Here is a 102,682-nt window from a genome sequence, read left to right as displayed (position 1 = left end):
TCATACGTGATAGCTACGACCTTTCACCTGCAAAACGGGATACAATCTGGACGGCCTCTCGTTGCAATGTGGATATAACTTCGGATTTCCCGGCCCAAAGCTGTCACGTAGTGGCCCTCTACCCCAAAATCTCACCTTGCTGACACGGTGACACCACCCCCAGCCGCGAACGGTGAACGCCCGGGGCAACCGTGTGCACATACCAACAACCACCCGGTCAGCCCGCCGCCACCGTACATGACACCAGAGTTTACGACTCCGAGTATCGGATCAAAACCGCTCAAGAGCGGTATTTCACGAAAACTATTGATAAACCGATAAAAACTAATAAAATCCAAACAAATATTACCAAAACTTAATAGTTCAGTTCGATTTTTCTTATAAAAAAAGAACTTAATCGAAATATCGGTATATTTGTGTTTTCGACCCCGTTCGAATCTGCTTATCGGATTAAGATTAAGTGCGCACGTAAAACGAGATAAGTTATTAGCATATGATTAGTGAAGTTTTAATTATTAAAAAAATTGAAAATGGATTTATTTGTTTTTTTATAGCAACTTCTATATAGAAAGTTTTGGGAGAATAGCTACTTTAGTCACTAAAGTTTATCTGTAGGATCAGTTTAGTCCCTAACATTTTAAATGGTCGAAAGAAATTCTTAACTTTTGTCATAAGGCCTAGAATAGTTCTTGGGTCCATCAAAATCATCATATGGATATGCCATGTCATCATTCATGCAAAATCTATGATGAATTGTTCAATTTACCCTTACATATATCGTAGAAAAATAAATATAAGGGTGAATTAGACATAACCATAGAAAAAATACTTCTTTTTTTTCACCCTTTTGAGGTATATTTTTGCTCTTACATATACCATATATTTTTTAACTTTTTCTTTTGTTTTTTATTTTCCTATGCGTAAGGGTAAATTGGACAAATCATATAGATTTTGCGTACGAAGGTGACATGGCATGTCCATGTGGTGATTTTGGTGGGACCAAGGACTATATTAGCCCACATAACAAATTTAAAGGACTTGTTTAGACAATATGAAAGATTAAGTACTAAAATGACCCAGGAGCGAAACTTTAGGGACTATATTAGCTATTCTCCTGAAAGTTTTCGCACAAGATACGCCGTTTAGTGAAAAGTGTGCTAACGGAAACCGAGGAAAAATCTTGATGTTGTTGGAGTTTAGAACGGAAACCGAGGAAAAATTTTTGATGTTGTTGGAAAAATCCGGGTTTTCAGTTTCCACGGGGATTGTACAGATCACGGCAGCCTCCAGCCAAAATCCGCCGCGCGCGCGGGCGCGGCGTACGTGTGCGCGGTAGCAACAGAGGTTGTGACTTGTGCGGCTGCCCGCGCCTTGCCGGCGCGCGCGGCGGCGGCGGCGACGCGAGGCGTTTACACCCAGCGAGGAGCATCAGAAAATGTTTCGCAAGCTCTCATCTCTCCCTATTATTATTGGTCTCGCAAACACTTTTTTTGGTGTCAGATCACCGGCCTGTTTCACGGGATCACAGAGAGACAGAAGCAATGCCGATCGACGGATCGAGCCGAGCGAGCGTGCGTGTGTACGGGGTTAACCTCAAACCGGCAAAGCTGATGGCATTAATGGGCTCGCAAATTGGAGCTACTAGTACTGCTGCTGCGCCACGGAAAACGATCGACGGCGGGGCAGTTACTGTAGACACTGACAACAAGGTCTCGCATGCCGTCGATCCGCATCATGGATTCGATTTACGAGCGCGACTACTGCGGAACACGACGTAGCGTCTCGATTACTGCTCACTCCAGAACGTCAACGTTGCGTGAAGACTTCATTACTGTAGCTGCCGCCAAGTAGCTACTCCCTTCATTTCACATTATAATCATTTCATATTATAAGTCGTTGTGACTTTGGTAAAAATTAAACTGCTCCATATTTAATTAAGTTTGTAGAAAAAACAGTAACATTTTTAACCCAACAAGTATATTATAAAAATATATTCAATTATAGATTTAATGTAACTAATTTGGTATTATAAATATTAATATATTATCTATAAACTTGATTAAACTTAAAATAGTTTAACTTTGATCAAAACTAAAATGATTATAAAATCTGAAATAGCGGGAGTAGCTGACTTAAAACTGGTGGCTTGGGGAACACCTGTTTCGCTCTGATTGTCAATGTTGTTGTTGGGATCGGATGCCGACCGATGCCGTCTGTCGATCTCACTCTGCTGCTACACGTTTGGTTTGCAGTGTGCCGTGTGGCTATCTTCGGAGGCTGGGGTTTTGTGGCCGGACAACAGTTCAGATACACGTACGCACGCGTACAAAACTCGTGATCCGAGATTATTTGTCACGCACGCCGTATTCAGTATTGTTTGCCAGAAAACATTAGTAGTACTTGCATATAGATTTCTGTTTGTAGTTTGGAACAACCATTTTGTTATTTCCTCTTTTCATCTCAAGGACAACGCAATTTGCATGCCAAAGTTTCAGGCAACGTATTTTACATGCGTAACAGCGTCTGTACATTGTGCAGGCACGCGTAGTCGATGTGCAGCATGCAAGGTTGAAGCTAGCAGTACCAATCATTCAGCAGACAGTTCTTGGTTGTTTTTTTTAATTAGTTTTTCTCCCATGGCGAGAGCGACATGAATAAAGAGAAACTTAAGTCAAACTCTTACTCTCGATAGTCTGCTGGGCACTGTACATGTACGGCAGAGGTCGTCTCTCTAGGGTCAATTGGTTTGATTTGACAACGTCTGACGACAGTTCATGATCGCATGTCAACCATTGAATTATTTGTAAGAATGCAGTTAATTGCAGGAGACAGTGGATCAGACCAAGACACATATGCACATCAAAGTAAGGTTCTCTTGGTTAACATTTTTCTTGGCCCTCTATCTGCTTGCAGTCCCTTTCTTGCAAGAGCTCGTCGTCGTCATCATCTCCTGGTTCCAGCCTCAATCTGCCAACGGTGAGCAGATTCTCTAACAAGATTTCTGACTTTTTTGCTTGCACACATAAAGAAATAAAAATAGAGCGATATCGAGAGATTGGAATGCAGGCGTATTTATTGCAGATTAGCTAGCCCTTCGATCGCTATCGCTTTGACCTTGATGATGTAGCCATGTACTGTAAAGCCTCTCGCTTTCCTCTCACCTTTCTGTTTCTGATTCTCTGAATTGCCTCTCGTGATTATGAAACGAAGAAAGTTGATGCCAAAATGAAGTGAATTCTATGGGTTTGTGCCTCATTCGAGTGTTCAATCTGTCAACTAAAACTAGCCAGCAAAATTACAGTGGACGCTGACTTTTAATTGCTCCGACAAAAGACATAATGAGAGCGTTGAGACAGAGAAGATTAATATATTTAATCTCAAGAAATTTATTCAATATGCAGAAAAATAAGATTATTTCCTGTAAAGATTCGTTCTAGAGCCTACTGGAACATTGTTTCGTAGTACTACTAAATTAACCTACTCCTGATAATACTAGTAGCAAACTTAGTTTCAGGATCTCAATTTGAATCCCGTGTACTTCTGAACCATGGTTAAATTGACTCTAGGCTGTGCTGAAACAGCATTCAGGTTTACTTTGAACCGGCTCATGTCCGATTGGCTCTGACCATATATACCCATTCGAAATTCTTCCTCAGCTACTCTCTCAAGTCCAATTCTTCATCAACTTGTCAAAAGGCTGTATGAAATAGCACCTTGCTACTAGCACCACCTTGCCATTAGTATTGTTTGTGTACGATATGAAACGTCAAAACTCCCCTGTGCCGCTTTAACTAACTGCCTACGAACGCATCAACAGCGACAAGGCCAGCACGGTCCCCTGCTAGCTACAGCTTCAATTCGATCGCACACCGCAAAGGCCGTAAACAGCTTGACCGGCCGGTCTCTGATCACCTCATGATTATAGCGGTCAAAATTTCTGGTTTTTCTTCGCCCGGTTGACGCCGCTAGCTCTTGATCGATCGATCCTGGGTCGGTAAGTTTTTGCGGCTTGTTACGTCGGTTTTTGCTGCTACCAACGCCGCCGCTGCCGCCGCCGTCGTACGCTTTTTTAGTCTGATGGTGAACGGGGGAGTAGGGCGTATCGAACTTTGGACGTGTTGGTTACGGGCTAGTGTTGTAGAGCGATTACTTTTGGTCAGAAAAATTGCGAGTGCATTCTTCGGCCATTTTAGCCTTTACCCTGTCTCGGATGGAGTACCTATGTCCTATGGCAGCCTGTTCGGCTGTGCTCCATGAAAATTCAGAGCCAATTTGACATGTGATTTGGGCCAGCATGTTTCAAACATGGTTTCTGATTGTCTCTTTCACACACAGATACTCCCTCCATCCTAAAAAGAAAAAAAAAAGACAAACTCTAGGTTTCCGTGTCCAACGTTTGACTGTCCTTCTTATATGAAATTTTCTTATAATTAGTATTTTTATTATTGTTAGATGATAAAACATGATTAATACTTTATGTGTGACTTGCCTTTTTAATTTCTTTCATAATTTTTTCAAATAAGACGGACGGTCAAACGTTGGACACGGAAATTCAGGGTTTGTCTATTTTTGGATGGAGGGAGTACGCGCCTAGCTAGCTAGAAGCCTAGAACCATTTCCGTTTTGATTTCTGTAACGGAAAGCAAGGGAAAACGACCACAATATGGGGGTATTTTCCCTTTGTTCGTGTAGTAGGGTATAATTCTCAACGCATCAACGGCCCGGTCGATCGATTGATCAATGCTTCATTTCTTGACCAGCATGCTGACATATACTGCACCTCGTGCATCGGGATCGATGCACGTGAATGCTACACGAACAAAGTTCCCCTATAGATGAGCACTTTGATCTCTTCAACGTGGAGCCGTTGACTGTTGAAACTGAACTTACTTTATGTTCGTTGGAGTGATGCAGGCTAAGCCACCTCATTCACTGACGACACGTTGTCCTGCAGTACCAAATTTCTTGCTGGACCAAGTACATGGAGACGATCTGTAGTTATCCTTTCTGTCAGTTGAGTTTGGATGCGGTAGTGTGATATATGAAATCACGGGAGTGAGGTTAATTTCACTGCATCTCTTTGTACAACACACAGATATTGGCTCCATTCTCAAATAGATAATGTTGCATAATATGCATAATTAAACCTCAAAATATCTAATCTCTAATATGCATGTACAGATTGAAAGAAGGATTTGATATATGGAGATATATAGTACTCCCAGCGTCCCAAAATATAAACATTTTTGGCATAGTAACAAGTTAAATATTTTTCACTTTAACTATTAATAACGAAAAAAATAAAAAAGATTAATCATGTCAAATTGATGTTACTAGATTTACCATTAAACAAACTATCATAATATGCAAATCTTTTTGTTTAAAACATCTTATTTTTATAGATATTATTGGTCAAAGTAACATCTCGAAGATCGTGTCGAAGTTTAAAAATACTTATATTTTGGGATGGAGGGAGTATATATTAGTGTTCTTGATAACATCTTTCGTATTGTTTTCTTTTTGACATATTTGTTTTATCTAAAAAATAAATTTAGAAGACAGAAAAACCAATGATTAAAAATATGTTTATTGGATCAGTGTTCTAAATTACAACTTAAAAAAAGAGGGAATACGTACTTCCTCTGTTCCCTCGCTAGGTAAGAAAAAAATAAGCAGCAGCTTCATGCCATCTTCCATAACAAGTGACCAATACTAATCCGTAGGGCATCGATCCTTTCTCAATGTAATTAAAATTAGATCATGATCGATTAGGTTATTCCAGTCGTGCAAAGAAACTGACGCCGAGCAACCATGTGGCAGTAAACTCACTTTGTTGTGGCTATCTGGATTCTGTTCTGACTTATGACGAATTGACGATATAACTCAATAGTATTTTACCAGCACGTAATCTTGACAAGAGTTGACATGATTGCATATATGCATGCATGAGACTTATCTAAAGGGTTTTAAGCTTCGTTCAAGGCCCATTTTTAATTTGGGTTGATGCTAGCTCAAGACTCAAGTAGTCAACAAAGCAAACACATGCAAACTTTTTTACCTATGTGCAAACCTCATCTGTTTCTGATATCATATTCCGTATATCATTAGCTTTTTAAAGGTGTATTACCCTTTGGCCACTCATATAGTTTGACTAGCTTGAATTTACATTGTGGACATCAATATGACATTATATGATAGGAGGCTGGAACTTAAATTTTTTGGCGACAACATAAAAATTCACATGCAATCCACAAATTAAACACGCTACTGTATATCAGTGTCAACTGTTTGAAACACACTACATTCAGACCAACACCTATAGTAAGTACGTACGTACAGATCAATAGTATGTACGTGTGTTTCTTTCAGAATTACTGGTGACAGTTTAGACTTATTGCACATATGAACACGTCCAAGAAAATCAAATCAAGTGTGGACATCGTTTGAAATTCTAACTCAGTTCAACCTCTTGATTGTTAGCTGTGTGCATCACACATGCATGACTCACGCTGTAGATGAAATCGATGTATGCATACGTCTAGTATGTGATTACTGATTAGTACGTATGCACATGTACTAGATGATGACTTGTAGTGTGAGATCGACCTGTATGGCATAAGGTTGTTGCTTGAAGTTAACCAGAATTGTTTCCGTTTCTGCAAGAATTAACATCTAAACGGAAATGTACAATATCTCATTTCGATGTGGCTAATTAAACTACACTTCTGGCCAGAGCTAGTCGATCCAAAGCACAGAAGATATATATGGAACTTTTTCTCGCAAACGGCATTTACAGCATCTAGATGCATATGACTAAAATCTTGTGCGTTGTACATGTCTCCTACCCTGGCTATTTGAAGACTCGGAAGTCATAATCAAATTTATGGCGCAAAAAGGCAAACACAACTGGATAGACACCGATTGATCGATCTGATCCCAAGAAAAGAACATAAAACAAACTAGTACACATTTACTCTTCATTTAATTAATTAATTTACAATGTTATTATCACCCATCCTATACTATTATTTCCTCTTATTATTTTCAAGATATCTAGAGTGTATCTCCAACACCTATGTCGATGCACACATTCAGTACCCGTCACATGCATGCGCTAATATACTATCTTCTCTCCTCTGTACAGTATAGTACACTGCTCCAAGCCAAATCTCCTGAGATGTGTCCAAAGCGAAGGCCGTCGAGAACTAGAAGCCACTAATTAATTGCCGATTATTGCGCCTAATTAATCATGCTTAGAGAGATCATTAGCGCGCTTAATTAGTTTACGGCGACCTCCGGGAATCCCATTTGCGGGTGCGGCGAGAGCGGCGAGAGGATGCCGAAGAACCCCTCCAACTGATCCCACGACCAGCTCGACGGCATCGGTGGGACGAACAGCTCGCCGCCGCCGCCGCCGCAGGCAGCTGCCTCCGACGAGGGGGAAGGCGACGTGGATGATGATGTCACCGTTGAGGTTGTCGTTGAGGCCAGCGACGACGACGCCGGCGATGTGTACGTCTCGGTCTTGACGGATTTGGATGATTCTCCGATCACCTCGACGTCCGGGTCGGCCGCCGCCGTCTCGTGCCGCTTCCGTTTGCCGTGGGTCGACGTCGTCGGCGGCGGGGGCGGCGGCGGCGGTGCCAGGAAGTCGGCGCCGCGGGAGCCGACCTCGTTGGGGAAGTTGAGGATGGCCTTGGCGCCGCGCATGCGGAAGGCGGCGCGGTCGTACGCGCGCGCCGCCTCGATGGCCGTGTCGTACGTGCCGAGCCACACGCGCGAGCCCCGCTTCTTGGGGTCGCGGATCTCCGCCGCGAACTTGCCCCACGGCCGCTGCCGCACGCCGCGGTACTTCCGGAAGTCGTTCGGGTCGGCGGCCGCGGCCGCGGTCTGCGCCTGCAGCAGAGCGGCCGGGTGCACCGCCTCCGCCGCCGCCCACGCGTGCGACGTCGGAGGCAGCGAGATCGTCAGGGGCGGCCTCCGGGGGTCCGACACCGGGGACACCTCGCCGCCGAACCGTATCATCACCGGCTCCGCCGCCGCCGCCCGGTAGACCGCCTCCGCCTCGCCAGCGGCGGCATGCGCACCCAAATACTGATCATTCGCCATGTCCACGTACCCAGCCGGTGTCATCGTCATCGGCTGCTGCGGCAAGAACGCCGCGGGATGGAAACCCTGCTGATGCTCGGCGAACGCGGCGACGCCATCGTGATGAACTGCCACCGGGAGGCACGCGTCGGCCTCGACCCCGAGCAGCTGATCGTGGAGGAGCTGGAGGGAGATCAGGTCATCGATGTCGCCGCTGAAGTCCATGGCGCTCTGAGGCGGCGGCGCAGAATTGAAGCGGAGAGGTCGTCGTGGAGAGGAAGACGAGAGAGGAGAGGGGACTCGGGAGTTTGGAGGTGTTCGCGCAATTGCATCTGCGAGGAGAAAGCTAAGATGGGCTCCTCTACTTATAGGGGGTGACCGTTGGCGGCCGGAAAGATTTTTTTTTTCTCTCTCTCGCTCTTCCCCTTTCCGCGTTAAGCAGCAAAGAGTAATCAGAGAGAAGGCTTGCACTAATCAAAGCCACTACTAGCCTGATTTGACGAGCTGCATGTAGGGACTAGTTACTTGGGTCGTGTGATTTGATACGAAATAACTTGTGGCAATTTTGCTGTCCCGGTGTGAAAAATGAAGTCCTGTTTAGATCGCTTGACAAAATTTTTTACCCTGTCATATCGAATGTTTAGACACATGTATAAAGTATTAAATATAAACGAAAAAATAACTAATTACATAGATGGTGGGTAAATTGCGTGACGAATCTTTTAAGCCTAATTGCTCCGTGATCTGACAATGTGGTGATATTGTAAACATTTGCTAATGATGAATTAATTAGGCTTAATAAATTCGTCTCGCATTTTACAGGCGGATTCTTTGTTTTGTCATTAGTCTACGTTTAATACTTCAAATGTGTGTCCGCATATCCAATGTGACACACCAAAACTTTACACCCTTGGATCTAAACACAACCGAAATTAGAGTAGCTGTAAAATTTTCTTTTTGACTTAATTAGACTCTAAAAATGGAAAATAAATCATATAACCAAAGCAGGCTTAAGCTTTTCACTTACTATACAACTTGAATACATATGGTTTCTTATCAAACCTAGAAATATATCAAATATTAATATAGAACAGTGAAGTTAGTATTACTGGAGCTAGAAGTAATATTAATAATATATACTCCGTATGTACGAACCGGCAAAAGATTTGGGTTGAGATCATGATTCAAATTTTCATACAGAAGTTTTCGAAATTTCGCCCAAATTTCTTTTTTCTAGAATTTGGAAAATTTTGTTCAAAAATTCAAATTATCTCAGACAAATTTTTGGTCCATTCGGTAGCCCCAATAGAAATAGCTCAAATGAAATTTTAAACCCTGGTTGAGATGTATTTACTATTTTACGTAAAAAAAAGAGTAGATTTTGTAGCTATTTTCTCTATTTTGTTTTATTAAGATAAGACTTTGCCAATGATTGTTCTATTAAGATATCATTTTTTCGGACACAAGCCTCATTAAGATTTGGGTCCCAATTTTATTTAGGTTCTATGTCTTGCCCTTGCTAATTAACAAGGTTAAATGCAGTAAATTTTGTAGCTCGGATTGACTTAAGTTTGTAAAATAGTGAGACTATTAGATGAAAGTAAATTAAACATGTTCACCATAGTTTCATGCGTGCTAAATATATAGTTATAAAGAAATTCTAAAAATCAGACTTCATAGACGATTGTGATGTTAATATCACTATATAAACTTGCAAGATCAAATTAAAATCACAAAAAATATTACACACAGTGACATGTTTTAATTATTTGACCTTTTTTCACGTAGATCGAGTTAAACCTCTCTATGTTTATAGAGGGACATATAACATAATAATTTATTCTATCTATATTTTTAAAAATATTTAAAACTTTTTGAACCACGTGTTAAAAGAAAGTGTACATTAAAATCCTTTTTCCCAACTTTTGTGACATTCATCTGTGTAACTTATCACAGAGGTACATACGGTGCATGCAGTGAGAGATGACTAGCTAGGAGTATATTCTACTCCCCATCTCGGTCAAAACTCAAAAGGGGTCGTGTTGGGCAGTTATAACTGTATAAAGGATAGCTAGATGTATAGGGCGAGAAGCGAGATAAGCATGGTTGCGTTAACTGAACCACAGAAATGACATTCCTAAATTTCTCCTACCACGTGGAGAGAGACTCAATCTGCACTCTTTTTACACGTAGATGCATGTTTCTGTTTTTTTCCTGATCTCACCAAGGGAGAAAGTCGATCCGTACCTTTTCTTTGACTAGAACACAAACTCAAACACACAACTGTTCGCATAATTACACATTCTGTATACTCATTGAACATGCGAATTTATGCAGTGTACCAACAAATTTGTTGAGGAATTATTTGTGGCACAGACATAAATATATCTAATGTACTTACCTTAGTCCATGGAAAATGTTTCCTTCTGTACCGTATCAAAATAAATCAGATCTTATCCCGGGCATGATGTCCATGTGTAAAGTATTGGGACGAGGTGGTCTGTGGACTGTGGCTAGTTTTTCATGTTTTGAATTAGAATATTAGATCCTCTGTATGCACTGCTTTATGTGGAAGGTCATTCTCAGTAGTATACCTCTGCTTACCAAATTAAATCAGCCGCAGGACAAATTAAAATGCCCCGTTAAAATCATGGTTTCACACAGTTGCCGCGATACAGCCCTGCTGATCGACTTTCACGTTTTGATCAAATCCCATTCACAACAACAATAACTTAATTAATCCATATAGACACGAAAGATTTGTGTAGGCACACTTATTAGTACTGATATATAGTACCATCTAGCTGTGGACACATGCTATAGCTAGCAGGTTAGGCCGCTTGACACGACAAATCGAACTGGTCATATTGGGTTCCAAGCAGGGGGCGCTACTGTGTACTCACCGCGAAAGGGAAGTCGGCGAGCCCGGGCGGTGCAGTGGATGTCACGATTCTCGCCTGCTAGCTGCTGTGTGTGTGACCACCATTTCACTGGTAAAATAAGAGATCGAGGTCGGAGAGCTCGATCAGGTCCATGCTTTAATTTGGTCTCGCAACTTGGCAAAATGGTGGTACAACGATCGACTATACCTGATCGACGACGTTCCCATCGCAGCGTGCCTGGCTTCCTGTCTGCAGCTATCGATCTTCTAGCTATCTCACGGCCATAATTGGCAGCACCGTTGCAGAGTGGCTAGCTAGCTAACACTTGTCACGGGCTGACTTTTTGCCCGGCGCCGCTTGATCATCCAAGGCGCGTTGCGAGTTAAGATGAGATGGTGATTGATCCCGCGCTTAATTATTTTTTCTTCTGTCTGTGCTGTGTGCGTGCACTGTGCAGTGGCTGTGTGCGTGAGCGTGCACGGGTGCTGGGCTGACATGGGCGAGACCTACTGGGGGCCGTGTGCTGTGCGTTACGACTGTGAAGAGTAGCATAGCATCGGCAACGAGGCTGGGGTGTCTAACTTAGGTTGTGTTTGATTCAGCTCATGGACTGAGGTAATCCATCATTTTTCGTGGGTATATTTCTCGAATTATCGAACGATGTGTTTTGTATAAAAATTTTATAGTTTTTTTCTAAAAAATAAATAAATCTACATTTCAGTTTTCGTTAGGGTTATAGATACCACATAACTAATAGTAGTTGACTAAATCTCGGCAGGACCCACCACATACCATATCCTATACGGAAACAACATGTGGATATAGGAGGAGTTCCAGATAAGGAAAGACAACCAAACTTCTACATGGAAACGACAAGTACTACTCGGATTGTATACATATTGGTTTCCCTAGTTCTATGGGTATAAATACAAAGCCCCCTAGGAGGAGAGGGGACATACCCACCACGGACAACATAGACGCCACAAAGCCACAAGCCAATACAAGCCAACATACGCCAAGACAAGACGCCAGATATCGAATTCGGAGATAGGCACAGCTAGTCCCCTACGGTGTCTCCGGATACTGTCAGGAGAGACGAAAGCGCTATCTTTGATCTCGCCGGGCACGGATTCGAGGAGGAAGACTACCCTGTTGTCGACTACGAGTCAGACCTTCAGACCGCCATGTCGACAACAGTTAGATAGGCTACCCCAAATTTTGTACTGGTGTGATTATGGTGAATAAGAGCAACGACCGGCTTCGGCCAACAGGATGTAGGGTTATTACCTGACATTCAGGGCCCGAACCTGTATAAAAATACTTGTCCCCGTCTCTTTTACCTCAGTCTCGCGTATATCCTAGTACCAACGATTCTCATACTATGCAAATACCGGAATCGCGACATCAAACGTCGACAGTTTTGTAATAGTTAATATTCACTCCACCCCAAATATAATGCATATCAGTTTCTCACCGTATCTTATAATATTATAAAACTTGCATATATGCGTACATTAACTAAAATATCATCATCTAAATTTACTTTGTTTTAAAGCTTCTACCATCAAATCCCCTATCACATTATTTTTATACATAGAGGTGATCAATCGAGGAGGTGATTAAATTATTTCTTGACCTTTGAAATTTTAGGATACTGTTGGTGATGCTCTAACGAAATCTTAGTATCACGTTTTTACCAATCCCTGTCAAAATTTTAACAATTTTGGAACCTTCTACTCATCAAACTATACCAAATTATGGGGTCTTAAAAACTCATTCACATTCTCGAGCTTACCAAATTTAATAACACTATATTTTACGATTAATTTCCTCAACATATATACCAAATAGTTCCAAAATTTCATATAACGGAGTCATTGACGGGCTAGTGTTATGTACAATTTGAAGTTTGTACATACGTAGTATAGTACTTCACATGCATAACCTTACATAGCAGCTAGTCGAGAATGTCCAGCGCTTGTACCGTACGTACCCGACTACTCCACGTAACTGTATCCATCCATTGGGGCTTCGGGAACAGGTGCACGACGAAATACTTGATGAAGCGTGCTGCCGTATTTAAGTTCCATCAAGTACATTTCGAGGCTCGTACGATGTACGTGTGCATTTTTTTCTTGGGCTTGTATAACTTGGTACCTCGATTCTCGGCACTGCGTTGTTTCTTTTTTCGACTCTCGGAGCGATCAACGCACGACGGACGAGTGCCGAAATTTTGGCAAATTTGATCCGAAAACTTTATCTCGATGTTACCGGGGTTAGCGCAATAGTCTAGTTTTAATAAATTCTTTATTCTTCAAATAATATAGTACTCTCTTCATACTCGTAAAAGAAATCGTTTAGAACAGCGACACGGTCTCCAAAACACAACTTTGACTTCTTTTTTCTATAAAAATATCTATCTATCTATCTATCTATTATATACTAAAAGTCCATTAAACTTCCTACAAACGCTCTCAATCCGCCACGTGTCACTCCTACAAACACTCCTAAACCGCCACATGACACTATATAATCTTACCGTCGATTTTCACTTAAATTGGTGGACTCGATATTTTAGACCATTAGATTAGATCTATTATTTAAGAAAGTAATCCATTCCTCTGTTGTGGGTCAGAAAAAGAAAAAAACATACGTGCATACGTGTGGCTTCGTATAACCATGGGCCGGAAAAAGAAAAAACCATAAGAACGTAGTACGCTCTCCTGTCTCTTCCTCTTCCTATTCTTTTATATCTCTATCTCTTTCTCTTCTTAATTATTTTATGTTATCAAATTAAAAACGAGTTAAGTTGACCATAATTTAAATGTACATAGCTAATTTATATTCTATTAAAACGTTGCTCTATTTATAATTAAATTGACAATTTTACATCCAATATTTTGCTATATATAAGCAATATGTTATTGTGGTATAGACGGTGCATTTTGCAAGTTTGCATGCCATCTAAATAAATTAAATACTTATTAACAACATATAATATATATATATATATATATCTATCTATCTATTATTATATACTAAAAGTTCATTAAACTTCCTATAAACACTCCTAAGCCACCACGTGGCACTCTAATAAATTAAAAAAAATATATAACTTGAACTGGTGGGCCAATTGGATTTATCTCATAAAAAAATCATTCCTCAACCACTACCGTACGTTCTCATTTCCTTCCCCTCAATCCCTTCTCCTCATCTCTTTCCTTTTTTTCTCTATAGTAGTTAAGATTTTTGTTTTATTACTTAATAATTAATTTCTTCACTTCTATCTCACGAGAATGGCTGTGGATTCTTGATTGCATGTCCCATGCCTAAATATATAAATGATTAATGATCTGATGCATGCTTTTATAAATAACAAATCTATTTTTAACTAACAATTTAAAAAAAAAGATAATAGTTACATAGCAAAATAATCATAATTTTAAAAATTTACTCCCTCTATTTCATATTATAAGCCATTTTAACTTTTTTCTTAATTAAATTTCTTTAGATTTGACCAAATATATAAAAAATTTAACAACATCTATCACACAAAATTGTTTTGTTAGATATAACGTTCCATATATATCCATAATATGTTTTTTATTTTTGAAAATTTTACTATATTTTCTATAAACTTGGTCAAACTTAAAAATTGACTTAAAAAAGTTCAAAATGACTTATAATATGAAACTGAAACAGAGGTAGTATATCTGTTTTTATTTAGTTTGTTTGAACGGTTGTTTCATAATTAGACAGCTAAATAATTTAGAATCAATATTACCAATATTTCACTTTAAAAAATAAAATGTGTTATTTGAACTGCCACCTATTCTTTACCTGACAACCCAAATAACATCCTATTTTTAATTTATTTGAACCGTTGATTTATGTTACTCATATTTTACTATGTAAAATTTAAAATACTTAATTTTAACATAGACCAACAAGCGAACAACACTGAAACATTAAAAAATTGACAATATGTATTATGTCATCTTAATCATTCTACGTAATAAAAATTAGAAAAATACAAAGTCATCATGTATGACCTTTTAGAGACATGTTAAATTACCAAGTGTCACATTTTAAAAATTAGTAAAATCTTATATATTAAAAGAAAAAAATAAAACATCTAGCTAACAGTTTTCACCTAGATTGATGACCTATTAACATTATTTTCAACTATATAATCTACTTTTAGAAAAATATATCTTGATAAGTGGCATGTCACATCTTTTAAAAAAATCTTGCAAATATTAGGAAAATTACATTTAATAATTGGCTTTCACTTAATCACTTAGAAAAATTACAAAAAAAAAAATCCCCTCCACACACGCCCATCACTACACACCCGCTCCTTCCCCTCTCTGGCTCAAGCTCTACACTTTTCATTTCTCTTACGTTCCTATTTAACTAAAATATAAATAATCTATAATTATAAGTTTCACGTTTGATTTCTAATCTAACTATTGCTCTGTTTATAATCAAACCAACGATATAAGATCCATATGCCTATAGTTTACTATATAACAAATACGACATTTTAACACAATCGGCCTATTACTTACGAGTATCTCAAATGCAGCCTACGATACATGCTCGCGCGAATGCGCGGGCTACCTTCCTAGTTTATTGAAAAGTGATATATGTATACTTTTATGAAAGTATTTTTCAAGACAAATCTATTCATATAATTTTTATATTTTCAAACTCAATAACTTAAGAGTTATTCATGATTTATATTTTTAAAGTTTGATTTAAACATGACTTTCTTTATAAGTATGGAGGGAGTATTTCTTTCAAAAAGATGAGTGTACCAAAACTTCGGGAAGAAGTACGCGCCCAACGATTAAATGAAGCGGTGCCGGACGACCAGGTGCGTGGATTGGGCTGATCGCGACGAAACGATCGATCGATCGATCGATCGATAGCCGTTCACCAACGTGTCGAGCAGGCCGTGGCGCCACGATGCATGCCGTCATGTCACCAGATCGAGTTTTTGCCGCCGCCGCCGCCTGCTGCTACGCCAAGCGAGCAGGGGGGCCGCTAGCTCAAGCGCTGCTTGACACGTCTCGGTTTCGTGTTCTTACTGTTTCCCACGGAGAAGTAGCAGCCTAGCAGAAGTAGCAGTACTGGACAAGAACGTGCGTGAGCTTGTACGCATGCATGGCCACACTAGCTGCCGCCAACAGATTTGCTCTGATAGAGATTGTAGGAGTACGTGACAACTGACAACCTAGCCCTTTTTAGCGCCTTGTAAAAAGTCATCAGTAGCCGGAAATTATGGATTACCATTCGTGTTTGAAGGTTAGCTATTCAGAAAATTATCAGCCATATCATTCAGCTGTTTGGTGGAATAAGCTAAACAACATATTCGCAAACGGAAAATAATTTATGAATAAAACTTTTATATACGTGTTCTTATTGATCTAAAATAAAAGGTTGGAAAATAAAATTCGATGAAAAAATCTTAAAATCAGCTATAAATTTATGGTTGAAAATTTAAATTTTAGCTGATAAACATAAGTATAAGAGAAAAGATGATGCCGTATATTTTATTGTTTCTAAACTCACTCACTCTCTCTATATATATTAAAAAATATATGGTGGGGGTTGTCACGTACTGGTCGTACGTGAAATACAACCGAAGTGAAAAAAATCTCGAATTTCGTTTAAAATTATATACGTAAAATGAAACTATGTTTCTGTTCCAAATTCAAGGCTTTACAAGCCGTGAAAGAAAGGTGACACACATCGCCGCTAAAATCCACGTCAAACCATGCGACAGATTTCTACTGTTTGGAAAGGGATTACTCCTACCGAGAGCAGGTACCACGGTAACCTACTTACCGTGCGGTAAAAATCTCATACACTCTAAAAAATAAAAGAGCAATGCTACACATACTAAATTTTTCTTACTAAACTTTTACTAACAATTATCTCAACCGTTTGATTTAAGTATATGTAAGTTATAAAAAATTTAGATGCACTCATAGGACACATCAGTGTTAGTAAGAATTTAGTAAGAAAAAATTAGTGCGTATAGCCTTTTCTAAAATAAAAATTAAGAGGTTACTAAAACTAAGATAAAAAAACCACAACGGTTACTGCACGAGGTTACTGTAGTAACCGTGGATGCAAACACTCCAAAAATTTGTGATTGCCACCACCTTGCTAGAAGGACCAGGCAGAACCAAGTCAAACGCTAGAGCGGACTTCCAAGTTCCAGCCCAACCCCAACAGCCAAACACTGTTCGGCGCCTTGACCACGCGCGCCAAACGCCAACTTATCGCCGGCCACACACGCGCACGCCCCCCACCCGGCCACCCGAGTCCGAGTACCCGACGTCGCGCGCGCTGCGCTTTGGACCCCGTCCTACGGGCTACTACTAGTACGGCACACGCCCGGGAGCGCGCGGCCCCCGTCCAGTTTTGTCGGACGCTCGCTACGCGTCAGCGCGCGTGATCTGTGGGTCGGTCCCTCCGGATCGGGCGGGCCGACGCGAACGCAACGCGAGAGCGAGGCGGCCGGCCGGCCGGCCTGCCTCCAGACACGCACCCGTACCGCACGGCAGCGAAGCACACAGCACACAGCGTGCCAGGTCGCGTACCGCGCCACGCGTTTTAATTTGAGTTAGCTTATCCAGTTTGTTTCCCAGCGAATCCTTAATCTGTTCGCATGCAACTGGCCAACTGGACGAAGATATACATAAAGGGTTTACGATTTCGAGATAGCCTTCCGTTTCGTGCTCTGGTGGAACAACGGTTTTCGTGAAATCCGGTGAAAAGCCGGTAGATTCCAAACAAATTTCATAAACCAAAATTTAAATATAAATTTCTTGAGTTTACCGATAAGCTCGCGAAAACCGGTCGGCTTTGGCGAAATAATCGAAATTTCAATCGGTAAAAGAGGTAAACTTATTTTTCCCCTTTTTTAATTCGTTATTATTTTCTTTCCTACTATAAATTTCAGTAAATACGTGAAATACATCATTTTTTTCAAAAATTTATATCCCAATAAATTCTATGAATATCATACTATTTACAAGATTTTATTTGATTGTTTTCTTTTTTATCAATTCAAATTTGAATTTAGATAAAACTCATCGAAATCTCATATGGCTTCTACTTTCAAGCCTCATCAAAACCTTGAAATTTCGCAGAATTCAACCGATTTTCGTCGGAATTGTGACCCCTGATACATACTACATCACTGTATAATGTACACCTTATCTAATAGTAGTATGTACTCCTGTTCTCCAAGCTTGGTCCAGTTTTTGCTCTCATACTTAATAGGGTACCAGATTAGAATACACCACTGACCAATCATCAGCGGCTCGACTAACGTGCTTGCTTACCGGTATTGTTCTACTGGACTTCTCTGCAGTCTGCGCTCTCTACACTCTTTATTTTGTCCTCAATCGTGGCAGAAGATTACTACGCTAATTCGGTCATTCAGTAGCTGGATTAGTTTATAAGCGAACTGTCCCTATACGATATTTTGCTATCAGAGCCAGGTAATTAAGTGGTTACATTCACAAGGATGGAGACGAATAGACAGGCAGAGAAAAGAGATACGATTGGTATATGCACTGTAAAGAAATGAGCAGACACGCCTACCACTGTCGTACCCTGCTAGAAACCACGGCATCCACATCATCCCGTCGCAATTGTCTCATGGGTAGTAACGAGCACAGCAGCTAGAATAATTCACCGATTGCATTGATTTGAAGCCAGTGCCAATCCCCGTTCAGCGAAAACTCTATCGGCGTCGCAGGAAAATGACCATCAACTTGTCACGCTGTCCAGTGAAATTACTAAAAGAAAGCAGCATTGCTTTGAACGCATGAATCTATCGCTTGATTCTCTTCACAGGTCGATTTCAGAGTTCAAACCAATGCAGAAATCCGGTTTATTCAGGACTCCTGAAGTCCATGAATTCTGAACTCTGAAGCCAACGCCGAGAAGTGGCCACGCAATGCATACGAGTATACGAGCTCATTCGCTTCGCAAAACCCCAAACAACCTGACGCATTTGATAAGCTACTACCTGACTATGCCACATTGCATTTCAGGGGGAAAAAAATTACAGAAAGGATATCTATCTCTGGGACTCTGATTCTCTGAACTGACCGTTTCAAGAGGCGATATTGCGTCCCCCCCGAAAAAGTAGTTTTTTGGACTCGCGCCGATGGCGTCTAGCGTTTGATCCGTTCGTGCGGTTTTACTCGAGTTTTGTCCCGCAGCGAGAGGTTGCGGATTGTACCGCGACTAAACGTCTAAAACCTGAAAGGCAGCAACGACACCGTTCGCAAGAGTCCAAGCTCCGTGATCCGGTCGCGGCCGCCCGGACAGGATTCCGAGGCATAATTTACCCCCAAACTGTATGCCACGATTAAGATATCACTGCGAAGTATTCTGCCAACTTGTCAACCGAACGAAATGAAAGGCAGGTCCGGTTTTAACTTTGTTAATTCGGCAGCCACTTGGTCGAGCACACTGTTGTTTGACTGGTTCAGGTGTTCGACAGAGAGTGAGACAAGAACAGTTAAAAGAGTGTAGCTGGAATCACGGATCAGCAGGCAGTAGTAGTATACTATAGTGCCACTACTTTACTAACAGAACCACTAATGGTGTTATCTTACGGAGTACTTTGTTAGTATAACCAATGATTTGTTTGATGGATAATGTAAAGTTGGTGTGGACGGCGATATTCTTCCTTTTGACTACGAATGATTCACCGCTGAATCTGCACTGTGCAATTCGGCCAGCAATGGAACGATCATGTAGTTCGTTCTGACATCTGATACAGGAAACTGATCAGAAGTTGAATTTGGATGAAATTCCAGGTATGGTGTAATTCCACGACTTTCTATGCCGGGCCTCCATTGCTAAGTTTTCCCCCCTATTGCTAGTAGGTTGATGGGTCGCACGCCCGGCACACATGTTTTGGCCTTGCTCGTGTGTCCATAACTCAAAATAGGTAACCTAACGGCCAAGACTGATTTTGTCGAAATGTCATATAGCTAAATACACTGGTCTTGATACATTTGACAAGTACAATGGAGCCAGTAGATAGCAAGATACCATGTGCCGCTAATTTGGCAAAGCAAATACCAGAGACCTGTTCTCACTTGAACTGTAGGAAAAAAAATTGACCAAAAAAAAAACAAGTATCCGTGACAGCATAACGTACCAGAATGGTAAGCCGGCAGGTCATCCGTAATCCAAACTATTCAGCAGTTCATCACGACCAACTTGAGGTCAGAATGGAAAAAATTACGTTTGCTGGAAAGCTCCAATTACCATTTACAAGTTCAGCGTGGACATTTGTCTCAAATGGAAAGGTAGGTGGATAAAGCATCTTATAGACATTTCATAGATCATCATTTGATATGAGGAATCCAACTGTGGTTGATTATTCTGTCAAGAATTCTCATGCACAAAACAACTTATGGAATGGGATACCGTGAAGTCAGCACGGATGAAAGTATCCAAGACCCTCAGATATATTCACATTCTGGTATTCTATGCATATCCCTGACGGGAGTAAAAAAGCTACAGACCGTTTACATAGAGTCAGCCTATGTCCATTACTTCCAAAATTTCAAAATGCATGAGCAGACTGCGAGGTTTGCCATCAAAATATCTCTTTTGGGATAACACAAGTCTCCCTTCACACCTTTGAGCTTCATCTTGAAGCAAGCGCAGCATTACCTCTTTCTCCATCTGGATCCATGAGCGGTTAGGATCAGACCACTGCCTCGGAGTACCATGAAGGACAAAACAGAGATTCTTACTAGTGTGCATAAGATAATTTGCTATCTCCTTAATCACTGCATGATCGGTAATGTACGCTCCAGCATGATTGAGGCCAACATCCACATAATGGAATTCAGACGCACTTGACAAAAACTCAGTAGCTGAAATAGGAACAAGGAGATTGCGAGTTAAAAGAGGTGGGCTTGATCCTGAAACATCATCTGATATCTTTGCTGATTCTGAGGCCAAACAGGCAAGTTCTGTCACGAGCTGGTTGACAACAACTCCACCCTTACTGAACCCCAGGATGACAGTCTTCGGAGGACAGTATTTTAACAGTGATGTAGTAGGACTTTGATTGCCTGATGAACCCTTCATTGTGGCCTTCGTAACCATAGATTGTATCTGGTAACCACAAATTGTGCATGGAAGAAATGCAATTCAGTACAAAGCAATTCAGCACAATAATTTGACACGATAAATGGATGAAATCATGAAATGAAGACTCAAAATAGTGAGATATTGCAATAAACAATTGACATCTCAGTAGGTAAACAACTATCAAGACAGAAATTGCATTGGAGTAAAAAGAAAACTAACATATAATGCATTCGTTTTCTCCTATTTTAGGAAGTATTTATTTTATAAGCAAAGTTCTTGAAGTTTAGCGCACCATGGCAGTATATCTATATATCCAATATGCTAAGCATTACGTTAGCAAAAAAAAAAAATACAGTAGTAGCTGCTCATGTAGTCAAAAGGTAAATCAAGCAAGAAAGACAAAAATCACCATCCCAGAAACCCAATCAAGTCATCCTTAGAAAGTCATATTTACTTTACCAAATGTGAACTAATAATCTGAGAAGCTGATTCATATAGCAGGCTGAAACCTTACGTTGACAAAAAAAAATGTTAGCGCGAAATTCCTGTGTTGGTAACCAAAAATTAACAAAATATCAAGAATTCAGTTATTGTAGCATCGTATACTAACTATAACTGAAACCAGTGATGAATAATGTGCCTCATGAATTCACGATTGCATCAGTAATTCAATGGTACTCCTGTATATGTAAGTATCTAAACATACTACTACGGAAATATTAAGATACAAGTACAAAGTATTCGAATAAACGCTTGATTGTAATGATTCTAATTGCATAAAAGAATAGAGAAATTACAGAATTTTACCAAACCTCACGAATGCAATGTCCTAAAATGATGGTAACGCCAGCCGCCGCCGGGAAGCCAGTGGGATCATACCGCTCGGGGTCGCCCACGGCGTCCACGGACGGAACGAGATCTCGGTAAACTGCAAACGAACCAGCGAAGCAGGCGGCATCCACCACCCACGCGTTGGCCTCCCCGGTGAGCTTCCCGGCGAGGAGCCGAGCCAGGTAGGCGGCGTCCGACAGCCGCTCGATCGCCGGGTCGCCGCTGCCCCGGACGCGGTCGCCCGTGAAGAGAATCGCGTTGGCGCATGGGACCTGGCAGAATCAGGCCTCGGATTAGAGAGAGAGAGAGAGGGCCAGCGAGGAAGGAGACGACGGTGCAGGGGATTGGGGCTTACGGCGAGGGTTTTGGCCGGAGTAAGGACGAGCGAGGCGGCGACGCGGAAGGGAGGGCCACCTCGGGAGAGCGGGACGTTGAGGACACCGGTCCACCGGTCCATGCCACCCCCTCCGCCGCCGCTGCCGGCGGCGAGGCCGCGCTCGCCGGAGTTGGTGCGAGGAGGAGCCGGCGAGCGGGAGGAGAAGACCTTGTAACCCATCGGCTTCTAGTGTCCTCCTTCCATGTTCCATCTCCTCTACTTGGGCCTCCCAAAATTGCTAGACCCTTCGGTCTCGAGCGGTTGAGCCCATCGCGACTACGGAAAATTTTCTGGCCCATCGCAAGCCCAGGTTTGCAGCTTTTTCTTGGGCTTCCTTTCAGCAGATGGCTTCACCAACGGCCGAGAGAACACGACACACCTCCGTTGGCAGAAGGAATAAGTCCATTTTACCTCCCTCATCTCTTGCTCTTGGATGAATAACATCCCTCAACCGGAAAACCAGGTATAATGCCTCCTTCTTCTCTGAAAACCAGAGGAAATCACCTCCCTCAGCGGTTTCGGAGGCGGTTTTGTCCTACGTGGCACTTACGTGGCGGTGGCTCCTCCATTAACTAGCTGAGTCAGCTTATGGACCCCACCTGTTAGCAACCCCCATCCCATCTTCTTCCTCACGCGGACGACACCAGCGGCACGCAGGCACGAGGCTGCTTCATCCTGAAATAGAGAGAGGAGCTGGACCTCAGCACGTCTCGCTTCGTCGTCTGCCGCATCGGCATCGTCCCCTCCAGGCACGACTCGTCCTCGTCCGTCCACGCCATCGGGAACACGACCTCCTCCTCCGCCGCCTCCCCATGCGCCACCGCCGCGCCGCCGACCTTGGGCCTCTCCTCTGGCTCCGGCTCAACCTGCACGCGCACACAGTCACAAACACGATCAAGAAACGTCGCCGGAGATAGAAACGATCACTGCAAATCGAAACAAAAATGAATGAGCTTCGGGTGGTCGAACGCCGGTTGCAGGTGCAGCGGCACGCAGTCGATGACATCACCGTCGGGGCTCTGAATGTAGCCATGCACAACATGACAGCCAACCACCTCGAGTCTTTCTTCCTCCTCTCGACAGCAAGAGCACAAGCAGCTAGCTACTCCTAGCTAGCAAAGCTAGCAGCTGATGGAGTGAGTGAGAGAAAAGAAGAAAAAGAACGGAGTTGCTAGAAATATGGCGCCATATGCTACAATCGATTTTTTTAGCCACTTACACAGTAGTTACACCTCATTTACACCCCACTTACATATGTAATAGTATGTAATTTTCGAATTTACATATGTAATTTTAAGACTTACATTGTAAATACACTAAAATTACGTATGTAATTTAGGGACTTACAATATAAATACATACCGACTATTTTTTGATGAAAAATATAGCGCCATACATATAGCTACACCCAAAAAGAATTACCTAGACAGAGGCTTTCTTCAACCTCAGTAGCATCGCAGGAAGAAGCCAGCAGTAGCATCGCAACGCTCCAGGGCCACGCAACTCGTGGTGACGGATGGCTCTCCCCCCCTCTCTCCCCGGTCTTCCTTTCTTCTCCGCCCGGGGATAGCGAAGGAGCACGGGACGGCGACCGGTGGTGGACGGCGGTGGTGGACGGCGGTGGTGGCAGGACAGGAGCTCGGCGAGGGATCTCTAGGACGGCGGCACCGGCGGTGACGGGGATGACTCTCTCTCTCCCCTTCTCCACGTCCTGCGTGTTCTCGCTACTTTGGTCGTACGACGGCGATCAGTGCTCCGACATCGTCTGCCACCACCGTCGCTCCCTACCGCCACCGCCACTGCTCTGGCCAAGGTGGAGAGAGAGACCGCGGGAGAGAGAGAAGGTCGAGAGAGAGGGAGGAGGAAGAAGGAAAGGAGAGTTTGCACTGACATGTGGGTCTCACCACGCTGAGTCAGCTCGTCAACGGGTCAACGACACCACGTCAGACGAAAACGCCAGCCAAACCAATGAGGGAGGTGATTTGCTCTGGTTTTCAGAGAAGAAGGAGGCGTTATACCCAGTTTTCCAGTTGAGGGATGTTATTCACGCAAGCGCAAGAGATGAGGGAGGAAAAATGGACTTATTCCTGGCAGAAGCACATATAAGCCCGCCCTCACCATCCTAAAATAAAGGCCTGCTTAGTTCCCAAACAAAATATTTTATGCTGTCACATTGAATATTTGGACATATGTATAGAATACTAAATATAGACAAAAAAAAAACAATTACATAGTTCGCTAGAAAATTGCGAGACGAATCTTTTAAGCCTAATTGCATCATAATTTGACAATGTGGTGCTACAGTAAATATTTGCTAATGACGGATTAATTAGGCTTAATAAATTCGTCTCACAGTTTCCTGGTAGAATCTATAATTTGTTTTGTTATTATACTATGTTTAATACTCCAAATGTGTATCTGTATAATCCTATGTGACATGCATAGGCAAAAGTTTTTACTAACTAGACAAGCCCTAATTTTAGAAAGGACGCGACTAGGGAGCGGCCGATAGCTGGTTTGTTTTAATTAGCGACCACTTCATCCACATATAAATCTCTCTTTAGCTAAAAAATACAATGGTGTACTTTTTTAAAACATCTTTAATGACTTATATCTTTTAAATCACATATTATTTTTAAGATCTATTTGCATCATTGTACTCTGCTCGAAATATGTGATAAAACGAGATCCATGTTAATATATTCGAAACATTTTATTAATTTAAAAGTAATTTATTTAAATTATAGAAGTAACTTAGTTATGTAATAGAAGTAACTCTCTATAGTATTAAAAGTAATTACATTATGACTGAGTTGAAATAAGAAACTATGTGAAGTAAATTCACAAACAAAAGTGTAGAGAAGATTTTCAAGTAAATACATTTATGAAAGTAAATAAAATAAAGTCTAAAAGTAATTTACATAAATCATAAAAGTAACTTAGCACAAAATGGAAATAATTTGTTACAACATTAGAAGTAAATTCGTTGTAGGGAGAAAAAAATGGTATATCTAAAAATTAAATTTAAAGTCCATACATTATAGAATTGACTTAAAAACAATAATAAAAATAATCAACTTAGAGCATTATGAATGTATAAATAATTTAATAAAATCTAAAAGTAATTTATATATGATAAAAGTAACTTACGATACGTACTCCCTCCGTCCCAAAATATAAGAAGTTTTAGAGTTGGATACGGTTATTAAGAAAGTAGTTAGAAGTGAGTGGTGGAGAATTGTGAATGGATGAGTAGTGAAGGTACGTGAGAAAGGTGAATGGTGAAGGGTTGTGATTGGTTGACAAGAAAATGTTGGTGGAGAAGTTGTTATATTTTGGGATAAATCCTGAGGGCTAAAAGTTGTTATATTTTGGGACGGAGGGAGTATATAATAAAAGTAATTTATAAATATAAATATTTTTTCGTCGTAATATAATATGTAAGATCTTGTTGTGAAGATTTAATTATAACAAACACACTGATGTAATCGGATTATAGATCGAATAAGTAATTTGAGATAAAACTTTATAAGAAGGGGAAAAAGACATGCATGTCTAATAAAAAAAGGCATGCATGTGTAGTAGGCTTCTCCACCTCTCCCACGATCAAACGGCTATGACGCAGCGTGTGTGGACGAATCTGAATGGCGTCGCGCGATAAGACAATATCAAGAGGCCTCGCTGATTAATTTTTGTGTTTTAGGAACATAGTATAAAACATATTTTTAGTACTATAAATATATAAACATCTATCTTGATTTGTATCAGGTTATTATCCAATCTGGTACGAGGTTGAATAGAGGGTGTCCTGTCTTATCCTCGTTAGATCATCTCTAGTGCCGGTTCGACTTGTATAGTCCACCGAAAACGAATGTGTTTAGTTGGATAGCTGTAGCATTTGAAGTCGAATATGGGATCTGTCACGCCCCGAACTAGTCCCGACCGGAACTAGCCCGTGATGCTCCAATTTAGCCTGTTAATCGATACCAGTCCCAGGAAACAGTGCTGGTATCACAGGGAGACAGAATACCACAGCAACAGAGGTCTCTTTATTATAGAGTAGAGGTACAGTCATGTTGGGCTGCGGACAGATCCCAAGCTCACAACTGCATTACAAAAGGGAAACGGAAGCCAGGACTTGGGCCAAACATCACAGGCGCGACTTGGGAACTAGGCCGAAACCCTAAAACTCATCGTAGCCGGCTTGCTCCTAGAAGAACTCCTCATCAGCAGGATCCGCTTCATCTTCTTCAGCAACTGGGGGGGATATTTATATAGAGCAAGGGTGAGTACGGGGGTACTCAGCAAGCCAGGGGAAATAAGTGTTTAATGCAGGCTTCAAGGGAAGGCTGTTGTTTTTGCAATTGATTTTATTTGAATTCTTTTCTGAAAATAACTAAGTGAGTGCTTCTCAAACGACACGGATGAGACAGTGTGTCTCGTCCGGTCGGAGTATGTGCAATGTGTCAATCTTTAGGATTGCAACAAGGTTGGCACCCGGCCAACAGCTTTTTAAACGGCCACCCGGGCCAACAACTTTCCAAACGGCCACCCGGGCCTAGCTGATCCCATCAGCTGCAGATTTTTCAAACATCGAACCCCTTTTCACAACAGCAATTTCACAAGCAGTAGACAAACAAAACTACGCTAGGAATCACCTCACATCCGCCCATGTCCGTGGGCACGGCTGTTCGAACAGTTTGTTAACCTCTGCAGAGGGGGTACACTTTACCCACATGACATTACTAACCCGGGTCACCCAGCCCGTGGGGATCAGCCACGCCGGGGGACCTCCAAGCTTTCATGACAAGGCATTTCGAAAGCCGACACAGGTTTACCATATGCCGACGAGAGGGGTCCCAGACCAACAACAGGTTAGGTCCCAGACCATACTGTGCCAGGAAGCCCAGGGGTCCTCCCCGACACCACCCCGGCGAATCCACATGTCTCTCGGCATCAAGGCTCCCCTGATAAGCTAGTTACTCAGCCAGGGGTGTCCCATTCCACCCATGTGGTCGTACTTGTCTTATGTTCGGATGAAATTCCAAGGAAACGGTCCTTAGGTGCAAGAGCGGGAAACCGTACACCCGGTACGTTCCCCGGTCCGCGGTTTTGGAAAATCCATTTAGTTCGCAAGCACCGACCCAGGTGTCGGGTTTTCCAAGTCTTTTGTAAAACTCCAGTTTTACCCAAGTTGTTACTCAGATTTTAAGTTTGAAGGCGACCGTCGATACTTGCACAGAGTGCACGAGTATCGAGGCGCAACTGGGTGGTTACAAGGGGACATGGTATAGCAATTAACAAAGGAAGGATCAAATGCGACAAATTAGGTAGGTCTGCCAATCTGCCTTGCAGACGGGACAAACAGATTAAGTGCGATCTATCAATGCATAATATTTTGCAAGCAACATAATTAAATTTCAAATATAGGCTCAAGATGTTCAAAGGTGGCTTGCCTTGCTCGAGATCTGGAGCTTGATCCTCGAAATCCTCGCACTGCGGGTCTTCGGGCTCTGAAACTATACGCGAAACGGAACAACTCAACAAACGGCGAAAATAAAGCCCTATTAAAGACCTCTAAGCGTGCCATTAGATAGATCTCGAGATTTGGGGAATTTTGGAAGTTGAACGGAGTCAAACGGATTTACGGTTGGGAAGATATTGAATTTCTAAGATTATTGAATTTTTGATCTAAAGGAAAAGGATTTAATTAAATCCTTTTTGGAAAAGAAAAAGAAAAGAAGGGAGGGAGGGAATATAGACTTTTCTCGGACGGCTAGGGCGCGGCCCAAGAGAAATGGAGCGGTCCGGCCGAGCTAAATGGGCCGGCCGGCCCAAGGCGGCCCAAACTCGCGCGCGCGCGGGAGGGAGGAGAGAGAGAGCCGGTGGACCGGGCTCACCACGCGCGGTCCCGGGTGGGACCCGCTTGTCAGCGGCTCGGCTCACCGTGCGGAGGGAGCACGCGACGCACGCGCGCGGGCGGGGAAGGGACGCAGTGCATGCGCGCGGTCCGCGGTGGACGCACGTGCGGCGGGCCCACGCGCAGCCTCACGGCTCGCGGTGGATCGCGCGCACGCGGAGGGACCAACCGGGGTCGGCCCGACCCGGTCTGGCTAAGCTGGCGCCGACGTGGCGCCTACGTGGATGCCACGCGGGCCGGCGGGAGGTAGACGACGACCCGGCCGCGAATGGACGGCGGGCGGCGGCGACGAGCGGCGGAGCGAACCACGGCGATACGGGCAACAGCGAGCACACGGGCGATGACGACGGCGATGACGGCGGGGCGGTTTGGAGCGGCGCGACGACACGGGCGACAGACGCGTGCAGAGGCTGACGGCGGCGGCGACCGGGCGGTCGGCCACTCGGCACGCGCGCGCGGCTTGCAACGGGCGTCGTCTGCGCGGGCGGCTTACGCAGGCGCGACAGAGCGAGGAGAGGGGAAGGGGGCGCTCGGCGCGGCGGCTCATGCGCACGCGCGTGGGCGGAGCGGAGGAGGAGGAGCACTCGGCGCGGCTCTTCGCGCACGCGCGCGCGGCGCGCGGGCGATGCGGAGCGGAGCTGAGCGGGGGGAGGGAGGGAGAGCGGAGCGCGCCGGGGAGGGGAGAGGGCCGGGGGAGAGGGGGAGAGAGAGAGAGAGAGAGCGCCCGGGAGAGAGAGGGCCGGGGAAGAGATGGGCCGAGCGGAATTCGGCCCATCGAACCCGGGGGAGGCAAACTAGACTTTTGCGGAGGGATTCGATTTGGAAGGAATTGGATTCGGAATTGAACTCGACGATAGATCGGGAATTGAGATCTTGAGATGGCACGGACACTAGACAACAATCAAAGAAACAAATTTCGCAATTAGGGTTTTTCGGAGATAATTTTCCCGCTAGGCGCCACGACGGAACGGGCGCTACAGACCAACCCCCCTAACAAGAATCTCGACCCCGAGATTCAGCACCTAAGGGAGCAGCTCCGGAAACTCGGCGCGGAGAAGATCTTCTCGTTCCCAGGTTGCCTCATCTTCAGAATGATTGCTCCATTGGACTTTGTAGAACTTGATGGTCTTCCTTCGAGTCTGACGTTCTGCCTCTTCAAGAACCTTGATCGGTCTTTCCTTGTAGGTCAGATTCTTTTCCAGCTCGATATTACCCAGGGGAACTTGCTCTTCTGGAACTCGAATACATTTCTTTAACTGGGATACGTGGAACACGTTGTGCACATCTGCGAGACCTTCAGGTAGCTCAAGCTGATAAGCCACTTCGCCACGTCTGGCGGTTATGAGGTAGGGGCCGATGTAGCGGGGTGCTAACTTGCCGGACATCCCAAACCTTCTCATACCACGGAGGGGTGATACCCGCAGGTACACATGATCTCCTTTTTCGAACTCAAGGTCACGCCTCCGATTGTCAGCGTAATTCTTCTGACGGTTCTGTGCTGTCTTCAAACGTTCTCGTATCAGCTTAACTTGTTCTTCTGCTGACTTGAGTATGTGAGGACCGAATACCAGTGCTTCGCCCACCTCATTCCAGCACAAGGGGGTGCGGCACTTTCTTCCGTACATTGCCTCATTCGGCGACATCTGAATGCTGGCCTGATAACTGTTGTTGTATGAGAACTCGGCATACGGCAAACAACGATCCCAAGTGCCTTCGAAATCCAAGGCACACGCACGTAGCATGTCTTCTAGGATTTGGTTTACCCTTTCGGTCTGACCATCGGTCTGCGGATGGTAGGCTGTACTAAAATTCAGATCAGTTCCGAGGGCTTCATGCAACTGCTTCCAGAACCTTGAGGTGAACTGAGTGCCTCGGTCTGACACAATTTTCTTGGGACAGCCAAATCTACATACGACATGGGTCATGTAGAGTTCTGCTAGTTTCTTTCCATCATAGGTGGTTTTCACTGGCACGAAATGAGCTGATTTCGTGAGTCGGTCCACGATTACCCAAATGGAGTCGTACCCGCTGGGGGTTCTTGGCAAACCGGTGATGAAATCCATTCCGATCTCTTCCCATTTCCACCCGGGAATCGGTAGGGGTTGCAGCAGACCTGCTGGCCTCTGATGCTCTGCCTTGACTCTTTGGCAAATGTCACACAAGGCTACGTATTCTGCGACATCTCGCTTCATTCCAGCCCACCAAAAGTATGCCTTGATATCTTGGTACATCTTCGTACTTCCTGGATGAATGGAGTAAGCGGACTCATGAGCTTCCTTTAGGATGAGATCTCTTAACTCCTTCTTGGCCGGTACACAGATGCGTGGACCGCACCAAACTGTGCCTTGATTGTCTATGGAGAAATTGGTGTCCTTCTTCTCCTGTATTCTTTTTATTAACTCTTTTATCCCTTCGTCATCTTTCTGAGCCTCCCGGATTTGCGATTCTAGGGTAGGCTGTACTGTCAAGCTGGCAGGGACTCCTGACTGTACCACGGTCAGCCTTAACTTCTCCAATTCTCTGCACAGATGATCTTGGTCAGGCCGTATTTGAGCTACATTGCAATAGGCCTTGCGACTTAGCGCATCAGCGACCACGTTGGCTTTACCAGGATGATAGTGGATTCCAAGATCGTAATCCTTGATTAGTTCCAACCATCTTCTCTGCCTCATATTTAACTCGGTCTGTGTGAAGATATATTTAAGACTTTTGTGATCGGTGTACACTTCACATCTGTTCCCGATTAAATAATGCCTCCAGATCTTAAGAGCATGAACCACGGCTGCCAACTCGAGATCATGGGTGGGATAATTGACTTCATGAGGCCTGAGCTGCCTGGATGCATAGGCCACAACCTTTCGTTCTTGCATTAGGACACATCCTAAGCCTTGTCTTGATGCGTCACAGAAGATCTCGAAATCTTTTCGGATATCTGGCAAGGTGAGAACTGGTGCAGTGGTCAACCTTTTCTTCATTTCTTGAAAGCTGTCTTCACAGGCTGCAGACCATTGAAATTTCTTTTCCTTCTTTAACAGCTCGGTCATAGGTCTGGCTAGCTTAGAGAATCCTTCAATGAATCTTCGATAATATCCCGCTAAGCCAAGGAAGCTGCGGATCTCTGACACGTTCTTGGGCGGGTTCCAAGCAAGTACAGCTTCAACCTTGCTGGGATCTACTTCGACACCGTTGGAGGAAATCACGTGTCCAAGAAATGCTACTCGGTCCAACCAGAATTCGCATTTCGAGAATTTAGCGAATAGTTGATGATCTCTGAGCTTTTCCATTATCAGCCTCAGGTGTTCAACATGTTCTTCCTCGTTCTTGGAGTATATCAGGATGTCATCGATGAACACCACGACAAACTGGTCCAGGTATTCCATGAAGATTTTGTTCATTAAGTTCATGAAGAATGCTGGAGCATTAGTGAGTCCGAAGGACATAACTGTGAACTCATATAGACCATAACGCGTTGAGAAAGCGGTCTTCGGGATATCTTCAGATCTGATTTTCAGTTGGTGGTAACCTGACCTCAAGTCAATTTTTGAGAAAACTCTTGCTCCTTTAAGTTGATCGAATAAATCGTCAATCCGTGGCAACGGGTACTTGTTCTTTATAGTTACTTCATTCAGGGCTCTATAGTCGATTACCATTCTCTCAGAGCCATCCTTTTTCTTAACCAGAAGCACTGGGGCTCCCCAAGGGGATGAGCTAGGTCGCACATAACCTTTACTTTCCAGTTCTTTGATTTGTCTTTTAACTTCTGCTAATTCATTAGCTGCCATTCGGTATGGTCTTTTTGCAATTGGTGCAGTGCCTGGTGCCAGTTCTATGGCGAACTCAATCTCTCGGTCTGGTGGCATACTCGTTAATTCTTCTGGAAATACGTCGGGATATTCACAGACTATGGGTACCGACTCCAGGGAGGTGACTTGTAAACAGGTTAGGATAGACCGACTTGCGGTAGGGGTGTTAGGGGTAAAGCGGACTTGCTTTCCTCCAGGTCCTTGCAAGGTGATGGACTTTTCGGCACAATCTATCTGTCCTTTGTGCTTAGCCAACCAATCCATCCCTAGGATGATATCCAAGCTTTGCGAGTCTAGGACTATCGGTTTGGCTAGGAAGTCAACTTCCTCAATTCTAAGGTTAACTTCCGGGCATATTTGAGTTGCCCTTATATTCCTTCCAGGGGAATGTACTATCATTGGTACACGCAAATTTTGGGTTTTCCAACCATTTCTTTTCACAAAAGCTTGTGATATGAAAGAATGGGAAGCTCCTGAATCAAATAGAACTATTGCGGGTACGGAGTTGACAGAGAACATACCCATCACAACGTCTGGAGCATCCTGAGCGGTTTCAGCTTGAATGTGATTCACACTTCCTCGACCAAAGTGGTTGGAAGCACGAGAACCTTGTCCACTTGCCTGAGAGCTAGGACGAGACTGAGCTGCCGCTGGAGTAGGAGTTCTGGCGGTGCTGCCATTAGCATGCCCTGAGTTGGTGTTGGTAGGATTCTGAGGGCACTGTCTAGCATAGTGACCCATCTGGTTGCACCGGAAACACTGAACTGCTGACGGTCCCTGTGGTGACTTGAAGGAGGTAACACTGTTTGGCGCGGTATTGCTACTAGGGGCACGCTGCTGTGGCTGAGGTGCCGGACGGTTCATCTGAGGACGAGGGGCGTAGCCTGGCTGGCGGTTAGCCTGAGTGACCGACTGGTGGTATTGCATGGGTTGACCGTAGCGAGGGCGAGGTGCGCCTCGGGAAGAATTTCCCTGATGGTTAGACTTGCGTTTCTTGTATTCTTCGGTAGCCTCTTTTCTGGCATCCTCAAGTAGAAGTGCCTTGTTGATCATATGTTGAAAGGTGGGGAAGTCATGAGCAAGCAACTGGAGTCTCATTCCAACTGCGATCCCTTTCAAGAATTTCCTGATCTTCTTCTTGTCTGTGTCCACTTCCTCAGGGGCGTACCGAGCCAACTTGTTGAACATACTTAGGTACTCATTGACACTGATGTTGCCTTGCTTAAGTCTGTTGAATTCTTCTTTCTTCATGTCAATAGTGCTTTCAGGCACATGAGCTGCACGGAAAGCCGTAGCGAACTCATCCCAAGCAATGTTAGTGGGTTCAGGGTGTGCATTGCAGTAATTCTCCCACCAATCTGCAGCGTGTCCTCTTAGCTGGTGAGAGGCGTAGAGCGTCTTCTCAACCGGAGTACACTGCACTAAGTTGAGTTTCCTATCAACATCTTTCAGCCAATCGTCAGCCTCGACGGGCTCGACGGTCTGAGAGAACTCTGGCGGATGTGACCTCAGAAAATCTGTCAGCTTGGATCTATTGCTGCTCACGTGAGGGTGGCCATTTCCATGCGCATTATGCTGAAAACTGGCTATGGCTGTGGTTAGTCCTTGCAAGATTTGTGTCTGAACTGCCATTATGTGTTGCATGTTGTTTTCCACATGAGGTGGGGGAGGGAGGTGTTCTTCTCCAGAATTGTGACTGGCAGTGCGGTGAGAGCGGTGAGATTGTTCCATCTCTGCATTACGGAAAACTGTGCGATGCGAGCGGTTGCTGCGGCGGGGTTGCTCAACCTCTGCGTTGCGGGAAACAGTACGGTGCGAACGGTTGCTGTGGTGAGACTGCTCATTAGCTGATTCATGATTTGCTTCTGCTTCAACTCTACCATCTTCAAAACCAAAGCGGGCTGGTGCACGAGCTGCACGGCGGGGGCGGCTAGCCATCTAAACTCCCAGAAAAGGGCGGGGTAAGAGTCAGATAAGCACTTAGGAGGGCAAGGAGCAAAGCAAATAGCAACTCAGATAGCACACACTAGGCATAAACTGGATTTTTCAAATCATAAAAACACCTGATATAACGGGTGTGGACAAGTCACAGAGCTACGCCGAGCTTGACTGTGCGCACACCACCTAGGAGAACCAGACTACCAAACAACACCCACCACAAACACACGCACGCACTACCTCGCCACGACTCCAAAAGAGTTGGCGGCGGAACAAAAGGGCCTATCACACGGACGGCTGCTGAAGACTGCCTCCTCTACTCCTCGTCGGCCTGGCTGCCTCCTGTAGTCGGCTCCTCAGTCGAAGAAACGTCGATCGGCTGGCGCGAAGGGACCGGCGGAACCTGTCGAGGGCCGGCAGCAGCACGGGCCGCTGGCGGTGGGGGAGCTGGGTGGCGGAAACGGAACACGGTGGAAGAACCAACAACACGCTTCCGCGCGGTGCGGATAAAGCGTGGGCCACGGCGGGAGGAAGCAACTGGGGTGTGTCCGGGGTGTAGGAAGGGCTAACTGGGTGTGGGTAGGGGGAGTACACTGGTGAGTACGGCGCACGCGAGCTGGGGGAGCGCGGGCCACTGGGAGTGCAGGCAGAGCCGCGGGAGCTGTGGGAGGACAGGTGGCTGGCGTGGCAGAGGCGTCCTGAGTCCCAAGAGATAGTGTCAACTGAGGTGACACCCTCCTCGGCCAGACGGGCCTCCAAGGCGGCGTAGCGGCGGGCAAGGGAGCGGTAAGCCTCAAGGAGTAGGTCGTGCTGAGTGGCCTGAGCCTCCGAAAGCTCAACCATGCGAGTCAGCACTGGCTGAGACTCGCTGTACGGACAAGGGTACCTGGCGTCTGAGTGGCCAGAGGGAAGGCGTGGAAGCTGCCGGAAGGCGGAGCCTCCGAGACGGTGGCTGTAGTCGTGGGCCAGGTGACGAAGCGCAGTCCAGGAGAGGTCCTGGTACGCGATCTGGAGAGTGGGCCTGGCCACGGTGAAGTGGTGTGGGCGAAGGCCAGCTCCGTGTATACCTCCACGGGGGTAAAGGTACACAGAGAGCTCACAGTGAGGGGGAACACGGTCCACGGAGTACCCCGTGTACTCGGGACACGAGAAGCCAAGGAAACGGGAGAGGTCACGAAGCTAAGCGACGTGGTGACCCTCACCAAAACCGTGGGAACTGAAGCTGGCGTTCACTGCCATCTACAATTTTGAAAGAGGGAGAAAGATCAGTAACCGTTTTAGAAACAAACTATTGAAAATAAAGAAAGCAAAAGAAACCTTAGCTTTTCGCAAGTAGTTTTGAACTTAGTATCCTTAGGGTCGTCCTAAGCGTCGGGTTTCGCCCTAGGGCCAAGCCTGTCCTCTGATACCATCTCTTGTCACGCCCCGAACTAGTCCCGACCGGAACTAGCCCGTGACGCTCCAATTTAGCCTGTTAATCGATACCAGTCCCAGGAAACAGTGCTGGTATCACAGGGAGACAGAATACCACAGCAACAGAGGTCTCTTTATTATAGAGTAGAGGTACAGTCATGTTGGGCTGCGGACAGATCCCGAGCTCACAACTGCATTACAAAAGGGAAACGGAAGCCAGGACTTGGGCCAAACATCACAGGCGCGACTTGGGAACTAGGCCGAAACCCTAAAACTCATCGTAGCTGGCTTGCTCCTGGAAGAACTCCTCATCAGCAGGATCCGCTTCATCTTCTTCAGCAACTGGGGGGGGATATTTATATAGAGCAAGGGTGAGTACGGGGGTACTCAGCAAGCCAGGGGAAATAAGTGTTTAATGCAGGCTTCAAGGGAAGGCTGTTGTTTTTGCAATTGATTTTATTTGAACTCTTTTCTGAAAATAACTAAGTGAGTGCTTCTCAAACGACACGGATGAGACAGTGCGTCTCGTCCGGTCGGAGTATGTGCAATGTGTCAATCTTTAGGATTGCAACAAGGTTGGCACCCGGCCAATAGCTTTTTAAACGGCCACCCGGGCCAACAACTTTCCAAACGGCCACCCGGGCCTAGCTGATCCCATCAGCTGCAGATTTTTCAAACATCGAACCCCTTTTCACAACAGCAATTTCACAAGCAGTAGACAAACAAAACTACGCTAGGAATCACCTCACATCCGCCCATGTCCGTGGGCACGGCTGTTCGAACAGTTTGTTAACCTCTGCAGAGGGGGTACACTTTACCCACACGACATTACTAACCCGGGTCACCCAGCCCGTGGGGATCAGCCACGCCGGGGGACCTCCAAGCTTTCATGACAAGGCATTTCGAAAGCCGACACAGGTTTACCATATGCCGACGAGAGGGGTCCCAGACCAACAACAGGTTAGGTCCCAGACCATACTGTGCCAGGAAGCCCAGGGGTCCTCCCCGACACCACCCCGGCGAATCCACATGTCTCTCGGCATCAAGGCTCCCCTGATAAGCTAGTTACTCAGCCAGGGGTGTCCCATTCCACCCATGTGGTCGTACTTGTCTTATGTTCGGATGAAATTCCAAGGAAACGGTCCTTAGGTGCAAGAGTGGGAAACCGTACACCCGGTACGTTCCCCGGTCCGCGGCTTTGGAAAATCCATTTAGTTCGCAAGCACCGACCCAGGTGTCGGGTTTTCCAAGTCTTTTGTAAAACTCCAGTTTTACCCAAGTTGTTACTCAGATTTTAAGTTTGAAGGCGACCGTCGATACTTGCACAGAGTGCACGAGTATCGAGGCGCAACTGGGTGGTTACAAGGGGACATGGTATAGCAATTAACAAAGGAAGGATCAAATGCGACAAATTAGGTAGGTCCGCCAATCTGCCTTGCAGACGGGACAAACAGATTAAGTGCGATCTATCAATGCATAATATTTTGCAAGCAACATAATTAAATTTCAAATATAGGCTCAAGATGTTCAAAGGTGGCTTGCCTTGCTCGAGATCTGGAGCTTGATCCTCGAAATCCTCGCACTGCGGGTCTTCGGGCTCTGAAACTATACGCGAAACGGAACAACTCAACAAACGGCGAAAATAAAGCCCTATTAAAAACCTATAAGCGTGCCATTAGATAGATCTCGAGATTTGGGGAATTTTGGAAGTTGAACGGAGTCAAACGGATTTACGGTTGGGAAGATATTGAATTTCTAAGATTATTGAATTTTTGATCTAAAGGAAAAGGATTTAATTAAATCCTTTTTGGAAAAGAAAAAGAAAAGAAGGGAGGGAGGGAATATAGACTTTTCTCGGACGGCTAGGGCGCGGCCCAAGAGAAATGGAGCGGTCCGGCCGAGCTAAATGGGCCGGCCGGCCCAAGGCGGCCCAAACTCGCGCGCGCGCGGGAGGGAGGAGAGAGAGAGCCGGTGGACCGGGCTCACCACGCGCGGTCCCGGGTGGGACCCGCTTGTCAGCGGCTCGGCTCACCGTGCGGAGGGAGCACGCGACGCACGCGCGCGGGCGGGGAAGGGACGCAGTGCATGCGCGCGGTCCGCGGTGGACGCAGGTGCGGCGGGCCCACGCGTAGCCTCACGGCTCGCGGTGGATCGCGCGCACGCGGAGGGACCGACCGGGGTCGGCCCGACCCGGTCTGGCTATGCTGGCGCCGACGTGGCGCCTACGTGGATGCCACGCGGGCCGGCGGGAGGTAGACGACGACCCGGCCGCGAATGGACGGCGGGCGGCGGCGACGAGCGGCGGAGCGAACCACGGCGATACGGGCAACAGCGAGCACACCGGGCGGTTGCACGTGACAAGGGGAGGCGAGCCAACGGCTCGGATTCGCCGGAGGATGCTCGACGGTGGCGGATTGCGGTAGCGACAACCGGCGGCGGGAGAAGAGGGAAACGGCGACGAGGTCACGAGAGGTCGATTCCCGGCGGTGAGAGCATCTACGCGGCTTCGGGAACTCGACGCTAGCGTCGGATTGGGCGGAACTACGCCGAGCGAGGCCGGCGACGAGCGGGTGCTACGGAGCTCGGGCGGCGACGGCGGCGAGCACACGGCGAGCGACGGCAACGGTCGGGGCGGCGCCGGCTAACTACGGGGAGTCTACTTAAGCTACTACCGAAAGCTAGGGGGAGGAGATGGAGCGAGGAGGAAGAACGGAGAGAGACACTACCGTGCGGGACGGGGCGCAGTGACGAGAGGCCGACGGCGCGGGAGTGATCTCTCCGGCCTCGGGCCGGGGAAGAGGAGGAAGACGAGCGCCCGGAGTCCCCTTCCGCGTCCTAGTGCGCACCGGCTCCTCCGGCACACACGCGACGGCTGCGGTCGGCGAGAGGGACGGCAATGGCGCGGGCGAGAAACAGGGAAGAATGGGAGAAAAGGGAAGGGAGGGCGCCTGGGTTTATAGGGGGCGGCAATGTCGGTTTGGAAACCGACTTTGGCGGTCAAGGCGCGAGCTGGCGCTCCGGCTAGCGGCCAAAACGGCGACAGGAGGGAGGGAGGATGACGCCGGCGGGAGGAAAAGGGGAAAAAGGAGGGAGAGAAAAGGGGCTTGCTCTTTTGCCGATTCGGGAAAAGGGGGAGGGAGCGGGGCGACTCGGCAGAGGGAGAGGGGCTCTCTGCCTCCGCCCCTTGGAGGCTAGCGCGCGGAGTGGCGGGGGCCGGGCGATGACGACGGCGATGACGGCGGGGCGGTTTGGAGCGGCGCGACGACACGGGTGACAGACGCGTGCAAAGGCTGACGGCGGCGACGACCGGGCGGTCGGCCACTCGGCACGCGCGCGCGGCTTGCAACGGGCGGCGTCCGCGCGGGCGGCTTACGCAGGCGCGACAGAGCGAGGAGAGGGGAAGGGGGCGCTCGGCGCGGCGGCTCACGCGTACGCGCGTGGGCGGAGCGGAGGAGGAGGAGCACTCGGCGCGGCTCTTCGCGCACGCGCGCGCGGCGCGCGGGCGAGGCGGAGCGGAGCTGAGCGGGGGGGGAGGGAGAGCGGAGCGCGCCGGGGAGGAGAGAGGGCCGGGGGAGAGGGGGAGAGAGAGAGAGAGAGAGAGAGAGAGAGAGAGAGAGAGAGAGAGAGCGCCCGGGAGAGAGAGGGCCGGGGAAGAGATGGGCCGAGCGGAATTCGGCCCATCGAACCCGGGGGAGGCAAACTAGACTTTTGCGGAGGGATTCGATTTGGAAGGAATTGGATTCGGAATTGAACTCGACGATAGATCGGGAATTGAGATCTTGAGATGGCACGGACACTAGACAACAATCAAAGAAACAAATTTCGCAATTAGGGTTTTTCGGAGATAATTTTCCCGCTAGGCGCCACGACGGAACGGGCGCTACAGGATCCATGTTAAAAATTCCCACAATTACCACGTTCTACGCTGACTGCATGTGCCAACTGCTACCGGCAACAAATAATTCTTTTCTCAGTTGAGTTCAACTACAGTTTAGACTTCGATTTTTCCTCTGACATGTGCCACAGTAAAGTATATCAATCTCATCGTTTGGCTGTCACAAACGGAAAATAATTTGTGAATAAAACTTTTATATACGTGTTCTTATTGATGTAAAAGTAAAAACTGAAAAATAAACTTTGATAAAAAAACCTAAAATCAGTTTTAAATTTAAAATTAAAAATTTAAATTTTGGTTGATAAGTATAAGGATAAGCGACAAGGCAAGGCAGTATATTCCGTTCTCATTTTTCATAGAATCGATTGTAGACTCACTGGAGCAGCTATTAGAAAATGCAGCTAGCTTATCAACGGGCACCAGCACCACCACCTTAGTCCTGCCGTCGCTATCCGCCCGTGGCTGGCGCCGTAAGCTGTATCAGCCACCCAAGAGGCAGGCAGGAAATATGGATTATGGAATAAGCGTGGAAACGAGAGTAACCCCGAAGGCGACTGATCGGCGATCGGTCGATCGATCGGGCGAGAGGAGGAGAGAGACCGGTTGTCCATTGTGGTTTCTGTCGCGACGAAGCATCCAAGAAAGAGGGAGATAGGCATCGATCATCCATCGGCATGCGTCCGCACGAGGTCGTCCGGCCCCCATGCCCGCGACCTCACGCTCAATTTTTCCTCCACGAATGGTCAGCACAACACGTGAGGATTTGTCGAAAAGTCTATCCAGAACCCTTTTTTTTTCATTTTCCTTCGTTTATTGATCGGATGGATAGCGACAGCAGTTTGTTCTTCCTCCTCTGGTCATAACTCATTAATCTCTCTATATAGGTTTTGGTTTGATCATTCGTTGGATCCAGGGGGCAGGTTCAGTGCACCCAGAGAATGGTTGGGCCCAGGCGCAGCTGGGAATCCGTTTCGGTGTCCAGACGGGGCAACGCAAAGGCAAACATCTTCTTCTGTCTTTCTTTCTCCTTTCCTTTTTTTTTTTTTTAAGAAAGGAACATCTGAACTCTTCATAAACTGACAAAGTTCTTCTTCGCAATTCATCCATTCAGATACTATTAGCGTAGTGCAATCAATCGATATTGAGGTGCAATTCGAAGTTCTCAAAAAAAAAAAGGTGCAATTTGAATTACTAGTAGGTGCTGAGATGCAATGTCAACCCCTCTGAACGTACGACGTTGTAAACTTCTAAACTTTAATGGAGAAGAGCAGCGATGACGATCTCTCTCTAGAAGAGTCCACACCTCAAGTTTTACTGGTGGTATTAACTGGCAACTGGCAAGCAGGTAGTAGTACTATTCAATGACAACGATGCTGTCGCGTGTAAATCCACGTGGCATGGTAATTTTCCATGAAATGGTAGTTTGAGCATGTGGGGAAGCGTACGAGCTCAAATCAAATTAGGAAATCACCCTGAAGTTTCACCTGTCGCCCCTCCCTCTCGATTGCGACTAGATTGCCGCTGGTTTTTCTTCAACCGTGGAGCATTGACGGGTGGAGTCCGGCGAGTCATAGACGAAGAATTGAATCACTTTAGATTCGGTAATCTAAAGTGAAACAAATTCGCTTTCTTGCCCTCTCTCGCGTGGCGGTGTGTCAAACCTGGAAAGTCCAGTGGAAAGAATTTCGTGCGTGCACACATTTTAATCGCGTTCGTATATGTTCTGTGAGAATAGTTTCGTCCGTCTTGTTTTCTCCTGCGTCACAATTGTCCCGTATTATCTCATACTTCATCAGTGAATAATTTCATGAGTATTGTTGACTGTAGTATATACATTAGACAGGGTATAAGCTACTAAAGAGGTGCCCCGTACGAGAAAATCTAAAACTAATTAACACTTAACTCAAAAGCTATAAAATCATTTGTCATGTAGTTAGATGCTGACGTTTAGGCTACAGTGTTGCACCCAATCCAATCGCAAAACAATTTAGAAACCATTAATTAAATCACGTGGGGGATAATAACGCAGGAAAGTTCAACGAAACCAGAAGCGAGACGACAAAAGACGACGCACTCCCACTCTACTATATATTCTGGCGCGAACCCGACTCCCTCCACAATTCCGCTAGTCCGAGTCAAAACAAAATCAAATTCAAATTCACGGGATAATTCAAAGATGCTGCTTAATCCGGCGTCGAGAGAGGTGGCCGCGCTGGACAGCATCCGGCACCACCTCCTGGAGGAGGAGGAGGAGACGCCGGCGACGGCGCCGGCGCCGACGCGGCGGCCGGTGTACTGCCGGAGCTCAAGCTTCGGCAGCCTCGTGGCCGACCAGTGGAGCGAGTCGCTGCCGTTCCGGCCCAACGACGCCGAGGACATGGTCGTGTACGGCGCCCTCCGCGACGCCTTCTCCTCCGGCTGGCTCCCCGACGGCTCATTCGCCGCCGTCAAGCCGGAGTCGCAGGACTCCTACGACGGGTCCTCCATCGGCAGCTTCCTCGCGTCGTCGTCGTCCGAGGCGGGGACGCCCGGGGAGGTGACGTCGACGGAGGCGACGGTGACGCCGGGGATCAGGGAGGGCGAGGGCGAGGCCGTGGCGGTGGCGTCGAGGGGGAAGCACTACCGCGGGGTGAGGCAGCGGCCGTGGGGCAAGTTCGCGGCGGAGATCAGGGACCCGGCCAAGAACGGCGCGCGCGTGTGGCTCGGCACGTTCGACTCCGCCGAGGAGGCCGCCGTGGCGTACGACCGCGCCGCCTACCGCATGCGCGGCTCCCGCGCGCTCCTCAACTTCCCGCTCCGCATCGGCTCCGAGATCGCCGCCGCGGCCGCCGCCGCCGCCGCGGGCAACAAGCGGCCATATCCCGACCCGGCGAGCTCCGGCTCTTCTTCCCCTTCATCCTCTTCCTCCTCGTCGTCGTCTTCCTCCTCCGGGTCACCGAAGCGGAGGAAGAGAGGCGAGGCCGCGGCCGCGTCCATGGCCATGGCACTGGTTCCACCACCGCCACCACCGGCGCAGGCACCGGTGCAGCTCGCCCTCCCGGCCCAGCCATGGTTCGCCGCCGGTCCGATCCAGCAGCTGGTGAGCTAAGTGGCGATGTGGTAGTGGTAGTGGTGATTTAGCCATCTTGTGCGACTGTGCGTGATCGATTGCTGCTTGATGGGTCGAGCAAGTTCAGAACAGAGCATCACTCTCTGCAGAATAGAAGAAGTTCATGAACAGAGCAATGCACTGCTCCAAGAAATGTGACGAGTTCCAGGCAATCACGCCATTGTTCTTGGATGATTGCGCAGCACCAGAAAAAAGGGAAAAAAAAGATTGTTTGTGAAATGTGGTGAGGTTTTGTAAGACTTGCACAAAATTTGAGAAAAAGAAAAAGATCAATACATATAAAATCTTACTAGAAAAAAGACTTTCTCAAACCGTTTCTAGAAGGGAGAATACTCTTTGGTCTTTGGTATAACAGTCGCACAATCGGACATTCCTTTCAAACTATAGCAGGTTGCTGTTTTATCGTTTAGCGAACGTCAGATCTCATTAGGCTGCGTTAGAGTGAGCGAGGGTGAAACGGAGAAAATTTTCATTCTTTTTTCGTTTTGTGGATCTTCTTCTCTTTTCACTTCCATTCAAACACACCCTAATTTCAACCATACTATGCAAATTTTATTTTGAATCACCATTTATTATATTTCACCTTCTGTTATTTTTTAACCAATGTTTTCACCAAAGACTAGATAAATTTGTCCTTTTTCACTTTGGACTATCCAATTCTCTTTTAAGCATGTGAACGATCTCGTCAATTCTTACTCGTCAATGAACTTTTACAACTATATGTAAAATCATTTATTTAGCATATGACAAATTGAATGAAATAAATAAAAGAATTAAAGGTGGTCTAAAATATCGTATAGATAAAAAATAACTGATTTAAAGTGAAAACATTTATTAAAGGGTGATAGAAAGCGAAACATCAATAATAAAAAGTGATCAAAGTAAAGTTTACTCTTAATTGCAAAGAGAAGGCGCAACAAATTCTAAATGAGACAATTGCGAATCTCCATCATGATGTAACAAACATTACATATATCAAAGGTTGCAAATGAATTGTCAGTTGCAATAATTAATTACTACCAAGTGAGATTCAGTCCAGGCTTACTGGGGAAGTAGGTGCTAGAAGTTCAGAGCGTTCATCTCACTGGTGCATTGATGCAAAAATTAAATTTATGAAACCATGTTTGACCGAAATGGAAGATAGCTTGTTTGACTGATAAACCATGGGATGAGAGAGGAGAGGAGGTACCCATTGAAACTGAAGATTTTGTTGGGGTCAACAGATGGAGACCTGAACCTGAACAACAAAATCAAATCGAATTAGCTAATCCTACATGTCATAGCCCTTAATTAAGTTAATTGCAAAACGGTCGGCACGTGCAATACTGGCACGCACTAGCGGATTAACCATTTTTTTTGAACGCAGCGAATTAACTAATCACCCAGTTGCTGACTAAAAGCCGTCGTTCGGTGCGATCTGGATGGTTGGTGGAGCAAGAGGGCAAGTTGATGAGCACAAAGGACTGAAGATATTCTTTGTAATTACGCCGTATAAAATATGATTGACAAGAAAGCGGCCAAATGCAAGGTGTTTAAAGAACTAGCCCTTGTGCTTATCCATGATAATGGAGTGTCATTAACAGTTTGATGTAATAGGATTGCGTGGATTTGATCCCAGTCGTAATCAGGTGTCGGGCAATATGCCCACTGCCCATAACAAGTTCAAGGTGTCGAGTAGGAACGGATTAATTCTCTGGCTTAACTGTATGTCAGTTGCAGTTGAGTAGGATCTCCCTTGGTGTCGAGTAGTATTGTAGTAAGACATTTTTCTTTGAGAAAATTTTAAAAAATACCATTAACTAATACTCAAATCCAAAAAATGCTATCGATGAATGCGAGTTTCATAAAATGTCATCGCAAGAACGATTCTCTCATAAATACCATCGATGTTAGGGTTTCATTCATCACACGCCGTTCAATGTATTGTTCATCCTATAGTACTTAATGAATGTCTGCTAAAGGAGCTCTAACGACGATTGCATTTCTGGGACAAAGTTACTTGTATTTTGATATTTCATGAAACTCGTACTTATTAATAGCATTTTTTTTAAATTAAACGTTTGTTAATGTTATTTTTTGGATTTTTTTTCTTTTTCTTTCACCGGCTACTTATGAGTTTCATAGTGCTAGTGCAATATGACTCTCACCTAAAATCATGCACTAACCTGGTGATGAAAAATTGCCGAAAAACAATGTATATTTATACTCGGATAAACATTTAGAGGCCGGGTTTGGATACTTTGCCCCACAAACGTGTAGAGGCCGGGTTTGATAATCCTTTATCTAAAAAAAATTATACTCGGATAAACAGGGAAAATGCTTTGGATACTTTGCCCCTTCTCTTAAGCAAGAGGGTGCAGTTGCACATTGGATTTGGATCTCTTCCAAATTTCCAAGTTCACAACAGAGATTACTCTCGCCATCAACCTAGCTAGCCGGTCTTAGCTAGTTGGTGACGCATCAAAGTGATGGCGACAAGTGATGACCAGTCCATGGTGGTGCGCACGTGCGGGGAGCCGAGGCCGAGGAGCAGTTGATTGTATATACTCCCTCCGTCTTAAAAAAAAAAAAGCAAACTCTGGATTTCTGTGTCCAACTTTGACTGTCCGTTTTATATAAAATTTTTTTATAATTAGTATTTTTATTGTTGTTAGATGATAAACCATAATTAATATTTTATGCGTGACTTGTCTTTTTAATTTTTTTATAATTTTTTCAAATAAGACGGACGGTCAAACGTTAGACACGAAAATCAGGGTTTGTCTTTTTCTTTTTTTTTTGACGGAGGGAGTACTGATGATCACGACCATTGACGGGTGCTCTTTGTCATGAGGCCAGCCAGTAGGATCCAGACACGTGGATACCCTACACTCCCGTCTTGTTCCCAACTAGAGAGAACCAACCGGGGCAAAGAAGCAGGCAGCAATTTCACCAAACGTTCCAAACCCAAATCGATCACCAAACGCCCAAACCCTTGTGGGCTTGTTGCTGCGCTGCACGAGGTGTTGGCTTGTTTGCCGCGCTTGGGTTGGTTTGTGAATTGTGATGATTTTGCGGCTTAATGCTTCTGGAAAAAGAAGCTTTTCCAGGTCCATTTCAGTTTCAGCGGTGGCATGGCTAGCTAGCTTTCCAGGGCAGCAAACCGCAAATACGGAGTAGAACTGTAGAAGTGAGTAGGCGTAATCCGTGGCCAGCAATATCCGAGTCAGCCGCGCGTAATGAGTGCGTGGCAGGGCGCAGGACACGCACAGCAGGCAGATCGACGAGGGTCGAAAAAGGACAAGTCAAGAAGCACCAGAGTGACTGGGTATAAACTGGATCTAAAAAGGTTGAGATGAAATTTAATACTCCCTCCATCCCAAAATATAAATATTATTAGCATAGTTACAATTTAAACATTTATAACTTTAATCATTAATAGAAAAAAATAAAAAATATCAAACATGTAAAATTGATTTACATTGATGTTACTAGATTTATCATTAAACAAACTATCATAATATGTAACTCTTTTTATTTAAAACATATTATTTTTATAGATATTGTTGGTCAAAGTAGCATCTCGTAGACCGTGTCAGGGTATAAAAATACTTATATTTTTGGACGGAGGGAATAGGTTTTTGAGCTAAAAATATTTGAGAGCTAAGGTGATTTGTGAAAGGGCTCATAGGCTCTAACCAGTTGGATGGTGTCAAAACTTATATATATGTAAAAAAAAAGTTTGCTAATTGGAAGTGATTTTACTTTCTTTTTGAAACATAAACATTCATCAATAATGACAGATTTAGTGGACAAGCCCTAGTTGTCAGAGTTAGCTCCTTTCAAGGTGAAAGGTATATATGGGCATGTTTGAATTGAGGTCAATTGACCTACCAATTTATTTGTTTGTTTTGAATTGTACTTGCTAGCTATTTGGATTGAGACCAAATCTTGCTAATTCAGTAAAGTTGAAAATTTTGGTAGTACCAAATTTTGTCTAAGTTTCAAACACTACAAAATTTTAACAGGACTTCAAACCAAAACAAACCTATATGGGCTGATGGGCTTTTGATTCAGAATCGCGAAGCGACTGGTGTAGTTTAGAATTTTAGACAACACATCACACAGCGTTGGATGGGAGAGATATGTTTAGGACCAGAGAGTATTTCACGATTCTTGAGAAGAATATGAAAAAACATCTTCACCATCTCCCCAAATAGAACTGAGTACGCGACCATCACCTAGCAGGCTAGCACGATTTAGAACCATCTTCATTTAGAGAACTTTTTATAAGTTATTTGCTCGCTTTCTATTAATCCATATGAGCTACTTTATTTTGTCTATATTCTTTTTTTTAATGGAAAACATCACAGTAGTGCCTTTTCATTGAATAGAGCAGAAGAAAATACAACCCCTAAGGGTAAAGAAAAGAAACTTTGAGCTACACACTATACAATGTGCGGGACGAGTTCACGCAATCTTTTAGCCCCCGCTAGAGCCCATAGACTAGCCTCCTCCTTGATTCGTGTTAGAAGAAAGCCTATTGCCGCCTCTTTGTGGTCGAAGATCTGCCAGTTCCTCTCCTTCCAGATTTCTCAGACGACTAGCAGGATGAGAAATCGGAGGCCCTTTTTTGGACGTCGGGTGTATTTGCCAAGCTCTCCCACCATTGGTGGACTGACCGGGGTTCCTCCCACTCAGTCGGCTCCAATTGTTGATAGCCCATCCAAGTAGCAACTAGGTGCCAAATTCTCTTTCTGTATCTGCACTTGAAGACGAGGTGCAGTCCCGTCTCAGCTTCAGAACGGCAGAGAGGGCAATGTCCATTTTTTTGCCAGCCTCTTGTTGCAAGCCGGTCAGATGTCTAGACTCTATTTTGGATAATAAGCCATGCATGAAATTTATATTTCCCCGGCGCCCAGACTTTCCAGATCAGGGAGTTTAGACTTGAGTTTGGCACCCCTAAACACTGTGCATGATAGGCCGAGGAAGCTGTGTAGTGCCCATTACTTGTGAATCTCCAGGCAATCTGGTCCGGTTCTTCACTGTCTAGTTGCACATTCCGAACCGCTTCCCACAAACGGACCAGTTGCTCGACGAGGTTGATTGTGATAGGCGAGGCCGCATCGAGGGTCAGGTCATTCACCTAGGCGTCACCCTCTTTCCCTTGGCGCAGGGATTTTCTTCTATTTTTGGAGATCCCATAGACAAGTGGCATGAGATCTTTTGGTCTTTGCCCATCAATCCATGCAGAGTCCTAGAAGCGTGCCGTATTCCTATCTCCGACGGTTATCTTTGTCGAAGCAGCAAAAAAGTCCTTGTCTAATCCATCACAAGGCATCTCCAGTCCCACCCACGGTTTGGTTGGGTCCTTCCATTAATATCATAACAATCGCAATCTCAAGGCCCTTGTGAACTTGTCCAAGTTTAGGACTCCCAAGCCCCCCCCCCCCCGGCTGATCGGCAGGCCCGTCTTTGTCCAATTGACTTTACATCCCCCCCCCAATCGTCAAGTTAGAACATGCTATTATTTCACAAATGGACCTCAGGTTGGTGCGCACCAACATCGACATATAATGTGTTGGAAATAAGGAGACTTGTATGGACCTGTAACGCACATATGATAACTTTAGCCATCTGCGTTGCTAATGTATAACTCTATAGAGGTTGATGCTAGAGCTATTGGTGTTAACTTCTTGTACGTTGATGCCACCTTTAGGTTTATGAAAACTAAATATGTAGATTTATGCTGCTGTGTTCTGTTGTCGACCTCTTCCCTATATGCAGGCCAATCACCATAATAGCTACACTACCAAGAAGGTTGACACTAACGATTTATAGGTAGACTCTCTGGTTTTGATGTCAATGTGAGGTCCAAACTTGGAATATATTTTGTAGAATTACTTTTTGCAAAGGACCAAGATGCAAAAATGTCGCTCAATTCAGCAACAATCAAACTCTACTAAAGACAAGCGTCGGTCGTGCTCACGTACGCACAACCCACTAACCCATCTTCTTCCTCGCTCATCCATTTCCTCGGACCAACTCGGCACGGCATTATCCTCTGCGCTCCGAACCACATTAATCACCTACCATGGATTCAGGGGCGAAGCCACTTTGGGCGGCCTGGGTGCCCAGGCACCCCCCAGATTCCTAAAATTTCTTAGAGATGAACAAATTTTGGCCCTTTAGGCACCCCTACAGCCCAATAGGAGGCACCCCCACCAGACCTTGAATCCCACGATGCCACTTATTCAGCCCACGACGCATCAGCTGCCCAACTCTTTTTCTCCTCACGACGACTTCGCGAGACGCGCCGTATACGCCGACGCAGCGACGCATCGACTGCCTGCCCTTCCTCCCGACTCCCGAGTCGCGACGCCGACGCCCGGAGCGAGCCGCTGCCCACGAAGACAGGACTGCACGAAGACGAAGCCGCTGCCCACGAAGACGCATCAGCTGCGCGTGCGACGATCGTGGCTGCCTGCCTGCCTGCCTGCCTCGCCGGCGTTCGACTTCGACGATCGACGTTCATCTGATCATCTCGCCGATCTCGTCCTCGTCAGCGTCAAAGACTCAAAGAGCCGCTGCCTGCTGCTCGACTAACTAGAGTGAGTGTTCGTCCTCTGTCCTCAAGGATCATCTCGCCGATCTCGTCCTCAATTAATTTTTTCTCTTTTGTGAACTGCAATTTATTTATACAAAATAATGAATTATAGGTAGCCATGGAGAGGTTTTATAAACCTAAACGGAAAGCTCAAGATATGATCGATGGTAACGGAACTTCATGTCCGGAAGAGATCAATTGGGATGAGGAGATTAAATATGATCCCGGATTGAGGAAAGAAATTGATGCTTACCATCCTAACCACAGAGAAAAGGTGAGAAGAAAATACTTGGAGAATGGACCTTGTCAGCCTCGCACATTTGATTTTCCTATTACACAACTTGGGGGGAAAGAGAAACCTAGAAGATTTAATCCAGAATGGTTTGATGAGTTCTCTTGGCTTGAATACAGTAAGGAAAAGGATAGAGCATATTGCTTTTATTGTTTCTTGTTTAGAGAAAAGAAAGATCCAGGATATGATGCATTTGTTGTCAACGGTTGGAATGGGTATCATAGGAAAGAAAGGCTAAGATCACATGTTGGTGAGGTTGGTGGTTTACACTATAATGCAATGAAGAAATGTGATGCTTTGAGAAATAGAAAGCAACACATAGATGTTGCTTATAATCAGATAAGTGAAGTTGCTAAGAAGGCCTATTTTATTCGGTTGAATGGTTCCATTGATACAGCTAGAGTATTGTTGAAGCAAGGATTGCCTTTTCGTGGCCATGATGAGTCAAAAGAATCCTACAATAGAGGGAATTTTAAGGAGTTCTATGATTGCTTAGCAGAACATGATCCAATTTTACACAAAGCCGTGACTACAAATGCTGCAAAGAATAGTTGTTTGTATGCTCCTGAAATTCAGAGGGACATTGCTGAATGTTTTGCAAATGAGATTGTACAGTCTATCCTGGATGATCTTGGGGATGATTTCTTTTGCTTGCTAGTTGATGAGTCAAGAGATGTTTCTTGCAAAGAACAAATGGCTGTGGTCTTGAGGTATGTTGACAAATTTGGGATGGTGAAAGAGAGCTTCGTTGGCCTTGTCCATGTGACTGAAACAAGTTCTGCCCACCTCAAGTCAGCCATTGATTCTCTTCTTGCAAAGTTTAAACTAAGTTTAAAGCAATGTCGAGGCCAAGGATATGATGGTGCTAGCAACATGCGAGGTGAGTTCAATGGGTTGCAGTCATTGATCATGAGAGATAGCAAATCAGCTTATTATGTGCATTGCTTTGCTCATCAACTTCAATTAGTTATTGTGGCAACCGTGAGAAAACATAAGGGCGTTAGCAATTTTTTAAATATGATTTCTATCTTATTAAATGTGGTGGGTGGGTCAGCTAAGAGAAGGGACATGATTAGAGATATCAATCATGAACAAGTGCAGCAAGCATTAGGTTGTGGGCAACTTGAGACCGGGACAGGGTTAAATCAAGAGCAATGTCTTCAAAGACCTGGAGATACTAGATGGAGTTCTCATTATAAAACTCTGAAAAGTTTGCTTAATATGTTCCCTACAATAGTTCAAGTGCTCAAGGTTGTTGAGAAGGATGACAGAGATTGGAAAAATAGAGATCAAGCATCAAATCTTTTGGTATACTTCCAATCTTTTGACTTTGTATTTTATTTGCACCTCATGTTGACTACATTAGCTGCCACAAATACATTGTCGCAAGCATTGCAACGCAAGGATCAAGACATTGTAAATGCCATTGGATGTCTGAAATCAACTAAACTCCATTTGGATGATCTTAGAACAAATGGTTGGGAAAAGTTATTAGATGATGTGAATCAGTTTTGTGACTTGTATGAAATTGATATGATGGAAATGGAAAGTACATATGTTGATCCCAGACAACCTAGGAAAAAATCAGGAATTACAAACAAGCATCACTATGCAGTGGATTGCTTTAATGATGTTATTGATTGGTTGGTTCAAGAGCTTGATAGCCGTTTTAGTGAGACAACCACTCAATTGCTTGTTTGCTCAGCCGCTTTCAACCCAAGAGACTCATTTCATGCTTTCGATGGAGAGACTTTTATGAGCTTAGCAAAACTATATCCTGATGATTTCAACAATGATGATCTGAGGGACCTTAGACATGACCTTCGCCTTTACATTGGTGATGTGAGAGAAGACAACGAATTCTCCAACATAAACACTATTGCTGAGCTATCTCAAAAGATGGTACAGACAGGAAAACATCAAGTGTATAGATTGGTCTATCGACTTTTGAAGCTTGTGCTAGTATTGCCTGTCGCTACAGCAACAGTTGAGAGATGTTTTTCGGGCATGAAGATTGTAAAAACAAGCTTGGCTAATCGTATGGGTGATCAACAATTGAGTCATAGACTTATTTGCTATATAGAGAAAGAGGAAATGAAAAAAGTTAGCAATGAGGCTGTGGTTCATCGTTTCATGACCATGGAAGGAAAAGGGCGCAAATATGATCTCTAAGAGGTAACACAAATGCAATGCACCTACTTTCGATTGATAATTGTACATTTTTTTTTGCTAAATGATTGACCTATTTGTTCTCTTTTTTTAGGATCCATCACATATTTTGTTATAAGGGACATCTTTGTGCACCACAGTCATCAATGTTGTATTCTTTTATTAATAGTGAGTATTATTGTCCATTCCCCTACTAGTTTACTAATATTTTCACGAAAGTCACTTTGCCATTACTGAAAGTTTAATTTTGATGTTAAAAATTATGTGTTAGCTATACTATTTGCTTGAACATCACAAAAGACATTATAGTCTTGATAAAGTTAGGCACCCCCCACCCATTTGCTCTAGCTTCGCCACTGCATGGATTTGCTTCGTGTCTCAGTAAACACCAACCGCCACGCACCCACACCAAGTCACCAACTCCTCCTCGGTCCTCGCCTTTTCTCCTCCTGGCGAAAGAGCTGCCTTATCTAGCTTCCACTTCCCTCGTCGTCATTCGTCAACCCGGCCGACCAGAAGCATTCCAGAAGCTAATTGAGCAAGCAGTGATAGAGAACAAAACAGCGGCAAAAGATTGCAAAAAATCGCTTTAGAAACATAGCATTACCGCGATAATTCATCCGTGTGTGTGTGGATTCAAATGCCAGCCTTTGTGAAAGGTGCGGCGCCACGCAATTCAAGCCTTTTTTTCACAAAGCAGACGCACTGAGACGCGAAAGCCGGGGGACAGAAGGGGAACAGTGGAAGGTGACACCGGGACACGTACGCAGGTCCGCGGGAGCTAGGGATAAGCGTCGCCGTGTTTCTGTACGTACGTACGTAGATCCTTCGCGCGGGTGAGTCAGTCGGTCGATCGGTGATGAGATCCTCTCCTTTTTCCAGTTTTTTCTCGACGAGCCGAGCCGACAGCCCACGATTCAGTTCGCAAAGGTATCAGCGATTCAGCGTCGACGAGACGATGACTCGGCGAGCGAGGCCGACGACCAGTGACTGCATGGAGTGTACACTGCAAATGGAAATCGGGCTCTTTACTACTCCTACCTATGGTCGAATGATTTATAACTGGAATAAAAACTGAGTTAGCCACGTGGCCGCATGGAAGCAGGCATGAGTTAACGGAATCCCTAAAATGCATGTGTCGCGTTCTAGTTCGTATCTACGCACCTGAATATGCGACATGCTCCTTCCTCCTCCTTTTCCCACCGCCCTTTCCTATCATTCGATCTTCTTTTGCCTTTCTTTTGTTCGTTCTCCATTGTGCTGTGTCCATAAACAACAACGCGACGCGGCCATTCCGACGAGAGCGCCGATACCGATAAGTACGTGCCATCTTTGACGCCACACTACACTACACCTAGCTCGCCTAAAACCTATACTTAGCTTAATTAGCTTCCCTCTTGCTCCATCAAATCACCTCCCATATTTAGTCCCACATCGACCGCGCAACTCCACTCCATCCGACCTAAGACTCGATCGATCGGGAGTGTCGCGCTTGCTTCCCACGCCGGCCGACGAACAGAAGGAAACCGGCAGTGATATATATATGGGCGCCGTAGCGTCGCGCGGGCAGGAGGACGCCGCGCGGGTGGCCGCGGGGCGGGAGCACATGAAGCGGTGCAGGGAGAGGCGGCGGCTGATGCGGGAGGCGGTGCGGCTGCGGCGCCACCTCGCGGCCTCGCACGCCGCGTACCTCCGGTCGCTCACCCACGCCGCGTCCGCGCTCTCCCGCTTCGCGGTCGGCGAGCCGCTCCCGGTGTCCGACCACGCCCCGCCCGCCGTGATCGTCCACCGCCCCGTCGTCGCGCCCTCCACGCCGCCGCCGCTCCTCCGCTCCATCGAGCAGCAGCAGCAGCTGCGGCGGCGCGCGCAGGAGTTGGAGGAGGAGGTCGGCGCTGCTGTTGATGATCATCTTGTTGGCGGCGGGGCCGGGGTGCCGTCGGTCACGCGAGAGGAAGGCGGCGGTGATGAGGAGCTGAGGATGGTGGTGAGGCACCGTAGCCTCGCGGAGGTCGCGGCGGGGTTGGAGGAGTACTTCCTCAAGGCCAGCGTCGCCGGCGACGCCGTGTCGAGCCACCTCGAGGCCAGCAACGACGAGTTCAAGCGTAAGCCACTAGCAACTCTACTTAATTCGCACATTCACATTTACTGTACATGTGGCCACTGCCTCACTGGCCAATACAAAGGTGTGACATTATGATCAGTTGATCACTTAAAAGTAAACACTGACAGAGAGCATGAGTTGCAGAGCAGAAAGTTTTCTTGCCACTGATCACCACCAAATGAATTGATTTTGTTGCAGGTGGACCGCACAGCATCTTGGGCGCGCTTTGCTGCCTGTCGGCGCCGTCGGTTGCGCACGACCGCGTCGACAGCATCAATGGCGAGCAGAGGCATAGCTCCAACTTGCAGCAGCTGCTGGCCTGGGAGAAGAAGCTGTATCGAGAGGTCAAGGTAATGACAAAATACCAAAAAACACATGGTCGAATCAAAACTACTAGCCGTCATACCGTACGTATTACCGTGCGTGTTGTAACTTGTATGGCCAGTAGAGTGATTTGACGTTGCAATGCAGGCGAGAGAGCGGCTGCAGGTCCAGCACGACAAGAAGAAGGCGGAGCTGAGTGACCAGGAGTACAGCAGGAAGATCGACGTGGACGTCCTGAAGCTCAAGGCCGCGTGGGAGAAGGCGCGCGCGCAGCTCACGACGGCCTCGCAGGCCGTGGCCGCGACCTCCGCGTCCATCGCGGAGCTCCGCGACACGCACCTGGCGCGCCAGCTGCTGGGGCTCTGCCACGCCACGCTCGACATGTGGAGGGCGATGCGGCAGCACCACGAGGCGCAGGGCCTGATCGCGCAGCAGCTGCGCGGGCTCAGCAGCCGGACGTCCATGGACCCCACGACGGAGATCCACTACGAGACCACGCGGGCGCTCGAGGTCGCCATGTCGTCATGGTGCGCCGCCCTGGGCCACCTGGCCAAGCACCAGCGCGACTACGTCCACGCGCTGCACGGCTGGCTCAAGCTGACGCTGCAGGAGGCGCCGGCCGTCGTCGACGGCGCCGAGGCGGTGGCCTCCCCCGTCGCCGCCGAGCTCGCCGCCTTCGTCGAGCGGTGGGGGCAGGCGCTCGACCGCGTGCACTGCGCCGACGTGCTCAAGTCGATCAAGAGCTTCGCCGGCGCCGTCCGGTCGCTGTACGGTCTCCAGAGCGACGAGCTGCGGGTAGCGCGGCGCGTCAGCCAGTACTCCCGCGAGCTCGACCGCAAGTCGCGGATGCTGCGGCAGGTGGAGAAGAGCTACTACGACTCGTACGTGCCGCCGATGGGCCTCTCGCTGTGGCACCGGGGGATGAGGCATTGGGGGGACGACGGCATGCACGCGCGCGACGCGAGCAACGAGGTGGCGCAGCGGAGGGACGAGATAGCGGCGTGCCGGAGGACGGTGGAGGACGAGATGCGGAAGCACGCCAAGGCCATCGACGCGACGAGGTCCGCGGCGGTGACCTGTGTGCAGGGGAAGCTGCCCGCCGTGTTCCAGTCGATGGCCGTGTTCTCGGCGTCGCTCGCGCACGCGCTGGAGGCCGTGTGCCGGCATGGCACCCATGTGCAGTAGTTAGCTACACATAGACACAGTTCATTCGTTTGAGTCGGCCATCTCCATTTCCTTTTTCCATTTTACTTATCTATACGACCATACAGTATACACTATACACCAAAGATATACTCCGTATACACGAAACCCTGCTAGGATGTAGGAATGTATAAAGACTAAATAAAAATCAAGGCCCTACTGAGTTTTTACTTTTGACCACTAGATAGGGCTTGGGACCTTTGGAGAGGGGGGGGGGGCATACGGGTTTTATTTTAGGGAAAATTGAAACCATGCCATTATAATTTGGATAAGCTTGACATTGTGATCCGTTCATCTTGCATCGATGTATAAAAACGACAAGGAAATCATGTATAAATCGCTCTAGTAACTAAGTACTCCATTCAAAACCAAAACAGGAAGATTTTAAATCTGTGATAACCTCTCGATTGACAAAACGTGAATACATCATCCAAACACATTGGTCTATGATCTAAAACCCCTGCAAAGAGCAAGCAAACTACTTTTATTCAACTGTAGTTCCTCATTTTTCCCCCTTCGGTAGTATGCCTATGGAAATGAAAAAGGTCTAACGCTCATTTATCTTACACAACTTTCGAAAGAGCCATGACGTTGAAGTTCATTGAGTCAGGGTTGGACGCAATTCTGGCTTTGATGACTTTTGCAGCATCCTGAGAAGAAATCAAAGCAAATTAAACTTCACTCATGGTTAAATATCAAAAGAAGAAGAAGAAGAAATTAGAAAATACACCCTAAATCCATGGATCATAAGCATTCCGAATGTAAAAATGCTAAAAGTTAAGTTCAGTGCATATACATTTTAGCTTGTGCCCCCCTAAGCAAATATAATGTATAAGTTCCATTTGACAAATAATTACGATTATTCATTTCACAAAAAAAACTGCTTGCACTAAAATAAGGGTAGAAATAGAATGTACAAGAATCATTTCAAAACAATAGGTGATAAACAAGCAAGATACAAGAAAAATGCAAAATTTGAGACCTGTAACAAAGTATCTGGTGATGAAGGGCCATGACATATTGGTTGCGATTTTCGTCCATCAAGCTCATAAAGTTCACCTGTTGCATGCCAAAAAATAAAATGTTGGGAACAGATTATTGATAGTTGAAACTAGGATTTGTTTTTTGAGTAAAGGCAGTCGGATACCCACCATCAACACAAGAGAAACATACAAAGTGCTCGTTCACCTCAACATTAGCCTGCAAAGGAAAGATGATTAGGATGGCAGCAACATTAAGGACTATATCATGGATATGGGCAATTAGTAACATTTCTTATCTTCTCCCTTTTCTTTTGGCTAAAGGAGGTTGGTCCACAAGTGCACTTATGTGGTACTGTGGTAGCATATTTGGTTATTCATTGTAATTGTGATTTAAAGCAATCCTGTTATAACTTATAAGAACATCCCTCGTAAGTTCAATTCTGCAATATGAGCTTGTAAACCGAGGGCAGGAAGACTCTAGTATAATGGCATCCTACCAGCAGCATTTACCATCTCAAGGAGTTATTCGAATTAAAACAGTAAGAAATTATGATGGCAAGAGATAAATTTATCTAATCTACTCAACATGATGTTGTTTAAAACTGTATTACAAAAGTGAACATATAGAAAAGGGGCATGCGAGTGGTTACATCAGTGTCGCCAGCCGAAGCAGCAACGGAATGAGCATCCTCCATCTCATCATCCTCCTCAAGAAAGGCAGCACGCTGAAGACAACAAGAACTGTTCATATTAGGATAACAAAAAAGTTTATTAGTGATTAACACAATGAATTTAACATACAGACATTACCTGGACTGGATCCATATCAACAGTTTGTTTATAAAATCTATCAAAATAGGATCCCTCAACTGCAAAGAAGAAAGCAGACATCAGATCTTGTTACAAATAAAAACAGTAAGAATAAGACTAAACAAATTAGGTCATACATCCATGTTTAAGCCAACAAATTAAAGGGCAGCCCAATAACCATAAATTGATTAAGCATGCCAAATTTCTCCTAGACATGCTGGTTGTCTAATATCAATGTCCTTGTACCATTTTTTCACATCATCGCATCAAAGATGTGTACATTTCAGTAAGAAAGCAAAATGGGGAACACTATGAAGTATCACAAATCAAGCAACTATATTTTGCTGAAGAAGGAGACTGAGAAGTGAGGACAGAATAGACATGGATACCTTTTCTTTTAGAACAACAGGCATGGATACTTGCTTTTTACTGTTCAAGCAAACTAACATAATTGGATGAATATGAATCCCTTGAGCAACCTTTTAAAATATCTATTGGATTATTTCTATCTGATAGTTTTTCCTTATTTACTACTATATAGAGAGCACTTTAGGACAGTTAATGACTCAATATTAACTAACCGGAGGTACTAGCTAAGCGTGGATACAAAGCTAAAGTAATTACCCAGCTTGAGTTTGGATGCAGCATTCCCTATTGCATGGATAACACCAACTGTTCCGCATGCGTTGCCAACAGTCTGCTTTGTAAAGTATACCCTCTTGCTCAAATCCTGCATATCAAGGTATTGGGTTAAGAAAATGAAGGGTATATAAAGTTCCAAGTAATAAATAATTTAAAATGTGCACATTTCAAACTGGTAAACTTCAAATTGGCATCGTGCATTGAGTGAAAGTAGATATCCAACATATCATATACGTCAACACTCAACCCATTTAATATGCCAGATGAAGGAAACAGAAACCAACACCCTAAAAAAGGGAAAGCAGGCTAGTATTTCTCAATTAGAATATGAATATGGAACAATATTAATGAACCAAAAACTGAATGCAGTACATACCATAAAAGTCTCCTAGTAAAATGAAAGCTGAACCATAGTTTCACAGTGAGTGCAATTTTTTATGCACTCCCTAAGAAAAATAATGGTCAGGACAAGGAACATGCACAACAATCAGGCCATCAGACAATCTATACAATCATCACAGTTTTACTATAAATTCTGCCACATCTTGTATATGTGACAAAATGCTTTTTCTGCAAATAAAACAGCATCTTAACCAGTTGTGGAACATCTAACTTGACTCATGACTATGGTGAAGTGACTCTACATCAGGTCATCTGCAGTAGTTGTAGAGTCATACTGTACAAATTAAGATGCAGTAGTTGTAGAATCACTTGCATGAGGATTGAACTTCCACATCAAGATATAACATGAGAATTGGAACTGCAGTACATCCATAGCAGCATGTCAATTGACAATTGATTTATAGTTCAAAAAGAAACATAAATTAGGCAATTGATCTAAAATTGATTGGGCACACAGATTTAAGTGATACAGTGTAGCATATCATGTTTACAAATTCCAAGTTACAAAGGATAGTTAAGTCCATTGACCATTTGCATGCATCCTCATTTTTTTTACATAGCACAGTAGTTGTATCTATAAGTACTGCAAGAGAATCAATACTACAGCAAATCCATTACAAAAATAGAAAGGAGGAGAGGACCATGTTTACTGCAGAGAGTAGCCACACACCCAGGTGTTCTGTATTGTTAGTAAAAGGCTAAAAGCACATTGATGCAACCTATAATGTAAAAGAAATTTCACAACCATGATAAAAGGTGAGGTATCTTGGTACTTCCTCCGTTTCACAATGTAAGTCATTCTAACATTTCCCATATTCATATTGATGTTAATGAATCTAGATAGATATATATGTCTAGATTCATTAACATCAATATGAATGTGGGAAATGCTAGAATGACTTACATTGTGAAACGGAGGGAGTATTCAAAAACAGCCATCTCTGGAGTTCACTTGATGGTACTGAGAGAAGAAGGCACTCTTGCATTTCATGATATAGTAATACTGAGGTTCAATGTCCTGGGTACCTCAGAACTAACACATCTAGTTCAGCAAATTCTACAATAGTAGATTCAACTAGCAAAATTTCCAGTACAGTAATAGTGCAATCCTGTGTGGATAGAGTGAAATATCACAAATCAAACAAGCATACAAATTCATACACAACATTCAGTAAAAGAGAACAACTACTTAAAACTTTACAAACAGAGGTCACCGAAACCAATATATCACTACACAACATTAATTTTACAGAGTAATAAAATGTATGCATAAAAAAGAAGGCCAAACACCAATCAAACTGTGAAAGACCTATCTGAATCCTGATCCCGTGCAGTAACTTTAACTGGAATAACAAATCCAATCCACAAAACAGTCTAACTCAATTGCTCAAACCGAGGACAATTCCGTAACAAATCCGATGCACAATTTGTAGTTCAGTGCATGTACACCACAATGTATCAAACCGAGGCAAGACTATCGAGCACATTGGATGCGCTATGCGGCAAAAACAAAACAGATGGGTACAGCCGTACCTTGTCCCCAGCCGTGGAAGTGGCAGCAGCGCCTGATTCCTCCTCGTCGTCGTCCTGATCACCCCACGAAGCAGCATTCATCACCCTCTCGACACCACGTAAATCCACAAAAACCTCGAAGCGGAAGCAGAACGCGAGGGTGGGAACTTACCAGGGAAGTGAGCGGGTAGAGGAAGAGGACGGCGAGCACGGGCTGGGGCACCATGGCGAGCAGCTCGTCGTCGAGGCCGTAGACGTCGCAGAACTGCGCCTCCCCCTCGGCGACTCCCAGCCCCCACATGAACTGCGCGACACGAGCGGAGGCGCCAACCCCGCGACGACCGGTGAGGCGGTGAGTGTGGAAGAGGAGGAGGAAGAAGAAGAAGAAGAGCGCGCGGGAAACCCTAGCGATGGACGCGAGGGCGGCGGAGGAGAGAGAGGCGCTCACCTGGTTCATGACGTCGGGGTTGGCCTCGAGAGGGATCCACCGCTTCCCCATCTTCTCGGCACGCGGCGAGGAGGAGGAAGAGGAAGAGGAAGAGGAAGAGCTTGGCGAGAGATAGGAGGAGGCGAGGCGGAGCGGCGTGGCGTGGCGGCGAATGGGGGAGGGGGTGGGGTAGTACTAGTAGAGTAGCGGCTTTTGGCCGATTTCTTTCGGCGCGATGAACCGGATGAGCGTGGTGGCGTACGCTGTACGCCTGCGGGTGTATGCGGCGCACGAGCTGGCGCCGGACGGCCGTGTCGGTATCTTTTGGGCAGGTCGTTGCTCAATGCTCAAGGGCATTCTGGAAACACTGGCACCAAAATACATACTCCATCCGTCCAAAAAGAAACTCAATTCAAAAAAGATGTGAGAAAAAAAAAATCAATTACACAGTTTACATTGCGAGATAAATCTTTTAGAGAGAATCACTTATATGCCACTAAAAATTGATTTGATTCCTTATATGCTATTGAAAATTGGTTCTTCCCTTATATGCCATTAATCTAAATTTGCACACCCTATCATGCTACTCCCGTCAGTTGGCCGTTAATTTTCAAGAAAAAAAGACGTATTTACCCTTTTGAGTATAGGGCATGCCTAACAACTCAGAGAGGGTAAATATGTCTTTTTTACTTGAGAGTTAACGGTCAACACATGGTCAATTGATGGTAGTGGCATGAGAGGGTGTACAAATTTGGACCAATGATATATAAGAGAATAGCCAATTTTCAGTGGCATATAAGGGATCAGACCAATTTCCAGTGGCATATAAGGGATTATCTCAATCTTTTAAGCATAATTACGCCATGATATTACAACGTGATGCTACAGTAAACATTTTCTAATGATTTGTTTTGTTATTAGTCTATATTTAATACTTCAAATGTGTGTCAGTATACTTCAAAGTTTTTACACCCAAATAACTAAGCACACCCATAGACAGAATAACTGATTAAAAAACATGAATTTATTTATATTATTGAAGTGAATTGTACTTCTTACCTACTTGTACTCACCCATCCCCTACGAGTGTGTTTGCATAATGGGAAATGGGGGTGGGATTGGGATTGGGAAATAAATGAAGGGTTAGGATTAAATGGAAGGGGGAGAATGAATAGTTAGAATTTAAAGATGGGTGGGAAATTATTTCCTTTTCCCATTTGCCAAACACTACCTATTCGGTTAAACAAGTGACCAAGAGTAGGAGATTGCTTAATAACACATACTTAAGCCAGAAAAACATAAGTATGAAATAATATAGCGGATGTTAAATCTTATAACCGAACCGAACCCGGGGTTTAAAAAAACGGAACCAATGTCTAGTCCGACGATATAATTAACTTGAGAACCAAAGGAAAAATGAGCTAATATAATTAACTTGAGAAAAATCATTTAAACCAAATGATTTTCTACTGAACCAAAGTAAAAATGAGCTGGCTTGATTAAATCCCCGATGTACAAGGTCTGTATTTTTTAAAACCCTACCTAATTCTTAAATATTTTCATACCAGAAATATATAAAAAGTGAGCACATGGCAAAAAAGTTGGGCCCGTTACTACCTTTACTGCATACATGCATGCGCGCCTGACTATTTGGGCTAGTCGCTACAATAGTTTTAGAAACGAAACAAATATATTTTTATGTGTTGATTAAATCAAAATTCTCAATAAAATACACTAGTACTCAACGTTACTTATTTTATTGAACCGGTCGGATTCACCGGTTGGAACACAGGTCGGGTTCAGAGTGGCAATCAGTAGGTCGTCCCAGGGCCAGCGCCGATCCCCATCCGTCCCGCGAGCAAGCAGAGGCGGCGCCGTCGCTCGTCCTGCTGCTTCCGCCGCATCCTCCGCCACCGCCGCCTGCGCCGATCCCCCAACCGTCCCGCGAGCGAGCGAGCGAGCGAGCAGGGGCGCCGTCGTTCGTCCTGCTTCTTCCGCCGCTTCCTGGTTAGCACATCCTCTTTCCCATCTCTCTCTACCCAAGCACTCTTTATATATATATATATATATCGAATTTGCGTTAACCCTAGCTTCTGTTCTAGAAATTTGCCTTAACCTTCACACTAATAACAGTTTGTTTGTTCCCAAAAAGTTTGGGGGTTCATCTGAATCCCCATGTCCCATGTTAGATCCGCCCATGTTGCCGCCTGCTGCGTGTTGGGAACCTGCTAGGTTAATTGTTCACTAACAGCTAGTAGTAGCATGAAAACACTCTCGTGCTTCCCTGTTGCTAAGCGATCTTCTTGACTCAATAAGAGAGAGTCATGTCTTGATTGCTAGGGCATGTCTGGTTGTTTGCTGATTCGGGCTATAGCTCGCCGAGGTAAACCGAAGCGAACCTTTCCTTGGAAAGCTATTTGGTTGGTTTGCTTTGCACACTAGCTTTTCACTCGGTTTTGCATAAAACTTGTGCGAGAGACGAGCTTGCCATCAAAGGCGAGCCAAATGGGCTCTCCTGCGCGAGCCAGTTTTTTCTTGCGCGATATGGCTTGATTTTTTTACTGCTACCAAATGCCTCTCCTCACTGGGCAAGGCTTAGATCCAAACGAGCACGTGCTGTCTTGTACCATATTGTTCAAGTAGCCATGCACTGAAGTCTGTTGGTACCCTGGTAGAGGTGACCAGACTGTGGAGAGGGGTCAATATTTAGAAATGAATTTATTTGGTGCTAAACTTACCCAAAAATAGATGCCCTTTTACAATACATTCAATCAAACCTTAAAAACCTTGTCCACCAATAATACCCAAAAATAGATTTGTTATGCGAAAACTGCATATGATTAAAAAACAATTGTTCCTTAAACTGCATTTGCACACCTGTGTGCTTTGAGTTGGTCTCTTGTTTTCTTTGCTTTTTAAAACTTGATGTCCATTTTACTTGCAGGTTGCTGTTCCTATGGACTTCACATATCATATCTTTTGAATATTGTGATCACCCCATTTTCTTGTTGAGGGTACATGAATAATCTCCATTTTTGCATTTCAGGTACTTTACCCCAGAATAGCAGTGATGTGTCAAAATCTATAGTTGGTCAGGTGCAAGCAGAAGAGCAGGAAGGAAATGGCCAGGCAAACCAACAAGCAGTGCAGCAACATATGATTTTAGCAGGCCAGTTGTCTCAGCCAAAATCGTTAACTGAAGGTTTGGAAAATAATGTCTACCCAATTAACGGAACACGATCACCAGCCAGAACAAGAACCACCACATTCTGAAAACCATCTGAAACAGGCAGAGCCAAACAGCTTCCAGTTCGCTGAAAAGGAAACAGGCTATGCTGGTCTACAGAATTTCACAGGCCCCAAGGTGGATGTGGGTCAGACTTCAGGAGAGCAGCAGCATGTAAAACAGATGGTCGGTCAGCAAGCACCACCTGGTGCACAGGACGCAAGGAAGCGGGGATACCAACCGTCTATACCATTTAATATGTTGATTCCAATCCTACAGGCTCATCTTGACAGAGACAAGGATATGCAGCTTCAAACTGTGTGGGCAAAACTTAGGGTGCGCTTTTGTCTCACTCCTCTGTTGTTAGCTGCTGTTTTTCATCAATTTGATTGGCTAGGGAAACTACACAGCCTTGTTGAGGCGAAGTGGGGAGCAAAGTTAACCTGCTTCGCACATCTATTAATTTGTTCAAAGTTATATATCCTCTATGTTGTTAATATCGTTGTTAGACTTCTAAAATTTGTTGCTAAAATTAGGACTTAGGGCGTGTTTGGTTTGTGGCCGAACCCAACCAAGCCAAAAGAAAGACATCTATTTGGTTTGTGGCCAAAAAATTGGCATTGCCAAATTATTTCGCTTAGTACACTACATAAATGCAACTTTGGTAGTAAACCAAACAAAAGCCTAGCCAATTATTGCCATTTTTAATCCATTTGAATAAAAGAGGCGCCTGGGATCTTTTTTTTTCTTTTTTTTTTTGGGGGGGGGGAGGGTGAGATAAATGAATGCTAGCAAAGATGCCTCATCATTTAAAATGGAGTTTGCACCATTTCCACTGAAATGAAACTAACTCAGCTGTACCATTCTATGTTTGTAGCGTAATGAAGTTCATAAAGATGATTTCTTGAGAGTTATCAGGAACATCGTTGGAGATCAAATGCTAAAGCAAGCAGCCCATAAAGTTTTTGCACAGGTGAACGGATTGTGTTAACTTCATTGCTGCCATTTGTTTCCCTGATAACTGTTTAATAAATATCAATCAAGTTTGATGAAAGTGAAGTCACTCTTAATTGTCATGTTGGACGAGAGATCACTGAGTAGGAAATATCTTTATTTAATTTGTTTTCAGATGCAAGCCCAGGCACAGAGAAGTGGCCAGGCAAATGCAAATCAGCAGGCTAATGCAAATCAGTATTCTTTACAATCCCAAGTATCTTCCAGCGGTTCAGCTCAATTACATGATCAGCAAGTTCACGTGTCCACCACACCTAATCAGGGCCAAAAAAACCAAGCATTGTCTTCATCCCAAACCTTTGTGCAATCTGGCACTCAGGTGCAGAGCAGTATGACTGCTCATGATAATTCCATCCAACGGCCAGATGCAAAGGGAATGCATGTTACGCCGAACCGACCTCCTGTTATGAACTCAGCAATTTCTGCACAAACAATGAACAAACAGCAGCAACCCACACAAGTCCAGCAAGCCTCACAGCAAATATATGGAACAACTAATCGCCCTGACCAGCCATACACTAGGCCAATCGGTGGTTCAACACCTCTTAGCTCACTGAGTTCAGAATCAGAAATAAGGCCTTCCTCTCATCCTGCAAAAATGGAGATTCTTCCTTCTCATCCAATGACACAACAAAATGCAGCTGCGCAGCAAATGCAACAGAACAAGGATGTGAAGACTAATGCTTCTAATCCAAGGAGTAATGCAAAGCAAGATTCGGGGACAGGTAAGGGTCGTGCAGTTGGCACTGGAGGTTCTTCAACGAAATCGCAAGGGAAGCAGGTAATTCAATTCCTGCATCATCTCACCTATCTGTCTTATGATATATTCAAATCAAATTTCCAGATTCATATGCAACCCAATTCCTCGATCCATCTAAATAGTCTGAATTACCAATAATTTTCATTTATGCAATTCCCCATGTTACAAAGGGATAGTTACATGCATAAAAAAATTCCTACAAGTTTATTTGCATTCCATCACAATTAGTTTTTGTTGGACTCAACACAATTAATTTTGATGAACGCCATAATAAACGGAAATGATCAATGTTAGTGAGATCTGATGCCATAATTCTTCAGGTAGAAGATTGATCAAACTTACCTAGGATAGCCTGCACTTGATTGTATCAATATCTTGGAGGAATGGAAATATGTAGTACCAGAACAGAGAACCTCCACTGTTTTGAAGTTTTAATTTTTGCTGTTACACTAAGTTGCATACAAATTCACTCAGTAATTGCCCTTTTTATTTGCTCATACGACCACTCTTATCATTTTGAGAATGTGGCCATCTGTAGTACATCCCGCTGTTACATGCAGGGTTATTTCATTGTTATCAAGGTGTTTACTAAGTAGTGGCCACTTGCCCCACCATCTGACACCTCACCTGGGTCCCTGTGTCTGGACAGGGCCTTAACACCTGACACAAAAAATAGGGGATGGGGGATTGGTTCATGGAGAGGGCTAAACATTAGTCACAACTTTTGGGATCTTTGTTTTTCTGCCATTTCTCTTTTCTCAATCTATTTCACTCCAGTTTCCTCTACTTTCTGCTGCATCCTGGTCAACCAGGTGATGGCTTGAGTGCTTTTTTTTTTGTGAAGGCCTTATTATCCTATGAAAATAATTTTGTGAAGGCCTTATTTCTGAGGAGTAACATGTGATTTAGTCAGAAAATGGCTGAAAGTGTATTTGGTTGATTTCCAGTTGTATGGCTATGCATGCATACTTCAATAGGTTCACAGCAACCATGAAACTATTATATGCCTTCTCACATGTAGCTGTACGTATAATTATCTGACTGGACTGTCAGGGCCCCCCTAACTTTTCCACACCTCCCGCTGCAAAGAGTAACAAGAAAACTGCTGGGCAGAAGAAGTCATTGGAAACATCAGGCTCTACACCACCCCCTCCTAGGTTTTTGTAGTTCATTTCACCCCATATGCTCTTTCATTAGCAGATTGTTCAGTACATTCAATTTTTGGATAATCCTAAGGTGATTTCCTTTTTGTCACTAGCAAAAAGCAGAAGACTTCTGGAACCTTCCAAGAACAAAGCTTCGATCAACTAAATGATGTCACGGCTGTTAGTGGTGTTAATCTTAGGGTACGCATCTCCCTCTATGATTCTCATTTGATGTTTGTTTTATTTTTGTATATCCTCTTTATATTCCATCACTGTTTTACTTTAACAGGAAGAAGAAGAACAGCTACTCTCTGCCCCAAAGGAAGAGAGCTGGGCCTCAGAAGAAGCAAGGAAAATTGCACAGGAAGAAGATGGCAAGCTTTTTCTGCAGAAAGGCCCACTTCTGAAGAAACTAGCAGCAATCGGTTAGGACCTTGGAATTTCATATTGACACTGTAAAACAATATTACATGGCAATATATACTATCGAAGCAATACTAACTGATGAAACATTTTTCACAGTTCCTAAATGCAATTTGAAGAGCATTGGTGGTGATGTTGAGCATTGTTTATCAATGGTGAGCTATTCATATGATTGTCCTTAAGAATTTTTTCAGAGTAATGCAGTATATCTAACATAAATGCCTTCAGTGCGTGGAGGAGCGATTGCGAAGATTTATCAGTACTCTCATAAGAGTTTCAAAGCAGGTTATTTTACACAACATTCAATTACTAAATTTATGGTATTGTTGTTATTTTGATGTACTAACCATGATTTTCTTATTGCTAGAGAATTGACACAGAAAAGTCTGGCCATCAACTAGTTATAACATCAGATGTTGGCCGGCAAATTTTGCGGATGAACCAGAAAGCTAAGGAAGAATGGGATAAAAAACAAGCAGAGGAAACAGACAAGAACAAGAAACAAAATGAGGTGTTCCATAATATCTATGTTATTTGCTTGTGTACAATTTTGCATGACATGCTTGTTCCGTTGAACTATCATGTTATTACTATGGCACATCATCTTCAGTTATTTATCACTACCTTTATGCTGTCCTAAGTCCTAAATTATTATTTGTTGTTCTTTTATCCATTTTTATACTGAAATATCTAAACACCTCTCTCTCTCTCTCTCTCTCTCTCACACACACACACATGCATGCCTACCCCGCACACATCCCACACTCTCCTGTACAACTTATCCCAAAGGAAAACTGAACGATTTAATTAATATATTTCTATTTTCAATTTTGACACGAAACAGTTTATAAGCAGCTTCACATGAAAAGGGACTGTAGCAGATTTCTTTGTCTTCTCACTGTTGAAGATCATACATTTTTTATGGTTACGAAAGGTCCATCAAGTTGCGATGTTGCAGTTAGTCATTCTAATTAACCATATCCTTACACACAGGTTGACGGCGGTGGCACTGTGGAATTAGACAAGGAAAAGGAGGAAACTCGTTCAAAGAATGCAAAGGTAACTTTACTAATGTGATATTTAGGTTTGGTGGCAGCCCTTGTTTTCCTAATATGCTTGACCTGTAGCCCAACAAAGAAGAAGATGACAAGATGAGAACAACAGCTGCAAATGTTGCCGCCCGACAGGCTGTTGGAGGAAGTGATATGCTGTCCAAATGGCAACTGATGGCTGAACAAGCTAGACAGAAACGCGAAGGCCTTGATCTGGCTGCTTCTTCACAGCGCGGGACAGCTTCCAGGTCGCATATGGCTGGGAAAGGTCCCACAGATCACCACGAAGCTTCGAAGAGGACCCATTCTGCAGCGTTTGGAACTGGTAAATCAGCAACCTTGCATTGATTTATTTTCCGCCCTTTCATATTATGCTAGAAAAAGCTGCAACTTCAGTATCCATGTCATATTGCTATTGCAGGAGGCATGAACAGGCAAGGCAGGGGTCCATTTGCAGCGTCTCATCCAAAAGGACCACAAAGAACTATTTCTATGAAGGATGTAATATGTGTCCTCGAGAGGGAACCTCAGATGACAAAATCGCGGCTGATATATCGGCTCTATGAGCGGTTGCCTGGAGATTCCACCAGAGATTAGGCTTGAATCGTCATTTATTTGGTGTATGTATGCACATTTGTGTAACAATATCGAGCTATAACTTATTGCTCTACTCCTTCCATTTTCTCTGGTTTGGAGTTGCGAGGTGTGGGTGGGTGTGTTGGGGGAGGGGGGGGGGGGACAAAACTAGTGTAACAAGTTAGCTGACATGGTACTCTTAGAATATGAACACATAAGATGTACTTCCAAACAAAATGGTCATGTAAAGATTATCACAGTGTAACAGATGGCAAGATTGCCCATTGCTGCCTGCTGGTGCATGCGCTTGCTCATTGTACTGTTATAATTCAGTGAGATAATTTGGAGAAATCCATTGTTCTGATTTATTTCTTTCCCTGGGTTCCAGAGTGTTGGATACATTGCGCACTAAAATCGCGCTAAATCTAACACTGGTTACATTGATCCAGGAAGGAACACTGCATGCAAAACTACAATGAGACACCACACCTAAAATGCACACACTAGTGAGACTGGGCATTCAGCAACTCATTCATAATCTAAAAGAATTCGAAGTCGAGGTATTTCCCGCCGGACCTGACCTCGGCGCCGACCACCCTCTTGCCGCCTCCGCCGCCGCTCGCCACCGGCTCGGCCACGCCGTACTTGGCCGGCAGCTCGGCCTCGACATGCCTGGGCACCTCGGGAGGCGTGCTGCACCGGATGAGCGCCCAGTTGACGCCCTCGAAGAAGGGGTGCTGCTTGATCTCGGCGGCGCCACGCTTCACGCCGAGCCGCTGCTGCGGCTCTTTCACCAGGAGGCCCCTGATGAGGTCCCTCCCGGCGTAGCTCGTCGACGGCGACTCCGGGAACCGCAGCTGCTGCCCGACCACGTTGAACAGCGTGGCGCGGTTGCCCGACCCCTTGAACGGCGTCTTGCCGTAGAGGAGCTCGTGGAGGAAGATGCCGAACGTCCACCAGTCCACGGCGCTGCCGTGGCCTTCCCCCTTGATGATCTCCGGCGCCAGGTACTCGTGCGTCCCCACGAAGGACATTGACCGCGCCGACGTCGGCTCGGCGACGAGCTCCGGCAGGGCGGCGCCACCGCCCTGCCCCAACTCGGACCTCGGCCTCCGGCCCTGCTTCTTGCTCCTCTGGCCGAACAGCTTGGGCATGAAGCACGCCGGCTGGATGCACACCGAAGAAGGCTCCATGCAAGCAGGCTGCACGCAGAACGAACCGCCGGCTCTCCTGGGATCGGAGTCGGACGCCGACGCTCTGATGAGCGTCGGCGACACCGCGCACCGCAGAGAGAGGTCGAAGTCGGAGAGCATGATGTGGCCGTCATCGCGCACCAGGACGTTCTCCGGCTTCAGGTCCCGGTAGACGACGCCCAGCATGTGCAGGTACTCCAGAGCTAGGAGCACCTCAGCGGCGTAAAACCTGATCAGTTTTGCACATTCCAATTCCTATCAGTACTTCAACTAGCAGACAGTACTATGGGATGGTTAAAGAAGATGACAAGAATCAGAGTATATGCTAAGCATTATTACTAGCAGTTATTGCAAGTTTGCAACACAAGAAGTTACCAAGCAGAAGAACACAGCTGTGCATTCTAAATTGTCATGCCATCGGATGCCAAAACTATACTGCATGTACTATTGCATACTATGTCCCAATCAATGCAGATTGATGTGTAAACATCAGGGACCCTGTGTTCATAAATACTGTAGTACTGTACTCCATGGCTGTTAGTCTGGAGAGAATATTTCAGCAGGCCAATTTCTCAAATATCCATCACTAAAAAAACAATTAATAGTTCAAGAAAATTAATGTATCATGGGTACAACTGTTGTTAAGATGGCATTGAATTTGAATACCAACATTAAAGGAGTGCTAACTAACATGTCAAGATAAATGGCATAGAATCATAGGCAAATTTGCTCAAGAAATTCACCTTGCTGCATATTCAGAGAAATGCTTTCGTGGCTGCCGTTGCCGCAGAGTGTGCAGATCACCACCCGGACAGAATTCCATGACCAGACATGAGAACCTGTCAGTCTCAAAGTGTGTGTACAGAGTTGGAAGGAATGGGTGATCCAAAAGCTGCAGAATTTCCCTTTCAGTTTGAGCTCTGTTCAACTTCTTTCGGCTTGCTAAGGACGCCTTGTCCATTACTTTCATCGCAAAGTAGCACCTTGTCCCACTCAACTCTGAGAGGTAGACGCTGCCAATGTCACCACAGCCAAGACGCTTGAGCAATCTAAAATGGCTCATCCCAAGGACATTGCCCCGACCCCGGACAGCTAGAATAGCCCTCCATCTAGGATCATTGCCCTTGTGAGGCTTGTTAGCACTTCCTGTGATGTTACTCCAGTTGCTGTCATCGCTAACGCCACTACTATCACTCGCTCGACTCATGCTGGTCTTTGTGCTTTCCATTGAGTTGCCTCGGGTGCTATCCTTTGCGCTCTCACATGTCTTCTCCACGGTAAGGATGGATTCACTAGTTAGAACTCCACTTCTACATGTGCTTGTGGATCTTCCCCTGATGCTTGTGGCAGCGACCGCACCAGTGCTGTCACTGCTACTGTGTGGGCTGACATTGCCACTGGGAGGGAAGGAGGCATCCCAGACGCAATCCTTCTCCTCCGAGGCCTGAGTTGAGGATACGGCTTCAACAGCATCTGGTGCTACCACAGCACAGTGCACCTTCCTCTCTTCAACCAAACCATTGACATTAACTGTGCAAACAATCACATCCGGCTTTGCATCCATGGCATGGACTGAGAGGTCCTCCATAGATGCTCCTTTGACCGATAGGCCTCGCATCAAGCACTCGGGTGGCTCAGGCTTCTCCTCGTCGATCGCGACATACACCGTGCTCATAAGATCCACATCAATTGGCTCCGGAGGGTGGCTCACCCCGGAGAATGAACTCCGGCCACCCTCGTCAGATGACTCCTCGCTCCGAAAACTCTCCTCACCTTCTGCCAACAGATCCTTCTCATACTGCTCTTGTGAGCTTCCCCCTTCCCTTGATGGATTCAGCACAACTGATTTGAGCAACTCTACATTATTTGGCAGCTGAGCAGTGGCCACCAAAGGGCCCTTTGGCTCCACAATCTTATCAGCTACCTCCATCATCCAACTTTAGCATCACCAGCGCTCAACCACTGAGGTGATTACTCTCCCAAAATAATGAAATTGAAGCAGTTTTGAGCATTAAAAGATTCTTAGAAATAAGCAAAGCTCCAGGAAGTAGGGACCGCAGGCAACCAACCAAATTACAATTTCAAGAACCTGAAGCAACCTGCAACTTGTCTGTAATTGAAAGGATTCCAGCCACCAAGAAATCAAGAATCCACAGCCTGCTCCTCCAATTATTGGTGCCCAAAGAGGGCAAATGTAGGAGCCGGGAGCACTCTCAGTTCTGCAGAGAAATGCACAATAATCAGCTTAACACGCCAAATTGGACATGGATTTGTGAATGGAACTCTAATCCACTGGAACTAGACCAAAAGTTTATCGAATCCTAAAATCCTAAAAGCAAAACTAAGCACATTTAATATCTTCGCGCACATAACCGAACAGCAAATATTTCTACTTTCCCAAGAAACCTGAACGAGCCTGACCAAGAGGGGGAAAAGAAAACTCACCTTGGATAACTCAAGATGGAGATCCCGGAGCGGCTTGAGCTCAGTTCAGTCTCTCTGTCTCCCAGCCATTCTCCAGTCAAGCCTCGCCCCTCCCCCCTGATATACTGCTACTTCCCGAGCGACCTCACCTCCCACTCGCACCACGTACTTCCGCACCGCGTGATTCGAGGAGATCGAAGTGGGAAGAAGGGAAAGCAAACGCGAGTCGTGGAACGGTGGAGCCGACGAACTGAGAAGTGGGGGAGTGGGGAGGAGGTGTGGGGGGCAAAACAACAAAATTTAAAGGAAATGAAAATTTACTACTCCAGCGAGGAACAAAATGGAAAAAGGCTACTGCAGTATCACGAGAGAGTGAGAGAAACAGTGATAATAACTTGAGGTCTTTTTCAACGTGGGAGTTTTCTCTCTCTCTTTTTTCTTCCATAGGAATTGGTTTTTGTTTGATACGGGACACATTTTTATCACGTGCTATCTGCCTATCTTTCGCTATCCCTCTTCATCAAAAAAAAATGGCAAACCCCACCGTCCGTCTTATTTAAAAAAATTATGAAAAAATTAAAAAGACAAGCCATGCATAAAGTATTAATCATGTTTTATCATTTAGCAACAATGAAAGTACTAATTATAAAAAATTTCATATAAGGCGGACGGTCAAACGTTAGACACGGAAACCCAGGGTTTGCCTTTTTTTTAGGACGGAGGGAGTAGATTATACTCTCTCATTTTTTAATAGATGACGCCGTTGACTTTTTTTCGCATGTTTGACCATTCGTCTTATTCAAAATTTTTATACAAATGTATAAGATATAAATCACACTTAAAGTACTATGAATGATAAAACAACTCATAACAAAATAAATTATAATTACGTAAATTTTTTGTTATGAGTTGTTTTATCATTCATAGTACTTTAAGTGTGATTTATATCTTATACATTTGTATAAAAATTTTGAATAAGACGAATGGTCAAACATGTGAGAAAAAGTCAATGGCGTCATCTATTAAAAGGTAGTATTATGATTATTAGTAAAGGAGAAAAGGATATTACAACGTTTATTATAGAGACTATTCCAAATTATTAATCCCTCTATCCCATAGAAGAATTAGCCTTTAGTACTAATCTTAGTATCACGAATATAGACATATCTCTGTACAGATTAATTGTATTATAATATATTACATTAATCCTATAACATTTTTTTGGGATTAATCCTATATTTATTTATTTTTAGGACGGGAGAACATTAAGTCATTAATCTTTTTTTTACACCCATTATTAAGAATGCGTACTAGGACTATTACTACTGCGAGGTGAACTGATAACTGCATGCTTCCTACTACTACCGGCCAAGGACGCTGGGCCTACATGCCTGGCTCTCCAGGGCCAAGGGAGCCCCACATGTCACCATCCTTTCACGGCAGCGGAAGCAAACCCATTAAACGCTGATGCTTTGTGGCTCCAAATCGCTTTCTCGCTGTGAGTAGTTTGCCTATCTACATGTACTTGTGCAGTTATGCGAGTGTACTAAGTACTAACAAATCTGTTGTCTGAGCGTACATGTGTTTATACGAGCGTCCGTATCTACACCGTGTTTCAAAAAAAAAAAGTTATCTCCGTGTAATACCAATGGATGTGTTGATGTGGCATTTTTTCCTGCGTTCTACTGATGATGTGTCACGTTACAAAAGGCAGTGTGTACTAGTACTAGATAGCCCTGAAACTAAACACCATTACATAGTGCTTGGAACTGATTGAGCTGAATGGCATGCAGTGCCAGATGCCATATGCCATGCATGCAGATTACTACTGCATAATCCTCCTGTCCACCGGTCTCAGCCTCTCAGGTCTTCACCACGCACAGCTGAAAGCCTCAGTGTTGCAGCAGCAACCAGGGCTTCCGGTTTGCAGCTTTCAAATCTTTCGGTAAAACCACCGGAGGATTTCTGCACGCATCCTTTCTGAGTTCTGACCATCTGATAGTTTGATCCTAGCTCATGGCTCTATGGAAAGCATCACGCAATCTGTCAAGGAACAGAGAAATGATCGAGGGAGGAGGAGGATCACAAGGTAGAAATGATGATGATTAACTCTGCTGCTGAAGATCCTAATACTAGTATTACTAACTACTATCAGCTGGACCCCCATTATATCAGACCAAAACTGTTAACCATCGGGATTACCCCTGCAGAAGCAATAATCAATCAATGGCCCCATGCAGCAGCAGCAGGGCCACTCACTCTCGCTCTCTTGTGCCTGACAGGTTCTTGACATGAAGAACATGGCGTGTGTTTCTGGCTGCTGCTCCCTGGCCATGCCATGATCTATAGCCATTGGAATCGGGGAAAGTTGCAGCAGCTGAGAGACCCAAGAGCTTCTGGTCTTCGTGAGGCGTCCGTCCGTCCATCGCGCTCATCAGTGGCATGAGTGGAACGGAATGATGCCTGGTTGCTTCGGCCAGATCAAAGCATGTGAGAATCTGAAGGTGACTCGTCTCTCTGCTTTGCTTTACCAGCCACCGCCATGAGAGAGAGAGAGAGGGAGAGAGAAGAGCTCTAGACTTGCATGCTTGGTGTGTTTTGCCTTCCAAAGCTCATCAGTCATCATGGCCGACTTGCATGGCAGACAGGCCTGGCAGTCTCTCGAACAGCACATTCATATTCTTTTATCATTTTTGCTTTGCCTGTTTTTAGCCGGGATATTTTACCTTTGCTCTTTTTGTTTTTTCCCTGTAATTTGGGGCATGTAGTTAAACAATTATACTCCTTGACCAATTAACTAACTTGACGCCAGCTTAGAGCTCTCCCTGATACTTCCCTTTTTAATCTGTTTCACATGTTTGTTCATTGTCTGATTTGTATCTGAAAGTGTCATTGTACAGTGTTTGTTCAGTGACCGAGGAGATCAAGAGCGTACCTGTTACAATTTGTCCACTGCGGACACTTAGTCCCTGAATCTTTACGAGAGGGAAAAAAATGACTATTTGACACCATCAGATATAATGTTGGGAGATTTGGTATTGCTAATTATTCACTTGATTTTACCCACACCTCTCATATTCTACCATTTTCTTCCCTTTTTGCCTGAAATTCAATCTGAAAAGCCTCTGATATGCACTCTTCTTTTTTCACTTTGTTTCTTTGCTTTACCAAGACCAGTATTCTTTAGCACAAACCGGCAGAGTGAGCAGCAAGCTCTCTCCTCACGCTATGCTTTTATCATCCCCATGTCCTCCCCAAACATCAAATATTCAATATCTACATCGATTCAGTATTTGTGTATGTCCTTCTCCAAGCATCAGTTTTTAATTTGTGCATTGTAATGTTAGGGCTTGTTTGGCATGCATGGAGGAAAGAAATGGACTTTTGAAAAAGGTGCAAGACACTACTCCAATCTGTGTAAGCAGGCCTGAGTTCTAGACAAGCAAAAGGTGATGCCGGCCAATGGATTGTACAATACTACTAATAAGCCGGAAGGAGGCTAACAGGTAGGCTCCTTTGTGTTACCCATTAGTCGTCAAAAAGTGTTCTTTGTGCTGCCCTTTTGTAGCCAGCAAGACAAGGGTACAATGACATGACAAAACTGCAACATCTTTACAAGCCACTAATGCTTTTCAAGGATAAATAAGGCGGTCTAAAAGTAGATTTGCTGCAGTTTTCATATTGCAGTGCAGAGAACATGTGTAACCTTATTAACTTGATAAAATGTAGCATGAATTGGCAGATGTATCTTGTTCTTCTTACATGTATGGAGAAAGATATGAACACAGTAGAAAGTCTAAAAATAACCTGCTCAACCCTTCTGGATGTGAGAAGCTCAATTGAAAGCAACTTGCAATTTTAACACCATTTACAACCTTATTTCCCTGTGTATACAGGTTTCCTTTTCTCAGCAAATGCAGCTAGACCTTCAAGACGATCTTGAGTGTGCAGAACTTGCTCGTAGCATTCTTCTTCGACAGCCAATCCGGCGGACAGATCTACCTCCATGCCTTGATTGATGGCCTTCTTAGCCATTCTTATCGCTAACGGACCCTGAAAGAACAAATGGTGCTTAGATCGTCTACAAGAACGGACAGAACAGTGATCTTGTTGAATTTGATTCAGAAAGTTCATTATCATTTGTAGAAGCTGCTCTATCAGAGATCATGAACATCTCAAACAGATCAAATATAACATGTTACTCATTCAGAAGCCTCTTACTTTCTGATTTATCTCCTGGGCAAGTTCAAGAGCCCTTTTATAAGCCTCCCCAGCGGGAACACAGTAGTTTACTACTCCTGCAATGAAAACATACATGTCGTAGTGGTTCTTCTAAGAAGTCATATAAGCTTTTACTAAGAAATCACACCTGTAGAAATAAAATGTAACAAGACTCCTCTCAAAAAAGAAGGCGCCAGGCCAACCTTACCCATGGTTACAGCTTCTACTGCATCGAATCTACGACCAGTGAATATTAATTCCTTTGCTCTGGACTTTCCAACAATCCTAGGAAGACGCTGCGTTCCCCCAGCTCTATAGATTGTTACAAAGTGATGTTAACAGCAGAAGCACACCATTTTGCTTGAGACATTTCAACAAAAATCAAACTAGTTCCACTATGATATGCTATTCAAGTACAATAGAACAGCATAACAAACTTTTCGATAGGATGCAATTTCCCACTTTGATATGATACACGGGGTTGCTGCACTAGAGCAAGAGAACTGTGAAAAAAAAGGGAACAGGTTTGGCATATACTGGTGGGTAAATGACTAGATTTTTTTTGACGCAAGGTAAATGACTAGATTTACAAGCCAAACAATACTCCCATGTTATTTAATAAAGTGCCAGCTACATTTATAAAAATTACTTACAAAAGTAAAGCGCCATCTTGAACACATACCCAGGAATAATAGCAAGGCCAGTTTCTGGCAAGCTAAATGTTGCATTTTCCCCTGAAAACACAAGCATTGAAATGTTTGAGTTTTGGAAGGAAGGAACAAAACTCTTTGATAAGATGGATGGAATATGATCAATTGATCACTGCAGGTTGAAAGAGTACCACATATACGGAGATCACAAGAAAGAGCCAATTCTAACCCACCGCCAAAAGCAGCTCCCTCAACAATGGCAATTGTAGGAATTGACAATGCCTAGTTGTGCAAGATGCATTTTGTAAGTATTCTCAACATACTCTAAAAATAAAACTTGCATCAAGGCTTTAGAAAAAAAATAGCTAGAATGCGAAAGATGAGCGTGCATAACTACTTATAATTTGAACCGCGAGTACCATATATTGCTTCACTAAAATCTACTAAGATACAATGGATGTTAGCAAAATATATTTGAATCATGCACCCAGAAGCAAACCTCAAAGGACAGGAATGTAGATCTTAGGGAATTGACAAATTCGCGAACTTCGCAAGGGCTCATTAACCTCCTTTCCTGTCAACAATTTATGTACAACGGTTATGATTTTGTTTATGATCAGCAAAGGACAAAGGGACATAAGTACTTACAAAGCATTCACCATTTTTTTCCTATACTATAGCTACAATGCTTTTAGTTCCATAACTGACACAAAAGTTATCTACGCCGTGGTGGATAGCACTTATTTCAAATGCTCAATAATTCAAACAAACTTCTTCAATCAATACCATCTGCACAAGGACACTTTGATTAGTTGGTGTGTACACTTGTACTTACTGACCATAGCTAGCCAGTAACCAGCATTTCAACCATCCATCTAGTAAGTCTTAACGTATATGAGGAATTGAGGACATATATACATATCCCTCTTAATAAGTCGGACCCTGCTACTGCTATTAACCCTTCCAAACTTGTTGATAAAAAGATTGAAACAACGGTGCCAATCCATTTGTTTCTCTCCATCCGATATTTTTTGAGGGACTAGCTTCTCAATGCTGTCACAACTCATTTAAGCCTTGATTGATGTTTGAAGCTCCTGATCATGTTGAGTAATGAGTACGTCAATCATCAGTTTTCCAGATCGATTCAACTACTCCCTTAAAATTAGAACACTCAATTAAAACATCACATTAACTCAAAATTGAAACATACCAACCTTGCCAAAAAAAAAAAAAACAGTGAACCAATCCTTATCTACTTTCAGACTCTTCTAACAACTGCTTAGCTAGAGTATGCCACAAACATATAATCCTTAATCCTTATCCTACTGTGAGCAGAAAACCTATCGAGATTTAGCAGAGGAACTGATAGAGCGTTCACCTTGAGATCAGCGCCAGCGCAGAAAACCTTCGGGACGGAGCTCGCCAGCAGCACGACTTTCGCCGTCGCGTCAGCCTTCACCTTCTCGATCGCGCTCCGCAACCCCTGGAGCATCTCCCTCCCGATGGCGTTCCTGGCCTCCGGCCGCTCCAGCCTCATCTCCACGATCCCTGAGTCCAATCATCGCAGCTGTAATAAACCACAAACCCCAAAAGAGGAAGGCAAAAAAAAAAAAAATGACAGGAGAAGCGAGCAAGGGACGGACCGGAGTCGGGCGCCGAGAGCTTCTGGAGGCGGACGGGCTCCTGCTGGGCGAGGATTTGGAGGGCGCGGGAGAAGAGTGCCAGGTGGGCGTTGTTCGCCGGCGCGCGGCGGCCGGCGAGGTGGCCGGAGACGGCGAGGATTCCCCGGAGGATGCGCATGCTGGAGCAGCAGCGGTTGGGTCAGGATGGGAGGACCGGAGGAGTCGTGTGGGACTGTGAGTGTGGAAACGAGCCGAGCGTAAAAGGCTCGCTAGAAGGGCGGCTCAGCTCGGTTGGAGAAACGAGGTAAAACAGCAGCTCGGCTCGGCTCATTGACGGGCTCGAGCCAGCTTGAGGCTGAGCCGGTGACTAAGATGTGGCAGGCTGGCAGCGAATTTTTTTCATTTTTTAATTTTTTTCTTTTAATATTTAAAGAAATAATCTATCGACGCAAAAAAATTACAAAAATAAACCCTGCCGCCCTCCAAGTTGACGTGGCAGATGTCGGCTCGACGGCGCCATCTGCTGCCATCTGCGAAAATTGCATTTAGCCCCTTGCCGCCCAAGGCTAAATGCAATTTTCGCAGCCCTAAAGAGCATTTGGCTGGTACTTTTTGCATCTAGGTACCAGCCAAAAAGTATTAGGCCCGGGTTGGCTTTTTTTTTTGCATGGGAGCCCCTTGCCGCCATAACATAGGGCGGCAAGGGTTTTCGTGCAAAAAAAAAAACCTCCCTCTCCCGTCTCTCCCGTCTGCCGTCACCACCCGTCCCTCCCCCATTTGCCACGTCAGCTTGCCGCCTTAGTAGAGGGCGGCAGGGTCTATTTTTGTAATTTTTTGCGCCGATGGATTATTTCTGTAAATATTAAAAGAAAAAATTTAAAAATGAAAAAAATTCGGCTGGCAGCGCCCTGCCGGCAAGGGTGAGGCCCAGGAAGCCTCGGGTGGGCCTACAGGCCAGCCCAGGAAGGTTGGTCCGCTGAGCCCAACAAGCCACGAGAATTACAAGAGTTGGGCTTCTTGTCTCGAACCTACCTAGGCAAGTGCAGGAGAATTCATCGACACAAACTTCTTTATTTACTCTCGACTAAAGTCACCGGGAACGGGCAAGCGAAGATGATCACCACGACACCAAATGGCAGTATACTGTATACACAGATAAACTACTTTCCTGAGTATACAGGTTTCCTCCTCTCGGCGAATGCGGCTAGGCCCTCAAGGCGATCCTCCGTGTGCAGCAGCTGCTCGTAGCACTCCCCTTCGACGGCCAACGCGGACGGCATGTCTGCTGCCTGCATCCCTTGATCAATGGCCTTCTTGGCCATTCTTATCCCCAGAGGCCCCTGGAAGAAAATAACAGGATTCAGAAAAAAGCTACAGATTGGAAAAAGACCTCGTATTGTCACAGCACACTGTATGTGTTTGGTCAAGATCTTCATATGGCCAAAATTGTGGCTTCTGTTTTATTTGAACAGTCCTGTGTTCAAAGCCGACGATATGGTTCTTACTTTCTGGGCTATCTCGCGGGCAAGTTCAAGGGCTTTTTCATGAGCCTCCCCTGCTGGAACGCAGTAGTTTGCGAGTCCTGCGTTTCAAACATCCAATTAAACCTCATTTGAAGAAATGCAAGTGAAGATAATAGAAGGAAAGCGTAAGGGAACTCTTACCCATCATTACAGCTTCAGTTGCATTACATCTACGGCCGGTGAATATCATCTCCTTCGCTCTGGACCTTCCAACAATCCTAGGAAGACGCTGTGTGCCCCCAGCTCTACGTAGTACAGTAAAAGATGAAGATTATCTGCTCAAGCTGAATATTTTCATTGAAGAAACACATTTTGGACTGTAATTTATTTATTTATTTATTTTTGTCAACGTAAAGAATCGTTTATATGTTGACTAAAAGAGGTATTGGAAATAATGATGAGTGGGTCATCCTGAATCTGGAGCTAGCAATAGCACTCACAAGTGCACAATGATCGACTCTCTACAATTTTAGTGCTAACCTAAAAGAACATTAGTACATTACCCACTGATTTTTTTTATTATATTTCTCCTAGTGGATCAGATTATCTTTTCATTGCCAAGCATAAGCAAATACTACCATTAAGACAGAAATTCTTGTCAGTAATATTTAATATGAACATTAGCTCCACTAATTAATTTTCTTTTTGAGCAAAATGAAATCTTTTCTGGGTGTTGGACTTTGATGTAAACAGATTGCATTAAGATGGGAAATTCTAAAGTATGAAGACCTGCCTTATTCTGGTAGGTAAGTGCATATTCCATTTAGTTTCGGATCATCTTGACAATTTCACGAGAAACCTATGTACAAAAGTATGGAGTACTAGATGCATACCCAGGAATGATAGCAAGTCCTGTCTCTGGCAGTCCAAGAGTTGCATTTTCTCCTGGAGGGGTGAACACATTATTTCAAAAATTTGAAAGAAAGGAACAATGATTATGTCCATAAGATGGGAAATATTGAATTGCTCATATACTAAGACAAAAGGAAGCACCACATATACGCAGGTCGCATGAAAGTGCCAGTTCTAGCCCACCACCCAAAGCAGCTCCTTCAATGACAGCAATTGTTGGAATAGATAGTGCCTGAAAAAACAAGATGTGGTTTTTATATACACATAAAGAAAAATGCGCCATGTATAGGATCTGAAATTAATGGGCATAGTTTCTCATAAAAACACTGGTCCACTCGAGGGTGGATGCCAACAAAAAAAAAGGTAAATTCTGAATAAATACAGACCTCAAAGGATGAGAATGTAGATCTCAAGGAATTTGCATATTCTCTAACTCCAGAAGAGCTCATTAGTTTCCGTTCCTGTCATGAACTGTTGCTCTGTTATCTTAGCCATGTGGATTGTAAATTTGTAAGCAACAAAAAACAACATGTAGGAACAGTATAACATGTTTTTGTTAACATCATCTCATGATTTTAATATAGTCCATGAGATGGTTTTGGTTCTTTAACTAGTCTAGAGGTCAATATTTGGTTTAATGGCAACTACAAGTACGAGAAGTCAAATAAATTGGTTGAGAAATCAATATCATCTGGACTGTGCAAGATGACTTATATTAACTTCTAGTACCAAGTTTTAAAGCTTAAAATGATCTGTCTGGTTAAGCAGCTATTCCTCTCTAGAACACAGCCCCAACTAGTAATTGACCCCAATTTTTAATCCTTTGTTTAAAGCATGACATCCTCCTTTTCTCTTATAGTATGTTCTTTGAGATAGTGACTCCTCCATATGCTGTCCCAGGATCGCAATCATGATATTTCATTTTCTCCATGAATCATTTTCTTCGTGACACGCCATCACAGTATTTCTTTCTATGAATTTCGTTTTCAGCACTACACCAAGCTCATGGATCCATATTTCTTACTCCTGCAGTTTTTCCACAGCTACTGAGCTACTCCAATGTCTTTGATCGTTCAGAATTCGCAGTTGCATCTCAACTGTTCTCACAGCCATTCTACTCAAATGCGAAACGCTCTAATCGATCTGTATTAAAATATGAAGTATGAAAACACATGCTTGCATTTCCAAGTAGTAGAATAGACAGAGACCTTGAGATCGGCGCCTGCGCAGAAAACTCCAGGCACGGAGCTCGTGACCAGGACGACCTTCACGGTGTCGTCAGCCTCAACCTTCTCGACCACACCCCGCAGCAGCCTCATGGCTTCCCAGTTGATGGCGTTCTTGACCTCCGGACGCTCCAGCCTCAGCTCTACGATTTCTGTTTCCACCCACAAATTTAGGAACCGCAACAAGGGAGAATTTTTAGAGCAACTCTTTCAGAAAAAAAAAAGGATTCTTCAGAAAATTTAGGCAAAGGCTAAAAGCCATGCTGATCCCCGGGTTAACAGAATCATCAGAAGATTAGTAGTAGACAAGACATGAGAGGACAATCTTTAACAGTCCTTAATAGACCCTGTCTTTTGCACATCGACATTGTTGCTATCACTGGGTAGCATCACACACCCCATCAGAGATAATTGAAGGGACCTCTGCAGTACTACTAAAGACATATTGTGAATTGAGTGGCTACTGGCTACTGCTGGAAGGGATCAAGAAGTGGATGGCTTTGCAGCAAAGTACAGCGTCTCCCAAGCCCCTGACCTACCTCCTTGTACCGCTCCACTGTTCCAGGGCCTCGCCGACGCCACGCCGAGTCGCCGATTCCGCCCGGCCGGGAACCGAGGAGATACAAAGCGAAGCGGGGGATCGGCACCCACGCCGCGTCAGGAGATGGCGGCGCTGACCTGAGAGCACGAGAGGGAGCTGCCGCGCGGGAGGAGGCCGTGCCTGGCGGCGGCCGGAGAGGAGAGGGGTGCCGTGCCGACCGCCGGCGACCCGACCCATCGAGTGCTCCGATGGTAACATATTTTGCGGAACAGCCCCTCCTTCCGATCGATATTAATGGCAGCGATCCAAATTTCTGCAGAATACCCCCTATAGGTTTTGCAAAATACCCCCTCTCCCTGTTTCGATGTTTTGTGAGTTGTGACCGGAATTACGGCGATAGATTTTGGAGGAGAAGAGGGCGAATTTACAGCAACCCTAAAAAAAAAAAGGGTGAAGATTCACGAACCGCAGTCGGGTGCCGAGAGCTTGTGGAGACTGACGGGATCCGGCGGCGCCAAGATCTGGATGGCGCGCGCGAAGAGCCCATGGTGGGTGCGGGTCGCCGGAGCGCAGCGGCCGGAGGCGGCGAGGAGGCGCCGCATTGTGGAAGTGGACGGATGGGAAGAAGTGAAGAACACGGCGATGCGCGCTGCTCATGCGGATGCGGGTGAGTTTGTTGGCTGCAGCTGGAGATGCATCCAACGGTACACGTAAGACACGACACATCACACATGAACAGTCACCAAGTGCTTAAGCTTGGAACTGCACGAGCATTCAACATTTTTCTCCTGTTGATGTTTCTGAAAGACGTTGATAGTGGAAGACGAGGCTACTTGCCGGGCAAAGCTTTGACCGTTTCTAGTTTTACTACCTTGTCTTGGTAAAAAACAAAGAAGGGAAGCAGTCAATAATTTTCAGTGACAAGAGATTGTACTTCTCTTTGAGTAAAAAACAAAGAAGGGCTTAGCAGTCAATGGAGTAGTTTTCAGTGATAAAGATATAACAAGCTTTCACTTGCATAATGTTTTTCCTTTTTTTTGCAAGTATAATAGTTTTTATGTACTGTACATACATACGTCAAATGACAAGGGAAAATCTTTTTTCCCGCTGACACCCCTGACTAACGAAAGAATTGTTGGTCTGCTTCTACAAAAATTTACATAATTAAGGGCTCTTGGAAGAAGACGTCAATCTCGTCGTCTCACGAGGAGGGGCTCGCGACGGCGCAGTTCCCGTACGCCATGCTCCGGCCGACGTCCACCGGCGCCGAGGGGTCGACGCCGAGCTCCCGGGCGCGGTTCACGTACTCCTTCTTCACGTTCCCCCTCTGCAACTGCAGCAGCCGGATCACGCTGCGGCGCGCGTCGTGCCGGAACGGGCGGCCCGTCCCCGTGAACCCGTCGATGAGGTGCAGGTACGCCTCCAGGTCGTGGCGGCACGCCGGGCCGGCGTCGGGGCGGAGGCACGGCGAGTTCTTGCTGTCGATGCGCAGCTCCGCGCCGACGTGCTGGTACTGCTCCTTGGTGAGCGGCAGGCGCGGCGCCACGCCGGGCACCTTGGTGACCATGTCGCCGGCGTTGACGATGCGCAGGACGTTCACCCTGCCGTTCTTCTGGAGCTTGTCCACGAACGCGGCGTTCCCGACCTTGGGCCCGCCGAAGGAGACCACGGCGACGGGCGGCGCGTCGGGGACGGTGGTGGCGATCTCGTCGGCCACGAGGAGCGCCAGGGCGCCGCCGAGGCTGTGGCCGACGACCGTGATGCTGAGCTCCTCGCCCTTGTACTTCTCCATGAGCCGCCGCACCTCGCCCATGACCTCCTCCGAGAGGCTCTTCACCTTCTCCCCTGCCGTCTTGTACAGGCTCCGGAATCCCCGTGCCACCTTGGGCTCCTCCTGCCCGCCGCCTTCGCCGCTCTCGCCGTCGAGAGGCACGAGCGAGGCGCGCAGGTTCTCCGCCCACTCGAGGCAGGTGGCCGTCCCGCGCAGCACGATGGCGATGTCGCGGCGGCCCATGCGGGCGACCTCCCGCTCGGACTCGCACACGGCGACGTATCCGATCCAGTTGGACTGCTGCGTGAGCCACTCGGGGGTGTTGGGGCGCTTCGCCCACGGCGGCATGGACAGCGCCGAGGTGGCGAAGAGGCTCCGCGTCGGGCGGTAGGAGCGGTCGGGGAGCATGAGCCCGCGGTGCCTCGCCGACGCGGTGGGCAGCGAGTGGAACGCCTGGTACGCCGCCTGGACGAAGTCGCCGTAGCGGAGGAGCTCGCGGCGGAGGTCGGAGTCGAGCGGGTCGAGGAGGCCGGCCCAGCCGTCTTCCCCGTGGAGGCTGCGCCAGCGCGGCGCGATGGTGCTCCTCGGCGAGGCGCGCGGGGAGTCGGCGGAGAGGAGCTGCTGCATGTGCATGAGGCTGCGAGGCGACATGTGCTCGTCGGCGGCGGTGCGGGCCCGCATCCCGGGCATGGGCACGAAGAAGGACAGGTTGAGCGCGTTGAGCAGGCCGTGCCTGACGTTGAGCGGCTCCAGCTCCCCGTCCTGCTGCTGCCGCTCCTGCTTGCTCGCCGCCGCGTGGCTCGCCGGCCTCGGCACCTGCGGTGGCTTCCCGAGAACCCGGTCAAGGTTGGCGATGTGCGCCCGGGAGGCCTCCGTCGCCGCGGAACCTGCGAGCTCGGTGCCGGAGGAGGCCGACCGGATCGACTGCGAGCTCGGGTTCAGCGGCGACTGCTCCCGCCGCGGCGCCGCCCGCTGCTGTGGCGTCGGCGAGGCATGCCTTGGCACGACACCGTGCACCTGCGCGGCGGCCGGTGGCGAGGTGACCGCGGCTGCTGCAATTGGCATCTGCTGCTTGGGTCAACGTACAAACGAAACTACTACTACCACTACCGCTTACCGATCAGCCGCTGCTCGTGGTTTCGTTGGTTATTAGTTGTGTGCGAGCGAGAGATGACTACAAGATGGGCTCTCGGCGTGGTGGCTCTTTTATAGCGAGAAGGGGGGAGAAGAGGCCGCCACGGCACCACTACGGAACGAGCAAGTGGTTGGCTGGATGTGGGACGGGGTCACCGGTGCCCTACGTCGCGGGGGATTTGGGAGCGAGGAGCTGCATGCTGGTAGCCCACCGCCCCACCGCGGTCGCGCGCCCGGGAGGGCAACCGCGGTGCGCGCAAGAAGACTTTTCCGGGTCTTCGAGCGTGTGACAGCGTGGATCGTTTTCGCCGATCCAGCCAGCCAGCCAGCCGCAGGTTCCGAGTCCAACGTTACAGCCGGGTGACGCGAGTATACGCGGTGGCATACTGGCATGGCACCTTCACCTTGCTATGCTATGCTAGTAGTAACTTGGAGATTTGTGGCTTGACTCGATTTGCGTCGTTTCAAACTGTCACACCCTATATTGTAAATTGAATTTTGAACCATATATTTTTTGTTAAAGTTTTATTTTTGTCACTCACGAATTATTTTTTTTCGCTTTGAACCAGTTATTTTTGCAAATATTATAACTTTAGATTTGGTGGCTCACATGTCAATGGGATTAACCACTTTATTTGTCCACGTATCACTTATATGGGACCACTCGATATAAGCTGCAACATTTGATAACAATATATAGTCCAAAATGAAAAAAAAAAGTTGCAAGGATGGTTCAAACTAAAATTTTTAATAAAAATATGTGACCTAAAGTATAATCTCTATATGGTTTATAGGCTCGCTGGGTGTTGGGACGACCGTACGTGTTCTTTTCTTTTATGCGGAATAACCGTTTTTTCCCAATTCGCATTTTAGAAACCGTGCGTTCGGCGCTTTCATGTACGGATTTGTTTGGCGCTTGTGGACTTGGATATGTGGGAAAATGTCCCACAACCAAAACTATTGCAGAAGTCCAAAAGTCAACAATGGACTTTTAAGAGGCAGGACTGTTTACGAAGGCAATGGTCAATGAATATTGCTTTCTAGCTGTTTCTTCGATAATTGCGGTAACCAAGTGGTATATATATATATATATATATATATATATATATATATATATATATATATATATATATATATATATATATATATTGCTATTTACTGGTACTAGAAAATAATCTAAACCATTGATCTCATTCGATTGAAAGGGTTCAAATCTACTTAAACTATCACTTCAAATAGCGGTATTAGAAACATAGAGGGATATTATTATAAAAAAAGTGCGAAAAGTAATAATCATCATTTAGTGGTGAATAAACTTTTTTTTCTTTTTTTTTGGCTTATTTCGATGGAATATGAGTGATGTCAGCGCATTGGATGACCATATGTTGATATATATATATATATATATATATATATATATATATATATATATAGTTACCCTTAATCAATCTATTCGCTTGCAAATTTAGCCTTAATAATTAATGAAAGGATCAGATCATTTTTAATGGTAGTATAATACTACTAATAGAAAGCACGGGAGCATCATTAAGTGATTTCTAAGTTCAGTCCGGCTCGATAAAGCTGATAACCCAAAAGCTATCGTCGTATTTTTTATATCTCTACTTATCCACTATAATGCCCTCTGCTATTTCTCTCTTTTTTTTCTAGGACTGTTAGGCCACTCGCTTGAACCTTGGAAAAAGAAGTCCTCCAACATGTCAAAACCTCTGCCATATACCATGGAAAACCCGTATAATTTCAACCCCAGTGGTGGCAGAGAGTATATCTCGTACGTTTTGAAAGTTTATAGGTGCAAATATATCTACTGCGTCCTGTACAAAATACTCATAAATGAGGAACTAGTTTGATTAATAATCACTTCGTAGTAATCCCTCCTACTTTTGATAGTTATATTTCTAAATCTGAAAAAAAATATTTTTGATAGACATATTTCATTCCAACAACCTATTCTCTTAATAACTTTCTCGAATTGAATGCGTGACTCTCCAGCAACAATAGAGCCCTCCACTCCTCCGCCCCAACGGACACCGATAACAACACCAAATCGTAACAACAAAGGATAACCAAACGGCATAATTGAAGTAATTGAAGGGAATCAACACTGGATTGTGCTATTTCATTTAAAATAGAGGGAACAAAATATAACCCCTAGGGGTAAAAAAAAAAGAGAAACTGTACAAAATTGAGAAGGCCTATACACAATTTGATAGAAAATCCTGTAGCCTCTTTGCTCCCACCATGGTCCAAGTTCTTGCCTCCTCTTTTATTTTTGCCATAAGGTGCCGCAGTCTCCTTGTGTTCGAAAACCCGCCGATTTCTTTCCTTCCAAATCTCCCAAACTATTAAAAGAATTAGGGTCCGAAGGCCTTTCTTGGGCACCTCCTTTGTATTGGCTAGCATTTCCCACCAATTTTAGACGCTCTGATATGGAGCCCAGTGGCACGGGTCTAGTTGCTGGTAAGCCACCTAGGCGGCAGTCAGGCTCCAAATCCTTCTAGTATATCTACAATGGACAAGAATGTGGCTTGCTGACTCACGCGACAAAGGGGCCACGTCCCACTGTTTGGCCATCCTCTAGCTGCTAGCTGGTCTGAAGTCCACACCCTGTTTTGGATCATAAGCCACGCGTAGAATTTACATTTTGGTGGGGGCCGGGCTCTCCAAATTAAGGCGTTGAAGTTGGTGCTAGTGGTTCCCAGGCATTGCGCTTTGTATGCCGACGAGGCCGGGTATTCTTCATGGTTTGAAAGCTTCCAGGTGATTTGATCGGGCTCGCTTTGATTGAGAAGAATATCCTGGATTGCTTCCCATAGGGAGACGAGCTGGCTAAGCAGACCTTTTAGGTTAGATTTTTTTATGTAGGGAGTACTTAGTCGGACCTTTTCCGATAGTTCCATTACTCAACATAAAAAAGAAAATTATGTCTTTGGACTCATGGCATGCATCGTGCGTCAAGTCCCGGTCCTGGCGTTTAGTATTGATCAAGGCACACGTGTCCACACGCACATACATGATTTAGCTAATCTTAAACAGGAGATCATATCATGCACATCGCATGGCCGATCGATACGTGCCCAAGTCGACTTTGAATTTGATCTCGCATGTGATTTCAGATTTCTGGTCTTGGTAAATGTTTACATCAAGCAAGTATTGAATGGCCTCGACTGTATAGTCGTATTCACACATGATGATGTTTTGCATTCAGTGTCGACGACTAATTGATTGATGCTACAGACACCGGCTTAGTGATAAAAAAATGGCGTTTGTTAAGTTCTCCGTCAAACCACCGTGTTTCTGCCTTCCTGGCATGGCCGTGTGTGTGTCCCTGACCTTGGATCCAGGCATCCAGCTCGATCACGCTGATCTCGTCTATTTGGTTTTGACTTTGTATGGAGATCGGAGCAGATCCAAGCATTTAAGAAATAGGAATACTATTAATTAATTATATGTTTAAGCATCGATCTTTGTCTATAATTTGAGGAACACCTCCAATTATATTCATCGACTTTGTAAGACTAACGTCAAAAGGGTTTAAGTCAAATAAAAAACCGGGGTTGGTATATAGAAGTACTTTCAAAAGTACGAACGGGGATAGGCTACGGTCGCTTGTAAAATTTGTCTTTGGAACGCATATGCGTTTGAACTGGAAATTTATATGGGTTTGATTATTCGGAGTAGCTATCAGGACCACGTTAATTACCATTAGTTTGGAAGCAATTTTTCTAAGAAAAACATGGTTTTGACAGACTAAGTAGTAGTGGGCGATCAATCAGCTACTGCTGGTGAAAGACATTTTCTGAAGAAAGTGTATTATTTGTTATGTGTTCTTTTCCCTTTTTTATAAAGCACTTTTATTTATTTTAATAAAATTTGTCGTCCGATCTCTGTGGCAACTTCCTTTTCAAGTTAGGTAATAGTTCGGTATCCTGTAATGGAGCATGGTTCATCTTTTCTCTCTCTCTCCCCGAGCACTGAACATGTTTTGCGTATTTCGATCACACAGTCTTGATCAGATAAAACTAGATCATCTTATTTTAAAGCAGATAAATAAAGAGTGCTACTAGATGCCAACAGAGACGTGCTGCTGAATCCTGGCTCATGATGCCAGATTGCCTGTAGCCAATTAGGAGAATCCAATCAGTAAACTATTCCCCGAAATAAAATCAGTAATCTATTCCTTTTTTCTTTATTCTGATCAGTAACGTATCCATGGTGGACAGAGATGAGCAATTAGGAGTATATATAGCCAGTAAATAAACTAAGGGGATATAATATCCAATCGTTCATTTTTCATGGCGTGAACAATGCCGGGAGATTTGATGTGATTGGACGGGCTGGCGATGTCATGCAATAAACATAAAAAGGATCGGGTGAGTTGGCCACGTACGCTAACCACCTACGCAGGCAAACTTAATCAATCAATGGTGAGTCCATTGGACCAAGTTGTATTAATCGTCTTTTCGCCCTGGCCCCCACTGACATCACCACCGATCAATGGACAAGTGCTGGGAATTGGGATCGATCGACGCAGCCGATACGCAACGCTACATGGAAACGGTTTCACCCGGCTAACAACCAGTGTTTTCACCAGTGTTTACGACGTGAAAGCCCGTGATGCAGTAGCTATCGTCTCGTATAAAGGACTTCCTCCGTTCTAAAATACCTTAAAATATTAGTTGTTTCATCCATCACCTCTCATTTAAATTTCTTTCCTATTCTATCTCTAACTATCACTAAAATGAGAAACAATAATCTTTTCTCTTACATCTTAAACTATGCTAAATTAACTTGAACAATGAGTATTTTACAACGGAGAGAGAGGCAGGGTTCACAAAACAACACAGTTATCACGTGTAACATTTTCAGTTTTTCAATCCATAATATACCTCATAATAACCGCGCGATTTTCACGAGGGGTGATGTTAACTCCAATTCAAACGGTTTGGTAGGGTCTGTTTAGTTCGCGAAATGAAATTTTTGGGTGTCACATCGGATGTCTGACCGGATGTCAGAAGGGGTTTTCGGACACGAATGAAAAAACTAATTTCATAACTCACCTGAAAACCACGATACGAATCTTTTAAGCCTAATTAATCCGTCATTAGTATATATGAGTTACTGTAGCACTTATAGCTAATCATTGATTAATTAGGTTCAAAAGATTCATCTCGTGATTTCCCCCCTAACCGTGTAATTTGTTTTTCTTTTACTCTTTATTTAATGATTCGTGTATATGTCCAAAGATTCGACGTAATGTTTTTGGAAAAAAAAAACTTTTGGGAACTAACCGGAGCAGTAGCAGAAGAAGAGGATGGATGGGACGGCCATTAGCTGCGATTGCTCCATCTTTGAGAACCCTGTCCTAGCTACGCCGGCGTTTTGGACGGATCCTCCTGTCCTCGCCTGTACCGGCAGGGTTCTCTCATCCAACGTGGGGCCAGGCAGGCAGGCAGGCCATCACCCAGCACCCGGCAGGCCCGCGATTCATGGATCATGTTCTGAATCACCTTTTCTGCAACGAGTTCCTCGTGCTTGAATTCCCCTTCGTGGCTGTCGCGGCGTCAAATTTGTGCACGTCACTTGTTGTGGTCGCTGGAAAAAAAAAAGCCGTGGCACTTTGAAGGCGAATCTGAGGGATTCCGGCAAAGATGGGCACGGCCACTACTCGGGCCAACTTTCCGTAAAGCTCGTCGCGGCGAGCGAGAGGAGTGAATTGTCGTGTCAGCTTTGCGTCGGGGAAAAAATCTCACCGGTGCACGTTCCATAACTGGAATGGCATGATAATGCTCGTTGAATTTGGAGGCGTGTGATGCTGTGCAACTGCTCCAATGTGCAGGTACTACTGCTGGTTGGCTGCCGGATGTGGTGCCGAGTGCAACCACCACGTGAAAATTCTGGAGAGACACTAAGAATGTCCGTATAATCAATGCAAAAATCGACGGAACAATTTGCCAGTCCCACAGCCAACCTAAACCCTGTATAAGAGAACAGATCATACATCACTTTCAACTTTGTGAGGCTGCGGCGCGCGCGCACGGCTATGGACGGTGGTGGTGGGTCATGGCATGCATAGTTTTTTTTTTCCCAAAGAATAGCCGTGATTATAAACGTGAGGCTGCCACCATCACTGATGAGCGGGGGTCATAGCCTCATAGGTCAATCCAAGTGCTGTCATCTGGTTATTCGGGGGGCTTCAGCCTTCTGAGTGCATCATAGTAATTCCAGAAGGGATTAGATCAATGGAATAAGACTCTGTTTTCAATAATCCAATTATTATTGAATTGGAAGTAATAATTCTAGATCAATGCAATAAGATTTTATTTTTAATCCCGTAACAAAGTGTGGGCATTCTACTAGTCATGTTAAATAAAAGAGATGGTTACAACACTACTATAAAAGAGCTACCAAAATAAAACATAGGGATTCTAAATCTAACATCGTCATAAGGGATGCGAGAGCACAACCATAATGCTAATAAACTTAAGCACACGTAAAAGTATATAAACGAGCATCGACCATTATCTTCATTCTCATGCCCTCAATCTAGCATCATCAAACAAATCGATGACCTAAACTCTAAAGATGACATTGCCGATTAGAACATCGGCAACATAACAAACAAGACTATTTATGACCTACAAATGAGATAGCCGCAACAAAGAGAAATCGGACCAGAGAGTACTCTAAGCAAATCCAACTTTTTAAACACCTTGAAAGATAAATTATAGACTTGCTAATAGATCTATTGAAAACTTTATACAGAAGAAACCGTAAAATCCAATGGGGGAGGATTTGTTTACCTAGGAAACGCCTATAGGGAGGAATGTAACCTTTGATGATTGTTTTCCTCTATTCCGCGCACCCTGTAATTCTAATACTACCTTGTAATTATGCCTTTTTACATCAATAAACCTTATAATTACTTCTTTTTATATCAATAAAAGCTCATTCAAAACTTACGGTAGTTTACTTGAAGAAAAAGAGAAACCCCAAAAGTTACTTAAGCCAAAGCAGAGAGAAGGGATCCTCTTCCCTCGTCGTGGCGCAGACATTAGATATGGAGGAGGAAGAGGATTAGAGTGGCGCAAGAGATACTTCATCAGTTTCATATTATAAGTTATTTGACTCTTTTTCTAGTTAAATTTCTAAGTTTGATTAAATTTATAGAAAAATATAGTATTATTTTCACACAAAACAAACATATTATCAAAACATATTTAATCTTATATTTAATGAAACTAATTTAATATTTTAGATGTTGCTAATTTTTTCTATTAAATTAATAAAAAAAAAATTTTCTATTAAACTAATTTTTTCAATAACTTAATCAAATATAATAAAATTTGACTAGAAAAAAAATCAAACGACTTATAATATGAAATGGATGGAGTAGTACTTACATCTTTTTATATCATCAATAAAAGTTCAAGCAGGCAAAAACTCGTCGGTTCCATTAAAGAAAAAGAAAGAAACCCTAAAACGTGCAAATGGCAAAGAAGATAAAAGGAATTTCCTCCCCCTTGTCATGGCCTCGCGAGAGACAGAGCGGACATGCAGCGAGTTATGGACTTAGTACTATGCAATTACGCCCCAGACATGCATAACATGCCAATATTTTGTTTTTAGGTAGCGGCATACAGTATTTGATTCTATTTTGATGTAGCTCTATCATTTCTTATTTTGTTTTTAGGTAGCGGCATACAGTATTTGATTCTATTTTGATGTAGCTCTCTCATTTCTATAAGGTAACCAGCTTACTCTATCATACCCTGCCCCAGTTTGGCATTAAATCAATATCAGTTCAAGTGGTTGTTCTCAAACTTCTGTTGATTGCTAAGGGGGAAAAAAACTGTTAAGACAGCTTGCGGGTATGTACCGATATATAGGGCCTGTTCACTTTGATGCCAAAAAAAACCTTACTAAAATTTGGCAACAAACTAAATGTAGCCACTTTTTTGACAACTTTACCAAAATTTGGTAAGGTTGAAAATGACATCAAAGTGAACAGGCCCATATTCTATGAACCTGTAGGGCCCATTTGTATCAAAGGATTTATGTAGGAATTTCATAGAATTCAAATCCTATAGGAAATTTTCTTATTTGGCTCTTTAATTCAAAGGATTGAAGCTTTCTAAATCCTATGAAATTCCTATGGAATGGCACATTGCATGTAGATTTTGGAGGAAATTTAGCAAGAACTCCAACCTCTTGGAAAATTTCCTTTGAGTCTATCTCTCTCATCCGATTCCTGTGTTTTTCCTGCGCTCCAATCAAACAGCCATTCCTGTGTTTATCAAACGGCCATTCCTGTGTTTTTCCCGTGTTTTTCCTATTCCTCCGTTTTTTTTACCCTGCGATTCAAAGGGTTCCGTAATCTCTCTACTATAGCACCAGTTGACGTCTTTACCAGAGTAACCATTATAAGTAGTACTGGTAGTAGATGTCTTTGAGTTAGGCCGTGTTTAGTTTCTTTTTAATTTTTTTTAAAGTATACGGACATATTAAACGTAAACTAATAACAAAACAAATTATATATTCTACCTATAAATTGTGAGACGAATCTATCAAGTCTAATTAATCCGTCTATTAAGTCTAATTAATCTATCATTAGCAAATGTGAATTTATCAAGTCTAATTAATCCGTCTATCAAGTCTAATTAATCTATCATTAGCAAATGTTTACTGAAGCACCATATTATCAAACCATAGCATCATTAGGCTCAAAAGATTTGTCTCGCAATTTATATACAAACTGTGCAATTGATTTTTTTCATCCACATTTAATGCTCCATGCATATGTCTAAACATTTAATGTGATGGAATTTTTGGAAGTTTAAAAGAAACTTTTTTGAAAGTTTAAAAGAAACTAAACACAGCCGTATATAACTATACGATGACATGAAAGACAGACATCAGCTACCGCTACTGCTAGATAGCCTCGTTGACCAACATGCAACAGCATAATTAACTCTTATTAAGACAACAATAAAGGCAAACCCCGCTAAACCCCAGTTCAGACAGAAAAATATGGGACCCAGCTAACGGCAGGAAGCATCACCCAACGAAAGACAATTTGTTTCTGCCAATCTACCAACGCACAATTAACTTTCCAGCACTGTGAGAAATTGTAAATTTGTAATCTGGTCGAGTCTAACTAAACCATGCAAGAGAAAATACTTTCTATGCAAACGAACGGAGATTGCGAGAAAGGACAAAATGTAAGCGTAAAATGAATCAAATACACTGGTTCTGCTTGCTCCTCTTGATTCGTGAGCAAAGAGCAACACAGCAAAGTTACATATATATTTGCAGCTCCCTAACCATCTGATTAAAGAAAAGATGCTATCGAGGGCGTTCAAATGAATATTACAAATACGTTGTAGTGAGCAAACAGTAGTAACATACGTCGAATTTTACATAGAAGGAAGTACTTCGTTATCTTTAGGACGAGCAGCACGACGTCTTCTGGTTGACAGGTTGCCCGCGGATCTGCACCGTCGGTGGCCTTGCATTTGCAGCGGCCGGTTGGCTCGCCATCCTGAGAAAAACGACAGGAGTAAAATTTACCCGGATATCAGGGTAATACGAGAGCTACACTGCTCATGTGCTCAGGGATAGATTTTTAATGCTGTACCTGTCCTTGATGGATGCAGCCATAGCCATAAAGGCCTGCTCCACATTAGTGGCGTTCTTGGCACTTGTCTCCATGAATGGGATGCCCATCTCATCAGCAAACGCCTGCAGGATTTTTAACAATTGTAGATATGTGAAATGTGTATCAATAAGGACAGTGCATGATGATCGTGAGAAAGCCAACCAATACACAGTACATCAAATGATTCTGAAGAGCTTACCTTAGCTGTTTCAGATGACACAACTTTGTTGGCAGTTAGGTCGCTCTTGTTCCCAACGAGGAGCTTGTTAACATTGTCACTTGCATAACGATCAATTTCATTCAACCACTGCTTCACATTGTTGAAGCTTTCTTGGTCTGTCACATCATATACAATCTGCATGCACAGGATAGGATGAATTAGTTTATGAAGGGGACAAGATGGCCAATACATTGCAGAAAATAGTGGTTGGATCATGTGGCCAACTTACAATAATTCCATGAGCTCCCCGGTAATAGCTGCTTGTAATTGTCCTGAAACGTTCTTGTCCAGCAGTATCCCACTGTAACAAAGTAAAAGAGTATACTCATACCACAGTCTTATCATCAATGTTTTCAAATACTAAATTCATGATGCATTTGGACCGTTGCTCCACTTCAGATTACTCTATGGATATGGATCACATTTCACCAAGTTTAATGTACTTCTCAAAGTTTGCTACTCATAAAAGAATCGTTTCTAAATAAATTTAAAGATTTCTCATCAGTGGCACAATTTGCAATAACAATGATGGACATACCAATGCACTCTATGGCCCGTATCTGAATCCAATTCTGGGTTTTAATTTATAAAGTATACTTTTGCCAGAATTGAGTTCAGATGTCGATACAGCGTTCAGCATTTAAACACATATTCAAATATGGGTAAATACTATCATATCCATATTTCAATAAGGGTTAAAGTCCAGCTTTAGCCCTTTGAACTTTTTGTTCAAACTATTTCACCCCAAACTACAAAAAAATGATTATTTTTCACTCTCACCTTTTAAAAGCAGACAAAAAACACCCTAAGACATAATTTGTTAGTGGTTTTGTTTGAAATAGACATGATTTTCCTAATTCAGACTCTTAATATGCATATTTTCTTGATGCAAATGTCACTTAATAATGTCCACCACCATGAAACTTACATAATTAAAATTCATGCTAGCAAAAGAAAAAATCACTACCATTTTGATCACAACCACCATAACATATGGTTCAGGGTGTTATGTGTCCAGTTTTGAATGTTTTGAAAAAAATAACCAGTTTTGTAGTTCAGGGTAATAAATGGACTCAGGCTGAGTTCCTTGGTGTTGTGCATGTTCCAAACTTCTCTTCCCTCGTTAGTGTGATTTTTACAAAAATAAATTATATAGGAGCATATCTTTCTGTAATATTTCACAAATATGGGAACATAACCTTCAGAACATATCTTCCTAGATTCATTGACAATAACCATAGCATCATAACTGGACATCCTTATTTGTGAATTTGTCTAGCAAAAGTAAAAACAATACAGGATCAAAAGCGATGAAGAAAAGGTAGCAGTAATCTTACGATTTGAAGCTTGATGGTCTTCCCATCCTGCTCTACTGTCCGTATTTTCTGCAAACATAATGTATAACTTATTGCTGTGCTACAACAAAGTAAATTTAACTCAAAAAGTAAATCAAGAATATATTGCTTACAAAATCAACTCCAATTGTGCTGATGTAGCTGTCCAGGTATGAATCATCCTAATCACAGGAGGTAAGTACATCAATAACATTCACAATCTACGGAACAGAAAAATTAGTCAAGCTTCAAACTTGATTCTTTATTATTAAATACGAGTGAATTGTGGATTCATGATCTACAATTCATGTTTATACAACAAGATGACCAATGGAAGGAATTCCTTGCATAATTATCATAACCACTTTTCTATTGCAAGAGTGGGGTATATGGTGTTACACTGCATGCTTGTACTGAAGCACATTTACATGGACCACATGTAAGAAACTATATATTCCTGAATAACTTAGTACAAGAGCACAATTAGGAGAATGAGTTTAACTCATACCGCAAATCTGAGAAGCAAGCACGATTTCCCAACACCAGAATCACCAATGAGGAGAAGTTTGAAAAGGTAGTCGCTGAAATTGACACAAAAAAACTAGTGTTACAGTAGCAGTACATAGACAAAATGAAATAATAATTACAGGCATAGGACTGCCACCTTCATTTCAACAACATAGTGTTTTATCACATGTAATATACTCCAACAGTAGTGGGAATTACTTACAATAAAACATTATCTTCCCAAATCCCAAAAGTCAACTTCCCTTTATATACATAACTATCAAATCATGACATGAATGCTATGAACTAGAAATAAATGTCAATAGAGACCATTGTATTGTTTATGACTCCCTTCTATATACAGGTAAAAGCAACTGAACAATTATGCATACATCTGCTCCAATGTATGTTAATATGCTATTATCCAAACGGGGCCAATATGCGTACTATTAGTACTTGCTGAAGATAACCAAATCCAAAATATGGCAATGTTTTACACATAACTAAAGTGCATATGGACATCAGCTGATAAATTGGCACACATATGAAGCAACATTTCAAACTAAATTCTGGTAGAATAAAATACAATTCCCATTCCCCAAATATAACCCACTACCGAGTACTATGTATGAGCCATCAGAAATCATGATGTGATTGCTGAATTCCCCTTTGTAATTCCGCCCATGCCGTTACCCAGTAAACGTCATAATGAAGAGCACATCCTCAACAATCCCCAACCCCCAGGACGCACCGCGATAGCCGCCGCCCGCCCACGCGCACGTCAAAACCACATGTTAGAACACGAAAACCTAGCCAACAACCATGCAAAGCGATCCGCCAGCGCTCTCCCACTCAGATCCAGCCAAAATACCCAGCCACGACACAAACGTGGCCACCGAACAACCAGCACGGCGAAACCGAGCGAGATCACGGAAGAGCACACGAACCATAGGAAGGAAGGAGGCGAGGGATCATAGGCCTTACTACTCGGGATTCATGCCGGACAGACGGGGAGTGACTACAACTAAGATCCAGAATGGAATGGGTGATTTTTTTTTCTTTTTCCTTTTGCAAAATAAACTGCTAGAGGGAATAAGAGAGTTATGGAGGGGTCTTTTACAAAAGATAAGTAGGAGGCTGGTGGCTAATCGAAAAATCTTGGCCGTAGGATGTTGATCCAAAGGCTCCAGATAGGCGTGTGCATGAGTGCATCTACCTAGCTGTGTGCATAGGATACGCTGCCAAACAGGTACCATTATATTGTTTAAGTTTGCCTTCCATATACAGATAAAAGTAACTGGAGTAACTGGAATAATCATGCATACACCGGCTACAGATGGGAGATTGGGAAATGCGCTATGCTACTACCAGTCACAGAGAGTTCAATAGTTAATAATATACTATTATCCAGACAGGAGTACAGGACCATATGCCTACCATAACTACTTGTTGAAGATATGCAAATATGGCAATGTTTTGTCCAGAGCAGATGGACTTCTGCTGATAAATAGGCACGCATTTCAGGAAACATTTTAAGCAGCTAAATTCTGGTAGAACATAATCCAATACCCATTCCAAAAATATTATGACCCACGACCCAGCTCCTAAGCATGAGCCATCAGAAATCACATAACCGTGTGTATGCAGCGTGAGGGATTGCCGAAATTCCTTTCTAACTCCGCACATCCCATCCCCCCAACCCACCACAACAACAACATCGCATCCTCAACAAGCCCCAAGACACGCGCGACATCCACAACCACAAATCCAAACGAATCCCCTAGCCAGATCCAGATCCAAACGACGAAAGGGAGCCAAACCAGCGCTCTCCCGCTCAGATCCGTCTCCCTAGCCCGCGCAAACCCCGCCAACCAACCATCACCGTGAAAGCCGCGCGAGATCAACAAAGCCCATACGAAGGAAGGAAGGAAGGAAGATCGGAGGCCTTACTACTCGGGATTCATGCCGGACGGAGACGGGGGGGAGTGACCGCGGGACGCTCGCCGTGGATCGCCCGCCGCTTCTTCGAGCCCACGCGGATCTGGACGGAAGGAGGGAGGGAGGGAGACGCGAGCGCGAGGCGAAGACGGGGGAGAGAGAGGAAGACGTGGGGGAAGGTGGGCGTGCGACCGCGTTTTTGCAGGGGGCGAGACGATAAAATACCGTGGCCTCGGAAGCGGGGGGAGGCCGCGGCCCGCGCGCGCGTGGGAGTCGTGGAGTGGAGGTGTGGAGCCAAAAGCCAAGGCCGCGGGAGCCGGACCGGCCGTGTGTTGGGCGTTGTTCGCTTCGACGCGGGGGAAAGCCTGACGGGTCGTGGCGGCCGTGAAGGCCCACTTGTTTATACGCGTATTACTCCAGCCTACCTGGTCATGTAGGAAAAAATTAAAAGCGTGTTCTAAGAAAACCATCTGAAAGATGATTAGTTCCACATCAATAATCGATAGTGGGGGAGTATAACTTAAAGTCATTATATATAAGACTAGTTTTTTGATTGTATAGACCTTGTGACTCCGGATGAGTTTGTAATAGAGAAGGCCCAATATAACATGGGTGACTCTCGGTAGATGCGTTAAGCTGCACACTTTAACAAGTGATATATACCAGAACATAGGATTTCAGCATTGGATAAAAAATACATGTGGAAGCGTTATGGACGACGTGGCCGACGCGCAAACAGTGTGTATAGAGACATGACATAACACTCCATGCGCTTGATATACGTAGCAACATAACACTCCATGCATACGCTTTGATATATGTACAGAAGACGCATTAGATCAAGAAGACACGTGGAAGCGTTATGGACGGCCAGCCGACACATTGACGTCGCGTATAGAGACACGACATAACACTCCATACGCTTGATAGACATACAGAAGACACAGAAAGGAGCAAGTCAACTGAGCAAGAGGCACATGCACTACGTTATATGCTGGTTAATTAAACACTTGCATGCGAGGATTAATTAATTGCATGAAAGGAGCATGCGTTGGTGTTTGCACATGTGATAGGGGCTGGAGCTGTGGAGTTGTGCAGAAGGTGACCTGCTGGCCGTGTTGAGCACAGGGAAGTGAGTCAAATTTTGTTCCACAAGAAACAGGATCGAGGGTACTGGACCGACTCGTACAGAACCTGGACAGTGCGCAAGGGGAGGTTGACCAAGAATAAGGAGAGGCCTACGTATCAAACGTCCGGAGATTTACAAATCTTAAAGACGATGTTCCACTATACGTTGAAGAAATGTTACAATGTTCCATTGCTAAAAAAAATTATTTCAACATAAATTGTTCCTTAATGTTTCATCTTTTACAGAAGAATGTTTCACCGCTTTATCGAAAATGTTTCAATTGAATGAAACACTCAAGATGTGACTGCAACAATAAAGACCCAATATGTACAACATCCGAAGAAACCAAATGCAACATCCATTTAAGAAACATACAGAAAATACAGATTATAACATCACGAACACATTATGTGCAAAAAAAAAACACGTGGTGTGCAACAATCCTCGCTAGCTCAACGTTGCCACAAGCCTCCTCACCTTCGCTGGCGAGCTCAGGCCCTCTCAGGCCATGGCATCTCAAGCTCTGTCCAGCGCACCGCCTCCTCGTGGCCGTGCCGCTGCTGGCGGTGAGCTTGGGGCCCTAACCGGTGATGGATGCATCTTCGAGCGATGTAGGTGCCACCGCCACGGAGCTTGGTCCTCTTCGACGATGATTACACCTCCTCCTCGCGGTGCTGCCGTCAGCAAGCTCGGGATCCTCTCTGACAATGGCGCCTTCTGCTCTGCCCCCACGCACCTCTCCTCCCAGAGCCACCGCTGCTGCCAACGGCGAGTTAGGGTTCCGGCGAGGTCGAGGCTTTCTTCGGCGATGGCTTATTCCTCTGGCCCCGAGGACTTGGCTCGCTTCGTGTCGTTACTAGGTGAGAGAGAAAGGGGAAACGGTGAAGAGAAGAAGACGGGGAAGAGGGCATACGACGCCTCTAAAGCGTTTTCCCAAGAATGGAGAATAGATAAGTTTGATCGAGACTCCGACTCCTTTGACGACTCAAGCGACCTCAAGACATAGTAGGTGCATGGAAAATTTGATACATCCAGAAGAACTTGACGATGCTATTGGTAGGAAGAGGTGCGAGGAGTGCAAGGCAGTTGGACCGGACTGACAGGGTGATCAGACCAATAGACAGGTTGGATGACGAAGCTTGGACGATTGAACCATGATGTAGAGGATGGACAATTCGCTGTAGGAACTTGTAAACAAATCTAGGAGAAAGGCAAGAAGACTCTACAGATGGATAGTTTATACAGGTATGAAGGGCGAGTAGATTGGTAGCAACAAGCTAGTCAGGTCGCATATGGAATTATCTGGCGGAAACATGATATAACTAGGACTAGGTAAGGAGTTGAGATATATACAGTTAGACCATAACTGAAAAGTGAGAGTAAACTTTATGGTGGTAGTTTCTTCGGGTGATTCAAGGCAACAATGATTTTTCTCAAAATATCCTATATTTAGTTTAAGGACGCGGAAAGTGTGGATGTTGAATTTATTAGCTCGGTTCATAAGACTGTAAGGAAAAAAGGGTTATTTTCATATACGGTAAGTTTGATTTATCTATTTGGTGATGACACGAGATATCTAGCCATGAAGTAGATAAAATCAAAATAAAGATAGAAATTGAAGGTGAATATGGTCTTCGGGGAGTCTGGTATGTTGAAGCATCTAGGCTCCCGTAGTTAATTTTGGTAATTAATGACAAGCGCTAATTGTGAACTAACCGTTGCTATTGAGATAATATTTGAAGTTAGGTCCACGTCATGTGTGCGCATGGATGACTATCAATGGATTAAAATTTGATGGCGCGAAGCGAATAAAAGAAGACGGTAAAACTAGCGCTTTAATTTAGAATTGATCAAGGTGTAGGGCGATCAAATTTGCTAGTTTATTTTTAGTTTCGCCGTACTATTAAGAGGGGTAATGACCTAGTAAAGAGATGATTTTAATTGCCACATTAGGTCATTATGCATTTAGACTTTGCACACATTTCTTCACACACACACTCTTCACTGGGTTCGGCCTGACCAGGGGCGGTCAGACCGGCCATATAGTGGCGGTCTGACCGGCATGCCCTGGCCGGTCTGACCGGCCCAAGCGGGCGGTCTGACCGGCGGCACATGCGCGGTCAGACCGGCCCCCTGGAGGCTGGGATGGTGCTGCTCGGGATGGTCGATACAGAGCCAACGGAGCCGTATTCGGTCAGACAGAGCTGATGGCGGTCTGACCGAGCCGAGGCCGGTCTGACCGGCCACCCCATGTCGGTCTGACCGGCCAGGCCGATGTGGCCCTCTGACAGCACTACAACGGCTAGTTTTCTAGCCGTTGCAGAGTAGCACGGTTTGACCGGCCACATACCTCCGGTCAGACCGGCAGAGCACAAAGTTGGGGGATTTCGCCCAATTCAAGGGGGCTCTCTTGGCACCCAATTCAATTGCATACATCCCTTGCACCCACTTGAGTTTTGTGTTCATCCATCTAGTGTGTTAGAGGGTTGATTAGCCAAGAGTCAAGTGCATTGCTTCCATTTGTAGAGCTAGTGTGGCACTTGATTGATCATCTCCACGCCGGGTCATTGCTTGTTACTCTTGGAGGTTGCCGCCTCCTAGACGGCTTGTGGAGGAGTTGCCCGGTGACCTCTCCGAGAAGATTGTGGAGGAGGCCCGGCGCCGGTTTGTGAG

The 102,682-nt window shown here is 44.8% G+C and overlaps 12 protein-coding genes and 1 long non-coding RNA gene across 18 annotated transcripts; 5 read left to right on the top strand and 8 right to left on the bottom strand.

The window, feature by feature from the left end:
• Window positions 1-6,950: 6,950 nt before the first annotated feature.
• On the bottom strand, window positions 6,951-8,424 carry LOC4330191 (ethylene-responsive transcription factor 5). Its single transcript, XM_015768572.3, has one exon. The coding sequence runs from the start codon at window positions 8,311-8,313 to the stop codon at window positions 7,279-7,281; it is 1,035 nt and encodes a 344-aa protein (XP_015624058.1). The 5' UTR covers window positions 8,314-8,424; the 3' UTR covers window positions 6,951-7,278.
• Window positions 8,425-20,325: 11,901 nt separating this feature from the next.
• Window positions 20,326-22,527, bottom strand: LOC4330190 (uncharacterized). The gene is made up of 3 exons (XM_015768048.2): window positions 22,303-22,527; window positions 21,929-22,219; window positions 20,326-21,140 (listed from the first exon to the last, which is right to left on the bottom strand). Exons 1-3 carry the CDS (start codon window positions 22,501-22,503, stop codon window positions 20,553-20,555), a joined length of 1,080 nt encoding a protein of 359 aa, XP_015623534.1. The 5' UTR covers window positions 22,504-22,527; the 3' UTR covers window positions 20,326-20,552.
• An 18,881-nt stretch (window positions 22,528-41,408) lies between these two features.
• Window positions 41,409-42,620, top strand: LOC4330189 (ethylene-responsive transcription factor 1). The gene has a single exon (XM_015767773.3). It carries the CDS (start codon window positions 41,469-41,471, stop codon window positions 42,378-42,380), a length of 912 nt encoding a protein of 303 aa, XP_015623259.1. The 5' UTR covers window positions 41,409-41,468; the 3' UTR covers window positions 42,381-42,620.
• Window positions 42,621-49,105: 6,485 nt separating this feature from the next.
• LOC136355284 (uncharacterized) lies at window positions 49,106-50,351 on the top strand. Its single transcript, XM_066307670.1, has 4 exons — window positions 49,106-49,154; window positions 49,677-49,758; window positions 49,831-50,260; window positions 50,334-50,351. Exons 1-4 carry the CDS (start codon window positions 49,106-49,108, stop codon window positions 50,349-50,351), a joined length of 579 nt encoding a protein of 192 aa, XP_066163767.1.
• A 2,410-nt stretch (window positions 50,352-52,761) lies between these two features.
• On the top strand, window positions 52,762-55,256 carry LOC4330188 (protein ROLLING AND ERECT LEAF 2-like). Its single transcript, XM_015771684.3, has 3 exons — window positions 52,762-53,550; window positions 53,748-53,899; window positions 54,021-55,256. The coding sequence occupies exons 1-3, from the start codon at window positions 52,992-52,994 to the stop codon at window positions 55,056-55,058; spliced, it is 1,749 nt and encodes a 582-aa protein (XP_015627170.1). The 5' UTR covers window positions 52,762-52,991; the 3' UTR covers window positions 55,059-55,256.
• Window positions 55,257-55,458: 202 nt separating this feature from the next.
• Window positions 55,459-60,104, bottom strand: LOC4330187 (ubiquitin carboxyl-terminal hydrolase 3). Of its 2 annotated transcripts, XM_066307344.1 has the most exons (10): window positions 59,874-60,104; window positions 59,598-59,729; window positions 59,447-59,500; window positions 58,227-58,271; window positions 57,494-57,599; window positions 56,870-56,928; window positions 56,710-56,784; window positions 56,228-56,276; window positions 56,059-56,135; window positions 55,459-55,726 (listed from the first exon to the last, which is right to left on the bottom strand). In XM_066307344.1, exons 1-10 carry the CDS (start codon window positions 59,922-59,924, stop codon window positions 55,640-55,642), a joined length of 735 nt encoding a protein of 244 aa, XP_066163441.1. In that variant the 5' UTR covers window positions 59,925-60,104; the 3' UTR covers window positions 55,459-55,639. The 2 variants fall into 2 exon arrangements, with proteins under 2 accessions (XP_066163441.1, XP_066163442.1); XM_066307345.1 differs by lacking the exon at window positions 58,227-58,271.
• Window positions 60,105-61,631: 1,527 nt separating this feature from the next.
• On the top strand, window positions 61,632-68,399 carry LOC4330186 (transcription initiation factor TFIID subunit 4b). 2 transcript variants are annotated; one of them, XM_066307343.1, is made up of 13 exons: window positions 61,632-61,859; window positions 62,899-63,414; window positions 63,956-64,051; window positions 64,208-64,873; window positions 65,942-66,009; window positions 66,111-66,198; window positions 66,287-66,422; window positions 66,520-66,575; window positions 66,649-66,705; window positions 66,788-66,931; window positions 67,414-67,479; window positions 67,548-67,797; window positions 67,894-68,399. In XM_066307343.1, the coding sequence occupies exons 2-13, from the start codon at window positions 63,067-63,069 to the stop codon at window positions 68,067-68,069; spliced, it is 2,151 nt and encodes a 716-aa protein (XP_066163440.1). In that variant the 5' UTR covers window positions 61,632-61,859; window positions 62,899-63,066; the 3' UTR covers window positions 68,070-68,399. The 2 variants fall into 2 exon arrangements, with proteins under 2 accessions (XP_066163440.1, XP_015626016.1); XM_015770530.3 differs by having other exon boundaries at window positions 65,906-66,009.
• On the bottom strand, window positions 68,390-71,924 carry LOC4330185 (serine/threonine-protein kinase D6PK). The gene is made up of 3 exons (XM_015770531.3): window positions 71,687-71,924; window positions 69,985-71,460; window positions 68,390-69,470 (listed from the first exon to the last, which is right to left on the bottom strand). The coding sequence occupies exons 2-3, from the start codon at window positions 71,172-71,174 to the stop codon at window positions 68,588-68,590; spliced, it is 2,073 nt and encodes a 690-aa protein (XP_015626017.1). The 5' UTR covers window positions 71,175-71,460; window positions 71,687-71,924; the 3' UTR covers window positions 68,390-68,587.
• A 1,951-nt stretch (window positions 71,925-73,875) lies between these two features.
• LOC136355123 (uncharacterized) lies at window positions 73,876-75,527 on the top strand. The gene is made up of 2 exons (XR_010739215.1): window positions 73,876-74,169; window positions 75,013-75,527. It is a non-coding gene; the product is annotated as an uncharacterized lncRNA (long non-coding RNA).
• On the bottom strand, window positions 75,353-78,386 carry LOC4330184 (probable enoyl-CoA hydratase 2, mitochondrial). Of its 2 annotated transcripts, none has more exons than XM_066307341.1 (8): window positions 78,180-78,386; window positions 77,915-78,084; window positions 77,036-77,110; window positions 76,728-76,818; window positions 76,569-76,620; window positions 76,035-76,198; window positions 75,887-75,963; window positions 75,353-75,718 (listed from the first exon to the last, which is right to left on the bottom strand). In XM_066307341.1, exons 1-8 carry the CDS (start codon window positions 78,334-78,336, stop codon window positions 75,542-75,544), a joined length of 963 nt encoding a protein of 320 aa, XP_066163438.1. In that variant the 5' UTR covers window positions 78,337-78,386; the 3' UTR covers window positions 75,353-75,541. The 2 variants fall into 2 exon arrangements, with proteins under 2 accessions (XP_066163438.1, XP_015623232.1); XM_015767746.3 differs by having other exon boundaries at window positions 76,095-76,198.
• An 823-nt stretch (window positions 78,387-79,209) lies between these two features.
• Window positions 79,210-82,948, bottom strand: LOC4330183 (probable enoyl-CoA hydratase 2, mitochondrial). 2 transcript variants are annotated; one of them, XM_015771453.3, is made up of 8 exons: window positions 82,767-82,948; window positions 81,742-81,911; window positions 80,920-80,994; window positions 80,675-80,765; window positions 80,515-80,566; window positions 79,823-79,926; window positions 79,664-79,740; window positions 79,210-79,498 (listed from the first exon to the last, which is right to left on the bottom strand). In XM_015771453.3, the coding sequence occupies exons 1-8, from the start codon at window positions 82,900-82,902 to the stop codon at window positions 79,319-79,321; spliced, it is 885 nt and encodes a 294-aa protein (XP_015626939.1). In that variant the 5' UTR covers window positions 82,903-82,948; the 3' UTR covers window positions 79,210-79,318. The 2 variants fall into 2 exon arrangements, with proteins under 2 accessions (XP_015626939.1, XP_066163439.1); XM_066307342.1 differs by lacking the exon at window positions 82,767-82,948 and adding an exon at window positions 82,299-82,565.
• Window positions 82,949-83,282: 334 nt separating this feature from the next.
• Window positions 83,283-85,249, bottom strand: LOC4330182 (phospholipase A1-Ibeta2, chloroplastic). Its single transcript, XM_015771452.2, has one exon. It carries the CDS (start codon window positions 85,134-85,136, stop codon window positions 83,502-83,504), a length of 1,635 nt encoding a protein of 544 aa, XP_015626938.1. The 5' UTR covers window positions 85,137-85,249; the 3' UTR covers window positions 83,283-83,501.
• Window positions 85,250-94,445: 9,196 nt separating this feature from the next.
• On the bottom strand, window positions 94,446-99,019 carry LOC4330181 (GTP-binding protein YPTM2). 2 transcript variants are annotated; one of them, XM_015772045.3, is made up of 8 exons: window positions 98,893-99,019; window positions 96,944-97,016; window positions 96,570-96,617; window positions 96,439-96,486; window positions 95,331-95,402; window positions 95,081-95,236; window positions 94,861-94,964; window positions 94,446-94,764 (listed from the first exon to the last, which is right to left on the bottom strand). In XM_015772045.3, the coding sequence occupies exons 1-8, from the start codon at window positions 98,904-98,906 to the stop codon at window positions 94,668-94,670; spliced, it is 612 nt and encodes a 203-aa protein (XP_015627531.1). In that variant the 5' UTR covers window positions 98,907-99,019; the 3' UTR covers window positions 94,446-94,667. The 2 variants fall into 2 exon arrangements, with proteins under 2 accessions (XP_015627531.1, XP_015627530.1); XM_015772044.3 differs by lacking the exon at window positions 98,893-99,019 and adding an exon at window positions 97,927-97,971.
• Between the last annotated feature and the right edge of the window lie 3,663 nt (window positions 99,020-102,682).

Source organism: Oryza sativa, chromosome 2, assembly GCF_034140825.1.
Source record: "Oryza sativa Japonica Group chromosome 2, ASM3414082v1".
NCBI lineage: Eukaryota > Viridiplantae > Streptophyta > Magnoliopsida > Poales > Poaceae > Oryza > Oryza sativa.
The sequence above is the reverse complement of the archived record's forward strand: the minus strand, read 5'-3'. Positions and strand labels throughout refer to the sequence as shown.

Excerpts from the sequence above, each read along its gene's own strand:
- LOC4330189 (XM_015767773.3), top strand. The coding sequence starts at position 41,469 with ATGCTGCTTAATCCGGCGTCGAGAGAGGTGGCCGCGCTGGACAGCATC.
- LOC4330181 (XM_015772045.3), bottom strand. Across the intron at positions 96,618-96,943 it reads GCTTGCTTCTCAGATTTGCG|GATGATTCATACCTGGACAG; the intron begins GTATGAGTTAAA and ends TCCTGTGATTAG. Across the intron at positions 94,765-94,860 it reads GCTGCATCCATCAAGGACAG|GATGGCGAGCCAACCGGCCG; the intron begins GTACAGCATTAA and ends CGTTTTTCTCAG.
- LOC4330186 (XM_015770530.3), top strand. The coding sequence starts at position 63,067 with ATGTCTACCCAATTAACGGAACACGATCACCAGCCAGAACAAGAACCA. Across the intron at positions 66,576-66,648 it reads TTGAGCATTGTTTATCAATG|TGCGTGGAGGAGCGATTGCG; the intron begins GTGAGCTATTCA and ends AAATGCCTTCAG. Across the intron at positions 67,798-67,893 it reads TTCTGCAGCGTTTGGAACTG|GAGGCATGAACAGGCAAGGC; the intron begins GTAAATCAGCAA and ends TTGCTATTGCAG.
- LOC4330183 (XM_015771453.3), bottom strand. The coding sequence starts at position 82,902 with ATGCGGCGCCTCCTCGCCGCCTCCGGCCGCTGCGCTCCGGCGACCCGC. Across the intron at positions 81,912-82,766 it reads GCTCTCGGCACCCGACTGCG|AAATCGTAGAGCTGAGGCTG; the intron begins GTTCGTGAATCT and ends GGGTGGAAACAG. Across the intron at positions 80,766-80,919 it reads CTACATTCTCATCCTTTGAG|GCACTATCTATTCCAACAAT; the intron begins GTCTGTATTTAT and ends TTGTTTTTTCAG.
- LOC4330182 (XM_015771452.2), bottom strand. The coding sequence starts at position 85,136 with ATGCCAATTGCAGCAGCCGCGGTCACCTCGCCACCGGCCGCCGCGCAG.
- LOC4330185 (XM_015770531.3), bottom strand. The coding sequence starts at position 71,174 with ATGATGGAGGTAGCTGATAAGATTGTGGAGCCAAAGGGCCCTTTGGTG. Across the intron at positions 69,471-69,984 it reads TTCTCTGAATATGCAGCAAG|GTTTTACGCCGCTGAGGTGC; the intron begins GTGAATTTCTTG and ends AAAACTGATCAG.
- LOC136355284 (XM_066307670.1), top strand. The coding sequence starts at position 49,106 with ATGGAGAGGTTTTATAAACCTAAACGGAAAGCTCAAGATATGATCGAT. Across the intron at positions 49,155-49,676 it reads AGCTCAAGATATGATCGATG|CTAGAGTATTGTTGAAGCAA; the intron begins GTAACGGAACTT and ends CCATTGATACAG. Across the intron at positions 49,759-49,830 it reads AATAGAGGGAATTTTAAGGA|TTGTTTGTATGCTCCTGAAA; the intron begins GTTCTATGATTG and ends TGCAAAGAATAG.
- LOC4330188 (XM_015771684.3), top strand. The coding sequence starts at position 52,992 with ATGGGCGCCGTAGCGTCGCGCGGGCAGGAGGACGCCGCGCGGGTGGCC. Across the intron at positions 53,551-53,747 it reads CAGCAACGACGAGTTCAAGC|GTGGACCGCACAGCATCTTG; the intron begins GTAAGCCACTAG and ends ATTTTGTTGCAG. Across the intron at positions 53,900-54,020 it reads AGCTGTATCGAGAGGTCAAG|GCGAGAGAGCGGCTGCAGGT; the intron begins GTAATGACAAAA and ends GTTGCAATGCAG.
- LOC4330187 (XM_066307344.1), bottom strand. The coding sequence starts at position 59,924 with ATGGGGAAGCGGTGGATCCCTCTCGAGGCCAACCCCGACGTCATGAAC. Across the intron at positions 59,730-59,873 it reads ACCCCGACGTCATGAACCAG|TTCATGTGGGGGCTGGGAGT; the intron begins GTGAGCGCCTCT and ends CGTGTCGCGCAG. Across the intron at positions 56,136-56,227 it reads ATGTTTCTCTTGTGTTGATG|GTGAACTTTATGAGCTTGAT; the intron begins GTGGGTATCCGA and ends GGCATGCAACAG.
- LOC4330190 (XM_015768048.2), bottom strand. The coding sequence starts at position 22,503 with ATGGGTTACAAGGTCTTCTCCTCCCGCTCGCCGGCTCCTCCTCGCACC. Across the intron at positions 22,220-22,302 it reads CTCCGGCCAAAACCCTCGCC|GTCCCATGCGCCAACGCGAT; the intron begins GTAAGCCCCAAT and ends TGATTCTGCCAG. Across the intron at positions 21,141-21,928 it reads TAGGACATTGCATTCGTGAG|ATACAATCTATGGTTACGAA; the intron begins GTTTGGTAAAAT and ends TGTGGTTACCAG.
- LOC4330184 (XM_066307341.1), bottom strand. The coding sequence starts at position 78,336 with ATGCGCATCCTCCGGGGAATCCTCGCCGTCTCCGGCCACCTCGCCGGC. Across the intron at positions 78,085-78,179 it reads GCTCTCGGCGCCCGACTCCG|GGATCGTGGAGATGAGGCTG; the intron begins GTCCGTCCCTTG and ends GATTGGACTCAG. Across the intron at positions 77,111-77,914 it reads GCGCTGGCGCTGATCTCAAG|GAAAGGAGGTTAATGAGCCC; the intron begins GTGAACGCTCTA and ends AATTGTTGACAG.
- LOC4330191 (XM_015768572.3), bottom strand. The coding sequence starts at position 8,313 with ATGGACTTCAGCGGCGACATCGATGACCTGATCTCCCTCCAGCTCCTC.